General features: G+C 49.8%; 4 protein-coding genes across 5 annotated transcripts; 1 reads left to right on the top strand and 3 right to left on the bottom strand.

Moving 5' to 3' along the window:
- Positions 1 to 19,202: 19,202 nt before the first annotated feature.
- On the bottom strand, positions 19,203 to 55,656 carry STARD7 (StAR related lipid transfer domain containing 7). Of its 2 annotated transcripts, none has more exons than XM_030551844.1 (8): positions 55,154 to 55,653; positions 45,556 to 45,758; positions 45,130 to 45,179; positions 38,754 to 38,864; positions 38,571 to 38,653; positions 32,274 to 32,373; positions 29,836 to 29,920; positions 19,203 to 21,450 (listed from the first exon to the last, which is right to left on the bottom strand). In XM_030551844.1, exons 1-8 carry the CDS (start codon positions 55,546 to 55,548, stop codon positions 21,263 to 21,265), a joined length of 1,215 nt encoding a protein of 404 aa, XP_030407704.1. In that variant the 5' UTR covers positions 55,549 to 55,653; the 3' UTR covers positions 19,203 to 21,262. The 2 variants fall into 2 exon arrangements, with proteins under 2 accessions (XP_030407704.1, XP_030407705.1); XM_030551845.1 differs by having other exon boundaries at positions 19,206 to 19,268; positions 55,154 to 55,656.
- A 14,808-nt stretch (positions 55,657 to 70,464) lies between these two features.
- Positions 70,465 to 85,044, bottom strand: TMEM127 (transmembrane protein 127). The gene is made up of 3 exons (XM_030551842.1): positions 84,322 to 85,044; positions 74,853 to 75,017; positions 70,465 to 73,736 (listed from the first exon to the last, which is right to left on the bottom strand). The coding sequence occupies exons 1-3, from the start codon at positions 84,563 to 84,565 to the stop codon at positions 73,429 to 73,431; spliced, it is 717 nt and encodes a 238-aa protein (XP_030407702.1). The 5' UTR covers positions 84,566 to 85,044; the 3' UTR covers positions 70,465 to 73,428.
- A 510-nt stretch (positions 85,045 to 85,554) lies between these two features.
- On the top strand, positions 85,555 to 95,560 carry CIAO1 (cytosolic iron-sulfur assembly component 1). The gene is made up of 8 exons (XM_030551841.1): positions 85,555 to 85,654; positions 86,005 to 86,158; positions 86,666 to 86,814; positions 88,990 to 89,101; positions 90,466 to 90,554; positions 91,055 to 91,256; positions 92,760 to 92,847; positions 94,677 to 95,560. Exons 2-8 carry the CDS (start codon positions 86,020 to 86,022, stop codon positions 94,915 to 94,917), a joined length of 1,020 nt encoding a protein of 339 aa, XP_030407701.1. The 5' UTR covers positions 85,555 to 85,654; positions 86,005 to 86,019; the 3' UTR covers positions 94,918 to 95,560.
- Positions 95,561 to 97,512: 1,952 nt separating this feature from the next.
- Positions 97,513 to 137,481, bottom strand: SNRNP200 (small nuclear ribonucleoprotein U5 subunit 200). Its single transcript, XM_030551840.1, has 45 exons — positions 137,301 to 137,481; positions 135,372 to 135,535; positions 133,257 to 133,428; positions 132,485 to 132,677; positions 131,267 to 131,322; positions 129,987 to 130,085; positions 126,981 to 127,133; positions 126,183 to 126,282; positions 125,496 to 125,632; positions 124,607 to 124,690; positions 124,180 to 124,353; positions 123,016 to 123,153; positions 120,898 to 121,053; positions 120,347 to 120,517; positions 119,847 to 120,040; positions 118,720 to 118,843; positions 117,990 to 118,139; positions 117,500 to 117,610; positions 115,467 to 115,598; positions 114,312 to 114,500; positions 113,089 to 113,286; positions 112,438 to 112,590; positions 112,188 to 112,268; positions 111,688 to 111,771; positions 111,061 to 111,167; positions 110,377 to 110,495; positions 108,763 to 108,917; positions 108,098 to 108,287; positions 107,313 to 107,486; positions 105,340 to 105,500; positions 104,855 to 105,082; positions 104,176 to 104,367; positions 103,914 to 104,092; positions 103,082 to 103,233; positions 102,542 to 102,650; positions 102,287 to 102,395; positions 101,542 to 101,731; positions 101,217 to 101,381; positions 100,768 to 100,889; positions 100,227 to 100,370; positions 99,800 to 99,976; positions 99,283 to 99,443; positions 99,074 to 99,155; positions 98,639 to 98,731; positions 97,513 to 98,085 (listed from the first exon to the last, which is right to left on the bottom strand). Exons 1-45 carry the CDS (start codon positions 137,343 to 137,345, stop codon positions 97,942 to 97,944), a joined length of 6,411 nt encoding a protein of 2,136 aa, XP_030407700.1. The 5' UTR covers positions 137,346 to 137,481; the 3' UTR covers positions 97,513 to 97,941.
- Positions 137,482 to 142,084: the final 4,603 nt, after the last annotated feature.

Here is a 142,084-nt window from a genome sequence, read left to right as displayed (position 1 = left end):
CCATCTGGCCTAGCCCAGGAAACCTGCCCGGCCCAGGCAAGGTGGATCCCTACCTGCTCAGGCCCCCAACAGTGGGTCAGTCCCACGCTGAGCTGAGGCAGTACAATCTGTCCAGGGGGCATGTGGGGGGCAGGAGGGATGAGACTGTCCCATCCTTCCTCCTTCTCACTATGGGGTCAGGGGTGGTCATTGAGAGGAGCTCCTCCCCTCCCCCCTCACATGATCCTGGGGGTGGGCCAGCGGGGGGCGGGGGAAAGAGCCAACAAATCAGGGCTGGCTCCAGCACCCCCCTGCCCTTGCTCTCCTGCAGCTCAGCAGGGCTCGTCTGCCCAGCCTGGTGGGGCAGGGGAGATACAGGCCTGACCCCCAGCTCCCTAGGGTCAGTCTCTGTGCCCAGCCAGGAGTTGCCAGTGCCTCCCAGACCAGTTTGACAGCACCTGAGCACCTGCAGCAATCCCAGCCCTCGCCTCTGCTGGGGACACTCCCATGTGGTGTGAACCATCAGGCAGGTTCCCAACTGCAGCAAACCGGCCAGCTCCCTCCCCAGCCCCATGCCACTAGCAGGAACAAGTCTGAACTCAGCAGCCATGCAGGAACCTGAGACTAGCCAGGCACTGTGCAGCGAACTGGCTAGAGCTCATTAGGATAGCAGTGCTCAGCAGGCTAGGTGCCATGCGCTCTGCTGCCAGGGAAGGGGGGCCCCATGGAAGCCCAGAACGGGCGGCTCCAACAAGATTTTGTAGTAACTATGAGCCTAGGAAATGAGCCGAAATCAGGACTCCTGGGTGCTATTCCTGCCTCTGCTACTGATGCAGTGTGACCCTGTACAAGTCCTGCCACCGCTTTGTGCCTCAGTTTCCCCAGCTGTACAGTGAGGATGGTGCAGACCTGCATCCTGGGACGGGAGCTTTAATGCCACTTATCCAGTCTGAATCTGGCGATCAGGAGCCACTGCTGGCAAGACACTCCAGCACCAGCTGAGCTCTGCCCACCAAGATACAGGATTTCCTCATGCGTAAGCCCTGCTAACTCTGACCCTGTACCCCCCGCAGCTGGAAGGCCCTGGCCCATCAAGGCCAGGCTATACATTGCCGACTGGAGAAGTTCAATGTGCTGAGCTTCTGTGCTTGGGAGCTGGGGGTCAGCGTGGCCTGAGCCAGGAGTGGCCCAGATGGTTTTGTGGGAGGGAGGCCTTGGGTGATGCTTGGTTAATATGCAGCAAGTGCAGCTGAGAGCAAGGCCTTTCCTTCCTGCTTCTGCTTGCAAGCTCACACTAAAGGCCAGCAGCACCTGTGACCAGGGCCTATAGCTCCACTACCTCCTCCCTCCAGTACTGGGTTAACCCCCCCAGGCAGGAAAGCAGAGCAGAGCTCCAGCGGGACCTTTCAGCCGGATGCCCTAGACCTTATGGCCAATAACACTCCCCCCCCACCCGCTGTGTAGGGTGCTGGCCACCAAGCTGCTGCCACCAGCCCCATGGGGCTCTGTTGCAGCGGGGCTGGGTGTATCTTGAGTTCAGTGAATGGCTCTGCTGGGGGTAGAGGGTGTCTGTCCCACACCTAGCAGGGGCCCAGGCCCTGGCTCCAGCACTCAGGCCATCGTTTTCTAAGGGGGTGGGGGTGGGGAAGGAGGAATTCTCTTCTCCTTTATTGGCAACCTGCAGCCATGGACCACAGGACTTGCTAGCCCTGTTAACCCTTGCGCTGCTGAGCACCAGTGGTGACCTTAAAGGGCCAGTGCCTCGCATCCGCCAGAGGCGAGCAGTGGGGTGTTTGCACATTACAGAGGCAGTCCGGGGCTAGAAGGGAAGGGCCGGGGTGGGGGTGGGGGGTTGTTATAGATGGGCCAGGCTGTTACAGCTTCAGCCTGGACTGTAACCCCTCAGCCGTGGTCCCACAGCACCTCCACAAGTGCAGGGCTGTGACATCAGGCAGTTAGAGGTGCAGAGCAAGCCGGGGGTGGGGGGAGGACACTGGACACAGGAGTCCTGACCCCCAGTCTCTACTTCTAACCACTCCCTTCCTGAACCATGACTAGACCTCTGGAGCACAGACCTCCCGTCACCTGCCCTCCCCATGGACCACACTCCTTTGCAGCCCTCCCTGGATTCTCACTCACCTCCCACAGGCAGTAATAGCGCCTAGGCAGGCCCTGCTCTAACCATAGACACCACTGCCATTGCCATAAGTACATGGGAAACTTGGGTTTTCCCCCTCCCCAGGATTTCTGGTGGGGTAGAGGAGAGTTGGAGGAGCCAGGAGAGCCAGCTAGCAGCCTCACTGCTGAGTTCCTCCAGCAGGCGGGGGGTCCCTTCTCCCAACACGCCTGCAGGAGAATCCCAGGGAATGGAGCCCTGGCCCTGGCACGGTACCACCCCTGCAGCTCACTGACAGCACGGAGACAGCTGCCCCTGGTGGGGTGGGGGCACATCTGCAGCCATTGTTCTGGGCACAGCCCCTGCCATTAGGTGTAAGGTGACCATATTTTCCCAGAGGGAAAATGGGACCCTGCGCAGGGCTGACCCGAAGCCCCTTACCACCCACCTGTGTGGGAGCTGCTCTCCCGAGCCCTCCCTCCATTCCGCTCAGGGCTGGCAATGCCACTCTCCAACCTCCACCCGCATGTTCCTCTGCGCACTGCTAGGGGTCATGCCCCACTTTTTTGGCAAAACCGGGCATTTGTCCTGTTTGCTTTTGCCATCGGATGATCAGCTTTGCCTAAAAAGTCAGGACAGCCTGGACAGTGCTTAAAAAAAGGGCTGTCCCAGCTAAAGCGGAATGTACGGTCACTCTAAATAGGTGATGCATGCCCCGCAGAGGCCACTGACCCCCTTCTGCGCAGGCAGGAGCCAATCCCCACTCATGTCCTGGTGGGACACTCTTTCCCCTGTCACCTTTACAAGGGACAGCTGCATCCCTGGCCCTCCAAAGCCAAATGCACCTCCTGGCTGCAACCAGCCCCAGCCCCCAGCAGGATGGACTGGCTGCTCTTTTGGGAAGGGGAGCAGGAGCCAATTTCAGCCCCAATCCCCACTGAGTCCCAGAGCCAGAGTGCACTGGGGCTTTGAAGGCAAGGCTGGCCTGGGAAGGGGGGAAGGAGGAAGGGAGGGGGTAGCTTTTAACTGCAGAGTGCCTGGCCAACTAGGAGCTCAGTGGCACCTTGTCTGCATCCAAACACTTTGCAGTGCCCTTTGCCAAGTAGCTGCAGCCCCTCCATAAGCTGTTTGTCCAGGGGCAGCTCCCTGGTGGTCTGCTAACTGGCTGTGTATGTAAGTGGGCACAGGACAGAGGGGCCAGCTGGCAGCCCTGGTGCCTCAAGGCCTTGGCATAGCCCCAGAGAAGGGCAGATGCCCATCCCCACCCCCACCCCCATCCCCTGACCCTGCAGGGATAGCCCCCTTTCAATCCCGCCACTGGCTCCCAGCTAAGATGTTGGCAGTTCACACCCACTGTGCGACTGTTCTTTGTCAAGCGGACATTCGTCACCTGGGACTTGGACCAGAACTAATGTCACCCCCCCCACACAGCCACTGGGCTCCCAGTTCATTGGTGAGGGGATAGGCCCACTCCAGCTACCCCAAAGTAAACCAGAGATGCACAGGCTCCAAGGGCCAAAGGGACCATCTATCTGAGCTCCTGCCCAGCAGAGACCAGAGACCTGCCCACAGTAACCCATAGTGCAGGGCTTTGGGCGAAACAGCCCATCTGAGTTTGAAAAGGGCCAGTGACGGAGAATCCACCACGATCCTCAGTGATTTCTTCCAGGGGTTAATTGCTCTCCCTGTTCCCTCTCATTGCCAGTCTGGATTCATCTAGCTTCAGCTTCCAGCTGTTGGGTCCTATTAGACTTTTCTCTGCTAGGCTGAAGAGCCCATTATTAAGCATTCGTTCCCCATGTAGGTATTTATAGACTGTGATCAGGTCACCCCTTGACCTTCTTTTGTTAAGCCAAATAGGTGGAGCGCCATGAGTCTGTTAGGCAGGTTTTCTAAACCTTTAATCATTCTCATGGCTCTTCTCTGACCCCTCTCATAGACTTAAGGTCAGAAGGGACCATAATGATTTTCTAGTCTGACCTCCTGCACAACGCAGGCCACAGAATCTCACCCATCCACCCCTGGAACAAACCCCTAACCTATGTCTGAGTTCTTGAAGTCCTCAAATCGTGGTTTAAAGACCTCAAGGTGCAGAGAATCCTCCAGCAAGTGACCCGTGCCCCATGCTGCAGAGGAAGGCAAAAACCCCCCAGGGCCTCTGCCTATCTGCCCTGGAGGAATATTCCTTCCCAACCCCAAATATGGCGATAAGCAAACCTTGAGAATGTGGGCAAGATTCACCAGCCAGCACCCAGGAAAGAATTCTCTACAAGTTGTCAACATCCTTGAATTGTGGGCACAAGAACTGGACATGAGGTTCCAGCAATGATGGCACCAGTGCCAAACACAGAGGGAAAATAACCTCTCTGCTTCTGCTCAATATTGCCCTGTTTATGCAGCCCAGGATCACAATTGCTCTTTTGGCAACAGCGTCACACTGGGAGCTCATGTTCTCCAGCTTATCCATGACCCCCCAAATCTTTTCTGAGACACTGCTTCCCAAGATAGAGTCCCCTAGCCTGCAGGTCTAGCTTATTTCTTTGTTCCTAGATCAGGGGACCCCAACACAATGCCTGCGGGCACATGGCGCCCGCCAGAGCGTGTAAGTGCACCTGCGTATTGGCCGGCAGACGAGCATGTGCTGAAATGCTGCCAACAAGCAGCGTCAGCCAGAGGCGTTGCTGCTGAAATGCCACTGATTTTCAGCAGCGACGCCTCTGGATGATGCTACTTGTCAGCGGCAACGCCTATTGATGTTGCTGCTTGTCGACGGCATTTTGGTGGATGCTCGTCCGCCGCCATGGTCCTCCGTGGCTCGTCGTCTGTCATCCACTAGATGAAAAAGGTTGGAAACCATTGTCCGAGATGTATATATTAGAATGCATAGGGCCTAGGGCGTGCTTGTGCCCAGCTTACGAAGTGATCCAGACCATGCTGTAGCAGTGACCTGTCCTCTTCTCTGTTTACCACGTCCCCAATTTTTGTGTCATCAGGGATGATTTTATGTTTTCTTGCATATCATTGATAAAAATGAGCATAGGGCCGAGAATTGAGCCCTCCAGAAACACACCTAATTCCCCGTTTACATTTTGAGAACTATCCATTAGCCAGCTTTTAATCCGCGTAGTGTATGTATCTTTCTAGCAATGGTCAGGGACTGCCTGAAGGCCAGAGGGGGTTGGTGAGCTGGGTAGGGTCAGTCACATTGGGGCAGTGTGATTACAGCAGGAGTTTGCACAGATGTGGCTGCCTGTCTGGTGTTACACTAGGACAAGGAAAGACCCATTTCCAGTGCCATGAGCCAGGCAGCCCCCTCTCCAATTCAGGGGAAGCTGAGGCTGCTGCCCTGCCCAGCGCTGTCTGACTCCTCCTCCACCAGATTCCCAGCCGGGCCAGATGGGTCCATTAGATCCTCCAACCTGGCCCTGCCTAGCAGGGCAGAGAACAACCTCCATCACCATCTCACGGCTTGTTTTGGAGCACTCGCCCTGGGAACTTTCCACCAGCTTCCCCACGGTGATGGGCAATTGTCAGCTGCCAGGGCATTTATGCGCGCCCGCCTAGTGCCCAGCAGGGGACCTGCCGGGGACAAAGAGTTCAGGCTGCGGGCGCGGCATTCTCTGTTCCCGGCAGATGCGGGAGCTGCCTAGTTCCCAGCAGGGGAGAGAAGCTGCAGGTGCCAGTGTTCTCGGTCCCTGGCAGGTGCGGGGCTGCGGCTTAAACTGGAAGAAGCCGCGGCCCCAGGCCTGCTGGGGACAGAGAACTCTGGGGCTGCAGGTGCTGGTGTTCCTGGTCCCCAGAAGGTGCGGGGCCCACCTTGTGCCCAGCAGAAAAGAGAATCTGGGGCCCCGCGCCTGCTGGGGACAGAGTACTCCAGGGCTGTGCCAGCAGTAGTGAGCGACCCGGCCCCAGCCCACCCTACTCCGCTTCGCCGGCTCCTGGCATCACTCGGGGGAGGGGGCGGAAGCTGGAAAAAGGTGGGATGGGGGCTTTGAGAAAGGGGTGAAAAGTGGGTGGGGAGGGGGTGGAGCAGGGGCAGGAAGAGGTGTGGCAGGGGTTGGGGGAAGGGGTGGAGTGGGGCAGGGCCTGGGCCAAAGGGGCCAGGTGTCCCAAGCCCTGCACCCCCCCAGGGACGGCCCTACTCACACCACCTACTGTTAGCAGGAGCTCCCTGAACCCACCAGTCTCTGGCAGCACAAGTACAGGCCTGGCGTTGGCTGGTGAATGGCTTCCTGCTCCCGGCCCCTGGGCCTTCGCCAAGTGGTCCCTGCAGGGTCCAGACCTCTAGCCACTGGGCACTCTCAGAAACCCCGAGCTGGCTAGAAACACCCTCCCAGTTCACTCTCTTTGCTCCTTTGTGCTCCCCTCTGTGCTCCTTTCCTGCTGACTTCACACCTCTCCCTTGGCCTCCATGTGAACAGCCCACAATGCTTCATTTCATTCCTGGCAGAGAGATTTGACAGAAAACCTGCTTCCATCTCTGCTGGTGACTCAGCCCTTGATACAGCCTCTCTGAACACATCTTTGATATCACACACCACACCTGCCATGGGATCCGTTCGTACATTTTGCGGCGCTGTTGATGGCGGCCAGTGTGACACAGCTCATGCACCGTTCCACAATGTGCCTGCTAGCATCAGAGTGTGTCTGTCTTCCCCCTGCCGGGGCAATGAGAGGTTCTGGGTCACAGGGCGTCAGACCCTAAAGCTCTAGCTTAGCAGTACTGTCTACACACAAACAGTTACAGTCCCTACTTTCCATCTGAATGGCACAAGGGAAAGCTCCTCAAAATAGGCTATCCCTATGCAAAGTCACAAACACTGGAGCAAGATGCTGAGCCCCAGACGACACGCTCCTCTCCTGCTACCTGCCAAATGTTCTTAACAGCAGTCAGCAGATGGTGCAGAGACAGGGGCAGGGGGTGCAGCTCGGAGCAGAGAAGAAAGCCTTGGCTCTGGCCCTGCTTATACTGGAAAGTGTTTCTGGTTTAACTGTAAAATCACTCTAATCCACTGGGTGCAGACACATCAGCAGAGATTAAACTGGTTTAAGTGCATCTACATTAGGAGGTTTCACTAGCTGAACTAAATCACGGTTTAAAGTGAATTTTAATGAAACCGGCATAGCTTTCCATTACAGACCAGGGGGAACATTTTCAGATGCAAGTCCTATTTTCAGACGTGATTTAGGTTCACATTTGAAAATAGGACGTAGGCGCTTTCGAAAGTTTTACCTAATGTCTCGAGTTGAAGTTGGTCCCTCAATGCCATCCCACACAGGCACGACCAGCACCCTGCATTATAACTTTCGCGCTCAAGTCCTTTGTTAGAGCCGAGAAGACAACTTAGTTTAGAAACCACAACAGCACAGAGAGGAAATGTAACCCGCCCACATCCCCTCCCCACCATTGTTTGCCTTCCTGTTTCCATTGCTCAGCAGCTGTGCCCGGAGAAACTAAGGCTCTCAACCTTGTCATATTACTCATTTGTGCCATGACCCATCGACCTTCAGACGTAGATCACAGCAAGGTAAAGGCCACCTCTGCACTGCAAACCCCTGGGACTCTTCTGGGCCATCCCCAGAGGCTGTCTACAAACATCTGCTGGGGGGAAAAGGGGAAGTGCCTGTCTGTCAAGAGGGATGCCTGATGTTCTTGTAGTTCAGTGTGTACTACCAGGGTCTGTCCATGATGAAACGTTGAGCTGCAAACCGTGGGAGTTGGGATCTTCCCACAGAATGGAAATAGCTGGAGTGCCCCCAAATTAGACCAAGAATTACTGGGGAAATGACTCCCATCAGTTTAGTCCAGACACAGCCACATTCTGCTTTACTGCTCTCCTGTGGGCCATGACCCGTTCTCAGACATCTGGCCCAGCAGAACACCTCCCCTTTGCAATCGGGGGGGCTGGAACAGTTTGTAGAGTGGGGGTGCTGAGAGTTATGGAACCAAACTGTAAACTCTGTATGTGATGGAAACCACTTCAAGCCAGGGGGTGCGTCAGCACCCCCTGCACCCCTAGTTCCGCCCCCTCTGCTTGCAATGACACACAGCAGCAACGCTGCACAAGAACAGTCAGCCCATGTCCCTGAACCATGGCTGGGAAGGCCCTTAGGGTGAGAAGGGGCTAGGCACACTCTGTACACCGCAGTACAGCTGGGCTTGGATAATTTCAGCCGAGCCTCCCTTTCTTGCCAGCCTGGGTTTGAGCCGACAGGTGAGTAAAAGGCAGAGCTGAGAGGCAGGGGGAAGGAGGCATTTGCCTGACTTGAGTGTGGCGCTGGGGGGAGCCAAAAAAGTAGATTTAAAAACAAAAATCTGCTAGCCGGACCCCTTCCCAATCCCCCCACTTCCAGGGTTTCATTTTCTGAAAACAGCTGGGCAGCTAATCCCAGGCCAAGCCTGGGGAAGGAGTAAAGGGGAGCCGAAATCAAACTAGTTCCACCTTTGATCCTGTAGTAACGGCTTCATCCCTGGAGGCCTGGTGCCCCCACCCCACCTTCCATCCGTGCAGCTCTCCTCACTTGCTAACCTGCCTCCCCCACCCAGCCTGCTTCCTCAGACATCTTCCCCTGCATCACAGGCTGTGCTACCTACTACAGCGGCGGGGAAGAACATTTTGGGTAAAAAACAAGCCCTGGCTAATGTGCTGCTCTCTCCAAAGTGCGCCTGGCTTTAGCCAAGCATTTAATTAGCCTTCCCCAACTTCTTTTCCTCACCTGCATATTATCATGATCTCACACCGAAAGCCCTGGAACGCAATTCCTTCCGAGGACATGCTCAGTTGAGGGGTAATGACATTGCCTTGGTGTGCAAAAGCCTGAGGGCATGGAATGGATTTTATAACATGACTGAGAGGATTGTGAATGATTGTGTGATGATACTTGCCTGGGCGCGCACACGTAGATATAATGCTCTGGAAATCTTCTTCAGTGGAATCAACTTTTCAGGGTTGGTCTGGTGACTTCCTGCTATGTGGAGTTGGCAACACTGGCCCTTGCACTGACTAGAGGAGCTGGAAAAGTTCAAGCACCATTTGCCATCCTGGAATCCCTGCAGCAGCAAGGAAGTGTGGACTGGTCCCCAAACATCTGCAGTGGCCTCTGCCACCTGCTGGAGTATCTGTGGAACAGCTGTGACAAATGTATCAAGTAACATTTTAGGCACAGGGGACGACACAGGGCGCTTTGGTTAAATGAGGATTCCACGACCACCGCTCCCAAGAGAAGGAAGAGGGTAGTGGTGGTTGGGGACTCCATTCTCAGGGGCACTGAGTCATCTATCTGCCACCCCAACTGAGACTGCTGCTTGCCAGAAGCTAAAATTCATGATGTGATAGAGAGACTGCCAAAACTCATCAAGCCCTTGGATCACTACCCTTCCTGTTCCTCCACGTGGGCACCAATGATACCACCAAGAATTACCTTGAGCAGATCACTGCAGACTACATGGCTCTGGGAAGAAGGATAAAGGAGTTTGAGACACAAGTGGTGTTCTCCTCCATCCTCCCTGTGCAGGGAAAAGGCTTGGGTAGAAATCGTCGAATTGTGGAAGTCAACAAATGGCTACGCAGGTGGTGTCGGAGAAAAGGCTTTGGATTCTTCAGCTCATGGTGTTCCAAGAAGAAGGAGTGCTAGGCAGAGACGGTCTCCACCTAACGAAGAGAGGAAAGAGCATCTTTGCAAGCAGGCTGGCAAACCTAGAGAGGATGGCTTTAAACTAGGTTCACCGGGGGAAGGAGACCAAAGCCCTGAGGTAAGTGGGGAAGTGGGATACTGGGAGGAAGCACGAGCAGGAGAGTGCAAGAGGGGAGGACTCCTGTCTCAGACTGAGAAAGTGGGACAATCAGCGAGTTATCTTAAGTGCATATACACAAATGCAAGAAACCTGGGAAACAAGCAGGAAGAACTGGATGTCCTGGCACAGTCAAGGAATTATGATGTGATTGGAATAACAGAGACTTGGTGGGATAACTCACATGACTGGAGCACTGTCATGGATGGATATAAACTGTTCAGGAAGGACAGGCAGGGCAGAAAAGATGAGGGAATTGCACTGTATGTAAGAGAGCAGTATGACTGCTCAGAGCTCCAGTATGAAACTGCAGAAACACCTGAGAGTCTCTGGATTAAGTTTAGAAGTGTGAGCAACAAGGGTGATGTCGTGGTGGGAGTCTGCTATAGACCACCAGACCAGGAGGATGAGGTGGACAAGGCTTTCTTCCAGCAACTAGCAGAAGTTACTAGATTGCAGGCCCTGGTTCTCATGGGAGATTTTAATCACCCTGATATCTGCTGGGAGAGCAATACAGCGGTGCACAGACAATCCAGGAAGCTTTTGGAAAATGTAGGGGACAATTTCCTGGTGCAAGTACTGGAGGAACCAACTAGGGGCAGAGCTCTTCTTGACCTGCTGCTCACAAACCGGGAAGAATTAGTAAGGGAAGCAAAAGTGGATGGGAACCTGGGAGCAGGGGCAGCTCTAGACATTTCGCCGCCCCAAACAGGGCGGCATGCCGCCGGGGGGGGGGGGGGGCACTGCCGGTCGCTGGAAGAGCGGCAGGCAGCTCCGATGGACCTCCTTCAGGAGTGCCTGCGGAGGGTCTGCCGGTCCTGCGGCTTTGGTGGACCACCAGAGCCACGGAACCAGCGGACTCTCCACAGGCGTGTCTGCGGGAGGTCCACCGGAGCCACCTGCCGCCCTCCCGACAACCGCAGAGCACCCCCCACGGCATGCTGCCCCAAGCACACACTTGGCGTGCTGGGGCCTGGAGCCTCCCCTGCCCGGGAGGCAGTGACCATGAGACGGTCGAGTTCAGGATCCTGACACAGGGAAGAAATTTGAGCAACAGAATACGGACCCTGGACTTCAGAAAAGCAGACTTTGACTCCCACAGGGAACTGATGGGCAGGATCCCTTGGGAGAATAACATGAGAGGAAAGGAGTCCAGGAGAGCTGGCTGTATTTTAAAGAATCCTTACTGAGGTTGCAGGAAAAAAACATCCCGATGTGTAGAAAGAATAGTAAATATGGCAGGCGACCAGCTTGGCTTAACAGTGAAATCCTTGCTGATCTTAAATGCAAAAAAGAAGCTTACAAGAAGTGGAAGATTGGACAAATGACCAGGGAAGAGTATAAAAATATTCCTCAGGCATGCAGGAGTGAAATCAGGAAGGCCAAATCACACTTGGAGTTGCAGCTAGCAAGAGATGTTAAGAGTACAAGAAGGGTTTCTTCAGGTATGTTAGCAACAAGGAAGGCAAGGAAAGCGTGGGCTCCTTACTGAAAGAGGGAGGCAACCGAGTGACAGAGGATGTGGAAAAAGCTAATGTACTCAATGTTTTTTTTGCCTCTGTCTTCACAAACAAGGTCAGCTCCCAGACTGCTGCACTGGGCAGCACAGGATGGGGAGAAGGTGACCAGCCCTCTGGGGAGAAGGAAGTGGTTCGGGACTATTTAGAAAAGCTGGACGAGCACAAGTCCATGGGGCCAGATGTGCTGCATCCGTGGGTGCTAAAGGAGTTGGCGGATGTGATTACAGAGCCATTGGCCATTATCTTTGAAAACTCATGGCGATCGGGGAAGGTCCTGAATGACTGGAAAAAGACTAATGTAATGCCCATCTTTAAGAAAGGGAAGAAGGAGGATCCGGGGAACTACTGGCCAGTCAGCCTCACCTCAGTCCCTGAAAAATCATGGAGCAGGTCCTCAAGGAATCAGTTCTGAAGCACTTGGAGAGGAAAGTGATCAGGAACAGTCAGCATGGATTCACCAAGGGCAAGTCATGCCTGACTAACCTAATTGCCTTCTATGAGGAGATAACTGGCTCTGTGGATACGGGGAAAGTGGTGGATGTGATATACCTTGACTTTAGCAAAGCTTTTGATATGGTCTCCCACAGTATTCTTGCCAGCAAGTTAAAGAAGTATGGGCGTGATGATTGGACTATAAGGTGGATAGAAAGCTGGCTAGATCATCGGGCTCAACGGGTACTGATCAACGGCTCCATGTCTAGTTGGCAGCTGGTTTCAAGTGGAGTGCCCCAGGGGTCAGTCCTGGCACCAGTTTTGTTCAATATCTTCATTAATGATCTGGAGAATGGCATGGACTGCACTCTCAGCAAGTTGGCAGATGACACTAAACTGGGAGGAGTGGTAGATACACTGGAGAGTAGGAATAGGATACAGAGGGACCTAGACAAATTAGAGGATTGGGCCAAAAGAAACCTGATGAGGTTCAACAAGGATAAGTGCTGAGTTCTGCACTTAGGACAGAAGAATCCCGTTTACTCTTACAGACTAGGGACCGAATGGCTACGCAGCAGTTCTGCAGAAAAGGATCTAGAGGTTACAGTGGACGAGAAGCTGGATATGCGTCAACAGTGTGCCCTTGTTGCCAAGAAGGCTAACGGCATTTTGGGCTGTGTAAGAAGGGGCATTGCCAGCAGATAGAGGGATGTGATCATTCCCCTCTATTCAATATTTGTGAGGCCTCACCTGGAGTACTGTGTCCAGTTTTGGGCCCCACACTACAGGACGGATGTGGAAAATTGGAAAGAGTCCAGCGGAGGGCAACAAAAATGATTAGGAGGCTGGAGCACATGACTTATGAGGAGAGGATAAGAGAACTGGGATTGTTTAGTCTGCAGAAGAGAAGAATGAGGGGGGATTTGATAGCTGCTTTCAACTACCTGAAAGGGGGTTCCAAAGAGGATGGATCTAGACTGTTCTCAGTGGTGGCAGATGACAGAACAAGGAGTAATGGTCTCAAGTTGCAGTGGAGAAGGTTTAGGTTGGATATTAGGAAAAACTTTTTAACTAGGAAGGTGGTGAAGCATTGGAATGGGTTCCCTAGGGAGGTGGTGGAATCTCCTTCCTTAGAGGTTTTTAAGGTCAGGCTTGACAAAGCCCTGGCTGGGATGATTTAGTTGGGATTGGTCCTGCTTTGAGCAGGGGGTTGGACTAGATACCTCCTGAGGGCCCTTCCAACCCTGATATTCTATGAGTCTTTGAACTAGCCAGAGATGTTCACTACTCCACGGTGGGGACTTAGACATGGGCTGGGAGCTCTATCACCGCCTCCTTCTCCTACATCACTGGCCCTAGCACTAAAGAAAAATCTCCCTTGGCAGTATGGAGACTGTGATCCACTGAGCTGTTTTGATTCTATACAGCAGAGGGCAGCATAACAGAGCGATGGGAGCAAAGCCGGATGTTTTTATGCCGTCCTGTCCTGGGCAGATATTCCATTATACACAACATCACCATTCTCACAGCCCTGGCCATGCCACTAACAGGGGGTTGACTAGCCTAGCCCTGGCCATGACAGAGCCCCATGCGCTGATGCCAGGCCGGAATTTGAAAGGGATAGAGAAAAGCTGGGGACAAAGTCCTTTGTCCCAACCACATGCAGAGACCTACATGGCAGAGCGCCACCTGCGGGCACCAAGCAGCACTGCTGCTCTCCATTCTCTTCCTCGCTTTGCCACCTGACGGTAACGTGTACGTTGTAGTAGTGGGAGGAGGCTCGCACGTGTTGCTTCCCTTATAAAAGTTTTATTAGAAATTAATTTGGAGCTAGCTTTGCGGGAAGCCCCTGAGCCAGAGTATGCGAGGTCTGCCTTTTAATGTCACCCACCCTGCGCGCACACTCCCACCATGCAGTGTACCCAGTCCTTTCCTTAGCGAGCTCCCATCCTTAGCAGCTCCGCTGAGGTGGCTCAGCTTTTCTGCTCAAAGGAATTCTGTGGAACAAGGCACTTTGTGTTTCAGGTTGGTAGCATCCCAGGTAGCCTGAAGGCAGCAGCATAGCCCTTAGGGCACAGATTTCTCTCAGAGAAAAGCTTTTGGCTTTTCAGAAAAGGACAAAATGGGGACTGCAGGCTATGGGCTGGGGGTGCAGGGATGGGGTAGGGCCAGGGATGAGGGGGTTGAGGTGCAGGAAGGGTTTTTAGGTTGGGGGTGGAGGCTCAGGGATTGGGGCACAGGGTTGGGGTGCAGACTTACCTCTGGCACCTCAGTCAGCAGCACAGCCGGGGTGCAGAGGCAGGTTTCACGCCTGTCCTGGTATCACAGCCTGCGCTGTGCCCCAGAAGAAGCCAGCAGCGGGTCCCGCTCCTGGCTGCTTCCAGGACCCTGAACTGCATTACACTAGATTTGGTACATCTTTGCTCTAAGGGCACACTATAACTATATACATGTATTTAAGCTATAGCCTAATATTTTCCGGTTCTTAGTAACTGTACATTTCTAGTATGTTAGAGAATAGGGAATGAGCTATGGCTTGTTTACTCGCTTACTTGGCTGTGCTGTGCTTTACCCTTCAGTTCTCAGTGCTACCCTAATGACTGCCTAGCTGGGTTCCAGTTGATTAATAAACCCCGTTCTGACAATGCCTTAACTTTTTGCTCATGATTTGTGACAAGCTGCCTGTAAAATTTATTTGTATTAAACAAAATCTTCAGTGTGTTTCCATGAGCGGGAAAGTAAGTTTCTGTGGTGGGTGGAGTCATAAATATCCATAATTTGAGCCAATCTGAGCTGAAGTAGGAAGCAGCTCTAAAATAGGTGTATGTGCTCAGTGAACCATCCTGAGGAGATACATGATGGTGTATCCTGGAGGCAGAGGCTCGGTCCCAAGGCCTTTGATAACTTTGCCAGCCTCTTGTGCCCACTAGCATAGCCTCTGTGTCCGCCCCGGGATCCAGCCCTTAATACAGAATATGACCTATTGTGCCATAGTTATAAAGCTTGACCTTAAAAATTAGATGCTTTCCCTGATTCATTCTTTATATAGAAAAGCAGCCTTTAACACAACGTTTTTGATAGAGGCTCATGGAGTCAGCATATTTATTATTTGAATGTTTTAAGAGATTATAATAAAATTTAGGCCATAACATATTTTGTATTAAATTCAAAATTTATTTTGAACAGGTTTATTTTTAGAAATTTATAACAAATAAAAAAAAATCAACCATTTTAATTCATGCTGCCCAGTGGTTTGGGGGCAGCAAACCCCGTGGGTTCCAAAGAGAGAACTTCCCCAGGACAGCTGTCAAGCGACTCTGCAGTTTTGAAGGATGGGTGCTGCTTTGCTAGCAGAATGTTTATTATCTGAATGGCCGAAATGATAAAAGATCACAGACAAAACACCATCCAGGAAATATATGTGGCCAGTAAGCCTATGGGTTCCCCTAGGACGTCTGTCAACCCACCAAGTTGTATTCCCTTCCCTAGGGAAAGATGTGCCAGACATGGCAGTTCCCTGCCCTAGCTCTGTGAGATATAACGGTAAATTTATGTATCACTGGGGGCTGGGATTGTAATTCCTGTGGATTCCCTCCCCAAGAGCTCCAGGAACTAAGAAGGGGGTGGAGGGTATCGCAGTGTGATCCACAGGGTCAATGCTACACACTGAGCGTTGGAACAGGCTCTAAGCAGAACACTTGAGAGTGCCAAACCCCCAACACGTCTCGCTCTTCCTCCAGGGTAAACCACGAGGCTGCACTGCCTGCTTAAACTGGACCTCCAGCACTCCTGCTTCACAGCCTGAGCTCCAGTCAGTTGAGTCTGGCTGAGACAGACCCTGGTGGAGACTTGTCCACTCCTCAGGGCCTAATGCACCTCACCTAGCATTTGCAGACACACTCACATAGCATTGTCAGAACTGGGTTTATTAATCAACTGGAACCCAGCCTAGACAGCCCTTAGGATAGCCCCGAGAACTGAAGGGTCAAGCACAGCCCAGCCAAGTAGTGAACCACAACGTTCAAGCTCTGTGCCTCTCTCAGTCTGAGCTACTTGGTCAGACTCCAGCTGAGAGCCTGGATTCCTTCCAGCAGCCTGCTCTTATCCCCCACCTCCCATCTCATATAAGTAGGGGCATTGCCAGCAGATCAAGGGAAGTGATCATTCCCCGCTATTCGGCATTAGTGAGGCCTCATCTGGAGTACTGTGTCCAGTTTTGGGCCCCACGTTACAAGAAGGATGTGGAAAAATTGGAGCAGAGGGCAACAAAAATGATTAGGGGACTGGAGCACATAACTTATGAGGAGAGGCTGAGGAACCTGGGATATTTAGTCTGCAGAAGAGAAGAATGAGGGGGGATTTGATAGCAGCCTTCAACTACCTGAAAGGGGGTTCCAAAGACAATGAATCTAGACTGTTCTCAGTGGTAGCAGATGACAGAACAAGGAGTAATGGTCTCAAATTGCAGTGGGGGAGGTTTAGGATGGAGATTAGGAAACACTATTTCACTAGGAGGGTGGTGAAGCACTAGAACAGGTTCCCTAGGGAGGTGGTGGAATCTCCTTCCTTAGAGGTTTGTAAGGTCAGGCTTGACAAAGCCCTGGCTGGGATGATTTAGTTGGGAATTGGCCCTGCTTTGAGCAGGGGGTTGGACTAGATACCTCCTAAGGTCCCTGCCATTCTATGATCCTTTGTTCTCCAGCAAAGGAATGGGGCTCAGCCTCCCTCCTGAGAGGTAGTGAAAATCCCTCTGCCTCTGGCTCCTTGTTTGCAAGGCATCAGGGCCCTGCTGATTCGCTTTGCCATTGCCATCATCAATTCTCCACTAAGAGGGGGTCTGGCTCAGCCAGTCTTTTTCCAATGACCCATTTAGGGGATGTCTACACCACAATCTTAAATTGACCCGTTAGGTTGATTTACAGGCTCCGTCAGTGCTGCTTCCACCAACTGAAGAGGAACAGCGTGTGTGGGTGGCTGAAAGCCAGGTCTCTCCGCTCTGTGCAGCTTCTCAGTAAGAGTCCAGCTGCACCCCCTCAAACTCCCTGCTCCCAACCAGGTGGGCAGATGCCCAGGGCTTCTTGCATCTGATGGAGAGCAGGGACCAAAGTGCCTAGGGGCCACCTGGACTCCCAGGGGGGAGCGTGGAGCCATAACCCTGGGGGCAGCAGGGCTCCCAGCAGAGAGCCCAGGTGAGAACCCAAGCTGGGATACTAGGTGGTAGGCCTGCTTGGAGTAGAGACCAAGCAGCAGCATGAGCCAGGCTTTCAGGTAACGTAAGAAATGCAATCTACACAGCCACTGCCTGGCCCTAACTCCCCCTCCATGACACGCATAAGGCTTACACAGGTATAGCAAGGCACTTACATTGGCAGGACAAGGCTGTAGTGTAGACAGTGATATAATTTAGTCAACATAAACTGTTTTATGCCTCTGAGCTTGCACTGAAAGCAGAGTCCTTGTCCACGCATTCAGTAACACTACCACATACAGGCAAAACTGAAGCACACACAGGCTTAATACAAATTACAAAAATTCCCATCGTGTCATAGGGATTTGTGCAAAATTTGTGATTAGGCCTATTAACACATGTTGCAATACCTCCAAAGAGGTACAACCTCATGGGGAGGGTTGTATGTACTGATTACACTGGCAAAAACTCAATCTTAGGATTTAAAACTATATTCAAAAAAACCTCTACACAGCCACAGGGAACAAAATCCTGCTAATACAACTTCATTTGCTGCTGCCTTTGTCTAATATTAACAATTATAAACAGAGCAGTGCAATGAGTATTTGGAACAATCTTTACAGCATTAGAGGGTCAAGCACAAAAACTTCACTTCTGTTCACACCACTGGTTCTCTTCACTGAAAAAGGAAGCAGCACAGGTATGTGAAATCATTCTTGGGATTGAAGGTCTTGTGAATTTCTTCTGGAGTTTTCCCCAAGGAAGACTCAGGATAGGGCAGGCCTATTACTCAATGAGGGAGGGAAAAAACAGCAGAAAACGTGGAAATGGCAGAGGTGCTTAATGACTTCATTTCAGTTTTCACCAAGAAGGTTGGTGGTGACTGGACATCTAACATAGTGAAAGTCAGGTAGGATCAAATAGAGAAAGAACATGTTACAAATTACTTGGACAAATTAGATGTCTTCAAGTCACCAGGGCCTGATGAAATGCATCCTAGAATACTCAAGGGGCTGACTGAGAAGATATCTGATCCACTCGCCATTATCTTTGAAAAGTCATGGAAGACGGGAGAGATTCCTGAAGACTGGCACTAGATTTGCCCTCTTCCAATCTATAAAAAGGGAAATAAGGACAATCCAGGGAATTACAGACCAATCAGCTTAACTTCTGTACCCGGAAAGATAATGGAGCAATTAAATCAATCTGCAAACGCCTAGACAATAATAAAGGTAGCTACAGCCAGCATGGATTTGTCAAAAACAAATTGTGTCAAACGAACCTGATGGCTTTGACAGAGTAGCAAGCCTAGCAGATTTTGGGGGATGGGAGGGGGGAGGGGAGTGGAGAGAAAAAAAGCAGTAGATGAGGTATATCTTGACTAACTTTTAATATTGTCTTGCATGACCTTCTCAAAACATACCAGGAAAATGCAACCTAGATGGAGCTACTATAAGATGGGTGCAAAACTGTTGGAAAACTGTTCCCAGAGAGCAGTTATCAGTGGTTCACAGTCATGCCGGAAGGGCATAACGAGTGGGGTCCCGCAGGGATTGGTTCTGGGTCCAATTCTGTTTGATTTCTTCATCAGATTTAGATAATGGCATACAGTACATTTCTAAAGTCTGAAGATGATACCAAGCTGAGTGGGGTTGGAAGTGCTTTGGAGGACAGGATTAAAATTCAAAATGATCTGGACAAACTGGAGAAATGGCCATTGGCTTTCTGTGGAATGCAATGTAGGCAGGGAACTGTGCTGGCAGGGAGGGGAAAAGCCCACTCAGGAGAGAGGTAGGCAGGTCTCTGCCCAAGAAGGGACAGCTGGGACCCTAGAGTGGGTATCCTTCCAGATCATGGAGAGGGAATACAGGTGCAGTTGCCCTCAACTGACACCACTCACCTGGCATGCAAGAACATGTGCCATCCACGTACAAGGCTGTATCTAGATCTCCTGGCAAGCAGGGTGCTTCACAGTGCACCAATTGCTGTTGTTCCTTGGAAGACACATTCCCCCTCCTCAGCTGGACCCTGCATATCTTTGAGAAGCAGCTGGCCAGAGCCAGAGGCAATTAACTCCTTCCAGCTGCCCTCAGAGGCACGGTGAGAGCTCTGCTTCGCCAACCCCACTGCCAACTCCACACTCCCTCTCTCAGCCTAAGGATGCTGCAACTCCACTCGTGTTTTACCAGTATAAGTTTATTCACACATCCGCTTTCATAGAAATGCCAGGTTTGAGTGAACCTGTAACAAATCCAGAATGACTATGTTAATGGATCTCAATGGCCACAAACAGAAACCGAGGAGCCAGGAGGCCTCCAACACACAGCACCCCTCAATTGCACTTGGATAAGGGTTGAGCCCCCTCCCACTCACTCACTGTACCACACGGAAGCCAGGCCCTTGACGGAAAGGGGAGGTGGAAAGAGTTGCTTTCTGGCACCACAGCAGGATCTGTTCGTGGGAGCCCACCTGGCTCATGCTGTCTGTCCTACATGGGACTTCAAACCGCATGCTATAAGGGAGTGGGGTGGGAGGTACCTGACCACTGAGGGCTATCAGCACAGAATTCTGTTTCCTCTGGGACCAGGTATATCCCGAATGGGAGGTGGCAGAAAGCTCTGGCCCTAACCCCGCAACTCCCTGCACTGAGAAGGGAGCCCCACTATGCAAGTGCCATGAACAGCAGCTCCCTATAGCATGGGAGAATTCATGGAGTCCTTCCCTGTGATGGTGCAGTTAGGTCTGTTAAAGCATGAGGCTTCAGCCCCCTGGAAAAGCATTTAGACTGTGTGCGCTCCCCACCCCGCCACAGGGTGAGGACTGGACACAGGGAGAAGCCCCTCTCCCAAACTCTGCTTATCACGAGGAGAACCAGGCTGGAACACACTGGCTAGTACATTCTGGGTAACAGGAAATACACAGGACAGGGAGAACTCTTGGTTTCTCCTCTAGATCCAAACCGGGACTACACTGCAGAATGGGAACCTCTGGGGTGAACACATGCAATTAGCCTGACCCAATATGCAGTTCGGTCATTGCTACAAGAGCTTATTCATTGATTAAGGTTTAACCACTTTCCTAGATTGCTCCAGACCCATCCCTACCAAAGCAAGAGCTGCAAGCTACCCTCATCCTGGCTGCATCTAGACAGATTCCCCTTACTGGTACGCCTGGGAGATACCTCTTCTCCCAACACAAGGGAAGCTGGGTAGAAGCTATAATTGCAGGAGTGTCTTGATCCAACAAGAGAGGTGCAGCTAACTCAGCACAAGAGGCAGCTGCTGGCAGTTTTCTGTTCCCTTGTTAGTTATGGCGGTCAGGGCATTCACAGCAGCAGGAGCTGGGCCCTCTCAGTGAATAAAAATAAAAAGCCACGGAAGTAAGAAGGCAGCTGAACCAGGCCTCCTAATCCACGCTCCCTGCCCAAGCGACACCAAGTCCCTGTCCCACGCCAGGCCGCAGAGCTACAGGTAGTAATGCAGCCAAGCGTCCTTCATTCTTCTCACCAGGGAACCATAGGCAAAAATATGGTGACAGGTGCAGTGGTGCTGATTCCCGGGGAGGCATCATCCTGTTCCAGTAGGCAGCACTGAGCACGGCCACAACCCCGCCAGACACAGCTCTCCACTTCCAGCTGAGGCCAGGACAGCTCCAAGGGAAAGGCGCTTGGCCAGCAGAGGAACACTCCCCTCACGTAGCAGAGGAGCAAAGCAGTACACACACACTGTCACTGAACACAGATCCCATCCCCCTGCCCCCACCCACGTTAACCCGTTTGGGGCTGGCTGCAGATGAGCACACCAAACCTGTGGCTAAGTTTCTTTACACATCGCCCCTGACACTGCAGAGCTGAACTGCCCTGGAGCTTCAGGAGCCAGTGGCATCTGTGCCTAACACTAGCTCAAAGGGGAGAGGGAAGGAAGAGGAGATGTTGTCCGCACAGGTGTTTTTCTAGGGCATCCCCTTATCAGGGACAAAACACCAGCACAAAGAGGATATTACACAATGTTGTTTCAATGGCCAAGCTTCGCTCGGAACAAGGCTCAAACAAACAGGGGAGAGACTTCTCTCCCCACATGCAGCAGAAAACAGGGGCGAGGAGGGGTCTGAAGTCAAAAGGAGAACAGCTGAACTAAGGTCCATTAGCTATACTGACGTCACAGCTCCCCATCGGCCCTGCTCCGTGGATCCAGGAGCAGAGACTAGGGTGCTGACGCAGGAAGCACAGCCAGCCCTTAGGCGTACTCAAGCTGTGCAGGGCTGTGGGTGTCTTCATTCTTGCGCTCTGCACCGGGCATGCTCGCCTTCCCCTCGCTGCCGCTGTTCTCAATGGGTTTGGCAGAGATGTAGTCTTGCACTTCGATCTCCATCCTCTTCGCTTTCAGAGCCGCTGTGTGCAGCTTCTCCAGGAAGTCTGGCATGCCTGGCAGGAAAGGTAGTGACAGTGAGTACCATGGAAGTGCAGGGAGGGGACATCTGGACTGCCCCAGAACAGGCTCATACCTCAACACAAACAGCCATCAAAACAATCCACCCAGTGTGTAGCACACAAAGTGGAGCATCCATCCCCACAAAACCTAGGCACCTCCATGCCCCCAGAGCTAGTGAGCCAGCTGACTAATTAAGAGGCAGGAATAAGTGTGGGAGCCAGGAACTCCCAACTCGATCACCGACACACTGATCGAGGCATAGAAAGGTGAGGTGACTTGCCGAGTTTCCTCCTCTAGAGCAGGGCCAATGGGGCGATGAGGGAAAGCGCACACAAGAACACTCACAGAAAGGTGTACGCTCTTGTTCACAGAGATGCCATCAAATCAAGGACAACTTGATGGGGCAGTAAACTTCCTATTCTGTTCTATGCAAAGCTAGATTAAGGTTGCTCAACACTTTCCACTACAAGATCCTCTTTTCAGTTGTGTATAAATCTGCCAAACGTTAACACTTTGGGTTGAAATTTCTCATGACAGGTGTCTGCCTCCGCTGAATTTGCCTGGGAAGTTTCAGCTAAACTGTTCAGTCATTTCTGAGAAGGTGGTGAGTTAAAACAAAGTCTTCCAAAAACACTTCACAGGAGGAGCTCTGACATCCCCATGCTTTGCAGCAGGGTCTTGAAATTTGGCTGAGGAGATGGTGTGGTGTTAGGGATGTGACTTGTGTCAGCCCTGTGAAAAATTAATCCAAATTTGGCCAAATCGCAAGCATCTGAAGAAGTCTCAGTTTGCACTTTAGAGACTTGAGACGTTCACTAAATCACCCTAGATTCTGTCTGCACTGAACATGCTCCATCCCCTCACAACCCCCATGTGTCATCCCCAAGTGAGTCTGCTCCATCCTGGGGCTGATCAAGACTTGACCTGCAATTGCTCCTCCTGACTGTGGCTATGCCACTGGAACCTAGAGCAGGGAGCCTGCCTCTCCCCTGCTGAGTGCTCCCCCTTCTGGTACTGAGGAAAAAAGGAGGTAGAAGGAAGAAGCACCTCTGTAGACGAATGAGAAAACGGTGGTAGGGTTATGGGAATCAGACGGTGTGGAGGAGCAGAGGGGGGACAAGCAAGCTGGGGTATAGGAACAGAATGGTCTATAGTCACTAGAGTATACTTCCCCAAAACCTGGTATCAAGCCATGGAGTTCTCAGGCTCCAGACTCCTCTGCTGTCAGTAAATTTCTGTGAAACCACTGGCAAAGTGCCACTCCCCGTTAACACAGGTCCACATAGAGTTGGAGGTAGTAATTGTACTAGTCCCCTCTGCCAGCTCAAGTGGGAGAGGGCTGAATCCTGCTGATGGCCCATGGGCCAGACAGTCTGATTCTACAGTGAAGAAGTTTTTTCTTCAGCTTTTTTCTTTTTTAAATTGGGAAGTTACTTCCCAAAAAAGCTACACTGAAAGAACATTAAAGATGCGAAGTCAAGCACTCAACAGTTAGGAAGTGACAGAATTAAGGTTGCCCAGGAAACCTTATTCTATGATTCTATCAGGGCTGGAAGGGATCTCAGGAGGTCATCTAGTCCAACCCCCTGCTCAAAGCAGGACTAATCCCCAACTAAATCATCCCAGCAAGGGCTTTGTCAAACCTGACCTTGAAATCTTCTTCCTTAGAGGTTTACACCACCTGCTTAGGTAACCCATTCCAGTGCTTCACCACCCGCCTAGTGAAATCGTGTTTTTTAATATCCAACCAAGACTTCCCCCACTGCAACTTGAGACCATTGCTCCTTGTTCTGTCATCTTATGGATAGTAATTTCATGCTCTAATATGAATATAACATTAAGGATCTATTACTGACCACCTGACCAGGACAGTGATAGTGACGATTAAATGCTAAGGGAGATTAGAAAGGCTATCAAAATTAAGAATTCAGTAATAGTGGGTGATTTCAATTATCCCCATACTGACTGGGAACATATCACCTCAGGATGAAATGCAGAGACAAAATTTCTCGATACTTTAAATGACTGCTTCTTGGAGCAGCTGGTACGGGAACCCACAAGGGAGAGGCAACTCTCTATTTAGTCCTGAGTGGAGCACAGGAGCTGGTCCAAGAGGTAACTATAATAGGACTGCTTAGAAATAGTAACCTTCCCTGTGGTGGGAAGAACATCTCAACAGCCCAACACTGTGGCATTTAATTTCAGAAGGGGGAACGATGCAAAAATGAGGAGGTCAGTTAAACAGAAATTAAAAGGTACAGCGACTAAAGTGAAATCCCTACAAGCTACATGGACGTTTTTTAAAGACACCATTATAGAGGCCCAACTTAAATGTATGCCACAAATTAAAAAACAGTACAAGAACTAAAAAAGAGCCACTGTGGCTTAACCATCATGTTAAAGAAGCAGAGAGAGATAAAAAGGCATCTTTTAAAAAGTGGAAGTCAAATCCTAGTGAGGTAAATAGAAAGGAACAAACACTGCCAAATTAAGTGTAAAAATGTAATAAGAAAAGCTAAAGACAAGTTTGAAGAACAGCTAGCCAGAAACTCAAAAGGTAATAAAATATTTTTAAGTATATCAAAAGCAGGAAGCCTGCTACACAACTGGTGGGGCCCCTGGATGATGGAGATACAAAAGGAGTGTTTAAAGACAATAAAGTCATTGCAGAGAAACTAAATGGATTCTTTGCTTCAGTCTTCACCGCTGATGATGTTAGGGAGATTCCTAAACCTGAGGCAGCTTTTGTAGGTGATAAATTGGAGGAATTGTAACAGATTGAGGTGTCACTAGGAGATATTGGAATTAAATGATAAACTTAACAGTAACAAGTCACCAAGACCAGATGGCATTCACCCAAGAGAACTCAAATGTGAAGGTGCGGAACTATTAACTATGGTTTGTAATCTGTCCTTTAAATTGGCTTCTGTACCCAATGACTGGAAGATAGCTAATGTAACGTCAATATTTTAAAATGACTCTAGAGGTGATCCCGGCAATTACAGACCAGTAAGTCTAATGTCTGTACTGGGCAAATTAGTTGAAACAATAGTAAAGAATAAAAAATTGTCAGACACACACAGAACATCATAAATTGTTGGGCAAAAGTCAACATGGTTTCTGTAAAGAGAAATAGTGTCTTACTAATCTATTAGAGTTGTTTGAAGGGGTCAAACGTGGACAAGTGGGATCCAGTGGACATATTTCAGAGTAGCAGCCATGTTAGTCTGTATCCGCAAAAACAAGAGTTCTTGTGGCACCTTAGAGACTAACAAATAAATTTTAGTCTCTAAGGTGCCACAAGTACTCCTGTTCTTTTCCCAGTGAACATAGTGTACTTAGATTTCCAGAAAGCCTTTGACAAGGTCCCTCACCAAAGGCTCTTACATAAATTAAGTCATCATGGGATAAGAGGGAAGGTCCTTTCATGGATTAAGAACTGGTTAAAAGACAGGGAACAAAGGATAGGAATGGCAAATTCTCAGAATGGAGAGGGGTAACTAGTGGTGTCCCCAAGGGTCAGTCCTAGGACCAATCCTATTCAACTTATTCGTAAGTGATTTGGAGAAAGGGGTAAAAAGTGAGGTGGCAAAGTTTGCAGATGATACTAAACTGTTCAAGATAGTTAAGACCAAAGCAGACTGTGAAGAACTTCAAAAAGATCTCACAAAACTAAATGACTGGGCAACAAAATGGCAAATTAAATGTAATATGGATAAATGTAAAGTAATGCACATTGTAAAAAATCACCTCAATTACACATACAATATGATGGGGGCTAATTTAGCTACAAAGAATCAGGAAAGATCTTGGAGTCATCACGGATAGCTCTCTGAAGACGTTCACGCAGTCTGCAGCAGCGGTCAAAAATGCAAACAGGATGTTAGGAATCATTAAAAATGGGATAGAAAAGACAACTGAGTACCTTACTGCCCTTGTATAAATCCATTGTACACCCGCATCTTGAATACTGTGTACAGATGTGGTCTCATCTCAAAAAAGATATACTGGCATTAGAAAAGGTTCAGAGGAGAACTAAAATGCTTAGGGGTTTGGAATGAGTCCCATATGAGGAGAGATTAAAGAGGCTAGGACTTTTCAGCTTGGAAAAGAGGAGACTAAGGGGGAGGGGAATATGACAGAGGTATATAAAATCATGAATGATATGGAGAAAGTAAATAAGGAAAAGTTATTTACTTGTTCCCATAATACATGAACTAGGGGCCACCAAATGAAATTAAATGGGCAGCAGGCTTAAAACAAATAAAAGGAAGTTCTTCTTCACACAGTGCAGTCAACTTGTGGAACTCCTTGCCTGAGGACGTTGTGAAGGCTAGGACTATAACAGCATTTAAAAGAGAACTGGATAAATTCATGGAGGTTAAGTCCGTTAATGGATATTAGTCATCACGGGTAAAGAAGGGTGTCCCTAGTCTCTGTTTGTCAGAGGGTGGAGATGAATGGCAGAAGAGAGATCATTTAATCATTACCTGTTAGGTTCACTCCCTCTGGGGCACCTGGCATTGGCCACTATTGGTAGACAGGATACTGCGCTAGATGGACCTTTGGTCTGATCCAGTACAGCCACTCTCATGTACCACTGAGAACAGTCTAGATCCATCCTCTTTGGAACCCCCTTTCAGGTAGTTGAAAGCAGCTATCAAATCCCCCCTCATTCTTCTCTTCTACAGACTAAACAATCCCATTTCCCTCAGCCTCTCCTCATAAGTCATGTGCTCTAGCCCTCTAATCATTTTGTTGCCCTCCGCTGGACACTTTCCAATTTTTTCACATCCTTCTTGTAGTGTGGGGCCCAAAACTGGACAGTACTCTAGATGAGGCCTCGCCAATGTTGAATAGAGGGGAATGATTACGTCCCTCGATCTGTTGACAATGCCCTTAATTATACAGCCCAAAATGCCGTTAGCCTTCCTTGCAACAAGGGCACACCATTGACGCATACCCAGCTTCTCGGCCACTGTAACCCCTAGGCCCTTTTCTGCAGAATTGCTGCCTAGCCACTTAGTCCCTAGCCTGCAGCAGTGCATGGGATTCTTCCATCCTAAGTGCAGGACTCTGCACTTGTCCTTGCTGAACCTCATCAGGTTTCTTTTGGCTCAATCATCTAAATTTGTCTAGGTCCCTCTGTATCCTATTTCTACTCTCCAGTGTATCTACCACTCCTCCCAGTTTAGTGTCATCTGCCAACTTGCTGAGGGTGCAGTCCATGCCATCTGCCAGATCATTAATGAAGATATTGAACAAAACCAGCCCCAGGACTGACCCTTGGGGCATGCCGCTTGATATCGGCTGCCAACTAGACATGGAGCCATTGATCACTACCCATTGAGCCCGACGATCTAGCCAGCATTCTATCCACCTTATAGTCCATTCATCCCATCCACACTAACTTGCCGGCAAGAATAGTGTGGGAGACTGTATCAAAAGCTTTGCTAAAGTCAAGGAATAACACATCCACTGCTTTCCGCTCATCCACAGACCCAGTTATCTCATAGAAGGCAATTAGATTAGTTAGGCATAACTTGCCCTTGGTGAATCTATGCTGACTGTTCCTGATCACTTTCCTCTCCAAGTGCTTCAGAACTGATTCCTTGAGGACCTGCTCCATGATTTTTCCAGGGACTGAGGTGAGGCTGACTGGCCTGTAATTCCCCAGATCCTCCTCCTTCTCTTTTTTTAAAGATGGGCACTACATTAGCCTTTTACCAGTCATCCGGGACCTCCCCTGATCGCCATGAGTTTTCAAAGAAAATGGCCAATGGCTCTGCAATCACATCCGCTAACTCCTTTAGCACCCTCAGCTGCAGCGTATCTGGTCCCATGGATTTGTGCTCATCCAGCTTTTCTAAACCTTCATTTGCCCCCTTGTGTGTCTGTATTAGGACAGTTTTTTGGTTACATGATCACATACTTTTTTTCCCAGAGCACCCAGACCTTGCGCTCTGGGAATGGATCAGGGTTATGTAGTGACAGAGGCTGTCTGTAGGACCTCTGCCTCATTTGTCGCAAATGTCAGGTGGTGTGTGTTTATTCCTCCTTTTCTGGGTGCTAGGAAACACATAGGTCCAGATGTGCAGAACTGCAATGGAAGTAGAGCAGAGCTGTTCTTTGGTCAGGTAGAGGACTATAAAAATGCTAAGTATTTCAAGGTGGGGGGAGAAGACACGACGATACCACCCAGGTCTTAGGTATCACAAGCTGGGCACCCAAAGTTAGTGAACACTTGGCAATTTTGGTCTTATTCTGTGCCTCAGCTGCAAAAATAGGCATACCAGCATCACGTACTCTCACAAGGGGGTGGTGAAGGGACATTCATGAATATTTGTGAAGTACTCAAATGCTACAGTAAGAGCACCATAGAAACAGCCAGGAGGAAATTCCAAGTTCTGGGTCCATCCAGTGCAGGTTTTGGATGGTGTGTGGTAAGCAAAGCCTGAGGGCATATACTGAATGAGGGGGATCAAGAGAAACATTGAACTGAAGGAGATGGGTACCGTGGGGAAATAGTACTTAATTACATGATCTGATTTTATTACAGTGCAGATGTCCAGGAGCCCTTAATTTGGCTCCCTTGGGGAACCTTAATTCTGCATTTCCCTACTTGAGCGCTTGACTTTGCAATCTTAATGGTTTAATGTATTTCTACACAGGTTCTTATCCCATCCTCATAACTGTAGTATCCTAGTGCTTTCAGTCACTCACATTGTAATGTGACTAACAAGCATCATGTGTGGCTCATTCTCTCACCCAGAGAGCAGTGCCCCACAATATAGGTCAGAGGAGTGCACCTGGTACTTGGAGGCAAAGGGGAGGAGGTTTAAGCAGGTGGAGATTCCATTCCACAGCTGCAGACCATCCCGAGAAAGCTGTGTCTCCTCTACAAAAAGTGCTTCACCCCATGGAAGAGTTTTCCCAAGATGCAGACCAGTGTCTTCCGTGCCAGGGCTTTAGCCTCAGTTTGATATGCTGGACCCAGACCACTGAGCAGTTTGAAAGCAAGAACTGAGAGCTTGATTTTGACTTGCTATTTGATGGGAAGCCACCACAGGGAGTGGGTGCCAGACCTGCTCTGCTTACTGTAGCCCATGCTGCTGAGAAGATGCGCTGCCATGGTCTGCAGATGACATCAGCAGAGGTTCTCAAACTAACAGACTCTGGTGTAAGCAGGACCCAGCTGGTGGCAAGATGTTTTCAGTTAAGGTCCTTGTCTCTAGCACTCCCTCATGTTGTTGGTCTGAAAGAGCCCGAACTCTAGAGCATTCTATTCACATAGGCCCAAAAGCCTGTGTGAAATGAGTCTGGAGGTGGGAAACTAAAGTCCTTTAATTGGCAGTGGGTTGATTAAGCTACTGAATGGATGGACTGTGTCTCAGAGGTTCTGAGCAGAGCATTCGGGGATAAGTCATCTTGCTGCACATCCCTTCCACTCCAATCCCAGGAGCAGGCAGCTTCTATGTTTTCACCCACTCTCAAGGGAGACTAACACACATGTGCATCTGCAGTGGCCAGTGAGCCGAGCCCACTTGAGTGTTCCGAGAGTCACCCTGGGAAGAGTTTCGGAGGAGATGAGAGTTTGTTCAGCTTCTCCCTGATCTTCAAATAGTGATTTTTTTGTAATAGCAAGTTCCACTCTGTGGGTCTCAAACTTGGCAGTGTGCCTTCAACTGCCCCTGGGGTGGGCAGATCACCTGGTGCAAGGGGGAAGGAACGTCATTCCAGAGTGCATGGATTGGAGGTACAGAGGCCACAATGGGAGAGTAGGTAAATCCCGTCAAATGTCAGACAGAGAAGACATGGACAAGCTTCCCAAGTCTCATTTCCCCTTGATTGCTGGTCAAGGGAAATCAGTGCGAACCAGCACCGCTGGGCAGGTCTCCTATAGTTATCTTTCTCAGGCTCTTCAAACAGAAGCCTCTGCATAGTGCACCTTCCCCTCCCCATAGGGATAGAGAAACCAACAGAAAAGTCTGAGGCCCTTCACCACCCGTTCCCCAGGTCCCCCATGCCAGATCTCTAGTTTGTGTACTAAAGTCTGTCTGTAGTCCCCAAAAGAGGATGTCCAACTGACCAACACAGGCAAGGTTCTCCACAAAACACCCTCCCACTGCTTTCATTCCAGAAGCAAGGAGGCTGGAGGACTCATGCTGCTCAAAGGAGCCAGACTCCCAAACCAGTGTAGGGGTGCAAGTACTGTTTAAAAAGTTAACTGATTAAATGGAGAGTGGCCTGTGGGGCTGGGGCCACTCTGGCTGGCACGGCAGGCCCATGGTTGCACCGGCCCACCAAGCGCTGGGGGTTCATGGTTAGGCTGGGTAATATCCCTAGACCACAGCGAAGGGTTAGAGCCAGCAACTCACCACTAGAGACCATCCAGCTGACACAGTAGCGCGGGAACACTGTCTGTGGATTGTCGCTGTACGTCAGCAGGTAATCAAAGCCGTTCTGCAAGAGGATTAAGTTTAGTGATACCTGACCTGTCACAGGAATCTCTCAGCAACCAGGGCTGATCTTACAAAGCCACTACTTAAACAGGACAGATAGAGCCCCCATCTCAGCCACCCTCCAGTGCCAAATAACTCACAGGAAGGTGAGTTAGTTGCACAACACTATACCACACAGGGAATTTTCTTCATGGCTACCACTTATAACCAGGAAGCATGAGGACTGAAAGCAAATACATCAGAATCCTGACTACAGTCTCTGCAGATACTATAGACATGATACATTTTAAGTCTGAACCATTTTCCTCCTCCAGTTTCTCTTCAATTGGGGCAAGAGAAGGCTGACATGCTGAGCTTTGATAGAGATCCACAAAAACACAAAGACTGACGTGACATGGAGGAAGCAAGCATAGGGCTCAGAGAATGGAAATCAGATTTAACTTGTCTTGAGCAAGTTGCTTCACTCATTTGCTCCATCTTCCCATATGAACCCATATGATAACAACATATTTAGTCAGCTCCTTCCTGGAAGAGCTGAGGGTTAGTTTGTGAAGTGTTGAACGTGTCATTTACTCTGACCACACTACAAAACCCTGAGCAGGAGGATCTGAGAGAGGCAGCAGACAAGAAGCCTTTTGAATACATCACAGCAATAAAATGAGAGATACTGGGTTCAGAAATAAGAGCATAAAACACAAATGGGAGGGAATTACTCAAATCTTGGTTCCAATCAGCTAGCTGCTACACAGGCTGACCAGCCAGAGTCCAAGGGGCAGATCTAGGTTGCTGTGTATTCTGCTAAGACCACATAAAAGCTCCTCCCAAGTGGCTGAAGCAGAAGGGCCAAGATTTCCAAGAGTGACTAGTGATTTTGGGTGATTGAGACCCCTTAAAGGGGCCTGATTGCCAGAGGGTGTGTGCTCAGCACTTAGTCTCCTCAATTTGAGCACCCAAAAATCAGTCAGTCATTTTCAAAAGTAACAGAACACACTTTGAAAAAGTGCCTGTGTTACGCAGTTCAGAGGACATGATCACAGTGATTTCTTCTGGCCTTGGAATCTATGATAATCTTGGCTAAGCTATCACCTTTGACTTTGGGTCAAAACCAAGGTGACACCAGGGAAGTCACAGCTTTGTGGCTGTGAACCTGGAATGTCTTGGTGCCAACTGGCAAGGGGAATGTAGGTTACAATTGAGTCTGAATGTACATGGTAGCTCACCAAGAGCATCATCTAATAAAAGCCTATGTCGCAATATAATTGTAAATGTGCGTATACATAACTCCTTGCATAGTATCCATAATACTGAAAATATGTTCTCAAAGAATAGCTAGGCACTGGTCACCGACAAAAGGTGAAAAGTTTTCTGTCAAACAAGAGATGTTTACCTATCTGCTTAAATGCAAATTAAGAATTAGATGTTTCACAATGAGCCACCTATTACCAATCTGAACTGAATGCCAATGAAGGATCCTTAGAAATCTCAAGGAGAGAGACTCTGTGTGTGTGTGTGTGTGCGCGCGACCACAGGTTTGTTCTTTCTGCCCCAAATACAGAACACGACGACATTTCCTAGGCGACAGATTCCAGCACAAGTGCACAGCGAATTTACTTCATGAAAATGTAATCTCAGCTAGGCTTGGCTGAAAAAGCTGGAGAGAAATTTGAGTGAAAAAACTTCTTTAGACAAGACAGTAACTTGTCAAGTTTAGTCTTCACAAAGAATCATATACTCTTCTATATGTAACCATTTCCCCAACATTTTAACTCAGTATCACTTGACTCTCTGTTCTTTATTCTTGTTTTCACTATAAATATAACTCAGTCCTGCAGTGCTAAGCTAAGAGGTGGCCCTGAGTTGACCCTGACAAGCTGGTGTGTCCTGTTCCTTTGGGAATTCTGAGTGTTCAGTGGATAAGGGGCTGGACATTTCAGGGAACACTTGGAGCTCTCAGGCTGGTGTGTGCCTATTGCTACTGGTACATACAGCACAAGGCTTGTGGGGTCTGGAAGGCTGTACTTTTGCTGCCAGAGGCTGGTGGTTCAGGGAGCTGAACCACAGCAGGCCCAGACAAGACTTCCTTATGCTAAAAGCAGCCAATTGTGCAGGGCCTCACAATCCTGGGTCCTGTCAGAGTGGTTTCTTGTCATTAGGGCTAGGCGGATCCACACAGCCCTCCCCTTGATACTTAGAGCTGATATCCCTGGTGCAGCAGCTCCAGACAGCAGAGCTTTAGTCAGCCCATTCAGTTACCACCTTTCAAAGAGAGCTTCTGTACTGACTGGGGTTCCACTGGAGAGGCCTTAACGACAGGCGACTGTTCCCCTGGTTTTCCAGACTGGCCAGGAACTCACCTCATCGAATGTCTTGTGTGGTCGGATAACCATTTGGGATTCATAGGTTCGGACTCGCACGAACTCGGGATCTTCTGGGATGCCTGGGTGCTCCACTGCTCTGGAATATATGCAAGATGGGAAAGGGTACTTATAACCCTGGGTAACCCTTCCTGAGGTTAGCTTCAGACCTGGGTCTAAATGGACAGATGCTGACGGACTGTACTAGTCATCATCTATGATAAAATATAGACTCTCTCCGCAACAGTAAGAACCCACGCTATTCTCAGAGAGCCTCTTGAAATTTTGCAATCATTTAGAGAGGCTCCAACAGGCCATTTATAGTAACACCTAACTCACAGCGTTTTACAAAAGAGGGCAATGTCATCCCTATTTTACTAATGGGGAAACTGAGGCAGGGACATGAAGTGATGTGCCCAAGTTCATACAGCCAGTCTGTGGAAGAACAGGAAACTGACCTGCCCTATTATCCACCCTGCCTCCCCTGCCATTGAGAAGGCATTTTAAAATAGTGCCTGTGTGTATATGAACCAGATACTGCTACGTATGTGACTAAAACACACCCCAGATAGCCCTCTCCAGTATTCTCTCCTAACCCAGTGGTATCCAGACACTGGGCTCTTCCTCACCATGCTAGATATGACAGAAGGGCTTCTGACAAGGGACCTGAGAAGCAAGCCCCGGCCTTTCCAATTTTGGAGCCACATCCCCCTGTGAAGCTCTCATTCTTTCCTCCACTACTGGATCAAGAACATCGCTCATCCTTCAGCCAGCAGAGCAGAGGCCATTCCATGGACCACAGGGCAGGAGGCTTGCGCAGCCACAGCAGAATCCGAGCACCAAGCTTGGGCCTTGTGCTCAGGTCAGTTCCAGCTTCCTTCATGCCCTCCTCCCACAAGCATCCCACTCGCTCTCTCCTAAACCTGGAAGGACCTTCTCACTCCTCTTCAAATATCTCAAAGCCCACTTCCTCCAAACAACCTCCTCCACACCAACATAACAACGAAGTGGAACACGATGCACACAGTGCAAAACAAAAAATAACTTCTTGATCTGTCACCATCTAAACTTCCCTCACTCCCATGCCCTTGTCTGCCATCAAACCTAGATTGGACGTGCCTCATGGCAGGGACAGCATTTGATGGTCTATGCAGCAAATGTCAATAGTGCTGTATAAAGGCAGGATGGTACATATCCATGTAATTAGAGACTATATACTAGGGCATAGGCATAAGACTAAATTAAGGCTGCACTGAGGCTCTAGTGGAGACAGTTTTCTGCCCTGCGCCTAAGTTGGAACCTTTCTGTACTGTCCCCTTCCCAGGCCTGTCCTTACTCATGGCTCCTTGTGTCTGTCTATTCTCGTCACCCCCTCCAGACTATCCCCAGTTTCCTTGCCCAGCTATTCCAGTTCTCCCCAAGCCCATCTTCTCCCCCCTCAGTGGCCTCCAGTCCCTCTCTCCTCCCCCCCATACATTTCTCACTCCCACTGGCTCAATCTCCTAACTGTAGTCCCAGTCCCCACCCCTGTGCCAGCCTCCAGTCCTAAACTGTTCCCCACCTCCACTTTAAAGCTTCTTGCTCCAGCCTACTCCCCCTCACCCCCCAGGTCCAGCTCTTCCCCTCTCCCCACATTTGAGTTATGTGGCTTACTCCTTCACACTGGCGAGGTGCCGGCATGAGGGTCACTGAAAGCTTGGGAGAAAGACAGACTCCTTGCTCTCAGTTCTGGTGCCCAACCCTATCCTTGCACAAAGCTGCCAATAACCGGGAGAGTCCAGCTTCACTCCCTCCAGCCCAGGGCTACCGGGTATTGCTTAGTTATACTGTGGAGAAGGCACAAGCAGAGCCTGGTCAGCACTACGAGCTGAAGATGCTGGAGCATGCACAGTGAACGTCAAATCTTCAGATATTTTAGCTTACCAAACAAACAATCGAAGAAGTGTCTTTCTGCTGAGCATGTGTGAACTAAGATTTTTCAAAGAGTTACAACTTGGCCAAATGAGGGCAGATTTTCACAGGCTCAGCAAAAGGCATGTCCCTAATCTAAAGTCCACTCTTCCTGCCAAATTTCATGTCCCTCTTCCAAGACACAGGAGCACAAGAGCTTTTCAAAGAGCAGGTCATCAGAATTTAATATTACAAAAAGTTTTCCCAAGCCTCACTCTCAGAAACAGCGGAACCCGCACCAGTCTCATTCCAGTATCAGAGGGGTAGCCGTGTTAGTCTGGATCTGTAAAAGCAGCAAAGGGTCCTGTGGCACCTTATAGACTAACAGATGTCTTGGAGCATGAGCTTTCGTGGGTGAATACCCACTTCGTCAGATGCATGTAGTGGAAATTTCTAGGGGCAGGTATATATATGCAGGCAAGCTAGAGATAATGAGGTAGTTCAATCAGGGAGGATGAGGCCCTGTTCTAGCAGTTGAGGTGTGAAAATCAAGGGAGGAGAAACTGGTTCTGTAATTGACAAGCCATTCACAGTCTTTGTTTAATCCTGAGCTGATGGTGTCAAATTTACAGATGAACTGAAGCTCAGCAGTTTCTCTTTGAAGTCTGGTCCTGAAGTTTTTTTGCTGCAAGATGGCCACCTTAAGGTCTGCTATAGTGTGGCCAGGGAGGTTGAAGTGTTCTCCTACAGGTTTTTGTATATTGCCATTCCTAATGTCTGATTTGTGTCCATTTATCCTTTTCCATAGCGACTGTCCAGTTTGGCCAATGTACATAGCAGAGGGCATTGCTGGCATATGATGGCGTATATTACATTGGTGGACGTGCAGGTGAATGAACCGGTGACGGTGTGGCTGATCTGGTTAGGTCCTGTGATGGTGTTGCTGGTGTAGATGTGGGCAGAGTTGGCATCGAGGTTTGTTGCATGGATTGGTTCCTGAGCTAGAGTTATTATGGTGCGGTGTGCAGTTACTGGTGAGAATATGTTTCATATCTCTACCTCGTTATCTCTAGCTTGCCTGCATATACATACCTGCCCCTAGAAATTTCCACTACATGCATCTGACGAAGTGGGTATTCACCCACGAAAGCTCATGCTCCAAGACATCTGTTAGCCTATAAGGTGCTACAGGACCCTTTGCTGCTTTTACAGATCCAGACTAACACGGCTACCCCTCTGATACTTGACACCATGCAAGGTACTGCATTTAGCCGTATGGAGTGGAAATCCATCAACCTCATGAAGAAACTTGCACAAATACAGACAGATATCATCTTCCTTTCCAAATGCAAATGGATGGACATCATACCAAATGGACTAAAGGTAAAAAATCCACTGCTATCTACATACTACACAGACCACAGTGAGAGATTATGCCATACTCTATCAAAGAAACTGAGGAACCACCTGATCATCATCCTATACAGCAAACAGGAAACATCAAAAAAGAGCTCTCCAACCTGGAGACTCTCATTAATAACCAAACTTCCATACAAACGGACTTCACTAAAATAAGACAGGAGATCTACATTACTCACTTCACCTCTCTACAAAGGAAAAAGGACTGTAAGCTGTCTAAACTCCTACCTGCCTCATGGGGCCCCAACCATGGTACCCCCAACCCACCCAGCAATATCGTCAATCTATCCAACTACACACTCAGCCCAGAAGAAAAGTCTGTCCTATCTCGGGGACTCTCTTTCTGCCCTGCCACCCCCACCAACATGATACAGTTCTGCGGCCATCTGGAAGCCTACTTTTGCCGTCTCCGACTCAAAGAATACTTCCAGGACAACACTGAACAGCGCACTGATACACAGGTGCCCTCCCACCAACAGCACAAGAAGAAGAACTCCACATGGACTCCTCCTGAGGGTCGAAATGACAGTCTGGACCTCAACATTGAATGCTTCCGCCAACGTGCACAGGCAGAAATTGTGGAAAAACAACATCGCTTGCCTCATAACCTAAGTCGTGCAGAACGCAATGCCATCCACAGCCTCAGAAACCACCCAGATATTATCAAAGATGCTGATAAAGGAGGTGCTGTTGTCATCACGAACAGGTCTGACTACCAAAAGGAGGCTACCAGACAACTCTCCAACACCAAATTCTACAGGCCACTTCCCTCAGATCCTACTGAGGAATACACTAAAAAAACTGCAACATCTACTTAGGACACTCCCTACACTAACACCGGAACAAATCAACATACCCTTAGAGCCCCGACCAGGGTTATTCTATTTACTACCCAAGATCCACAAACCCGGAAATCCTGGACGCCCCATCATCTCGGGCATTGGCACTCTCACTGAAGGACTGTCTAGATATGTGGACTCTCTACTCAGACCCTATGTCACCAGCACTCCCAGCTATCTCCGTGACACCACTGATTTCCTGAGGAAACTACAATGCATTGGTGACCTTCCAGAAAACACCATCCTAGCCACCGTGGATGTAGAGGCTCTCTACACGAACATCCCACACACAGATGGAATACAAGCTGTCAGGAACAGTATCCCTGATGATGCTACAGCACAACTGGCTGCTGAGCTCTGTGCCTTTATCCTCACACAACTATTTCAAATTTAATGACAATATTTATCTCCAGATCAGTGGCACAGCTATGGGCACCCGCATGGCCCCACAATATGCCAATATTTTTATGGCTGACCTGGAACAACGCTTCCTCAGCTCTCATCCACTCGCGCCCCTTCTCTACCTACGCTACATTGATGACATCTTCATCATCTGGACCCATGGGAAGGAGTCTCTGGAAAAATTCCACCACGATTTCAACAGCTTCCACCCCACCATCAACCTCAGCCTGGACCAATCTACATGGGAGGTCCACTTCCTAGACACCACGGTGCAAATAAGTGATGGTCACATTACCACCACCCTATACCGAAAACCTACCGACCGCTATGCCTACCTTCATGCCTCCAGCTTCCATCCCGGGCACATCACACGATCCATTGTCTACAGCCAAGCACTGAGGTACAACCGCATCTGCTCTAACCCCTCAGGCAGAGACCAACACCTACAAAATCTCCACCAAGCATTCTCAAAACTACAATACCCGCACGAGGAAATAAGGAAACAGATCAACAGAGCCAGACGTGTACCCAGAAGCCTCCTACTGCAAGATAAACCCAAGAAAGAAACCAATAGGACTCCACTGGCCATCACATACAGTCCCCAGCTAAAACCTCTCCAACACATCATCAGGGACCTACGACCCATCCTGGACAATGATCCCACACTTTCACAGGCCTTGGGTGGCAGGCCAGTCCTCGCCCACAGACAACCTGCCAACCTGAAACATATTCTCACCAGTAACTGCACACCGCACCATAACAACTCTAGCTCAGGAACCAATCCATGCAACAAACCTCGATGCCAACTCTGCCCACATATCTACACCAGCGACACCATCACAGGGCCTAACCAGATCAGCCACACCATCACCGGTTCATTCACCTGCACGTCCACCAATGTAATATACGCCATCATATGCCAGCAACGCCCCTCTGCTATGTACATTGGCCAAACTGGACAGTCGCTACGGAAAAGGATAAATGGACACAAATCAAATATTAGGAATGGCAATATACAAAAACCTGTAGGAGAACACTTCAACCTCCCTGGCCACACTATAGCAGACCTTAAGGTGGCCATCCTGCAGCAAAAAAACTTCAGGACCAGACTTCAAAGAGAAACTGCTGAGCTTCAGTTCATCTGCAAATTTGACACCATCAGCTCAGGATTAAACAAAGACTGTGAATGGCTTGTCAATTACAGAATCAGTTTCTCCTCCCTTGGTTTTCACACCTCAACTGCTAGAACAGGGCCTCATCCTCCCTGATTGAACTACCTCATTATATATATATATATATGCAGGCAAGCTAGAGATATATATATATATATATATATATATATATATACACATACATACATACATACACACACACACCCCTGCCCCTAGAAATTTCCACTACATGCATCTGACGAAGTGGGTATTCACCCACGAAAGCTCATGCTCCAAAACGTCTGTTAGTCTATAAGGTGCCACAGGACCCTTCGCTGCTTTTACAGTCTCATTCCAGACACTCAGCACAGCAAATTTGAAAACAAGGTCTTATACTGGGAAGTGTTAAGACAAATTTAATGATTTATAGGCATGGCTGGCAGCACCTATAACAACTCACTGACCCAGGTAAAAGCATGGAAAAAGGCACAAGGCCTACAAAAGAAAATGCCAATGCTATCTTTGTCACAGTGACAGCGAGTCTAAGGACAACCCCATTCTCACACTACAAAGCTAGGTGTGACAGTGATCCATACCGTGACACCAGCACCATCAGATTGTTTTCCTGGTCCACGTTGTACCGCCGAACATACACGTAGTCCCGTGAATACATTGGGTACTAAAGGAACAAAGACATGCAAATCAGTCTCTAACACCAGACAGGCCATAAGAAAGCAAGGGGGAGTGAGAGAGGGAGAGAGGAAAGAAGGAACACTCACCGGGAAGTGAGTTACCCAGTGAATCACTTCTGAGCCAGTGGTCAGGTCTCTCTCAATCACATCCAGTTTGATGACCAGTGAATCCCATTTCTTCCTGTACTCAGTGTCCAGCTACAGAATAAGGGAAGAACATATGACAATTGTGTTATGGGGTGAAGCTGTACCACGTTTCTTGTATAATCGAGGTTATGGCTGGAGGAGGTACCCCTCTTCCCCACTTTATAAAGGCAGAAGAATTGAGCAGTTCCTTATACTTACCAAAAATAAAGACTGCTTTTGGGAGCCAGGGAGTATTACAAGAAGTTCATGACCCCTAAGATACTCTTGCTGGGAAGAAACACACAGTGGCGGGGATGGCTACTGCAGCAGGGACACAGGACTTTACAGCTTTTCCTCTCTATAATGTTGCTTTGGGAAGCAGATAGTCTACTGAGGGGGAAATGGGGATAGAAGGCCCTAGAGGTAGACTCTAGAGGCCTACGACAAATCACACGGAAAATGAGGTAGGCCAATACTAGAATCTTCTTGGTGACCCACTCACATTCCACTTACACAGAAAAATCGTAAAATTAAAAAAACACTGCATCACCTGTAGACAAACACTTTTCACAAAATGATCACTCCATATCTGACCTCTCAGCTCTTGTCCTCAAAGAAAACCTGCACAATGCCTTCAAAATATGAGCTTGGGAGCTTAAATTCATAACTTTACTAGACATTAAAAAAAAAAAATCAGCCTGAAGACACACATTGGATTTATGGCTTATTACAACAAGCTGTAATCCACTAACCCTCCCTTTTTTTGTTCTATGACCGCAGAGGTGTTAACAATTCAAAGTGAAGTAGCCTGTTTCTTACAATCTGCGTTAACTACTTAGGCTAAACAATCTGTTCCACCCTGTATTTAGCTGTGATACTAACCCTTGGTCTCTGCTACAGTTAGATTAATGTAAGCTGCCTTACATCAGCCCAAGGCCTTGTCTATACTACAAAGTGTTATTGACAAAACTTATGTCTATGATCAAAAATGCTATAAACATCACTATTGCACGTTGATACTATGTACCCTGTCAGCAGAGCAAGTCCACACTTGGTGCTTGCACTGACAGTGACAGCAGTGCACTGTGGATAGCTATCGCACTGTGCTGCTCACCACCTTCTGCAGCGAGGACTTGTGGGAAGGTGGACTGGATCGCAGCTCATCATGGGTGTGGGCTCAACGTCCCATGATGCATTATTTTGTGTCCCAGTATTTCCATGGTCTTCTGACTGTATTTTGCGGTATTTTTCAACATCCCCTTTTTACTGTGCGCCCATCTGTGTGTGAAGGGATGGATCCCACACTCTCTCTACTGTAGTGGTCATGTGGTTATGAACACATCACGGATGGACATATAGTATAGCACAAGCTCCTAATCTGAACAGGAATCAAAGTTGCCTGACCTGCTGCGTGCCACAGAAAGAAACCACCACCAGATTACTTTTGGCATTCACAGAGCAGCTGCACATGGCGGACTGTTGCTTTTGAGCTTGGAAAACAAGCATTGAGTGGTGGGATTGCATCATTATGCAGGTCTGGAATGATGAGCAGTGGCTGCAGAAAGCCATCTTCCTGGAACTATGTGCGGCACTTGTTCCAGCCCTGCAGTGCAAGGACACCAAAATGAGAGGAGCCTGCTCGGAGAAGCATGTGGCGATGGCAGTATGGAAGCTGGCAACTCCATCCAGTTGGTTGCAAATCAGATTGGATTAGGAAAGTAGACCGTGTGGACTGCATTAATGCAAGTGTGCAAGGCTATTAATTGCATCCTGCTATGAAGGACCGTGAAATGTGCATGACAAAGTGAATGGTTTTGCAGAAATGGGATCCCCTATCTGTGCCAGGGTGATAGATGGAATGCATATTCCCATTTTGGCCCTGGATGATCTTGCAAGGGAGTACCTCGTAGAAAGGGGAACTTCTCCAGGGTATTGCAGGCTCTTGTTGATCACTATGGGCATTTCATTGACATCAGTGCGGGGTGGTCTGGGAAGGTGCATGACGCAAGCATCTTAAGGAACACTGACCTGCACAGAAAGCTGAAAGCAGGGACTTTGTTTCCAGACCAGAAGATTCCAGTGGGGGATGATGAAGTGGTCAGACTGACCCTGGGAGACCCAGCATACCCCTCACTCCCACAGCTCATGAAGCCTTACATGAAAAACCCATACAGCAGCAAGGAGTGCACCAACATAGACTGCATAGGAGCAGCAAGACCATGGAATGTACATCTGGCAGATTAAAAACATGCTGGTGATGCCTTTATGGCAGGTAAGATCTAAGTGAGGAAAACATTCCAACAGTCATAGATGCCTGCTCCATAATCTTTGTGAGGCTCAGGGTGAAAGGTTTGCCTGGGGTGGAGTGCTGAGGCAGCTCACCTGGCTGCTGGTTTTGAGCAGGCTGATACAAGGGCTATTAGAGGGAAACAACAGGGGGCAATTCAAATCAGGGAGGTGCTCAGGTGTACTTCTATACAGCAATCTGCCATGCTTCATTAATCGGAGTTTTGTTTGTTTACCTAATTCTTGACATGATTCCTAAGCAGGATTTGCAGTAAGGCATGAGTTTAATCATTTGCTATGTTTTACTACCAGTTGCAAGCAATAGGTGTAGGGGACAAAGACTGGTTATCTTTCAGAGTGTGTTTTTATTGAACACCAATTAACACACACAAAAGGCTTGGTGGGAAGGGAGAGAGCAGTGAAGGGCAAGGTAAGCTCTCAGAACTGGGCATAAGTCCAATTACCATTTTGGAAGCTGTCTTAAGAGGTGGAGTGAACAGGATACCAAGATGTTCTGAAAAGTTGAAAGTAATGTATGGGAGGAGTTTGGGGAGGACATGGAAGACAGTTCTCTATTGGCTGCATGGGGGAGAGCACGCATCTGTTCTGACTGCAGTGTGATTAGGGACTTCAGCATCTCTGTTTGCTCTTCCATGATTTATTATCTGCTCATGGGCCTTTTGAGCATACGCCTCACTTTCTGCCTTTCCATTTTTCGCCATTCCCTGAATTCTCTTCCTTCTGCCTCAGAGGACTGGAGCACCTTTCGGAACAGGCCTTCCTTGCTACGCTTTGGTTGCTTCCTTATCTGCCAGAAGTGCTCCTCCTGAAAGCCACATCTGCAGAAGCACAAGGAAAAATACACAGAAGCAAGCTTGTTAGTTCAAGCACAGCGCTGAATCATTACAGTAAAATACCCCTCCTGTAATATACCAATCACTTTCTCACTGACCCTTAGCAAGCACGCACCTTGCCAAACACAATGAGTTTGGCTCGAGTGGGTGGGAGGCGTCCAAGCTGCAGCAAAGAGTGTAGGTGACGTATTAAGGGGATCAGTGCAGGGGAGTAGAGACAATATTGTAGATTCTGCCACCATTTTCCTCAGGCAGGGGTCACTGTAGCAGATATCACTCCTGAGAGTAAGCAAGGACACTAGGGTGCATCTACTGCACGTGTGTATCTTCAGACTTGGTCCCTATGCTGCTCACCCATGTGCCTCTGGTCCCTGAACAAGTGACTGCCAAGTGGCGTGGGAAATTTTCCTACAACAGGGGACGGAACAAAGGAGCTCTGCCAAGGAACTTTCAGCAGAGGATTGGAGAGTACCTCCAAGGAAGTTTCTTAGAGATCTCTCTGGAGGATTCCTGTGAAATCTCAGTGTACATCACACTGTTCCACCACACTGCTTAGCTGCGCAGGGTAATTTGGAGCACGCTCAAACTCAACTAGTCTCGTACATTTCCATCCCTTCACCCACTTCTCCAGTATACAAAGCAAAGGGCAGCTGCACATCATATAACCAAGCAGCATCAACTCAAAAAGATTACTTACCAGGGGTCTCCTCTCCTTCTTACTCGCTGGAAAGGGACTGCTGGGGCTGGCTAGACACTTCCAGAATGGAGAAGAGTTCCTGACTTGCCACACCACCTGACAAACAGCTGTGGGCTCCACATCGTCCTACAACTCCACCTCCTCATCCATGACTTCGTCCTTGGGGTTAGGTCCACTGTCTGCTGCCTCCAGCCCTGCCAAGGTACCCAGGGGACTACTGGCGGTGGGGTTGCAGTCAAGGATGAGCAGCAGGTCTTCGGCACAGCACTGGAGCCTCCCTTGCCTTCTTGTATGCCTGCCTCAGCTTCTTTACCTTCGCTCTGCACTGCAGTGTCCTGATCATAGCCCTTATCACACACGTCACAAGAAATCTCCTCGTAGGTATTCAAGTTCCTACGGCTGGACTGCAGCTAGGACAGGACAGTCTCCTCTCCCTATATACACAGCAGATCCAACAGCTCTGCTATGGTCTAAGTGTGAGAGCGTTTGCTACTTGCTTGATCAGCTGGGAAGATGCGAAGTGAGCTCTCCACACTGGGCAGACAGGAGGTAGAATTTCAAAAATTCCTGGGCCTTTAAAGGGGAATGTTTGTGTACCTGGCTGCACGGCAGCAGAGTTCGAATTACTGACCAGAGAGGTCAGGATGGGTATTGTGGGACACCTCCTGGAGGCCATTTACAGCAAACAAAACCAAAATGTGATGTCTACACTGATGCCGTCATTAAAACTTTGCCGCAAAAAGCTCTGCGCCTCTTGTCAAGATGGTTTTTATTTTGTTGACAAACAGATGGGTTTTGTCAGCAAAAGTAGCACTGTAGTGTGTACACCGCCAGTGTTTTGTCAACAAAAGCTACACAATTTGTTGGCAAAAAGCAGACAAGGCCTAAGGCAGCTTATCTGGACCTATGTCCATGCCTACACTACAGCCTTGCTCCCACTGAGGTAAGAGCCCTACTACACTGACATAACTGCACCTCCACGAGAGAGGCATGGGGCTTATGTCAATGTAGTTAGGGTGAGGGTGACAGTGTCTGTGTAGACACTGCGTTCCATATGTCAGCTGTTGGCTGGCTTGTCAATTTCACAGCTCCTCTGGGCGCTCTCCCGCTGACACAGTTACCGCCATTCACTGAGCTGCTTTTATTACGTTGACGGGAGAGATCTCTCCCATTGGCATAATGCAGCTATGTGAGTGCCCTTACAGCTGTGCCACTGAAAGCCTGTAAGTGTGGACATGGCTTCAGTCGATGCAGTGCCAGTGTAGACCAAGAGTTGCTTGCATCGATTGTTGCTGCCTTTCAGGCGTTATTCCACAATGCCCCACACTGATAGTTCAATCAGTGCAAGCGCTCCTGGTGAAGATGCAAACTGCTGACACAAGGAGCGTAGTGTGGACATGCAAAAGTAGTTTAATTACTGTGGTGGCTGTAAGTCAATGTAATCTCGGGTCAATTTAACTTTGTAGTGTACACTTGCCCTCGGCACCTTTCCCAGACCTAAAGAGCAGCTCTGTGCAGATCAAAAGCTTCTCTCTGTTTCACCAACAGAAGTTGGTCCAATAAAAGATATTACTTCTCTCACCTTGTTTCTCTAATACTAGGTTGTGCCAGCAGTGAGGTGGGATATGAGAGCATTGTGGGTTTAAGGACAGGTTTGGCAGCGTTAACAATTGCAACTCTGGATAGTCTTGCTAGCCATATAAAATGTCCAATCCCTTTTTCGAATCTTGCTGAGTTTCTGGCCTCAACATCCTATGGCAGCAGGTTTCACAGTCTAATTATGCATTATATGGAAAAGTATCTTTATCCAGAATTCATGTCTCCTGAATCCAAATGCCATGCCCTAACTGCTGGACCAGGATGGCTACCATGGAGGAAAATAGAGTCTCAACTAGTTTAAGCAACTCTATCTTGCCAAGTATTTTTGATTCACGAGAGAAGACATACACCTCTACCTCGATATAACGCTGTCCTCAGGAGCCAAAAAAATCTTACTGTGTTATAGGTGAAGCTGCATTATATCAAACTGGCTTTGATCCACCGGAGTGCACAGCCCACCCCCGCCTGGAGCACTGCTTTACTGCATTATATCCGAATTCATGTTACATCAGGTTGTGTTATATCGAGGCAGAGATGTACCAGGTAATAAGTGCGGGGAGGGAGCATGAGGTTCATATGAGGGATTTACTTAATGATGGAGCCTAAAGAGATTACCAGCCAGACAAGGTATAAAGCTAACAGGAGGTAAGCAGAAGCTGTATACATATACAAAGCCAAAGAGGTCCACTGTCAGGTGAACTACAGTTGGATTGTTAATACAGAGCAAATCATCCCTCTGCGGGCATCACAACAAAGCAAGCCCTGGGACCTGCATGCAGTGGCTGCCACTTCTCTGCCCCTCCTGTGGATGTTCTGTTAAGTGCTGTGGGTAGACAGCTTTATTTTACTTCCACCACATCATGCATCCTGGAATTAGAGATAAAGGCCCAGAAACACTCACCTGCACATTGAAGAACTGCCTGGGAGTCACATCTGTGTATGTCCCAAAGACTGCAGTAAAGGGAAACAAAAGAGTCTTGAGACCACAGGTATAAGCCAGATAGTATCTCAGTTCAATGGGATCACCTGGGAAAGGTCTTTTCCAGAAGCTGCTGTCAGGGCTGGAATCACACTACAGAGGAGAGGAGAGGCTGTGACTGGAGAGGGACAATATGGGGGAGGAGAGGGACAATATGGGGGAGGATAGGGATTCCAGTGAAAAGCTGGGAGAGGGAGCAGCGTGATGTCAGGAGAGGAAGAAGGAAGTAGGTTTTAGAACAGGTCACACTGAATTTTTGCTCAGCATTTAAGAGCCAGGCACACCACACAGGCATCATACCATGCCTGACAACACACATGGTTAGGCAAGGGGGAATGGAGGAATTACCTCTGTACTGATACAGGTGGGTCCCTTCTATTGGACGCCTCCACAGCTTGAAGTGTTTCTTGTCCATCACCATCTCCCAGGGATGCTCCTCGCGAGTGGCTGTTATATCCACATGGGTTTTGGGACCCAGCTTCTGGTGCTCTCCCCCGCTGCCATGGAACAGCCTGGAGACTTCCTCCATGTGCTTCATCTCCTCTGCAGACCTGGGGTGGGAACAGAGGAAAGACTGTCCTAGTCAGTGCCAAGGCCCTGCTACAGAAGAGGCCAGGACCACCTAGTATTCTGCTACATACGCAGCCTATTAGGTCAGAAAAGCATTCTCTGGTTTCATTTATCCCAGCAGCAGCCATGTTACAATAGGATTCCCCAAAGGTGCCAGCAATGGGCCCCACACTCCCTGGCCAAGGAAACAAAACTCAGAAGCCAGGCTGGGAACGGGACAGCAGCACTACTGTATACTCTTTCCCTCTCTCTGGTAAGGGCTCTTCATGCTGCCCGCTAGGTTTGGCAGGATTCCAAGTGAAAGTATTGATGCAGATTGCAAAGACCTTTTCTTGGGGAGAAGAGAAGGGAAAAGGGGGCACAGTGGGGCAGCCATTAATGCCAGTGCTGCTCCTTAGGAAGCCAAACTGCCTGTGGTGGGGGAGGCAACTGCAAAGGAGCCTGGTCTTTGTACAGATGGACTGAAGCTTTCCATGAGATCAGAAATACTTTCCCCTCGAGAAAGAGACTCAGCAAGAAGTATTTCCTATTATTCTCTATGCCAGGGAGCAGGGGGAAATGATTTGGCCTGAGGGCTGCATCGGGTTTTGGAAATTGTATGGAGGGCCAGTTAGGGGCAGCTGTGCCTCCTCAAACAGCCAGGTATGGCCCAGCCCCCACCCCCTATCCACCACTCCCCACCAGGACTCCTGCCCCATCCACACACCCCTAGGCATTGCCAGCTGCCTTTCAAACAGCAAAGGCACATTCAACTATCACTCTCCACCTGCTGAGCCTGTAGCTGAAATACCCCTTGCTGCTGTTGAGATGGATGGTTTGATGAGCCACAGGAGTAAGAGGTAGTCTGGGTCTCCCAGGATTACTAATGGCATTTCAACATCCCCAGCAGTAATCTTCTTATCTCGAAAAAGTCCCTGCTTGCAGCTTTCTGAACAGATCTGTGTTCTTAAACCATCCGTCATGCACCTTCCCTGACCAGCCCATGGTGATATTGGTAAAATGTCCCTAGTGATCCATTAAGCTTGCAATACCTTAGAAAAGTAGCCCTTTCTGTTGGTGTACTCTGTGGCAAGGTGGTCTGGTGCCAAAAATAGGGCTATGCATTCCATCTATTGCCTCCCTTCCCCGAATTTGGGAACCCATTGCTGTAATACAGTCCACTATATCCTGCACACTGCCCAGAATCACAGTCCTTCATAGCAGGATGTGATTAATGGCCTTGCATACTTGCATCACAGTAACCCTCATGGTCTATTTCCCAATAGCAAATTGATTCTTGACCGATTGCTAGCAATCGGTCATTGCAAGCTTCCACACAGCAATGTCACTTGTTTCTCCATTGCCAGTGCAGCTTTCATTTTGGAGTCACTACGCTGGAGAGCTGTGGCAAGCTTCTCACACACTTCCAGGAATGTGGCCTTGTGCATCCAGAAGTCCTGCAGCCACTCTTTGTCATCCCATACCTGCACAATGATGCAATCCCAGTCAGTCAGTGCTTGTTTCTCAGGCCCATAACTGACACTCCATCTGTGGTTGCTCCATGAATGCTAACAATAACCTTGAATTGTATCTTATGTCTCACAGAAATCTGACCTCCGAGGCATCATCTTGTTCCCCGTGACGTCTCTGGCAGCTCTGCAAATACTGCAGGAACAGGCATATTGTGCTTGGAACACTCATCACAGCAGTGCAAAGCTGTGTCAGATTCATGCTCCTCACAGATATGGCAGACACGTGGGGCTTTTGAAAAGAGTTGCAGAACATTATAGGATGCAGATAAAATTAGGGAGGGAGAAAATTGCCTCAAGGGACATTGGGAAAATGGTTTCAATCAACCCTACATGATTTGTCTGCCTCCATGAGGCATTGCAAAGCCTTCCCAGAACACCCTGCGCTAGATGCTGGCAAGTTGCACAGTGGGATAGCTACCCAAAATGCACTGCTCTTTGCATCGATACAAGCACTGCTAGCGAGGAGGTGCACCGCCGACACAAAAAGCATAATGTAGACATGCAAGAGTGATTTTAATTATTACAGTGGCTGTATGTCAACGTACTTAGGTTGACATAATTTTGCACTGTAGACTTCCCCTAAGTCTCCTCATGTATTCATTATGCAGAAAGCCCTTAGAAAGCTGCCCAGGCTGGCCCCTGCAAGATATCTTATTGGAGCCAGCAGTAGGGGCATGGTGCTTCCCTGATGGCAGCATCTTTGGTAGCCAACTACTACAGACGCGTTAGTGTAACTCTAGCAGATAAGTGTTTAATTTTGGTACATTCATACTACTGCAGTGGTACAGTAACACTTCCAAAGATCCATTGACTTTACTGTGCAGCAACCTTGCCATTTCCTTCAAGTATACTAAGAGTCATTCTGGCTGCGGCTGCCATGCCAGTAGTTTATGGGCTCTGGGACTAATCCAGTCACTTCCTACAAGTGAACCATTCTCACTCCTTAACTATGATCACCATAGCTCTAAACCGGAGGTGATGTGAGCCCTATCAATGCCAACACTTGCACTGCTGCTACTAGTGCTAGCGCATCAGGGTGAAGTGTTTGCAAAAAGCCCTAAAGAAAACAAGGCCTAGGGTTCCTTGCACCTTCTTCTAAAGAAGTGGTCACCAACCCATTGGTCACAAGCAACTGGTCAATCCTGGGGACTCCCTCAGTCGATTGTAGCAGGGCTGCTGCTAAGGCAATTACCCTGCCCGCTGTGGTGCAGCCCTACACCACTCCTCACTCCAACATCAACTGGCAGCCAGCTCTGGGCTTTAACATCACATAGTGACATCAAATCTGTCCTGCATACTCTACACTCCCCCAATGATCTGACTATCCCACCTGGTTCAGGATTTTGGTCCTTATCTTCAAAGGCCATAATAGTTTAGGAATGGGATAGTCATAATGAGATCATGACCATGGTCATCCTCTCCCTCCCATGGCATAGTAGTCCTGCACATTGTGCAGGAGACTGCCTCTCTCCTTGTAATCTCAAAGACCAGTGCAGGACTATGGAACTCACTGCCACTTGATTTAAAAACTATTGCAAGCCTCACTTCCCACTGCTTGCTTTGACTAATAAAAGCATTGTGCAACCCTCCATTTTCCCCTTGGGGAGAGGAGAGGAATGGAAAAGGCACCATGTGCAACAGAGGCCAGACACATGAATGTATGTACCTCTGGAAAATGCTCAGACTCCCCCAATGATTGGTGCGATACAAGTACCTAAGCAGAGCAGACACTATGTAACAGTTTTGACAAAGGAGTCAACCCACGATTAAAGCATTAAAGATAGGAAACATAATTAAAGCCAATCAACATGAGTTTATATAAAAGATCACATCAAACTAACTTGATATCTTTTTTGATGAGACTGGCTGAAAAAAGTTAGTGTTGATGTACCTTCTGTAAGGCATTTGACTTGGTTCTATGTGACACTGATTAAAAAGCTTGAATGATATAAAATTAAATTGACACAAATTAAATGGATTAAAAACTGCCTAACTGATAAGTCTCAAAATGAATCTAAATGGGGAACTGTCTTCAAAAGGATATATTTCCAGTAGAGTCTTGCAGGTATCAGTTCCTGTATGGTTTAACTAAATTTTTATCAATGATCTGGAAGAAAACAAAACTATCAGTGACAAAATTGGCAGCTAATTTAGGGGAGAGGTAAGTAATGAAGATGACAGGTCACTGTTTCAGCGTTGCTTGGTAAACTGGATGCAAGCAAACCATATGCATTTTAATATGGCTAAATGTCAATCTATACATCTAGGAACAAAAACCTTAGGCCACACTTACAGGATGGGGGACTACCCTGAGAAGCAATGACTTGCAAAATATTTGGGGGTCACGGTGGATAATCGGCTGAATGTGAGCTTCCAATCTTATGCGGTGGCCAGAAGAGCTAATGCAATCAACAAAGAGGGGACTCTTGAGTAGAAGTAGACAGGTTATTCCACCTCTGCATTTGGCACTGGTATGACTGCTGTTGGAATACTGTGTCCAGTTCTGGTTCAAGGATGTTGACAAACAGGAGAGAAGGGCCACAAGAATGACTAAAGGATTAGAAAGCGTGCCTTACAAGTGATATACTGAGCTCTTAAAGTCTGTTCAGCTTAACAAAGAGAAGGTTAAGCAGTGATATGATTAGTCTAAGTATCTAGATGAGGAATGAATATTTGATCATGGGCTCTCCAGTCTAACAGAGAAAGGTAGAACAATACTCCAATGGCTGGAACTTGAAGCTAGACAAATTCAGACTAGAAATAAGGTGTACATTTTAAATAGTGAAGGTAATTAACCAGTGGAACAATTCACCAAGAGTCACGGCAGATATTCAGTCTGACAGCTTTTAAATCGAGACAGGATGTTTTTCTGAGAGATCTGCTCTAGGAATTAACTCAGGGAAGCTCTCTGGCCTGTGTTATACAGGAGGTCAGACTAGATCAGGGGTAGGCAACCTGCGGCACATGAGCCGATTTTCAGTGGCACTCAGACTGGCCACCGGTCTGGGGGGCTCTGCATTTTAATATAATTTTAAATGAAGCTTCTTAAACATTTTAAGAGCCTTATTTACTTTACATACAACAATAGTTTAGTTATATTATAGACTTATAGAAAGACATTCTAAAAATGTTAACACGTATTACCGGCACGCGAAACCTTAAATTAAAGTGAATAAGTGAAGATTCGGCACTCCACTTCTGAAATGTTGCTGATCCCTGGACTAGATGATCATAATGATCCCTTCTGGCTTGGAATCGATGAATCTTATTCAATTGAAGGGAGAGTTGTAGGTAGGCAGGATGTAGTTACCCAGAACAAAGTTTAGCCAGGACAGCAGGGAGACTAAGTTGCCTTAAAAATTCCCTTTTCATTTGTTTTTTATTTTGGAGGGACGGGAAAAGCCTGGCTGCAGTTTGTATTTCTATAATCATGTAAGTCACTTCTGACCTTGGCACCAGACTTCAGCAGGCACCTGGAACAGATAAAGCGTTCACAAAAGCAGCTTGGCAGAATTAGTTTAAAAGGTTCTCAAACCAGGCCCCTCCCTCCCCGATTGCCTTGTAGCAACCTGCAAAGGTCAATAAAAGTGCACAAATTACCAATGTGAGGCAGCAGCCTACATTCCCCTATATTGAACCTGTGCTAAAGTAATTTTTGGCTGGCAAATAAATGCTCTGGCTGCATTGCTAAGGTGCCCAGCAAACTGGACGCAGAATGAGACAGTCCCTGTTGCAGCATTTACAACCTAAAAATAAACCCACGAGTACAGCAGACGTGTAAATCTTAGGAGCTTTCAAACAAGATTCCAGGAGTTCTGCATTTCATGGTTGGGAATTTCTGGTTCCCTGGAGGTGGGGGGGGGCGGAAGGAGACAAACTCTCTGGACAATTTTTGCAGACACTTTTCATCTATCACTCCATAGATAGTACCATTAGTGAAGCACTCATCTCCAGCATATTGTATTTCTTACAGTACATCCCACATGACCTGATGGGCAGCTAACTTGGGGCTAGTCAGGTTTCAACACTTGATGCTTCAAGTATCTGAAGGCTCAGCAGCGGAAGCTCCCAAATATAAGGAGTCCATGGACTTACGATGCCCAACTTACATCGGACGCCTTTCAATTTTACTGCCCATTGTGCCCTTACGACACTTGGTGCTCGATTTGCATAGTTTGCTTGAAATCACCTCCTGGTTTAGTTATACTGGTATTGAGATGGAAGGGATCACTTCTGATTGGCTTCAAGGCAGCAGGGTAGCTTACTGATGCTTGTTTTCGATTGGCTGAGCCCAGGGCGCAGAGCCAGTCAGAAAGCTTCAACAGTGGTTGGCTGAGGCTCAGCATGTGCACCGTTCTCCCTGGCTTTCTGATGGTATGGCTACATTTGGAATTTCAAAGCGCTGCTAGACGCGATATATCGATCCCCGAGCAATCGATTTTAACCCGCCGATACGGCGGGGTAGTCTGGACGTGGGCCCAGACACAATTCTTTCATTTAATTTACTACAGATAATAGTCCTTAGTTTAATAAACTGGTTACTGAAGACTATATTATGTTGCAAAACAACATGTTTTAATGATTACCAGCCAATGAGAATCTCTCTCTCTTTAGGAAAATAATTAAGATTTACAAATGCAAAAGAAGATTAAAACTGATTATTTTAATCCAGGTTTTCTTCTTGCTGAACCATGATTTTAATCACATTTGATTTAAGTCAATGCACCCTGATTCCCAGGTTCTCTCCTGATTTTGTCAGCCTTCCTATTTGACCTCAATCTGTAAAATGGGAATGACACATTCACACCATTGTCAAGTGCTTTGAGGTCTCAGATGAAAAAATCCCAGCTGCGTGTGTGCTGGTGGTTGAACAGCATTTCAGAAGTAGATACCATACAGTTAAATAAACTAGTTTTTTTAAATCTGCTTTTTAAAGCTCCTACAATTCCCAGTTAAAATTAAGTGAAACAAACACTGAGCAAGGAAGTCTGTATGCAGCTGATTTTATTGAAGAATCACTCCCCTCACAAGAAAGGGCAGAGCCATTAGTAATTTTTACAGTACTAGAAATTGGCTTTAAAGGTAGCCCGCAAAAGGAACCCCGAAAAAGGGTTTTTTCCCCACCCACTACTCCATTGTTTGGCATTTCTTTATGATGTGAAAAAAAACTTCCATTTCTTTCTATGCTTAAAAATTCAGGTCTTGTCATAGGTTTTTACTAGTTGTTGATGAGGTAGACATCACAGACCTCAGGCAACTGAGCCATGAAAGAGAGAAATTCAGGTTTGTTTGTTTTTTTAAAACGCAAATACCTTTGAACAACATATTCAACTCAATCTATAGAGTTAAAAAGGAGATATGACTCCAAATTAATTTATTTTTCCAAACACTCCCCCCATTTTAGTTCTAGGAAGCCTCTTGGATCAATGGCAATCCATGATAAACCAATTCATTTGGGGAAATAAACTCAAGGTTTAAGCAATCTACTTTACAAAGGGGGGGCATGGTAAAAGGGAGGCTTGGCTTAACCAAACATTAAGCATTGTTATACCAAGTTAGTCACATTAAAAACTTGATGTACTGGATAACACAGTATCAAACTTGTGGAATCAAATTTCTCATGATCCCCCAGATTATAAAAAAACCTATAGGCCAACAGCAGCAGATTAAAGTTATTTTATTTAAAATAAAATTTAATGTTTTGATGAGAAGTTTATTATCGAAAACATGTTTCACATCAACAAAAAAAACATTAAACAGAAGGATAAACTGTAGTTAGTGAATTAAACTGATTTTAGGTCAGCCTGAGAAATTTTTCAAATATGCCTAAGTGAAAGTCACTGGAGCCAAGTCTCCTAAACTACTTAGGCTGACCTACTGTGCCACATTTATACAGCGTGACCTCAAAAGTTAGAATCAGGGGGAAAACACATCTGTCTTTATATAGAAAAGTAGTCTTTAACTCAAAGTTTTTGATAGAGGCTCATGGACTCAACATATTTATTTTTTTATTTAAAATGTTAAGAAATTATAGTAAATTTAGGCCTTATCTGAATGTAATACAAAAATGTTATTTTCAACAGGTTATTTTTTTTAAATAAACAATTTAAACAAAATAAAAGCCTATTTTTTTTTAACAAAATAATGGATTTTTATCCACTCTGGTGGGAAATTTCAGTACTAGAAAAACTAAATCAAGTCAGTTCTATAGATAAGGGAAAAAAACATAACTACTTAGAAATGTGGTGGAACTTTCTGAAGTTTTCTGGAGCAGTTTATTCCCTGCTACCAACCCTGATTAAAAAACAAACCATGTTTTTTAAACTAACTACTAATGAAGTGAAAAGCCCCTTCAACAATCATCAACATTAAACTAAATACTAAGATATTAAAATAAGGAAAATAGGTATGAAATAAAAAGTAGAAAAGCTCACTATCAGAGTTTTAATGAGCCAACAGGATATCCATCTAAATAAAAAAAAAAAAAAAAGGAGATAACAATTCAACTGACAAGACAGAAGAAAAGCATCAACCATAATGTGTTATTAATACCACAAAACTGAAGAAAATGACTGGTAGCTGGTCTCACCAATACAGCTTTAGGGACTTCCATAAACTAACATTTTAAATATAACTGCATTTTTTTCCCCACACACACAAAGTTTCATGAGCTTTCTGATACAAAAGAATGAATCTTAATAACTACTGTACAGTCCCATGAGTAGCCTTGATGGTAAGCATGATCCAACACCCATGTAAGTCAACAGAAAAATTCCTAGTACTTCACTGGGCACTGGATCAGGCCCCACTTGCCTACCTGTTTACAACATGGGTCCCAAGAGAATTCAGGATACACACTTGAGCCCCTCAAAAAAAATAGAAAAAACAGACAGTCTTGGTATTTTAAATATATACAAAACCATGAAGGGTTTTGTTTAACCTTTAATAGACAAAGTAGCAAAGACGGGTGCAAATGCAAGACTTATTTCACTTCTAAGAGTTTATGATTTCATAGATTGCTTAATATAAAGTGTTTAACCTCTAAGAAAAAATGCAAACAAGTTTAAACATCTGGATAAGATGGCACCAAGACAGGAATGGCCTGCAATCTCTGTACCTCCCTCAAACCCTTCATTCTACAGGCAGTTTCAAGCTAAAGTATATGACATATCACCCCCCAGCCATGTTTCTGAGGCCCAATCAATCACAAAACCATTAATCAGATATTTAAAATATGAACTGCTCCTACTCTCGTTATTAAAGAATGGATATATTTTGGATCAGAGGCTAGAGATGGAAAGGCCCTAGCCAGTCATCTCACCCATTCATTCCAGAATTATGGTCTTGATTTTCCAGTGGATGAAGGCAGTGGCTCTCAATCTTTCCAGGCAACTGTCCCCCTTTCAGGAGTCTGATTTGTCTTGTGTACCCCCAAGTCAACCTCACTTAAAACCTACTTGCTTACAAAATCAGACAAAAAATACAGAAGTGTCACAGCACACTATTACTAAAAATGTAGTCTTATTTTTATTATAATTATAAAATAAAGCAACTGAGTATAAATATTGTAATTACGTTTCAGTGTAGAGCATACAGAGCAGTATAAACAAGTCATTGTCTGACATTTCAGTTTGCACAGACTTCGCTAGCACTTTTAGTGTCAAAGGCAAATCTCTAGATCAGTTGATGTAGCCCCTGAAAGGCCTCTGCATGGGGGGAGGGGGAGACTGCCTTAACGCAGGACTCCTATTGATACTTATTCTAAGGAACATGAGATCACAGGTTCCTCTTTCTAATCCCGGTAACCCCACCCCCGGGACCAGGGGCTGCTAGTGCCCTGGGGGGGGGACCCCAGAAAGACCCACCTTTGCAACTCCTCCTCTTTGATCCGCTCCTCTTCCCACAGGAAGACCCCGGTGAGGGCGGCCATCAGCTTGCAGGCGCTGGCGTGCCGGGCCTGGAACCTGCGCCACAGGCCGCTGAAGAGGCTCCAGCGCGCCCGCTCCGAGTAGATGTTCCCGTAGAGCTGCCCGATCTGCTGAGCCCGCCGCACCCGCTGGCCGGTCACGTAGCTGCACTGACTGGCCAGCAGGGACAGGAGGCTCTTCGGGCCGGGGCATTTCCCGGGCTCCCTCTGGAACCAGCCCAGCAGCCACTGGAAGCGGCTCCACAGGGCGGGCGCGGGCCCCGGGCGGCCCTCCCAGCGGGCGCAGTAGGAATAGATGCTGGCGGGCGGCCTCCGCTGCAGCGGGTGGAACATCCCGCCCGAGCCGCGCGGCCTCCTAGCGCGAGAGAGCAGAGCCCGTTACCGCGCGGCCTCCACGTCCGGCCGCCGCCTCAGGCCCAGCCCAGCCGCCTACAGAGAAGTTAACTGCTACCGCGCGCCTCCGACCTCTCCCACGTGGACCTGCCCGCCAGCCCCATTGGCCTCTCACCGGCCGGCCCCGGTCGCCCATTGGTGCGCGGCGCCGTCTGTCTATGGCGCACGCGCAGACCCCGCCCAACAGACTAGAGGGCACCGCCCCGCGTTGTGAGCCAGTGCGGACGCGTTGGAGACGCAGGGGTCCTGCGCAGCAGCTCGTGGGCTGGCCAGGGAGCTGCCTGCGGCGGGGAGCGAGCCGGGGGGGAGGGGTCTCCACGGGCCCCGCCCTGCAGCACCACCGCTTGTGCGCGCGGCCCCGGCACCCTCTGTCCCCGCGCGCTGGGGGTCTGAGCCGGGCACTCTGGTGAGTGCCCGTGTGGGTTCCAGGCAGGCAGCACATGGCCAGGCCAGCAGGCCGCCATTCCCTCTGAAGAGCGTCTCCAAAACCACTGTCCCAGGTGGGCAGCAGCCAGTCCCCTGCCTGAGCAGCTGGGGGGTCTCCCTCCGCTCTCGCTGGCTCGCTTCAAGCCCAGATGTCTCCATGTGCAGCCTGTCACTGAACTCCTCATGGTCCTGGGTGCTTTGCAGCTGAGCCATCTCCTCCTACAAGGCTCTAGTCTGTCCCTTGAGAGACTCCACCAGCAGACACCTGTCCGGCTAGTTGGATCCTCCTGCCTGGCTTCAGGGCCGGCTTTAGGGTGATTCCCTGAAATCAGGCCCCACACCCCTAAGAGGGCCTCACAGAGTCCCAAAGGAGCTGCCGGGCAGCTCCTTTGTGCGGGAAGGAACTAGACGCAGACAGCTTGTGTGTTCAGGAGAGCGCCCCGCCGTGAGGCGTGGCAACTTTTTTATTCTTTTAGTTACAGCATCATGCATAGCTTACAGCCTTGTTTACTTGTTTCGCATTGGTGGAGGATTTTTTCCTCCTCTCGTCCCTTCACCCAGTGCATGTGGGCAGAGCGTGCGGTACTTTCCAAATCTTGTGATAATATAGAGTCAGCATTCTGAAGCAAATTAGCATTCTGTGGCAAAGGCAAAAGGGGGTTTTGCAGAGGCGGTTTCTGGTGGCCTGCCAGCCAGGACCGATTCCTACATCTCTACTTTTTGTTTTTTAAAAGGAAAAGGCAGGCTTTTGTTTGGACCATGGGCACCCTTGGGTGCACAATGAAATTAAGGAGGGAATGCACTGAATGCCACAGCAGGTGAGCACGAGGAATAAGAGGCAGAGTCCTCCGTAGGTTATTAGCTGATGTAGCTAACTTTATTTTGGCAGCCAGCTAGCTAGCCAGTCCCACCAGGAGGAAAATGGGTCATTGTTAATTTGAATTTGAGCAGTAAGATTTTTAATAATGGCTAATTGGTTTTTAATAGCATGAGAATGATTAGAAATATTAAAACAACACATATTATTAACTTTTTTACAACTATAATGATGTAAAAGCAAAAGATAATTAATAGCAGCTTTATTTTGTAAAATACTATGGCGTAACTGCATTTGTTTTTTATTAAGTAATGTTACGGCAATAGACGTGGCATTAAGAGCTTTAGCTGCTGAACAGGCTAACCGATTAAGATTTTTGCTATTCATAATTGTTAAGCCAGGTATACCAACCAAAGAAGCAGCCAGAGCCACATATTCAGTTTTGGACAGGAGATCGACTTTGGAGTTGCAGTCAGCTGATAGCTGAGTGTATGAACGCTTTGCTCGTGGTGTATGCTCAGACCGGGGGATAAGAATGAGGGACAAACGGCTGATGCAGCAATAGGTGCCATCAGTAAGATTAGCTGGGATATAGTTAAAGGTCCGGTCAGTGCATGTCTAAAACCACCCAGGGGGCAATTTTATATGCTTGTAAAGATAAGAAATGTTATATGGCCTGGAACAATTAAGGGGGGTGGCAGGGAGTGTGACACAGGTGTGTGCTGTGCAATTGGTCATACGTGCACAGCTAGCATTTAAATCAGCAACATAAGGGGTAAGCAACTGAACAGCCCCATTTGGAAGACGTTGGGACTGGGGTCCCCAATTATGATAGGCTGAAAAGCCCAAATTCTTAATTGTGGTGTTGCCTTCCAAGCTGGAATAAAACCAGGTGCTATTTTCTATCTCATTGGCATTATGGCAAACTGGAATAAGACATGTACCAAGTAATTGTCCTACTGCTGTTTGCTGGGAAAGGCAAAAATCAGTACGATTAATAGAAAGAGCCAGAACCTCCCATACATTGGTAGCTGGGGAATAGGGGGAATGTGTTGCCCCGGATCCCAAGGGCAGACAAACAGCAAATATCATTATGCTCAATAAAATACAAGAATTAGCATGCAAACAAGTAATAAGGGCAAGCAACAAATTTTCTGGGGACTTTTCCTTATCTTGTTGTTCTAGCAGGTGTTCAGCTTGCCGGGAGAGGGACTTTATTTGCCCCCACGTCACTGGAGCATTGGGTGGACCACGGCGTCGCTCGTGAGACAGAGTCACTGTTGTGGTCACTAACGAGTTAAAGTTGGGAATAGGATTGTTAAGGCCCTGGTGCCATGCCATGCTGTGGGTTGCAAGTGGGGTCCTCCTTCCACGGACGTATGTAACGAGCTGGGACCCACACCGGTCCTTGTGGTGTGCTGACGGCCGCGTATCCCCGCCCCCAGGTTATCAAAGGAACTGGGGCACTCCACGTAGTGCCGGGAAGCTGCCGATACGTCACTTTTGGGGCGGGGAGTTCCTCCTTGCACCTAAAATGTTTCTGTAAGCGGGAAACATAATGGGTACCATCAAAAACAAGATTTAAATGATTGATTGTATATAAGACGTGTGCCAACCACTCCTCCTTGTCTGGCAAGGTGGGCGGAATTCCCTCTTTTGTTTTTTGTTGGAGGAGAGCTGTTTTTAAGGTGCGGTTGGCACGTTCCACAATGGCCTGCCCCTGTGAATTGTAGGGGATGCCAAAGGTGTGCACAACGCCCCAGCGGGAGCAAAATGCAGCAAATTGCTGAGAACAGTATGCAGGCCCGTTATTTGTTTTGAGCTTGGCTGGGATGCCCATAACAAAAAAGCAACGAACAAAGTGATTGATAACGTGTCGAACACGTTCTCCTTTATGGGGTGTGGCCCACAGGTAGCCTGAGTAAGTGTCGACAGTAACATGAAGAAAATGCCAAGGGGAAAAAGGGGGAAAACGTGTGACATCCATTTGCCAAAGCTGATTGGCACCGAGGCCGCGGGGGTTAACGCCAGTGGGAGGGTAGGAATGAAGGGAGGAACACTGCGGGCATTGTTGGACAACAGCCTTAGCTTCGTCCAATGGGATGGAGAATTGGTGCGCAAGCGCTTTAGCATTTTGATGATGAAAGGCGTGGCTGGAGGTAGGGGAGTAAACCCAGGAAATGCGCACTTGTGCATCAGCATAAGCGTTGCCTTCAGACAACATTCCGGGGAGGGGGAGGTGGCTACGGATGTGTGCAATGAAGAATGGATGGGTCCGGGCACGCAACAATTGCTGGAGGGTAAGGAATAGGGCAAGGAGTGACCGCTCCATGAGTGGAGTAACATAACTTCCAGCTATAGCAGTACCAACATTTGCAACATAAAGACTGTCTGTAATAACATTAAGTGGGATATTGGGGAAGTAAGAAAAAGCTAGGCAGAGAGCAGCAAGTTCCGCTCGCTGAGGGCTGGTTTGGGGAGTAGTAAATTTTGAATGCCATTGTGTGTCAGAACGCCAGGAAACCACACCGCGGGTGGGGCTGCCATCAGTAAAAACTGTAAGTGCATCAGCTATGGGGGTATGTTGACAAAGGTTACGAAACTTAGTGGGAATATGACGAATGGCATGTAAGCGGGGATCCTTGTTAGTGTGATAGGAAAGAGAACCCACAAAACCTGCCAGAGCCAGTTGGAGGGCATCAGAGAAAGCAAGGGCTGATTCGGTGCTGCGCAATGGGAGAGGAAGGACAATTTCCACAGGATCCAATGCAAAAAGGGCGCGGCAACGGTGTCGGCCTTTGGTAATGAGCTGGGCAATCATGAGCTCCAAGGGGGACAAGGTATTAGGAGGAGAATGTGGGAGGTAAAGCCATTCAAGAATATGTAGTGGGGCAGCAGCAGGCTCCTGAGCCACAATGGCGCAGGGCTGCAGGGTGTCACAGAGACAGATTAACTTTGGTGGCACATTCTCGCAGGCACGATCCACCCAGCGTTGGGCTAAAAATTGATTTAATGCAGTTAAAACAGCCAATTGTTCGGTAGAGAGGATAATAAGATCTGAGGGATGTTTACCCTGAGTGAGGGCCATAAAGAGGGGACGCAGTGTCTGAGTGGTAATTTGATAATAAGGGCGGAGCCAATTAATAGCTCCCAAAAGCTGTTGTAAAACCACATAAGTAACGGGGTTGGGAAGGTGAAGAGAAGGAAGGATTGGTACGGAGTAGGTGGCGTGAAGCTTATGGCCCAAATATTGAAAGGGTTCATGAATCTGAACCTTTTCAGGGGCAATTTGTAGCCCGTAACCCTGCAGAGAAGAGGTTAAATGACTAAGCCACTCCTTCGGGAGGACAGGGGCGGCAACCAAGATGTCATCCATATAATGGTAAACAAGGAGAGAGGGGAACTTTTGCCGAAAGGGGGTTAAGGCAGTATTTACATAATGCTGACACAAGGTGGGGCTATTAAGCATGCCTTGAGGGAGAACAGTCCACTGATAACGTTGAGTTGGGCAAAAATTATTAAGAACAGGAACTGTAAAAGCAAAATACTTTTTATCTTGGTTTTGGAGTGGGATGGAGAAAAAACAATCCTTCAAATCAATTACTGCCAGCTGGAAACCTTGGGGGATAAGATTCGGATTTGGGGAGCCGCATTGCAGGGGGCCCATGGGCTCTAGGATTTTATTGATGGCTCGCAAATCATGCAGTAGCCGCCATTTCCCTGACTTCTTTCTTATCACGAAAACAGGGGTATTATAGGGACTGGTGGTGGGTTCAAGGTGTCGGGCTGTGCATTGTTCCTGAACTAAGGCATTGAGTGCGGCCAGTTTTTCGGCGGGGAGAGGCCACTGTTCCACCCAAACAGGGGAATGAGGCTTCCATGAGAGGGCTAAGGCGGTGGAAGCAGCTGCCATATGAGGGCAGAGAAAATTACCTTAATTAAATGGGTGGATAAAGAGAGAATTCACGATAATGTTGGTCCAACTGATCCCAGTCGGGAGGTAGGGTACTTAAGGCTTGGCACCAGTCACGGTCCTCGCCGTACTCCTCCTCATAAAACGCCGCAGGCGGCTGGGCGGCCGGATTGGTGGTTATAAAGTATACTTCAAAGTGGCCCCCTATTTGTCGAATATACAGAAATGGGCGTAGGGCCGCAGAGCAGGAGGTTTGTGAGTAAGAGCGTCGGACAAACAACCGGTTGCGGTAAGAGGGGTCACATATTACTCTATAGGCATTTTGTGCAGTTGGATTGGAGTCACCGCAGTGTATGCCATTATTAAGGAGGGGGCTAACAAAAGCCGTATAAACCTCGGTCTCAGGCCAGCTTTCGTTGTAATAATGATTGTGATATGGGTGCATGAGTTTAAGGAAGTACAAGCGTAGCTCCTAACTGAGAAAGGAGATCTCGGCCCCACAAGTTAAACCCAATGGGAAAAATACAGGGTTTAATTTGAGCCACTGTTAGTTGTGTGGCAGGGTCCACCACGGGTAGCCAGTTGCTGCTTCGCTTGGAGGCTTGGCTACCTCCAACACCCCACACCGAAGGGGCCACCTCGGAGGGCCAGGAAGGGTCCCACTCCTTATCTGCTATTACTGAGACGTCAGCCCCAGTGTCTAAGAGCCCCGTCAAAACCTTACCGTGGATCTGATAAGAACAGGTAGGCTTACGATTGTGTATGTGTTGGAGCACGGCGGCGACCTGAGGGTGGTAAGTTGAGTCAGGTGTTACCTTTTCGCCGGTGGTAGGTTGCAGGGGGTCAGCGCGTGTGGAGCCAAATCCCCCTGTGCGTTCCTGTAGGGAAACTGCAGGACAATGGTAAGGAAGCAATAACAATTGGGACCAGGACTCCCCTTTCTTGAGGGACAGCGGAAGCTGTCCCCAATATTGGGCATAGATGGTACCAGTATAATCAGCATCAATGACCCCTGGGACGGTCATAATGCCTTTATAGTGAGCGGAAGAACGGGGGAGCACAAGCCCCACCGTTCCAGGAGGGAGGGGGCCCCGAAGTTGAGTGGGCATTAGGAGTACCTCCCCGGGGAGCTGAGAACTCATGTCTTGTGCGTTTTCCAGATCGATGCCCGCACTGCCAGAGGTGGCAGGGGGAGGGAAACCGCTCTCTCCCTCGGTTAGACCGGGGCCCGAGGGGAGCCCGACTGGGAGTTTCCCGAGGGGGTAGAGCGGCACTGATTAGCCCAATGGAAGCCTTTGTTACACTTGGGGCATTTTTTGTTCGGGCGGGTTCCACCCCCTCCTCCTGGTGGTTGTCCCCGCTCGCGGCTAGCTCCTCCCCCCGGCGCCCGGCACTCTCGGCGAAAATGGCCTGGCTTGTTGCAATTAAAACAATTGCCCAGAGGTTTGTTGCCGGTGCGCAAGGCTCCGGCAAGCAATGCCATGGCGTGGGTTTGTGTTCCCACCTCGGCACAAGCCTGGATCATGTCCGCCAAAGAGTACTGCGCGCGGTGAATGACTGCTTGGAGAATGCGGCGACAATCGGCATTAGCCTGCTCTGCCGACAGCCGACGAATGAGCTCTTCTTGGGCTTCTGGGTTATCAATTTGTCGGGCAATGGCTTCTTTTAATCTATCTACAAACTGGTGGAATGGCTCAGAAGACCCTTGCCTAATGCTGGTAAATGACGACAAGGGCTTGCCAGTCGCGGGGACGCGACGAAACGCTCGCATGACGCAGAGTGCGGTGCGTTGGAAGGATTCTTTTGGGAGTACTATTTGTGCCTCCACCTCTGCAAACTGTCCCGACCCATAAATTTGGTCAGGAATGTTTGCCGCAGAGGAGCAGGCCACTGCTGCAGCCCGGAACTCACTGTCCCACACACAATATTGGGCGGGAGATAAGATCATTCGGAACAGGTGTTTCCAGTCTGTCGGTATCATGGTATAAATTGTACCTATTGCCTCAACGAGACCCTCCGCATAAGTGGACTTAATGCCGGATTGGCGAATCCCGTTATTCAGTTCATAAATAACTTTGAATGGCAATGGGCTATGTGTAGCAACGGTTTCCCTAGCCTCGTTTAAGCTATAATTAACTGGATAAAGGGCTGGGAGTTCTCCCTCCCATTCCCCCAACAAGGGGGAATCTCCTGTCGCCATCGCCTGCTGGAGAGCGGCTTGCACCGCGCTCTGAGCCGGCGAGGGCGAAGGGGAAGGAGAAGGAGGCGGCGGCAATGGGGGATCAGAGAGGGTAGGACTGGGAGCCGTCGCCTTAAGGGGAGGACAAGGGGATGTAGGTTCCGTGACCTGGGATGAAGTTAGGGCAGGGGTGGGAGAGGCAAGCGGGGGCGCCTCCTTCCACAAGTGCCCGATTGCCTCTGAGCAGCGTTGCCACAGCAAGATGTGTTGGATGGGCGCTCGCGGCTCTTTTCGAAGCCGTTCGCCTATCTTTTGCCAGTCAGAAACCTCGAGAGACCCGCTCTCGGGGTACCAAGGGCACTTAACCTCTATAACATGGAGTAAAGCCTCCACATGTTGCTGTGCTGCTGTTATGCGACCAGTTACCTTGAGTAACTTAACCAGCTCTTTTGCATGAGCCTTCTGTTGCACGGACAAGTCCCCCCCCATACTCACGAGGGAGTGCGCAAAGACGCACTGAGGTGCACCACGGCTCGACCGGCCGGTGGGTACGGAGGGCTGGAATCACGTCGGGGTCACCAGATGCGGGAAGGAACTAGACGCAGACAGCTTGTGTGTTCAGGAGAGCGCCCCGCCGTGAGGCGTGGCAACTTTTTTATTCTTTTAGTTACAGCATCATGCATAGCTTACAGCCTTGTTTACTTGTTTCGCATTGGTGGAGGATTTTTTCCTCCTCTCGTCCCTTCACCCAGTGCATGTGGGCAGAGCGTGCGGTACTTTCCAAATCTTGTGATAATATAGAGTCAGCATTCTGAAGCAAATTAGCATTCTGTGGCAAAGGCAAAAGGGGGTTTTGCAGAGGCGGTTTCTGGTGGCCTGCCAGCCAGGACCGATTCCTACACCTTTGAATCAGACCCTGTGGTGCCTAAAGCTGGCCCTGCCTGGCTTTCTTCAGCAGGGCCATCCAGACTGCATTCCTAGCAAGTCAAGACCAGGATGGGTGAGGAGGCTTCCAGGATCAGGATCTCTGTTTTGGCCTGACACCCACAGAGGCAGTTAGAAGAGCTAGTGGTAGGGTTACCAGATAGCAACTGTGAAAAAACAAGACGGGGTGTGGGGGAGTATAGGTGCCTACATAAGAAAAAGTCCCCAAAAACAGGATATCTGGTCACCCTAGCTAGTGGTAGAGATGGCAATACACCCTTTTCCTCACATTGTAGATTTTTCCTGCTGTGGTACCTGTAAAAGTGCTAGAAAAATCATGCTTCTGCCTTTCTCTGCAGGCAAACTCAACAGACCAAATCTCTTTGCCTGTTAGTTGTCTTAGGGTATGGCTACACTTGCAGCTGTACAGCACTGGGAGTTAAACCCATCTTTGTACAGCTGAGTAGGGAAAGCGCTGCAGTCTGGCCACACTGACAGCTACCAGCGCACTGTCGTGGCCACATTTGCAGCATCTGCAGCGGCATTGAGAGCAGTGCATTATGGGCAGCTATCCCAGGGTTCAAGTGACTGCAACGTGCTTTTCAAAAGAGGGGGTGGGGTGGAGTGTGACAGGGAGCAAGAGGGAGAGAGAAAGTGGATTTTTGGAGCAGACACTGAGGCCATGTCTACATCTAAAATTTTGCAGCGCTGGTTGTTACAGCTGTATTAGTACAGCTGTATAGGGCCAGCGCTGCAGAGTGGCCACACTTACAGCAACCAGCGCTGCAAGTGGTGTTAGATGTGGCCACACTGCAGCGCTGTTGGGCGGCTTCAAGGGGGGTTCCGGGACGAGAGAGCAAACCGGGAAAGGAAACCAGCTTCGCCGCGGTTTGCTCTCTCGGTCCCGGAGCCACCCAGCAAACCGCAGGGAAGGAGACCTGCTTGCTCGGGGTTCCGGGACCGAGAGAGCAAACCGGGAACGCCGCGGTTTGCTCTCTCGGTCCCGGAGCCAGCCAGCAAACCGCAGGGAAGGAGACCTGCTTGCTCGGGGTTCCGGGACCGAGAGAGCAAACCGCGGCGAAGCTGGTTTCCTTTCCCGGTTTGCTCTCTCGGTCCCGGAACCCCGAGCAAGCAGGTCTCCTTCCCTGCGGTTTGCTGGGTGGCTCCGGGACCGAGAGAGCAAACCGCGGCGTTCCCGGTTTGCTCTCTCGGTCCCGGAACCCCGAGCAAGCAGGTCTCCTTCCCTGCGGTTTGCTGGGTGGCTCCGGGACCGAGAGAGCAAACCGCGGCGAAGCTGGTTTCCTTTCCCGGTTTGCTCTCTCGTCCCGGAACCCCGAGCAAGCAGGTCTCCTTCCCTGCGGTTTGCTGGGTGGCTCCGGGACCGAGAGAGCAAACCGGGAAAGGAGACCAGCTTGATTACCAGAGGCTTCCTCCTTCCACGGAGGTCAAGAAAAGCGCTGGTAACTGTCTACATTGGATTACCAGCGCTGGATCACCAGCGCTGGATCCTCTACACCCGAGACAAAACGGGAGTACGGCCAGCGCTGCAAACAGGGAGTTGCAGCGCTGGTGATGCCCTGCAGATGTGTACACCTTCAAAGTTGCAGCGCTGTAACTCCCTCACCAGCGCTGCAACTTTCTGATGTAGACAAGCCCTGAGTCAGCAGCTGCCTTGCAAGTTCCGACCCCCTAAAGCAAATAGCCCTCTTTGTTTTTTTCCTCACAGACTAGATAAGCAGCTGGTCTGAAACGACCCCGCGGCCCGCCAAGCTGCTTCTCTCCTAAAGCCCCTTTCTTCCCCCTCTTTTCAAGCAAACACTAGCTGTGGGCGTTCCAAGGGAGCTCTATCACAGCAAACAGGAGCTGTGTTTGTTTTTTTGATAAGCAGCTCCAGGAGTTCTGAGTTCACAACAAAACAAACAGAGGCATCACAACAAAACAAAGAGAGTTATCTTTACTTAAAAGCGTTATGGGATGCTTCCGGAGGTCAGTTACAGAGATTATTTCCTGTTTACACTGGAACCCCAGCGCTGCAACAGCAGCGCTATTCTCTTTATTCCTCTCGCCGAGGTGGAGTACATGCAGCGCTGTAGCCAGGGAGATATAGCGCTGTATGTGCCTTGCCAGTGTGGACGGGGAGTGAGTTACAGCACTGTAAAGCCACCACCAGTGTTGTATCTCTCAAGTGTAGCCAAGGCCTGAGTCACTGCAGTCATGTGCCTATAGTTTTCGTGCAGACTATTAGATAGCTGTCTTATGCAACCCCAGAAGTGGCTGCATAGCAATGGCAAGTGGAGCGATTCACAGTGTGTATGTCAGCACTGAAAGGCAGTATGAAAATTAAGCCATTATGAAGTGGGACAACTGTCAAGTATAATTTCCAATTCTGGACCTTAGCGTCCAAAATATGGGTACTAGCATGAATTCCCCTAAGCTTAATTACCAGCTTAGATTTGATAGGCTGCCACCAATCAGGAATTTTTAGGGCCTGATACCCTCTGGTCCCCCCAAAACCTTCCCAGGGGACCCCAAGACCCAGATTCCTTGAGTCTCACAACAAAGGGAAATAAGCCATTCCCTCCCCCCTCCCTTCTTCCTCCCAGCTCCTTCCTACCCTGGGAACACTAGGAGATTGCCTGATTCAACTTTTTGAATCACCACACCGAGAGGAGTGTTACCTTCCCCCTCACCTAGAGGCAATACAAGCTGCGTGAATATAACACAAAGGGAAAATTTATCCTTCCCTTCTCCCTCCCTGTTAAGTACAGACTCAATTCCCTTGAGCCTCAACAAGGGGAAAAAAAATTAAACAGGTCTTAAAGCAAAGCTTTTAATAAAAAAAGAAAGAAAAAGTAAAAGGTTTATCTCTGCACTTTAGATGGTAAACAGTTACAGGGTCTTTCAACCTATAAACAATAGAAAGAAACTTTCTCCAGCAGAAACACAATTTAAGCTACTTCCAGCAAGTACACATATGTAAAGGAAAAAAAAACAAATTAAAAGACTATGACTGCCTTTTCTTACTCACAATTCTGAATAGATAAGAGACTGTAGCAGGGAGATTGGCAGAAACCTGGTTGCACCTCTAGTCCCGTCCAGGACCCAGAGAGAACAAAGCCAAACCCAAACCCCACGAAGGCTTCCCTCCCATGAGATTTGAAAGTATCTTGTCTTCTGATTGGTCCTCTGGTCAGGTGTTTGGGGTCCCTGTTTGTTAACCCTTTACAGGTAAGAGAGACATTAACCCTTAACTATCTGTTTATGACAACAACTAATTGGGAGTCCAAAATCCCACCCCTCAAACCATCTCAGAATTTTATTATCTCTGAGTAAAAGTAAATGGAAGGTGAACTCCTTCTCCCAGGACAGGACAGTCCTCTGGGAAGGTTAAAGTGCACCTGTGAGAGCACTGAACCAGATGACTGATTTTCTTTCTTTTTGCCACTCAGAGGGCCATGTGGGGCTGGCCATTAACCAACCTAAGACTGAAATCCTCTTGTGAAAAGGTAAAGCACTTCCTTTAAAACTGAGGAAATCTTCAAATGGAATAGAAGAGGAAATCCACTGCTGAAGACTAGCTCTCCTTCTGAACCTATGGTGTTTGGAGCAGCAGCAGCCTCCACTGTGGAAATCCTAGGCCTGAACAGACATGGAGAGTAAATTCCCTTCCCCTCAATCTGATGGTCTAATCATCTCCAAATCCAGATTCACTGATGCAGGTAGTAAGAGGAAATGATTAATACTGTTCGTTCTGATCCAGTTACACACATTGGATATCACTGGTACTAGCTGAAGCAGAGATGTGGTCGCCCCACCTCAAAAAAGGTTCAGAAAAGGGCAAAAAAAAAATGATTAGGGGTATGGAATGGCTTCTGTATGAGAAACAATTAATAAGATTGGGACTTTTCAGCTTGGAAAAGAGACCACTAAGGGAGAATATTATAGAGGTCTATAAAATTATGACTGGTGTGGAGAAAGTAAATAAGGACCTGTTATTTATTCAGAACACAAGGACTAGGGGTTACCAATGAAATTAATAGGCAGCAGGTTTAAAACAAAAGGAAGTATTTTTTTCACACAATGCACAGTCAATCTGTGGAACTCCTTGTCAGAAGCAGGCCAAGATTATAACAGGGTTAAAAAAAGTATTAGATAAATTCATGGAGGATAGGTCTCTCAATGGCTATTAGCCAGGATGGTCAGAGATGGTGTCCCTAGCCTCTGTTTGCCAGAAGCTGGGAATGGGGAACAGTGGATGGATCACTTGATGATTCCCTGCTCTGTTCATTCTCTCTGGGGCACCTAGCATTGGCCACGGTCAGAAGACAGGATACTGAGCTAAATGGACCTTTGGTCTGATCCAATATGGCTGCTCTTATGTAGTGTACTGCCCTTCAGCTAAGGCCAAGCATTTAGGAAGTAGCAGTTTAGTGGAGAGGACCCTGAAAGACGCCATCTGCTGCCAGTATGTGGAAAACATAAAATGGAAGCCAGACCAGGGCAAGGCATTAGAGATGACGTGCAAGCGGGACGCCAGCAACCACTTCCTCCCCGAGGGCAGCTTCACCCGATTTGCCAACTGGAGGCTCATCCACAGGGCCTGGCTCAACTGCATGCCGCTGAACGGAGCTGTCCATCACGGGAATCAGGACAAGTGATGTAGGAAGTGCAGCTATGCTAATGACATTACCCCACGTCCTGTGTAGCTGCAAGCCCCATTCCAGAGCCTGGCAGCTCCGACACATCATCCAAGATCGCCTGGTCAGAGCCATCCTGCCACCCGTAGGGAAGGTTGCTGTGAACTCCATCATCCCTGGAACCAACAGCCAACTGCGACCAGACATAGTCATCTCCAACGAGGACCAGAAGATCATCATCAGGGTGGACATCACAGTGCCCTTTGAGAACAGAACTCCGGCCTTCCACGATGCCCAAGCTCAAGAGGTGGAGGAAATACGCCTCTCTGCCCAAAACCTTGAGAGCTAGGGGTTATCAGGTTCAGACATGCACTGATCATCGGAGCCTTGGGTGCATTGTACCCCAGTAATGAGCGAGTGTTGAGAGAATGCGGAATTGGTCAATGCTACACTCGGCTGATGCAGCAACTCATGGTGTCGCATGCCATCAGATGGTCGAGAGACATCTACATAGAACATAGCACCAGACATTGGCAATACCAGTGGGGATGAGCTGGAGTGCCAATGAGAAGCATAGTGGGGAAAGTAACTCAAATACTTTCCTCATGGATTATATTTTCAAAATGGACAACCTATCCTAATTCTCAATTACTGAGGGACAATCTTCACTCATGGATATATTTTGCTTTCCACAACCAAATCTTTGTACAACTTTTCATGATGCTAATATCTAAACTATTCTTAAATTTATTCACCTAAATTTGGGTTATTGCTGATTATCCACAAATCCAAATTTGTTTTTAAAAGTCATATGATACACATAGTGCATAATCTAAGCACTATACCCCAATGCATTCTTTCTCAACCTGTGTATTATATAATTTTAACATTAGCTTTAATAAAATTTAAAATCTAATAGTTCCCACAGCTATGACTATTTTCTACTCAGCCCTAGAGATAGATTCAATCCATTATGTACAACAGCTCCCAGCAAACAGAAGGCCCTGCACGCCTTAAGCACCTGATAGTCCCCTCACAGTAAAGGTGCACCCTGAGAGCAGGATCAAACTCAAACAGAACTAGTATTCAATGTACAGATAGCCAGGATGAACGAACAGCTTCCTTCTCTTCTAGAGCAGCGGTTCTCAAACTGTGGGTCGGGACCTCAAAGTGAGTCACAACCCCATTTTAATGGGGTCGCTAAGCCTGGCTTAGACTTGGTGGGTCCCAGGGCTGAAGCCCGAGCCCCTTCACCTGAGGCCAAAGCCTGAGGATTTCACTCCTGCATGTTGGGACTCAGGTTATAGCCCCCCCAACCCCCGGTCAATGGGGCACAGGTTTTGGTCCCCCCTCCTGGGGTCATGTAGTAATTTTTATTGTCAGAAGGGAGTCGCGGTGCAATGAAGTTTTGAGAACCCCTGTTCTAGAGCCACATTCATCCACAAAATGCCATAGCAAAACCTGTGACTGATCCATGTTGTTGAATTAAGGCTCCAGCAGTTGGCTCTCCTTGATGCTTCATTCTACCAAAAGCCCCCAGGGTAAGGCTCTCAGCCAGTCCTACAATACTGGATGGGGTGTGAAAAGCCCTTTCAGAGCCCTGGCAGGCTGGCAGCCTGAATCATGAGATTCAATCACCCTTATTTTAGCATGATTGGTCCCAGTAATGGAATATAAAGCAACCACCACTTGCAGATTATAGCCCAGGACTAGCAGCAAGGAATGGCCAAATGCAGCTCTGCATCTGTTATTTTGGGCAAGTCACCTAACTTCTCTTTCATCATTTCCCTTCCCTGAAATGGAGAGGTTTCTTTTGTCACAGAGAAGTCATGAGGCTTGTTAAACTGATCTTACAAATGACAAGTGCCAACTACTATCAGAGTGACCCCTTCTTTCTCTTGTTCCTCAGCACGGTGACAATTAATCTTGTGTGAAATAAAGAGTGAGGACTCCCAGGGGATACTAGTTACATCCTTTTTATTTTCTTTAGAAAAAAATCAGAACATAGAGCTGAATTTACATAAGCCACCGGTGCCTTGTGGATGACATTAATGGTGTGAAAGAGATCTCACGAAGACTGAATACATGGATCATCTGTAAACCAGTTGTGGAGTCCCAGCCACAGAAACCAGATGAGCAGAGGCGATCACCATTCCTGAAGTGGCTCAAAGTCCCTTTGGCACATGGATGTGTTGCCTGTTCTGCTTTCCCTTCCCAGGCCTTGAGAAGGAAAAGAAAGCTGTGTGGAGTGGCTAGGAATGAGGTTTTCCCCAGATTTCATGTAGATTTCCTCAAACTCCAAGGATCAATTATTAGTTGGGGATAATTAAAGTATTTTTACAGAAATACAATTTTTTATGCATAGGGTATTTTTATTCCAACACACTCTCCCGCTCTCTCACAGCAGTAGGGGGAAACCCAGAACCTTTCCCACCCATACCAGACACAGAGGTCACTGTGGAGTCTACATAAATGGGATGTAGTTCAATATCAGAGCAGGAAGAGGGATGCCAAGTAATGGTAAGACCATATCAGCCATCAGGAGACAGTCTAGGGCCTCACTAATACATTCTTTGCCTGCATGTATAACAACTGGCATTAAGCTGACCATTCCACTGAAGTGGAAGGGAAGAGCGAAACTGAGACATTTGGTTGCCTGCTGGAGAAGACCCCATTATCATTACCACTGGCAGCCTCTTTGCCACCCGAGTTCCCTCTAAACTCTAAAAGGCCTTTATCAGAAGACTTATCTATCTGTTCCTCATTCTGCTCCAAGCCTTTCAGTGAAGATTCCTTGGTAACTCTCCAGAATCAATTTATGAGCTATGGCTGCTTTCCCCTAAGCAGGGGGCGCCAGGGGTGGAATGTCTTACATTCTCCTAGGAGAAGACTCCAGGTTTGCAGCTGAGATCTAGGTGTTGGATTACACTGGAGAGTTCCTCTTTTGTGTTGCCAACAGTGTTGCAAATATGGGAGGGAAAGAAAGGAGCTCAACAAAATTGCTGGTAACACTTTGATATCAGATATACATTCAAAGAGAAAGAGAAGAGATTCATTAGGAACTGCATACGAGATACAAGCTGCAGTAGGCCTGTACTAAAGTGACTCAGACAAGCCACTGCATCATCAGTTCCAAGCCAGCACTAGGGAGACATAACCTTCCTTCCTGAGCCTCATCATTTCATTTGAAGGACATGACCAAGTCCCACACAGAACTCAGCATTTCAGTGACATGCAGGCCACTTTCTAAAACCTGTTTAACAACAATCCCCTCCATGGAGAAGTGAGTGGTTAACTGTTTCCCCCTTCAGCGTGATATGCTGTCCCTACAATTGTGATGATGGCTAGCACAGTGCAAGTATGTGGATGTGTTACTGGCTCCTCAGCAGGCCTGACGCTAGCACACTGTACTACTACATGTGTAGGGAGAAGGGAGCCCAGTCCATGCTCCTTATAGAAATAATTCACCATGAGCAGCTCTACAGTGCTTCCTGGAGCTGTTCAACGAAGATGCTGATTGGTCACAGCTGTCCTCTTCAGCTGGGAGAATGGTCTTCATAAAGGGAAAAAAGAGAAAAATATCTAGATTAAAAGAAAAGGGGACAAAATGCTATAAAACCAGAGCAGGTCTGCGTGAAGACAGAATTTGCATACAATCTCTAGCGAATTGGCAATCTTGGTGGAGACCACGGAACAGGTTTTCAGTAGTTGTCACTGTACAGCAGATTGGTTTTAAAAAGGGAACACACACGCTAAAAGCTGTCATAGATCCACCTGCTGGTATTGTGCTGCGGTAGCCACGGGAGCTAAACCTGAACAGATATTGACAGCTCCCTCTATACCACAATTGAAATTAGCATAGCTTTTTTTTTTTTTTTTTTTTTTTTTTTAACAGGGAGGCTCCATCTTTCACCCAGTTCTGGCCTAATATTTGCAAACTTATCTGAGGGCTGCTTAATGGTAGAGGTATACAGTAGCTAGTCCTAGAAAGTTCCACAGTTCCCCAGATATCTGGGGGGGAAGAATGGCTGTGAGCTCGGAGAATAAAGTGCAAAATGCTTGTGTCAATAGCATGAATCAGAGTGTGGAAGTGGAAAAAGCAGCAGTGGCAGATTTGCTAGACCCTTCACCTAGTATGCTATCGATATAAAGAAATTTCTCCTCTACAGACCAGTTCGTAATGGTGGGAGTTTCACCTATATATAGGTGTCACGGTGCTCCTATGGAACACACCTCTCCAGGTGTGCTTATCACTAAGTTACACCTCTACAGAGGCTTGACTGAGCTTGCATGGATAACAGTAGAAGACTGTAGAATTCACCTCTAATGCAGGCATGTGTACCTATGTGACTGTCACCGCTATGTAGGTATCTTGGCCAGTGTGAATGAGATCTTGAATATCACAATGTGAGATTAGAGAACCCCTCCCCCAATCACACACCCCTTCCCCCAGGTATGCACATGCATGTCAGAGACAGGCGTGATTTCCTGCACAACTGTGCATTCCTGCACCATGCTGGTGAGTACGTGGGTGAGTGGGAGTATTGGGGCAGCACAGTACGAGTTTCTGAGATTATGTAGGAAGTTCAGAGCTGCTGAAATCATCTTGGTCAGGGAGTATTTCAGCACTGCCAGATATGTACAGTGCATGGGAGTGGGAGATAAAAATCACAAAACAAAGTCCATAAAACAAGGAGGTTTTGGGAGGCTCTGTAAGAAGAAACCGCTGGTCATTTGACTCTCTAAAGCAAGTCCTCTCCCTTGTGGGTAGAAGAGCATAAGGGTTAGCAAGGTGCCTGGGAAGCGAGGCACTGCTGAGTGGCCTCCATAGGCAAGGGAGTGCATTCTCAAAAAGAGGTGGGTAGTTAGTTTTGGGGGGCTGGGAGAAAGCCTAGGTGCCACCCCCTATAGCTTGCTGGCAGCATTATGGCGTATAAGCAGGAGGTGGCTGGAACTGGTTGATCACTTCGTATTCCGCTGGGTAAGGTTCATTCTCCTCCATCTCAGATAGGAGCTCCAGTGCCTGCTCCTCCTCCTCGGTTGGGTAGTGGCGCAGCAGGTTGGCAGCAGTAGCGAGGATGGAGGCTCCACCAGCTCCCGCCACCAGGTAAAAGCTGACAGCAAAGGTGACGTAGACCTGAGATCCATGGTACTTTTTGTGCTGCTGCTGCTGCGCAAGAATCAGCTCCGAGGCCCAGTAACAGAATCCAATCACAGTGGCACATTGCAAAACTGAGACCAGCAGCCATGGAGGATATGCAAGAGAGAGAGAGAGAGAGCAGTAAGTGACCAAGGAGGAAGCAAATTACTCTATTTGTAAGGCACAAAAAACAAACAAACAAACAAAACCAATGAGACTGCACAGGAACCCCCCTGGGAGACCACCACAAAGTAAACAGGAATGCCAGATTTTCAGGGCCAGCCTTACGGCTCTGCACAGTAATGTCCACAGGAACCTCAACCTGACTTCTATAACCTGCATAGCATGGTGAGAGGATTTGTCAACGAGAAGGTGGGAGGATTTTGTCAACGTGATAAAAGCCAAAATAGGTTGGGCAAATTTATCGGCACTGTGGGCTTTAAGGATGAGCTGAACATGCCTGGGAGTCAGGGCCAGAGCATTCAGTCTCTAAACTCATCTTTCACAGACAGGGGCCAGACGACAGGAAGGGAAGCTGAAGGTTCATGCAAGTTACACACGTTTGGCACATGTCCAGGGCTGATTTATAACAACCCTGGTCACAGCGCAGATAGCACAGCTGGCACCTGTGCGACACACAATAGGTGGAGCATACAACCCTTCTGCTACTACGATCAATGGCAAGTCTTCCCCTGACTTGGGGGGAATGGGAGCCATAGTTATCTTAGTTCACTTTGTCTGTGCTAAGGGATCACTCTGGAAATGAAACGTACCAGCTCATCCTCATTAACAGACTAAATATAAACTTCATCCTAGGCCTCTATTTCTCACAGATTTAACCCCCACTCTTCAAGCTGCAGCTGCACAATGTGGAGCAAGAGTCCTGCAGCCAAGGGCACAGACTCTACGACCCTACCAACGCTCTGTGCTGACAGCAGAGGGGAACATAAAGGCACATGAGCTCTGCAGCTGAGAATGTTGACCTGGCAAGGATCAGGGACACAAGGAAGGCAAGGAAAACCCCTTTGGATAGCAATACTATTTCCCATTTGCTACACTCTGAGATATAATTGGCTGTGGGCGTACAAGGGCCCAAGGTAAGATATCAGCTTAGCACCATCAACTGCAGCATGGGAAAGCTAACTGCTGCGCTCGTATGCCACCTCACATAACCAGCCTCACTGAGGTGCGAATGCCCTGGCAGTTACCTGTGAGAATGTGAGCAAAGGCATAGCGCCGAGTGATCTTCAGCGCAGGATGCTTGGGTCCAAAAACATCTAGCAGGAAAGCTGAAAGGCTGCATATTATTCCAAGGAAACAGAAAGCAGCAATGACCCGGAGTAACAAGACTGTCTGTGGATTCATGCAGTAGTCTGAGAAAGAGAGAATACAAAGTGTCAAACCTCAAAGTCTCACTGTTTCATGATGAATTTTGAGCTGCTCAGCTCATTCAAACACTGAGATGGGCTTTTCAGAGCTGAGTCATTTAACCTTCCACATGCATCAGAATCCATGCAGGGGACTGCACAGGCATCAGCCTTCAACTATCAGGCCTTTATTTGGGGCATCTTCACTTGGGGCTCTGCAGAGCACATTTCTACTGAAATATTCACATTCTTTATCCAGACACCATACTTCTGTCCCTCAGCCAAAGCAAGGATCACTGATCAGTTATCAAACATGATAACATCAAACTCAGATTGACTTCAGTCTGAGGTGTGGGTGCTCAGTGCCTCTCAAGAGGTGCTTATCACCCCATAGTTTGTAATTGTGTACAATGCTTTTCCAAAGCTAGTGAAAGGCACTAACAAAACAGAAGAGATACAGGCGCAAACCAGGACATTGCCAGTTGCATTTACCTCAATATTCCCAAGTGCATACACTGCAACTGTCAGCCAGATCAGTCAAATATTTCACTAGAAGTTATTATGCTGATGAAACTGACTCAAGAAACACAGACAAGAATCTAAGGCATCTGAGCCAATAGGAAATAACAAAAGAGGCTGAAAATTAAACCGAGTTAGTAATAAAGCCTCCTGGTAACACACCTAATATTGTGTCTAGACGAATGAGTAGTGCTGTAGAAATGGAGGTCACCTTGCAACCCAGAGGTGGCCATTCCTTCAAGGGTTAACTCTGGTCTGCTCTTAACTATTCCAATAGTGACCTATGGTCACTCGTGTTGGCAAGCTTGCCTTCGTGTGAGTTTTACGATGCTGAAATGTGCTGGTTTGGCAGCCCACAAGAATGAAATTCCCTTTTTGTCCACAGATTAGGTACAGCCAGGAAAGCACTGGGCAAGTTCCCCCAAGCCCACCCACTACCATATTCAATCTGGAGTGGTGCTGGCATAGAACAGTTCCATCTCCAGGGTGGTGCCAGTTCTCAGCCTCTGAGGCTGAAAAGAGAAGGCCAATTAAGGTTTGGTGGGATGAAGGGGTTAGTTCCTTTAGTCCAGCAGCAGCAGCAGCAGCATTAGTTGAAGCAGAGAATGATCACTGTGGCTTCTTTTGTATTACAGCTAAGAGATGCTGATAAACACGATACACAGAACAGCTTACATAAGAGGCTGGATGCAATTACTCCTGTTTGTTGATTACAATGAACCCTCTTCTTCTAGCATCCTCAGCAAAGTGAAAAGGTTTCAATCATTTAACACTGCATAAGCATCACCTGTTAACCACACATTAGCAGTCTGAAAATTGACATTAATTTTTATCTATTGCCTGCAGCAACTGTGTTCAGCGTGCTGCTAACAGAGCTGTGTGACATGTCTACATGGACAACCTACCCTAAATTCTCAATTACTGAGGGACAATCTTCATTCATTAATATATATAACTTTTCGTGAGCGATGCACCCGAATACTTGGATGCTAATATCTAAACTGTACTGTTAAATTTATTCAGCTAAATTTGAGTTAATGTTGATTATGTATCTTATGAGCTTTTTAAACAAACTTTGTATTTGTGGATAGTCTAAGCACTATACCCAGATGTACAAACACTCTTTTCTCTACCTGTGTATTATATACTTTTAACATTAGCTTTAATAAAAAAATTAAATCTAACAGGCAATTGGGTATGTGGAAAAGTCAGCTGGCTGAAAGAGTGCAACCTGCTGAGGAAGGTTTTAATGATGCAGACAATGAAATGGCTGGGGTGGGTTTCTATGCACTGTGCACAAAAACCTGACCCAGTTACACAATCGATACATTTTTAAATCCTCCAGAGACTTGTTCCAAACTAATTCATGAATATTCTCTCTTTCTTTCTCTGTCCTCTCTTCTTTCATTGAGCACCAACTTCCTCTCCATCCCGGACCATGATCTTCCCACTTTACATGAGCTGCAGGCTCGTGCAGCAGCAATCTGGATCTGCCCTCCTGAAGTTCTCCCATGCACTACTCTCCATCTCACTTCCAAATAACAACTGCAAGTTTTCACTCTTCTCCCTCCTCTGCCCATCTCACTCAGTTCCTCTCCCCCTCTGATGTTATTGGACTGCCACGTTAGGTTGGCAAGCACAGTAGGGGTGTGTTAATGTGGCTTCTATGAAAGACTACACAGAACAAGGCCCAGATCATAGAATCACAGAATAACAGGGTTGGCAGAGACCTCAGGAGGTCATCTAGTCCAACCCCCTGCTCAAAGCAGAACCAAACCCCAACTAGTGTGTATGTATGTATATATATTTATATTTGCCCCAGATCCCTAAATGGCCCCCTCAAGGATTGAACTCACAACCCTGGGTTTTGCAGGCCAATGTTCAAACAACTGAGCTATCCCTCCTCCCTCCAGATCATGGAACTGGATTCCCACATGCACCCTCTGCATAGACCACCACCTCCATTAAACTAGGAGGAGAGTCACCTGCAGAGGGGAAGTGATCGCTTGAGGTGAAGTTAAACACCCTGTCAGAAGGCATCAGAAAAACCCAACACTCACAGGTAACAAGGGTATGGTTACAGCAGCGGTCCAGAAGCTGAGACCAAATGATGCTCTTTGTGGATCTAAGGGGTCACTCATGTGGATCTAACTGTGATTTAATATGAAATGATGATTGTGGGATTTCTCACCTCCTTGCTACAGTGGTAGTGTAAAATTCAAATATTGGGTAACATCAACCTACACTGTACAAACAAACCTAGCTATATTGTGAAGACTTTATGTAGATTATTTTATCCTCCACTAAAGTACTGGTCAGTTAGAACCAAGGTTCTCTTTCTTCAGGCACGGTTTGTATTTATTTTCCTTAGAACGATCAGTGCACATATAGCAGCTGCTTTTCATCAGTCATGTGTGTTACCCAGTATTATAGTTATCAAGGGCTGAGGGAGGCACAAGGGATGCGACTGAGTCACTGGCCTTTGTTAGAACGCAGGACCTCCAGGCCCCTGGCTCTAATCACGGCCTTGGTAACAGAGTCACAAGCGGCTTCTGATGCCTTTTGGTGGGCTGCTTGACTTCCCCTCAGCTGTTTATTTCTCTTAGCTGGGGAACCCCCCTCCTAGGTTAGTGGTGCTGTTTACAGCACAGAGCCCCTATGTGAGGCCTTGTACATGAGTTATTTTAGTCTAGTCTCTTTCACATTGAAAATATCATCAAGAACTTTCCAGCAGTGAGGTTAAAAGTGAAATTCAACAACAGAGACAGAAGCTGCATTTTCTACCTGTACTGTTCTTTTCTCTCGCCTTTTGTGGATTTGTCTTCTTAGGAAATGGGATCAGATCTTAACAGTAACAGCAGCTCCAGTCCATCTCAATTAACTTCTCCTCTCCCCCCCCATGTGAACAGTGCTCACTTCATATTTATTTTTGATTACAAGTATTTGCACTGAAAAAAACCAAAATAAGTAATATTTTTCAATTCACCTAATACAAGTACTGTAGTGCAATCTCTTCATCATGAAAGTTGAACTTACAATTGTAGACTTATGTACAAAAAAACTCCATTCAAAAATAAAACAAAGTCCACTCAGTCCTACTTCTTGTTCAGTCAATCGCTCAGACAAACAACTTTGTTTACCTTTGCAGGAGATAACAGCTGCTCAGTTCTTGTTTACAATGTCACTTGAAAGTGAGAACAGGCGTTCACATGGCATTGTTGTAGCTGGCATTGCAAGATATTTAGCACCTCTGCCAGAGGTGCTAAAGATTCATATGTCCTTTCATGCTTCAACCACCATTCCAGGTGACATGCGTCCATGCTGATGATGGGTTCCACTTGATAACAATCCAAAGCAGAGAGGACCGACACATGTTCATTTTCATTATCTGAGTCAGATGCCACCAACAGAAGGTTGATTTTCTTTTTTGATAGTTTGGGTTCTGTAGTTTCTGCATTGGAATGTTGTTCTTTTAAGACTTCTGAAAGCATGTTACACACCTCGTCCCTCTTAGATTTTGGAAGGCATTTCAGATTCTTAAACCGCGGGTCAAGTGCTGTAGCTATCTTTAGAAATCTCACATTGGTACCTTTGCATTTTGTGAAACCTGCAGTGAAAATGTTCTTAAAATGAACATCATCTGAAACTGCTGTAACATGAAATATATGGCAAAATGCGGGTAAAACAGAGCAGGGGACCTGCAATTCCCCCTCCAAGGATTTCAGTCACAAATTTAATTAACAAACTTTTTTAAATGAGAGTCATCAGCATGGACACATGTCACCTGGAATGCTGGTTGAAGCATGAAGGGACATATGAATCTTTAGCACCTCTGGCAGGTAAATATCTTGCGACAGTGGCTACAACAATGCCATGAGAATATCTGTTCTCACTTTCAAGTGACACTGTAAACAAGAAGCATTATCTCCTGCAAAGGTAAACAAACTTGTTTGTCTGAGTGACTGGCTGAACAAGAAAGTAGGACTGAGTGGACTTTTAGGCTCTGAAGTTTTACATTGTTTTGTTTTTGAGTGCAGTTATGTAACAACAACAAAAATCTACATTTGTAAGTTGCACCTTCAACATAAAGAGATTGTACTACAGTACTTGTATGAGGTGAATTGAAAAATCCCATTTCTTTTGTTTTTCATTTTTACAGTGCAAATATTTGTAATAAAAAATATACACTTTGATTTCAATTACAACACAGAATATAATATATATGAAAATGTAGAAAAACATCCAACATATTTAATACATTTCAATTGGTACACTATTGTTTAACAGCACAATTTAAACTGTGATTAATTTTTTTAATCACAATTACATTTTTTGAGTTAATAGTATGAGTTAACTGCAATTAATCAACAGCCCTAATAAAAACAAGGATTAGATGCAGGACACAGAGCTGCAGCTGCTAAAAATCAGAAACCCAATACTCTTCCTTTCCATGTTTGACCTAACTTTTCACTTCAGCTCACCATAAAGCAAATTTACACAACACTCTGTTGCTGAACACCACAGGGTTCATGTGCCTGTGATCTCAGGAATGAATGCACCATGAGCAAATTTCTTTGATATTATGTCTGTGCTTCCACATCTCACCTATGCACAGTCTTACAGTCATCTCCAAAGTCCCCCAACAGAATGATATTGTAAAAGGTCTGCCAGGTTTTCATAGTGTAGCTTAGTAACTGTGAAGCACTTTCACAACTCTTAGAACACCTCCTCCCTGCCGAGAAGCAGCCCAGGGCTTTATGAAGTGATGTCATCTAGGCCAGGGGAATTTTAAAGCCATGATTTTAAAAACTGATCACTTGAATTAGCACAGCGGCCAAACAAATGGCAGCAGGTGCTGTGTTATCACATAGGAGTCAAAGCAACCTCAAAGCATTTGCCACTTGGGCCAGCTGGAATTGTGAGCCTTACAGAGGTGATGTCAGCCTTTGACAGAGTGAGGAAGTCTTTGCACTTTTGAATTCCCTAGCAGCTGGTCATGAAGCAAAACCTAGAGCTTAGAAGGTCAGCTGTCCTCCCAAACTACAGGCACACTATCTGTATGGCTGCTATTGGAGCACGGAGAGTGAGTTTATACAAAGGAAAAGGTGGCTATTAAATAAGTCGTGGATGAACGCTTTAAAGATGAACCTCAACATTTAACCAAATAAGATTCCAAAAGGTAGGGGGAAGTCATTGTTAAGCAATGGAATCAGTGCTGTACTTGAATAAAATTCACCCCTTTAGAGGCTCAGAAATCTGAGTAGCAGACTTCATGGTTCCTCTACCCAAAAGAATGACACATACCAGGCAACAGCAGCTCTGATTTCTCTGCTATGAAGGTCAATCCTAGGACTAATTACATGGTTTCACAACAGACATGTAGGTTCCCCCCCAATTTAGGCATCTCAAAAAGCAAGTTTTTCATTATTAGCAATACATTTGCAGTTGTGGCCTGGCTAACATTGAATCACTACACTGAGAGGAGGGTCCACGAGGAAAGGACAAATCCATATTTGGAAGTGTGCACTTGCTGGCCACCTCATCAGAGTACCCTTCTCACGTTGGTGCTCCCGCTCAAGAGCTAATTGACTAGTGGTGAGTCCTAAGGGCTTATTTACACAATGCGTTAGCACACACCAGTGGGGTGTGAATTCTAATTTGGACCAGTGTGTGTCACGCACGAGCTGGCCCATGTGGGTCCTGCTGATGTGCACTAAAAATTCCCTAGTGTGTGTTAATGTAGTTCTATTTCAAACAGTACCACGTTAATGTGCACTAGGGAACTGTCAGTGTGTGTCAGCAGGGTCCACACAAGCCAGTTAGTACATGACATGCTGGTGTGGCCCAGAAGTCACACCTCACTGGTGCACACTAACACACCATGTGAACAAACCCTCAGCAACAACATTAGGATCTGGATTTTGGGGTTGGCTGGATCAGCCTCAACTCCAAAATTAACCACTGACTGACACTCACACATGGGATGCTAGTCTTTAAAATGACTCCAGTATTTTGCCTGTTCCTCAAAAACTCCAAGTGACTTAATATTCTGAGTTAAAAGAGTTGCTCTAACCTGTTGTCTGGAATTTAATCTCTTTGAAACAATCTTCAGAAACATGCAGCAAGACGTAACGGATATTTGATAGAGGAAAGAGATTTAGATCTAAACATGACACAATCACACATTAATATGAACAATAACTTCTCAACCACATCTGACAGCAACTTGATTAAAACAGGAAATTAAAGGAAAAACTAAACTACACCAAAGTTTCTGTATTTCTTGCCTTCTCAAGAACATCCCCTTCCACTTCCCCAGCCAGTGCCAAGAACAAAGCTGATCCTAAGGATGTGACATGGATAAGGATCTGAAAAGTATCACTTCATACTGATTTTTATTTAAAAGGAATTTGTGCTAGTTGAAAGATGCTGAACTGACAGACCTGAAAATGAAGACTTCTATTTATCTCCAAAGCAGATGCAGAACACAGAGAGACAAGGCAAACTTCCAACATCAAAGTGTTTAAATCTAGTCTTAGAGGGACTCCATGGACCATTCAGACCTTGGTCTCTCAGTTAAGACTGACAACAAGGGAGGCATTTGTGCTATAGACACTTGTCCACTAGGATCTAGTTAGAGAAGCATTGATTAGTTTCACATAGATGATTAAGTAGCTATGAGGTAGGCAGTAAACAATATTGAACTGACCCATTGGTGACCCTTTACCAACCCATTGGGGCGTACACTTCGTAGAAATTCAGAACCCTCAGCAGACGATTCAAATAACATTAAAAAGTTTATAATGCGGATCCACATTTATGAAGCTGAATGTTTTAGAATGTCAGAAATGTATGGCTGGAAGGGACCTCAGGGGGTCATCTAGCCCCACCTCCTGTGCTGCGACTATATTAAATATACCTAGACTGCCTCTGAAGGTGTTTGAGTAATCTGTTTTTTTAAATTCTCCAGTGAAAGGAATTCACAGCCTCCTTGGGTAACCATGGAAAGAGGTGAAATGAGGGGAGAGAGAGAAACGCAAAAAACAACTTTGTTGTAAATAAAATATACAAATGTTCACGAAAAAAATTCAATGTGAAAAAATTGTTCCTTTTAAAACATGGAATGAAAGTTACTTTTTTTTTTAATTTTTAGTTTGAAGTTTTTGCCAATTTTTCTCCCCCATTTTTTCACCACCTCTACTTTCGCTAAAAAAGAAACTGAACAAGCAACTGTTTTTTAATAAAATTTAAGTCATATACTGTGTTGTCTTTAACCGAGTGCAAATTTCCAATGATGTTCTTTACATAGCTCTCAGAACATTGTAAAGAAATCCGCAAAGACCTGGGGTGAAATCCTGTGGAATGAACTTCCCCCAGAACTAAAGACCATCACAAACCTCACCACCTTCCTCTCCAAGCATTTCCAATCTCCAATGCACCTTGAAGCATTTCTTTTACTTCCCTTCTCTAGCATGAATACAGAGCAATGTGTAAATTTAAAAGCCCTACCAAAGCAAGAAACTGGGAACACTATGTGACAGATGTCAATAATGTTGCTTAATGCACTACTAGAAGGTGCTCAGATAGGATGACGACGATTGTGGTAGAAGAACATGAGAACGGCCATACTGAGTCGAGACCAACGGCCCAGTATCCTGTCTCTGACAGTGGCCGGTACCAGATGCTTCTGAGGAAGTGAACAGAACAGGGCAATTTTGAATGACCCATCCCCTGTCATCCAGTTCCAGTTTCTGGCAATTTGAGATTTAGGGACACCTGGAGCATGGGTTGTGTCCCTGACCATACTGGCTAAAAGCCATTGATGGACCTATTCGCCACTAACAGACCTATTTGCCATTAACTTTTTTAATTTTTTTTTTAATTTAGTTATATTTTTAACCTTTACAACCTCCCATGGCAACAAGTTACACAGGTTGACTGGGAGTTGTGTGAAGAAACATTTCCTTTTGTTTGTTTTAAAACTGCTGCCTATTAATTTTATTAGGTGACCCATAGTTCTTCTGGTATGGGAGGCGTAAATAACACTTTCTTATTCACTGTGTCTACACCGGTCATCATTTTATAGACTTCTATCATATCTCTCCTTAGCTGTCTCTTTTCTAAATATCTATATAGACTAAAATTAAGTCAATGGCAAAATTCCTATTGACTTCCAAAGGGACTATGAATGAAATCCTGGCTCTGCTCCAAAGAGCTCAGCCTAATTTCTGATGGAACACATTGAATGAGAGCCACTAAAAACATGAGGTGAAGTAGCACGTCTTATCAAAATAATAACATGTAGTTCCCAGTGACAGTGCATGCAAACATCTTGAGGCTCACTCAACAACTGGCTACAGGTAAACATAGAGCAAAATTCTCCCCAGCACAGAGTTTAAAACAACCTTTCCTTCTACATGCATGGAACTGCCATTGATACCACAGGCAATTCTGCGGAGAACAGAATATCAGAGCTGGGACATCCGCCATATAGCTCAACGTGCAGAATTCTGCCTTAAGAGAAGTCTGAAAGCAAGGCTCAAGCTGTTCAGTTCTTTGAGCAGAGCAGACAGGAAATGAAGTCAGTCATAATAAAGATGATGATTTGGGAAAGCCATGTCAGTCGTCACTGTACAAATATGTAATAGAGACAGTATGGGAATTGACAAGCCCTTTAAATGTACAGTATATGGCACTAATGCTTGCTCCTGCTTACTGGACCTGGGCCATTCCCAACCACATACTCCCCCACATCCGATCCCAGGAGGAACAGAAAATAACCCATTCTCACCTCTAAGCAATTCTGGATCAAGGTAGCCAAGTACATCAGCCACCCCCAGCTCCTGACGGGAACAGGTCCCCCCGTGAATCCGTAGCCAGGCAGGCTCTGCCAGCGCAGTGCACAGGGCTGTGATAGATAGGGCGCCGGGCAGTGCAGAGGCCAGGCTCCTCTCTGGCTGCTTTGGTAGGGCACCTCCACTCTGGCCTCTCCGCCTGCGCCCTCCAGGCAATCCAGAGCCACCTGGGGTGTACATGCCAGAATCCTCTCCCTGCGATGGATCCAGTACCAAGGGGCACAAACCAGCTCAGTGCAACCTGCTGCGGACCGTGCTGCTCTAGATCCTCAGCAGGGCGCAAATGCCAACCAGGACAACTCGTCTGCGTGTCACGCGGAGGCCAAGCTTGGTGAGGAAATCCCAGCAACCAAGAGGGATGCCAGAGGGGCACAGCACCCCAGACCCCCTCTAGGCACTTAGGAAGAAGGGAACACGGCAAGCACCCTCTGGAAACAGAGTGGGCACCCAGGGGCCCAAGTGAGCACCTGATGGGTGCTGCAGGTGGCGGAAGCTCTCAGCAGCTGGCAGGCTCCCTATTGGCAAGGAAGGGGAGCAGCAGGATCTGAGCTGGTCCCCGGGAGGCCCTGTTGGGCAGGGGGGTACAGCGGGGTACGAGCCAGGAAGGGGGGGTGTCCCTGTGCGGTGGGGGAAGGGCGCGGCGGGGTCCGGGCGGGGGGTCCCTGTGCGGAGCGGATGGGGCGCGGCGGGGTCCGGGCGGGGGGTCCCTGTGCGGAGCGGATGGGGCGCGGCGGGGTCCGGGCGGGGGGTCCCTGTGCGGAGCTGATGAGGCGCGGCGGGGTCCGGGCGGGGGGTCCCTGTGCGGAGGGGAGGGGGCGCGGCGGGGTCCGGGCGGGGGGTCCCTGGGCGGTGGGGGAGGGGCGCGGCGGGGTCCGGGCGGGGGGTCCCTGGGCGGTGGGGGAAGGGCGCGGCGGGGTCCGGGCGGGGGGTCCCTGTGCAGAGGGGGAGGAGCCCCCAGGGGTCGGTCTCGTCTCCCCCTCAAGTCCGGGAAGCCCAGGTCCGGGAAGGTCTCTCGTCACAGTTCCCACTGCGGTCCGCACTTCCAGAGCCCCTGGAGTAGCGAGCGGCCCCTGGACCCGAGAGAGAGAATCCGACCCCGAGTCGCCGCCGCTGCCGAACGCCCTTCCGCTTCCGCCTCCCCGGCCGGCAGCGCCGCGCCTCGCACGTCACGCGCCGTAGGACGTCACGCGCCCGGGAGGCGCCCTGGAAGTCGAGTGTGTGGAGCCCGTTAAGCGGGCGGCTCCCGTGGGGCAGCGCCGCGCGCCGCAGGCCAGTCGGCTCGAGCTGGGGCGCGGGCGGGGCCCTGTGCAGAGGGGGAGGGGCTGCTGGGAGCCCGGGGGCCCTGTGCAGAGGGGGAGGGGCTGCTGGGAGCCCGGGGGCCCTGTGCAGAGGGGGAGGGGCTGCTGGGAGCGGGGCGGGAGCCCGGGGGCCCTGTGCAGAGGGGGAGGGGCTGCTGGGAGCCCGGGGGCCCTGTGCAGACGGGGGAGGGGCTGCTGGGAGCCCGGGGGCCCTGTGCAGAGGGGGAGGGGCTGCTGGGAGCCCGGGGGCCCTGTGCAGAGGGGGAGGGCTGCGGAGCGGGGGGCTGGGCGCTCCGGGCTAACCTCGGCTCCTCTCCGCAGGGACCTGCCCTCGGGATGAAGGACTCGCTGTCGCTGCTCGCCCGGATCCCAGCCCACCCGGACTCTCGCTGCTGGTTCCTGGCCTGGGACCCCTCTGGGACCCTGCTGGCCTCCTGCGGGGGAGACCGCAGCATCCGCGTCTGGGGCAAGGAGGGTAGGGAGCCGCTGCCAGGTCGGGCCTGCGCTGGGGACCCGGCTCTGTCCTAGGAGCAGGGCCAGCGCTTCCATTTAGGCGACCTAGCCGGTTGCCTAGGGCTCCAGGATTTGGGGGGGCGGCAGTTCAGCGGCGGGGGGGGGCCCTTCCGCACTCTGGGACGTCCTCGGCAATTGTGCGGCAGGTCCTTCACTCGCTCCAAGACCCTCCGCCTAAGTGCCCCGAAGACCGGGAGCGCAGAAGGACCCCCCCACCGCAGAATTGCCACCAACGACCGGGAGCGCGGGAGGACCCCCGCCTTGGGCGCCAAAAACCCTGGCACTGCTCCTGCCTAGGAAGGTGAAATCCCGCTGTTCCTGGAGTCTCCTGCGTCCAAGGAGCCCATGGGCTGCTGCGTCACTTAGTGCCTTGGTCATAGGCAAAGCTGTTTGTGAGCGAGGCTGAGAAGGGAGCTCTTGCTGCCAAGCCCCCGCTCTTCACTCATCTCTGTCTTGTCCTCTGCCCTAGGGAGTGGCTGGGTGTGCAAGTCGGTGCTGGGCGAGGGGCACCAGAGGACCATCCGGAAGGTAGCCTGGTCCCCGTGTGGGAGCTACCTGGCTTCAGCCAGCTTTGATGCCACCACCTGTATTTGGAAGAAGAGCCAGGATGAGTTTGAGGTACAACTGTCCCCACAGGGCTGAGTGTAGTGGATGTTTGTGGAGCCAGTGCTGATGTCAGATGCTGATTTGAGTGCCCTCCAGAAGGATCAACAGAGTCCGGAGAGCAGCAGAACATGCATTCTTCCCCCCACTCTGCTACTAGGCCAACTGCATGCAGTGGATGGCTCCGGATTGCTCTCTGTCTGCATTTTAGTGATCGTCCGTCAGTGAGATGTCAGATACAGCTGAGCACAATATTTATTCACTGAAAATGTAGTGTCACTTGACCCAAAATGATTTGTGAATTTGACACAAATTCACCAAATAATTCCATCCCCAAAACTTTCTGAGATGTAGGCGCCATTCACCAAACTGAAGGAGGTGCTGTGTCCCTTGTAAGCTTTAGGCAATGGCTAGGGCCCTCTCCTCCAATTCCACCTAGATTCAATTCCCCTCCTCTATTTGGTGTGAGTGCCCTAGTCACTGGACTGTGGATCTCTCTTTGTCTTGCCTGTTAAAGTTCTTCCGTTCTGGATAACTAGTCATTGGAGCAGGGTGGGTATACTGCCACCCAGGTGGGTGCCCTGACCACCAGGGTCTTTCTCTGGCCCAGTGACTTACTATTTTGTACAAAGTGGTACAGAACCACTGACAACCATACACACACCCTGGCCCACTTTGTTGATATTCATTTCTTTTCTAGGGCTGTTGAGGAATGATGAGAAATACATTAAAGATTGTGAAATGCTTTGAGCTGTACTGATGAAAAGCATATAAAGAGCTAGGTGGTGGTGTGATGTGAAAAAGTGCTGCAAATCAAAACAGTTTGTTTTGGGTTGAACAAAATGTCTAAATAGTTTCTGGTCACTTTTTTAATTTGCTGGAAATTTGCAAAATTTTCAGATTTAGTTTGGCCCAAACCATTTCCCCCCGCCCCCCCCCCCAATTTGTTAGAACTGCAGCAAACTGAAAAATCTGTTATTTGTCTGGCTCTAGCATCAAGCTCCTTTCCTAGGCGAGGTACTGTCTGAAATCGAGTACTCTAGGTTGTCCTCAGGGTGTCCAGCTGGGGGTGCAGGCTCTGGGGTGGAGCTTTGGATGAGGGGTTGGGGGTGAAGGAGGGTGCTCTGGGCTGGGATAGAGGGGTTCAGAGGGCGCAGGAGGGCTTCAGGGCTGGAGGCTCCAAACGGTGCTTACCTCAAGCAGCTCCCAGTAGCAGCGGCATGTCCCCCCTCCGGCTCCTATGCATGCGCTGCCCCTGCAGCTCCCCTGGCTGCCCCTACGTGTAGGAGCCAGAGGGAGGACATGCTGCTACTTTTGGGAGTTACACAGAGCGGGACAAGTCCCCGACCCCACTGCCTGGTGAGAGCTCGAGGGCCAGATTAAAATGTCTGGAGGGCTGGATGCGGCCCCCGGGCCATAGTTTGCCCATCCCTATCCTACCCTCTCGTAATAACTGGCTAAGCCATGAACCCCTTCCAAAATGCATGAGTATTAACTCTTCTAATGCCGGATAATCTTGTTCTTCATATAAATCTCCAATCTCTCGTAGAACTAAGCATTGCTCCTGGCCTCAGTGGTATCCCATAGCAGGGAGTTCCATGGGCTAATCACTGCTTGTGTGAAACAACTTCTCCTTCAATCACTTTTGAACTTGCCCTCTTTCAGTTTCATTGAGTGTCCCTTGTTCTTGTGATCAAGAGCCTGCAGGGAGAACTCTAGGGCGTGCCTGAAATGGGAACACATATTCATAAAGACGCAGAGTTTCCAATTTAGTGTTAGATTCCCCACTCTCGGCAGATGACTGGCCCAGTACCTCTGGGGGCAGCTTCCCTACAAGATGTGGAGTTGCAGTCGGGTGCATATGGGATGAGTGCAGTGGGGTTACAGCAGAGGGGATGTGGCCTGGCACGTGGAGCTGTGTTGAGTGTTCCCATAGAGCCTGTTTGAATTCCTGGCTGCAGCTCTTCCTGGGAGGAAGGTTTCTCTCTGTCCCCAGCTGCCAGGGCTCTGAATCACTTATGGTGGGTTGTCTGAGCCCTCCTTGTTCTGCTTTCAGCGAGTCACTTGTCTCTTCTTCTGCTCCCTCTGGGCTTCCCTGGACCAATGGGGGCACTGGGAGCATGTGGCAGAGCTAGGCTCCTCCCTCCCTCGGGCTGGCTTAAGCACAAGCTCCTTCTCTCCCTCTGACAGTGTGTGACCACCCTGGAGGGACATGAAAACGAGGTGAAGTCTGTATCCTGGGCCCCATCCGGCAGCCTCCTGGCCACCTGCAGCCGAGACAAGAGCGTCTGGGTCTGGGAAGGTGAGAGACAGGTCTGAGGGGTGTGTGGACCAGGAGCACCATGGGAGATATGTGGGGAACCAGGTTTGATGGTTCTCAGGACTGAGAGTCACCTTGTTACCCCGTACCTCCGGCTTGCCCGTGGTGCCTGGATGTTAGCTCCCGGACACCACCAGCCTTTCAGCTGCCCTCTCTGCTCTGGGCTAGGCTAACAATCTGCCTTGCAGGTTAACAAGAGGTGCCCCCCAGTCTCCAAGTCCTTTTGAAGTATTCCTCTGCTATCCAACCCCTGACACTGGTTACTCTCAGAAATCCTGTAACTTCTGCCCCCAAAGGAGCAGGGTACCCCAGTTTGACCTTAAAGCACCACTCCTGTACAACACACAGCCCTTGTGAACACTTCTAATAAAACAAAAGAAGGTTTATGTAAGAGTAAAGATTCCACCAGACACAAAGCCGAGTGGTGGAAACAAATGGTTACAATAAAAGCAAAATTATAAACCATGCCCGAGGGCCTACATTTATTAACAATTCTCTTTCCTAGCTAATAAGGGAAGTCGTGTCATCCCTGCCAAAAAAGTTCAGTCTCTGGCAGAGCTGGCTGCTTCCCAGGAGCCAGGATCCACATGTTCATGACAACACCCCTGTCTTTCCTGCTGAATCAGTCTTTGGTCTCTGTTCACAGCGGGGGTGCTCCCCTGTCTGTTACAAGGTTTTCTTTTTCCCTCCAACCTGGTTTTGATTGTAGCTGACTTTGATACTTTTCCCTTCAGTGATCTGGGAGGGAGCAAGGGTAGACAATTGACTCTTGTATTAAATCACCAGCCAACCAGGCAGGGGTGACAGTGTCCTACTGCTGGAAGGGGCTGTCACCAAGATGCACGGTTCCCTGGTGGCTGACTTTTATTCCAAGACCATAAGTCACAATTTTCAATATAGTTCTACTATTCCTTATCTATTGCCCATATGTACATCATGCATTGAGTATCGATAAGTTACAAGCTTTCAGTAGAGACCTCACATGCTACCATGATGTACTGTGGACCTGAATTTGTCAGGTCTGAGACATGAGTTACTTGTCAAGGACAGCGAGCCATTGGCACCGATGAGCGTGTGTCACACCAGGTGTGTCAAGAAACATGAGGTGGGACCATGGGTGGGGGGCTGGGACCTGAGACCTGGAGGATCATGGGAGAGATGTGGGCAGACCAGCTAGGTCTGAGCAGGGGCGGCTGAAAGACTAAAGGGCAGCCCTGTTATCTGTGCTGACCTATTCAGGTTGGGTGCTGCAGAGTCAGGACTTTCTCGTTGCCCCTCTGTTGGGCAGTCACAGGGATGCAGAAGGGTACTGGGCAGAGTCACCCACAACCCTTTCTCTCTCACAGTGGACGAAGAGGACGAATACGAGTGTGTGAGTGTCCTGAATGCCCATACGCAGGATGTCAAGCATGTGGTCTGGCATCCCAACCAAGAGGTGAGGGCTCTCCTCAATGGCCTCCCTAGCCCCGTCATGTGCTTCCACCCAGGTCTTCAGTCACTCCAAACATTTGCTGTCCTGGTGCAGTGCCTGCTGTTGCTGTGATCCTAGGCAGGTGCCAAAGGTGGTGGGAGTTGGTTGTGCAGCTAGAGCTGGGAGAGGAATCCACTGGATCTGATTCTGGGCAGAGGCACAAAGGTGATCAGCTGACTGACTCCCTTTTACTCAACTCCCTGAGCAAGAGGCATACAGATCTCCCTCAACCCTGCCAGAGGAGGGCAACCCTGCCCTAGAGGGAGCTCTGCTGTTCTGGGGGAAAGAGGGCTTCAGGCTTGGCTCCCCAAGACCATGTTCCCCTTAGCCTGTCTCTTTCCTTCCAGCAGGGGTAGAATCTAAAGGCCACATTTTCGGTGGGTGTGCAAGGCCCCGTGTGCTGCCCTTCCATCCTGGCTCTCCTGCTCCAGAGCTCATTTGTGTCCCTCCTCTTCCCCCATCAGCTGCTGGCATCAGCCAGCTATGATGACACAGTGAAGCTGTACCGCGAAGAGGAGGATGACTGGGTGTGCTGTGCCACGCTGGAGGGACATGAGTCCACGGTGTGGAGCCTTGCCTTCGACCAGAGTGGGGAGCGCCTGGCCTCCTGCAGCGATGACAAGACTGTGCGCATCTGGCACCAGTACAAACCAGGCAATGAGGAAGGTGAGCAGGGCAAGCGGGGGGCAGAGTCTCTTATCCCAGGAGCCACTCCTACCCCACGGCCATCCCGGGAGACTGGAGCACTAGAGAGAGAGCGGTGCGTTGGTACCATCCCTAGTATATACAGGTGCAGAAATGGGAGAGGATTTGCCCATGCTCACACAAGGAGTTGGTGGCAGAGCTAAGAATAGAAAGCAGGACTCTGAACTCCTTGTCCCCTGCTCTAACCATTAGACTCACTCCCCTTTATATGTAGCATTGGTCTGGGTGAAGCTGGTTGAGAGCGAGGGACAAATAGCCCTGGCTAGTCAGACAAACGACTCAGGAAAGTGCTATGCCAACTGCCCCCGACTCCTCTGCCAGTGCACATACACCCTGGCAAAGGTTACCCAAACCCTTTGCATCTCTGAGTCAGGCCCAACTGGCACCTGTGCCTATAGGGATAGCAGACCAGCCTCCAAGAAAACCTACCTGTGCTTTGCTCATCTCACCTCTCCTTCTGGAGAAGCTGAATCTGTGACTGTCACGGGGTCACCAGGCCAATGCTCTGGAACGACTCCCTGCAAAGCCAGTCAGGACTCTGGGGGAGCCTCCTCTCTCTGAGCAGACTGTCGTCAGGCAAGAAGCTCACACGGCTTCACCTTCCTGGGTCTGACCCCGGAGCATTCAGCATCCTCTGCCCCTCCGTGTGCGGCTCCTGGGGAAGCCAGAGGGCCCTGCAGCCCAACTCCACAGTCAGCAGAGACTTGTCTCAGTCAGAGTAAAACGGAAGGTTTATTAGTCGGGAGGAACACAGCGTAGAACAGAACTTGTTAACACAGAAATCAGTGACTTTCAGCCAAGTCCATCTTGGGGGAATCCTGGGCCAGACACCCTGGACTCCCCCTCCAGTTCCCTCAAGCAGACTGCCCAGCTTCCAGTCACCTGACCTCAGGCCCCCCCCTTTTCTCCTCCTCCTGGTCTTGTCTTGCTTCCCAGGCAAAGTGTCACCTGGTTGTCACCTAGTGGCATCCTCACCTGCCCCCGAGGAATGCACACCCTTATTCCCACCACCTAGGCATTGGTGGAGCACACAGGGAAACTGAGGCACACACACAGCATTCATGCAAAACGGTAAAACTCACATAGGCTCCACAGTAAGACTCACAGGCTCACATACAAGATAAGAAGGGAAAATCCCCACTTCGTCACAGTGACATCTACTGCTTTACGTTCACTTAGTGCCACTGGGATGCTTGGTGCCAGGGCTACAGACCTCTCCTAGAGCCGGGTGCCCAAATAGTCCGGAGTTCATTGCCCTAGAGTCCCGGGAGACTTTCCCCATGTGCTGGAACAAAGACTGCACTGCCCCTACCCATCAGGCCCTGGGGCAGTGCTAGTGTGACCGAATGTCTTCCTGTCCTGGTCCAGAACTGGAACACAGGAGTAAGTGCTGCTTATGCCTCTGAGACTCTGCTGCACGCGCTGCAGGCAGAACTGCTCTGATTGCTGTCTGGTATATTGCAGGGATGGTCTGCAGCAGTGCTGACCCCAGCTGGAAATGCATCTGCACCCTGTCTGGCTTCCACACCAGGACCATTTACGATGTGGCATGGTGAGCCTGGGCTTGGGAATGCTCAATCCAATCCACACTCCATGATGGGAGGGGTTTGTCCTGCAGGGACCCCTGAATACTTGTGTGAGAATCACTCCCAGGGCACTGGCACTGCAGGCCACACAGTGACTAATGCAGCTGAGTCCCTGTCTGCCAGAAACTGCTTCACGTCATTCCCGTCCTTGAAGCATGATGGGAATTTCGGGTCTGGCCAACACCCATGCAGTGGGACCATGATCGTTAGCACAGTGGGTAGTGCCCACAGCACCGCCAACCAGCTAGGCCAGAAGGAGCTCCAGTTCTGGGGCCCCTCATGTAGCTGTAGGTCACCAAACAAGAGCATATTGCTGCTGAACTGTTCTAAGCGCTGGAGGACATGACTCCAGCTGCTTCCAGCCCAGGATCCCTCCTATTTAGCGGTGGGAGAGCAGCAGGAATGGTCAGCCCTGCACTGTCAGATGTTTAAAATAGCTCTGACTCAGCACAGTGGAGGGACCTGAATTTACTCCTGGGGAATTCTGTGCCACTGCCCAGTGCTGAATTTGCACAGAATTAATGTTCTGTGCAAAATTTCATTTTTTTCCTGCAGAACTGGAGTGGCTGGCTGCCTCTAGGGGCCGCTGGTTTCCCAGCCTGCACTGGGTGGGCGGTTGTGGTTCCTGGATTTGCCAGCCCTGCTCAGTCACAGGGTGTGGCTGGGCCCCCTTCCTGCATGGAAAGCCAACAAACTGCGCCTTGTGGGGAGAGGCAGCTGCGAGCTGCAAGGAGGGGAGACTGAGGATAAGGAGGGGGTCGCGGGGTGTGGGTGTGAACCTTTACACTGTGCCCCTCTGCTATCAGCAGGTACAGGTTGTCTCTGCCTGGCAGGACATTAACGCACCTGCATGGAGTGGAGCCTGCGGCTGGGCTCTGGAGGGAGGGAGGGGCAGGCATGGGTGTCTGGGCTGGGGAGTACCCTGCAGCTGGGCGAGGGAGGGAGGCGGGCATAGGTGTCTGGGCCGGGATACCCTGCAGCTGGGCTCTGGCAGGAGGCGGGCATGGGTGTCTGGGCCAGGGGTACTCGGTGACTGGGCCCTGGGGGTGAAGGGGTAGAGGTGTCTGGGCGGGGGGGGCCCTACAGCTCCCTCCCAGTACACACACATCCCTCCAGCTTCCTCTCCACCCGTAGTGTCTTGAAATATGGTAACCCAATGGGGCCTGGGTGAAAAAAACGAGAATTGACAGAAAGAACAGAGGGGCAGAGTTTTCCCCCAAGCTGTGCCCAGCTGGCATGTGTGACACACCCAGACTGAGGCACCCAACAAAAACATAACAGAGAAGCAGGAACTGGTTGTTGTAGGAGTTTCTTTAACTCCCTACTCCTGGGGGAACCTCGTTTGTTGTCTGTATTGTTAGAGGTACTTGCTGACAGGTATTTTGAAATAAAACACCAAAATAACAAACTGGCATGATTATATGCTGTTATTTTGACATAAAATATGCAGAATTCTGAATTATTTGGTGCAGAATCCCCCCAGGAGTATGAGTTATCTGGGCCCCAGTACAGGCTCCACCTGGCATCAACTGCCTTCACCAGTCTCTCCCCCTTTCCAAGGGGCACCGTGGCTCTTAGCTCCAATCCGTCTGTGCCCCTGGGGCTCTCAGAAGGAAACTGCCTCCACTAAGCCTGCCCCGGTTGAGAGTGGTAATCATGTGCAGTGCCTAATGCAGGGCTCATTGCATCTCCATGGGGCAGGGACTGGCTTGGCTTCACCATCTCCCCATCATGCTGCAGCAACGTGCAGAGAGAGAACAATCTCTGCTCACTCACTGCCCTCCGTTTGCTGCAGGTGTCGCCTGACAGGGGCATTGGCTACAGCCTGCGGAGACGATGCTATCCGCATATTTGAGGAAGAGCCACTCTCGAGTCCCCAGCAGCCCACCTTCGCACTGACCGCCCACATGCCCAGGGCTCACTCCCAGGACGTGAACTGTGTGGCCTGGAATCCCAAGGAGCCGGGGCTGCTGGCTTCATGCAGCGACGATGGAGAACTGGCATTTTGGAAGTACCAGCGGCCAGAGGTTTGCTGAGAAACCCAGCAGTGCAGTGACCGCCAGCTCACACCCACCTCCCTCCCCAGGCCAGGGACCAGCACAGCCACGGGCAGCAACAGTTACATGTTTTGCTAAGTGAATACATGTCCTGCAAAGGGGGAAAAGAGCACCCACTACCCCCACCAGGACTGCTCCAGTACTTGGATCACTGGGGTATCATGGTGAACCCTACCCAAGTTATTGCTAAACTAGTGTCTTAAAGGTAGATGAGGGTTGTTGGATGTTTTCTGGGGGGTGTCTCAAACAGCTTCCCTAGGAAAAGGTTTGCCACGGGCTCAGTGGATGGTAAGGGGGTGTGAGCAGCTTGCAAAGGGGCCCAGCATGAGTTCCTTTCTGGAGCGGATACTGACTTAGCAGGATGCTTCAGCGTGTGGCTCTTTGCAATAGTGCAACTCCTTGAAAGGAGCCGGGGGCCAGGACCAGTTCTGGAGCTGGTCCCTGTTCTGGCCGTTACATGGGAAACTGGCATTTCCTAGCTGAGGGTTTCACTGGTGAGGGCTGTGTCCAATCAGTTACGGTTGGGGCTGTTCTTGACCCAGCGTGGTGTGGAGGGGGCTGCTTGCTGCCCTGTCAACCTGTGATTGAAGAGTTCTAATAAATCATGTGCTGTCCCCCTAAATCCTGGCTCTGTGTCATTCCCCTGGTGATGGGCTCTGCTGTGGTATCAATTGGGATGAGAACCTGAGGTCTCCAGCAGGCCCCTGGGCCAAGCAGCATCTCAGGGGAGTCCAGCTGGAAATGAGGTTGCTGAGGTGGCCTCTGGGAGCCTCCCAGTGCCAGGGGCTAGCGGAGCAGGGCTGTGGGACACAGGGCTCTGGTTTGGGATGGGTTGGGAGCAGGGGTGGTCCTTGTCCCAACAAGGCACAAGCTGATAAAACTGTTGCCCACTATTACATTGAGCAGTTCAGTACGGTCCAGGGCTTCATGGCAAATAGGGGCTAGCGGAGCAGGGCTATGGGACACAGGGCTCTGGTTTGGGATGGGTTGGGTTGGGTTGGGAGCAGGGGTGGTCATTAAAGAGTAAGAAACAGTTAAAACTCTGAACTGTAACGTAAGTCAGGCTTTCATTTTAACCAGTGCCCCTTACCTTTCTTTTAGCTTTAGAGTCAGGGTAGGGAGAACCTACTAAAAATTAACTGTGCTTTTTTATTTGGGGGGGAAGAGTAACTGAAGAGAGCTTCAGGGGCTAGAGAGTCTGACCCTGGTTCCTTAGGGGACAGAAAAGAGACAATGCTGCTTTACTTGCAACCTCACTGCTGGAGAACCATGGGCACATTCCAGATCAGGAGTTAGCTGATGCTGGTGGAGTGACATCACCTGGTTCGTTTTCCCAGGCCTGGCCAGGACAAGTGTTAAGGTGGCACTCAGCTTGGGAGCAGCTAGGATCATAAAACTGCTTCCACTGAGCGACCGCAGCCCCGCTAGCAATCTCAGCGGACACTTCCTCCCCATGGCACCTTTAACACGCTGGCAGAGCTGGGGGCCTGGCTGGCTTGAACGGTTCAACTCAAAGTTTCAGGGCTGGTGCCTGTAAACATGGGAGGGAGACAGAGCCCCCCTTCCTGTGTGAGGCACAGGCACAGCTGGCTGGAGGGCAAAGCCAGCTGCAGGCAGCATTAACACCTTCCAGCTGGCCACAGTCTGCTCAGCCATGCTCCCACTAGCATTTCACCCACTGACCGACCCAGCTGGCAGAGAGGGGAAGGGGAGGGTGGCCCTGGGGAGCTGGTGGGGATGCGGAGCCCTAGTTTGTGCAATGCACCCAGGCTCAGAAGCTACAAAATGTGCATGCCCCCCGTTGTATCATCCTGTGACTATCAGGAACCTTGAGCACAGGCCTGTGAGCCCAGAGCCTCATCTGTCTTCACCTTGTGCTGACTTTCAAACAATGTTATGAACAGGCTGAGTTGGACTTTTGTTAGTTTGGCCAAGTGGGTGCCAGCCTCTGCCAGCGCTCCAGCTAGGAGCAGGGCTTGGACGTGCTGTCAGCCTTGAGTGCTTGAGGTTCTTGAAGGCAAGATGCTGCTAGTGTCTTAATAGACTCTTAGAGGGGCTAAACTCAGCTCCGAGCAGGGCCAGCACTTCGGGCTGGCTGTGGGATGGTGGCGTTCCTTTGGGTTATGGGGCTTTGCAAAGGCAAGTTCTCCATTTTACATGTGGGGCAGAGCAGGGGCACAGCTAGGAATGGAGCCCAGGTGTCTCACTTGTGATACAGCCACTCCATCACTTCTGCTCCCAGCAGCCATTACTGGCAGAGGAGCAGGGCTGGAGCTGCTGCCATAGGGCTAGGAAACGCAGAACTGAACGAGAGGACAGGGTCAGGGATACAGGGCCAGAACCACAGAGGGAGAAAGGAAAGACTCAGCTTCAAGCATGAGCAAGTCCCCCACAAGAGTGTGCTGAGAGGGGCCTCTGAGGAAGTGGGAGAGCTCTGGGGCGGGGATGCCACTCACGCCCTCTGCGCTAGTCAGAATTCCTCCCAACAGCCAGTGCCTGGGTATGGAGACTCCAGGCAACAGAGGAGCAATCCAGGATATCACACACCCACCTATTCCGCAGGACACCAGGGACTGGAGGTTGTTTCTAAAGAGCTTTATTGAGGCCAAGGCCCTTGGCCCAGCCCCTCTCTAAAACCACTGTACAAAGCTTGGCTGCTTAGCCACAGGCATCGGCATCTAAAAACATGGGTTCAGTGAGATGAGGAGTCTCCTGTGCACGCCACATGCTGTCCTCGCCGGTGCTACCGGCCCCAGCAGCAGTGAGGAATGGGGCAGCTCAGAACTGCACGGGAGGTTATGACTTAAACAGGCCAGGTCGCCCCACAGGCCCTACTACACAGGAGGAAGGGCCCAGTGCTGCCCCCACAGTCACACGGACACATTAAAAGAAATGCCAGAGCTGTACATGTTGTTCCCTTGGAATCACTGGGGATGCCTCAGCTGCGCCCAGGTCTCCGTTACCGGGCAGGGAGGCCCGGGCCAGCTTTGGCTAAGGCCCAGCTCAGTCCGAGTCGCTGTCGCTCTCTGCCTCCTTCACATCCACGCTGAATTTATACTCCTGGTCACAGCCCATGTAGGCGTCGCTCATGAAGTAGAGGGTGTAGTTGTGGGCGCCTGTGGCTGGGGCCACAAAATCCAGTTTCACCTAAACAAAGGTGTTTGTGAGCTGGTGGCTGGGCAGAGGGGCTAGCGCTGGGCAGGGGAGGGGGCTTCCCAGGGGCTCAGATCTTGTGTCACTAGCGTACGGGGTGACGTGCCCTGTGGGTCAGAATCCGCACTCCCTGTAAGCTAGGCATTAGCCCCAGGTGAAATGGGGAAACTGAGGCAGGGGGGTTGCAACTTGCCCAAGGTCACACTGAGGTAGTGGCAGAACCAAGACACCCTTGTTCTCAGTCATGACTCCCCGGCCATGGCTACACTGCTATTAATACGCATGCAAGCCTGTGTGTACGAGTCGCAATTCCCAGCCCTCACTCACAGGGCTGCGTCAGGCACTAAGCCAGGCGTCCTCCGAGCGCACTACAGCTGGAGGCAGGACTGCCCTTCTCAGGGGCACTGAAATGACAGTGGAATGTCACAGGCTGGTTCCATCTAGCACTTGCCCACTGCCAGGGACCCTGCTGGCAGGCAGCCCAGAAGTGCCAATGCCCCTGCAGCAGGGCTGCACAAAGTCCCCCTCCCTCCACACCACAGCTCACCTTGGCCTTCTGCTGAAGAGTCAGCCTCTTGATGGAGATGAGGCTGTTGGATTTGGAGTCTCCGATCACCACCCACCAGCCCTCCTCGCGTTTCTGCAGAGGAAATAACCAGTGGTTAACAGTTCCTGCCTGCAAGGGAGGGAGAAGCTCCCCTAGCTATGTTCCACCTCCTCTCCCTGCAGTTACAACCAGGCTAGCCAGCGAGGAGCCTAGAGACAGTCATCCTGCTCAAGGGCCCAGTGCCCGGCGGCACTACAGCTCCCCCAGCACGCCAGCCAACGGGCGCTTCCCAGGCTGGCTGGGAACCCCGGCCAGACCCCTGTTCCAGCGGGTCTGTGGGGATCTCGGCTGCCCCAGCCCCATTCTAGCTGTCAGGTGGCTCAGCTGGTCACAGCCACAAAAGCAGCAGTTCCCTCCGCAAGCATGCCAACATACCTGAGGGAAGAGGGGAGCAATGACAGGTCCTGTAACCTCCTCCTCTCGCTCCAGCTGCACCAGTACCACCACCGGCCCTCCGCTGCAGACAGAAACAAGAGGTAAGCAAGGTCCCGCTGCCTCCCCTGCGCCTGGATTCGGCACCCAGAGATGCCAATGACTCTGCCTATCCCTTCCCCAACACTCGCTGCAGGCAGCTGCCAGCTCACCTACGGATACTCTCCTTCTCCACCACCTCGTAGGAGAGCTCGATGTTAGGGTATCGGTTGCAGAAACGGGCCACATCAGCGATCTGGGCGTCGGAGAGCTGCAGCAGGCCGTTGCGGTCCTCGTCCTCCATCTCCATGATGTCAAACACGCTCTCTACCCCCTGCAACGAAGCGCACACAGTGCAGGCACTGAGCAAACCCTCAGGCTTTAGAGCACCCCCTGTGCTGCCTGCAGTGCCAAGAACACAGCCTGCGCCAACTCCCTACACCGGGTAGAGAGCCAGCACCAGGCTTCAACTGCAGCCTTTGGCACCAGCACCCAAAGCGTGGTGCTCTCCACCCTAAAAGGCCAGGGCTGGAGCAACAGGGGAAGGGGTTACCCACATATCGGCTGAAACGCAGCCCGTGCAGCAAAAACGTTTAACCCATTTCGCAAAACCAAGGGCAGGCGTCTGCATCTAGCTGGGCGCCGGGGCGCCCCACCCAGAACTCCCCAGTCCCCCTCCCCCACTCTCACCTTGTCCGTGCAGCGCTTGATGTGCTCCGAAGTGAAGTGAGGCAGCTGCTTCAGGTATGAGTCCTTCGACCACATGGCCTGGGTAACCATCTGGGCCAGCTCCATGGCTGCCAGGGCCGGGCTGAGCCAGCCGTTGCTGGACAGAACGTCCACGCAGGCCTGGATCAAGCGAATCGCCTGGACGGGGAGAGAGCCGTCATGCCGGGGAATGGCGAGGAGTGCCGTACAGGGACACAGACATCAACTAGCTCAACTCCTGGCCCCTCCACACATGCCAGCCACACCCACAGGAGAGGAAGCTCCTCCCCCTGCCCCCAGGAAGACAGTAGTTATGAGCCTGACCACTCAACTCAGTTCTAAGCTCTGAAAGAGCCCCACTGAGTGCCCACCCCACCTCAAGCACTGCGGACACCGCCTCCCCCCACACCTTGCTGAGGATCTCCTCCGTGTCGGACTGCAGCTCAGCGCTCAGCTGCATGCGGGACAGGTGAGCCTGCAGCAGCAGGTTGGTCTTGACGTGGGGATCGTTGAACTTGGGGTTATTCAGTTTATGAGGGACTTTCTGCGCCAGCTGGGAAGAGAGAGAGAGAAGCCAAGTTGGCTCTTTGGCCATTTCAAGCAGAGAGCCTGGCCTGGCCAAGCAGAGCCTATATCCATCATCCATCCCATGCTGTAACAACTAGATCCAGCTTCCCCCGGTGCCTTTGCTAGGCTGTATCCTACTGCCAAGCACGCTACATAACCCACTGCACTTCACCCAGAGGAACAGGTCCCCAGAGACTCTCCTGACTACCCTAGCAACTACTGACAGCCAAAGCACCACAGCACCGCCAGATAACAGGGTCCTCATCAATGCGGACAGCTGCCCCTGCACGGTCTGAGACAAACCGTTTGTTCAAGTGTCCGAGCGAGCAGCTCGTCACTGACCACTAGAATCTAGGCCGCTGGGCATGGAGCCTGCCACTCACCTGCCGCAGGAGGTTATCCTCGTGGTGCCTGATGGGGATGTTCTCGTACTCAGCAGCGTTGGAGATGATTTCAATCAGCCCTCGCACCTTGGTCTTGGCATTCAGAGACATGCTGAAGAGCTCTAGGGAGGCCGAGGCAGGGAGATGGGTCAGGAGGAGCCCAGCAGCGGCAGGTGACCCCAGTGTCTGGGAACAGATCCATCTGCTGCTGGGCTGGCTTAAAGGCACAGAATCAAGTGTCCCAGGAACAGATCTTTCTATGCAGCATCAGCGAGAGCACAGCCCCCACCAGCTGTGACCCCCGCCCACCAGGATGGGCACACTGCAGGGCTGGCAGGCCAACACCCCCCCTTGCTCCCACTGGAGGAGGTGAGAGCTCACTGCTCTCCCTTCCAGGCCAGGAGCAGCAATATGTGCTGCCTTGCTGCCCTCCCGGGCGGGTCCCTTACCAATCGTGGTGTAGTTAATGTAGTAATAGGCTGCGATCATCCCTAGGTTGAGGGGCGCCACGTCCATCTCGTCCTCGATGCTGATGCACTTGGACTGCTCCAGGTCACTGAGGGTCTGCTCCACCAGCTCGGACAGGTGGTCGGACAAATGTCTGTGAGACACCCCTGCAAACACAAGAGGCAGATCAGACAAGGCAGCACAGCAGAGGGGCTTTGCAATGCTGCCCTCTCACCAGTGCCTAAGCCAGCCAGAGAGAACAGGTTAGTGCTAAAAATGCCAGCCCCATCCCAACACCGTCAGCTTCCTCCATCTCGAGCAGCTCACCTTGCAGGTTGTAGTAGTTGGGGTTCTGGGTCATCCTGCGGTACAGGAAGGTCCAGGTGAGGTAGTCCACAGCGTCCTGCTTGTTCTCGATGGTCTTGGTGACAATCTCAGCATTGAAGTGGTCGTGCATGCAGTGATCCAGATGCGACTCCACCGGGAGGGGCTCATACAGGAACTTCTTGAAGAAATCCTGCAGCGGGGAGAATGGAACCAGGCAAAGCAGGCGTGAAACTCAGGAGAAAGTGACCCCTTCCACTTTGGATGGATTTACCCCCACCCAAGAGCATCCCTCTTCGGTGGCACACTGGAGCAGCACAGCCAGCCAGGTCCTGGAGAGCTCCAGGAGCTCACGTGTGGAGTCGGAGGAGGAGCTGCAGACCATGCACCAGCCCAGGAAACAGGTCCGAAAGGGTGGATGTGTTCGGAATGCGGGCGTCAGTGCCCTCTGGGGAATGATTTTCCCTCTCCAGTGGGACTATGGTGCAGACAGTGCACCCGTCCTAAGCCAGGTTGCAGCGCTGAGCACTGCCCCTTGGCCCCAGAAATGACGGCAGAGGTCTGGTTTGTAAAGTGCCAGGGGGCAGAGGTATGATAGCAGGGCATGGGGTTTTGCCCACTGCAGCATTTGAGCCAAGTTAGTCTGTTCCCAGGACGGAGGATTGGGCCAATCTGACCAGAGCTGGGATAGGGAATCAGTGCCCTAGCCGGGAGGTACAACACACACGCTGCCCCTTTCTTCACTCACCTTCTTGGATCCCTGGCACATAATAACGCAGCGCCCCTCGTCATCCTGCAGGGGGCGATTGGCATGGCCCACCATCTGCAGCACATCATAGATGGGGTAATCCACATACCTGAGACAAAGGAGAGAGTGTCCCATCACTAGCAGTGTCTGACACACCCCTGACGGCCAGAGAGGGGCGGGGCACCTCAGGACAATCCCCTCATTCACCAGCCACTCCCTCCTCCATCCGCCTACTGTAGGCTCAGGGATACTCACGCATGAATCTTGCCATTATAGTACTGAGTGTCCATGATGATCACCAGGTGAGCGGCTACGTTCATGCCCCAGCACAGGCTCCGAGAGGCCACCACTACCTGGACAGCACCTGAGGGTGAGCAAGGAGCAGTCAGCCAGAAAGCTACCGGATGTTTCACAAGCAAACCTTGGGCAGAGGGAAGCAAGCTGACGCTGTGGCAGTGCATGAACACCCATTTGAGAATGGGGGTAGGGACCTGACATGGGCCCTTGGCTCTCAGGCCCAGGGCCAACCTGTGCAAATGAGCAGCGGCTCCTCACTGTCCCCTGCAAGCAGCATGAGCGCCCCTGTAGCAGTGCTAGGGTTTGGGGGTAAAGCCGTCACGGTGCAATGGGTCACGAAGAGGACACAGAGGGATCCAGCAAGTGAGCACAGGGCTGGGAGTCCAGACTCCCAGGGGTCTCTCCATAGCTCTGCCACTGTGACTTTTGCAGGCCACCACCTCCGGGGGGGGCCGACAGCACCGTGTGGCAGCTCGCGCTCCCGCTCACTCCCTTTACCAGAGCCGAACAGCTGCTCCACCACGCGCCGTTCCATGGCTGTCAGCCCCTCGTGTAGGTAGCCAACACCGTTGAGCAGCGTCTCCTTGAGGGTGCCATCGCTCAGCTTGTCCAGGTATGGCCCCAAGTCCTTCTCTGTGCAGTGCAGGAACCTGCGGAGAGGAGCTGTCAGGGCCCAGCCAAGAGCCCTACCCGCCTCGAAGCAGCGCTCACACATAGGCACCATGTCCTCATACCCCTTCAGTGGGGTCAACCGGCTAGAGTAGGCAGCAGGGCCATTCCCAGCTCTCGGAACTGCAGCCTTTAGAGCAGGGGACCAAAAGCCCAATACCTGGGTTCAGGTGCTGGTTCAGCTGCTGACTACAGCCCCACATTATGTCATTTCACATGTATGCCTTCATTTCCTGTTGATATAGGGGGTTAACGTAACACATCCACCTAACAGGGTCTGTGCCTAGCTCCACGCCACCTGTGGGCGTTAGATGAGACCCACACAGGTCACTTAACCCAGCCTGAAAGGCAGCCACCTCTGGGATGGAACGCAGGGGCTTTTTAACAGCACACAGGAGTCTGGCACAAAGAGGGAAGGTGAAGTTCTGTGGCTGAACATGCAGGTGGGGGCCAGGGAGACAGTGGCTCTAAAAGGAATCATCAGGGATTGATTGCACACCCCTACAGGGTGGATCACAAGCATGTTCAGAGACCACAAGTGATCAGGACACGTTCTCCTCACTCCCACGGGCCTCTCCACTGGGAAGAGTCAGAAGAAACAAGGGAGAAAACCCCGAATGCCCACCCAGTCCTCCTCCCCCGACCTCCCCAGCCACAGTACCTCTGCCTCTGCACATCGGAGGCACAAGTGGTGAGGATGTCTATGGCCGTGAGACGCGTCTGCTTGCGGGACGGAACAAAGACGATGACCGGCTTTTTGGGGGAGTGCTTCATGATGGCATGATAGACAGGCTTGGCCATGGACAGCAGGCGGGTCTGCGTGTGGCTGATGTTGAAGCCCTGAGTAGAAGAGAGGAGCCGGCAGTGAATGGTGAAGCCCCCGACCGAAGCCCTGGGGTGGGGGTCTCCTCCCGGGTCCCTACCTGAATGTGCAGCTCCAGGGGCACGGGGCGCACGTTGGGGTGGAAGTTGAAGGTTGACGTGGCGCTGCAGCCCAGCCAGTGAGCGACATCCTTAGCGTTGGACAGCGAGGAGCTGAGGGCCACGATGCGGATGGGCCGCTCGATCTGGGAGGAGATGTAGCGCATCCGGGAACAGATCACCTCCAGCACGGGCTGCAGATGGACACATGGGCAGGTTACAGCGGAGGGTGGGGGGCGCCCGTCAGCCTGAGCCCTCTCTCCAGTCCCTGCACCAAGCAGCCACTCAGCGATGGCCATCAGTGCTGCAGAAGGGCTATCCCGGGCTCCCATGGCCTCTGTGGCGATTCCCAGCTCCAAGCCAGCTGCAGGACTTACTCCTTCCTCCCCACCTCCACTGGCCTTTCAGACCCAATCTCGCCCCCCACTTAACCCTGTAGCTGCTGGCCTTTAAGTGCCAGGGGTCCGCTCCCAGCAGGACTTCGCTCCAGGGGGTAGCCCTGGAACAGCTTTTTGTCCCGGTACATCATGCAGCAGGGATGAGATTAGCACCCTGGTGGTCTAGCTCCCCCGACCCCTTTCTCTGGGCACCACTCCGGGTGAGATACAGGGCAGCCCAGAGAAAGGAGCGGGTGGGCCTCCCCTGGCACAACCAGGCAGCCAAGCTCCCTCAGCCTCCTACCCCATTCTCGCCCCCGATGAGGTGCACTTCGTCCACGATGAAGAGGTTGACGTTCTGGACGTTCTTGCGCTGCTTCCAGCGCCGGGACAGGATGTCCCACTTCTCGGGGGTGCTGATGATGATGTTACCCTTGCCCAGCAGCTTGAGATCTGTGCTGGTCTCCCCCGTCAGCAGGACCACTTTCTTACCGAGCCGCTCCTGGAACTTCTCGTACCAGTCGAGGAAGACCTGCCAGGGCACAGCAGGCATGGCCGTTATCCCTGGGTCAGAGCCCTTGGCTGGGATCGCCCCGGAGTTTCCTTGTACTCCCTTGGGATCACAGGGACATTTGGAGGGAGGAAAGGGCCAGGACAGCAGAGTACAAGCAGGGGAGCAGAGAGACAGAGGCCCCCACACCTTCTCCTGGGGAGCTGGGAGTTGGCCCAGCACATGGGCCAGGGGAGGAATCGAACCCATGCCCAGGAGACAGGGCCGTGGGGACTCACCTGCTCAGCAAGGGCCTCCATGGGGGTGATATAGACACAGCGCCCCTCCGAGTTCTGCAGCAGCATCCTCAGGATGGCAAACTCGGCACAGATGGTCTTGCCACTCCCCGTGGGGGCGCCCACGAACACATTGTCATCACTGTTATAGACGGTGTTAAACACTGGGGAGAGACAGAACCCTTGGTTATCCCAGGTAGCCCAACTGCCGCAGAACCACTGAGCCACACTGCCCAGAGGAGGTTTGGAGATTTCAGCCCAGAGCAACTAGGACAAGGTTTCCATTTCCCTGGCCTCCTTGCTGGCAGGCCAAAGCTCTCGCAGACAGACTGGCACCATCACTCCAGAGGAGGTCCCGCCAGGCCAAGGCACACTAGCAGGGCAGTACCATATACACTTAACAGGAATTCCTCAAAGGAGGAGCATTACAGCACAGACTCTTTCCAGGCTGACTTGGCAGGCACTGGGAAGCATTTTAACATCAGAACACAGTCTCTCTCCTAAACAGGCCAACACCAGTTGCTTCAGAGGAAGGTGCAAGGATCTCCGCCACCAGGCAGATGTGAGGGAATCTGCTCCCATGGGTGTTTTATGGAATGAAGAAAGGTAACCAGTGATGTCCCCCCAGGGCTCTGTTCTGGGACCAGTCCTAGTCAACATATTCATAAATGATCTGGAAAAAGGGGGAAACGGTGAGGTGGCAAAATTTGCGGATGATACAAAACTACTCAGGATAATTAAGTCCCAAGCAGACTGAAGAGCTACAAAATGGATCTCTCAAAACTGGGTGACTGGGCAACAAAATGGCAGATGAAATTTAATGTGGATAAATGCAAAGTGATGCACACTGGAAAACATAATCCCAACTATACATATAAAACGATAGGGTCTACATTAGCTGTTACCAGTCAGGAAAGATCTTGGAGTCACTGTGGGTAGTTCTCTGAAAACATCCACTCAATGTGCAGTGGCAGTCAAAAAAGCAAACAGAATGTTGGGAATCATTAAGGAAGGGGTCAATAATAGGACAGAAAATATCATATTGCCTCTATGTAAATCCATGGTACGCCCACACCTTGAATACTGTGTGCAGATATGGTCGCCCCATCTCCAAAAAGATATACTGGAATTGGAAAAGGTTCAGAAAAGGGCAACAAAAATGATTAGGGGTATGGAACGGCTTCCGTACGAGGAGAGATTAACAAGACTGGGAATTTTCAGCTTGGAAAAGAGATGGCTAAGGGGAGATATGATTGAGGTCTATAAAATCACGACTTGTGTGGAGAACGTAGATAAGGACGTGTTATTTACTCCTTCTCATAACACAAGAACTAGGGGTCACCAAATGAAATTAATAGACAGCAGGTTTAAAACAAATAAAAGCAAGTTGTTCTTCACACAGCGCACAGTCAACCTCTGGAACTCCTTGCCGGAGAATGTTGAGAAGGCCAAGACCATAACAGGGTTAAAAAAGAGCTAGATAATTTCATGGAGGATAGGTCCATCAATGGCTATTAGCAGGACACTGGGCTAGATGGACCTTTGGTCTCACCCAGTATGGCTGTTCTCATGTTCTTAACCCCACCCCCAGTAGTTAGAGGCTGGTGAAGTCCTGAAACAATCCCTTCCACTCCTGCCAGGAGTATTAGCTACTTAGCTCCGGACACCCCTGTTACCCAGGTGCAGCGTTTGGGAAGTGAAAACGTGGCTAGGACAAAGTACAGTCTTGGCCTTTGATCGCCATGGTGGGGCCGCCTCCGTTTGCCAGAAAGGTTTGGCAATTGTTCAGAGCCCAGCAGCCTGCTCTTTCCCAAGGTGCAGGGCAGGGAGAGAAGGCAGGATATCTAATGCAGGGGATCAGTCACCCCCCACTCCCTAAACCATGGAGCTGGGCCACCTGCTTCTCAGCAGCCCCGGGCTCACGTAGGACTCTGCTGCAGGGAGCAGCTTGGGGTGGGAGCTGGGCTAGTACTCACCTTGGGTCTGGATGGGGTTGAAGAAGGGGAACTTGTCCTGATAGAGACTCTCAAAGGCACTGTTACGCAGAGCGGACACAGGCAGCGGCTGCAGGTCCAGGAGCTCTGTGGGTGGGGGATATTTCTCGGGAAGAATCAGGTGCCTAAAGGACACAGGCAGCTGTGTCTCACAGGCTGGAAACAAAAGAGAATCAGAACAGTTTGTGCAGCGAATCAGCCACAGCTGTGTCTGACATACTGGAGAGTCTGAGCACCCAGGGGTGTGGGGCCAGGGACTGCCTGGGATCATTGCAGCAAGGAGAGATCCTCAGCAAGTACCTTGCTAGCATGGGGAAATACCAGCTCCTAGCACTGAACTTCTCCCACAAAGCAAATACTTCCACTTCTAGGAGGATTGATCACCAGCCCATTCCTCCCCTGTCCCCACATGCCAAGCCATCCTTTGCTACCGACTGATCTCAGCTGCCACTCCCCACTAGCAATTCATCATCACTGCCCAACCTGGGTCTGACACTCTCCTCCCACAATGCACAGTGGCAGGTCTCCCCAGCCAGTGACTGAGGCAGGTACCTGTGCTTTGTCCCAAGGGCACGAGTCAGCGCTGGTGTCCCACCCGTCCCACGTGCAGTTCAGTGGGCCTCACGAGAAGGTTCAAATTCCCTTATAAAAAGATCCTTCCAGAGGCCACCTGCCCCCACTGCTTGGCTGGCAAAGCATTTCCCCCACTACAGCCCCTGCAATACAGCACAAAGACGTCGCAGCCCAGCGGGCAGGTGGAGACTCACACAGCCAGCGGTCTGAGACCACCCGGATGAAGTACTGCGGAGGCAGCGGCTCGAACACGGGCACGAAGAAGGTGATGAGATGCTCGTCCTGGGCGTACTTGGCTTTCAGCAGGAAGTACTCGTGGTGCAGAATCACTTCACTGTCCACATCCTCCACCAGGATCCAGAAGGCTTCCGACGAGCCGTGCACCTGGGTGTGACAGCAGCGAGCTTAGCAGCACAGCACCCAGAGCTCTCTTGTTCTGACCCACCCTGCACTAGGGCTGCCAGCCACAGACAAGCTTGGCCACACAGGCCTCTGCCCACAAGCCCATGGCTTGAGCTCTTCCAGAGCAACACTGTTCCCCAGGCACCGTCCCACCGCACAGCTGGATTTTCACATATTCCCTGGCCAGAAGGGACCACTGTGCTCCACCAGTCTGAGCTCCTGGACAGTACAGGCCAGAGATCGGCCAAACAAATCCCAGAGCAGAGGCGTATTAAGTCTTCCTTCCCCATGTAGGGACTTATCGGCTTAAGTCACCCCTTAACCTTCTCTCAAGGTAAATGGATGGACAGACTCAAGCAGCTCACAATATGACAGGTTTTCCAATCTGCCATCAAGCTGCCACCCTCCCCCATGACCTGGTCAGCCAGGACTGCGTGTCTCCGGGGGTGCCTCTCACCTTCTCATCCCACTGGAAGTCAGGGGTGATGGTCAGTTCCACTTTCAGGGTGGACCTGGTGATGGGCTGGAGATGGACCGACAGCTCCAGCTTTGGGAACAGATGAACGTACTTGTGGATCGTCTTGCCCATCTTGGGCATCCGAATGAGCTCCCCTGTAACGTGGGACATAAATGTTATGGGCGGCACTGGGGAAAGAGACCGGGCAAGCGGATGGACCCACACGCTCAGTGTTCTCCAATTCAATGGCATTCTGAAGGAGAAGCAGCTATTTCATATCTGGAGCCTTGTGATCTGAGGGCATCCGTTCCCACAGCACTGCTCTCAGGCCAAACCCATTCCCTGCACGTTATCTGTATTGTGGTAGCACCAATGGGCCCTCATCCAGCCCCTGCTGTGCCAGGCCCTGTACAAACAAAAGGCTGTTCCGTGCCCTGAGGTGCTTTACAGTCAATGAACAAGATCCAGCAATAGGTGCATCCATCTGGTCCCAGGGAAAGGCTAAGGCCTAGCAATGACCGAACAGAGACAGAACCGAGGGGTAGGTTATAGAAGAAAGAAGGCCTGAGACATAAGGCCTTGTATCAAAGGCCTAGGCTAAAGTAAGGGTCAAAGCTTTGCTGCTATGAAGCCAAGTTAAGTTGTGAGCAAGACGCAGGCCCTGCTCACAGAATAAGCAAGCACAGGGCTGATATTGCAGAAACACACATTCCCAGGTAGTGCTGGTACAGGAATATACATTCAAACACATTCCAAAAGGAGGGTACCAGAACACCCCGATACTAGCACATTCCCTACGGATAATAGGAACATGCTGACCTATCTTAAAGATAAGGTCATGATGACAGCATGATGGAGGGATAGCTCAGTGGTTTGAGCACTGGCCTGCTAAACCCAAGGTTGTGAGTTCAATCCTTGAGGGGGTCATTTAGGGATCTGGGGCAAAAATCTGTTTGGGGATTGGTCCTACTTTGAGCAGGGGGTTGGGCTAGATACCTCCTGAGGTCCCTTCCAACCCTGATAGTCTATGATAGAGCTGTTCTGATTAAAGGTACAAGGCAATGGGTAGCACTCAGGTACATCGGAGAGGCAATATGGAACTTGTTTGTATTGGCGTATAAAGAGGGGTCTCACAGGGAGGGGACAGTGGCAAGTCCCGCTGCGAACTGAGCTGCGTCCACTGTCACAGGCATACAGGAACTGAATATAAGGCACCAATACTGTGCTCCGTCGATAACAAACCTGACCAAGTTCCTGCAATACGAACGGAATCTCTGCTTATAGTGTGATTGGAGCCTGTGGCTGGCCAGAGTCAATGCAGCACACAGAGAGAACACATAGACAGCCAACATTTGACTATACTGGTGACCCCCTGGCCACTGATGTGGGAAGTAAGCGAGCTGCCCTCAGTCAAAATCCCCTGACATCCTTTGCTCTAGGAGGATATGGAGCTGACAAGCGAAAGAGCAGTGCCTCTACCCCTCTCCTGCTGCATTGCTGCAGCTAGTGCATGGCTTCCGTGGGGGAAAAGCAAAGGCAGACGAAAGCCATGAGCGGCGCGAATGCAGGGACCACAAGTAGCCCCCCTTGGTACAGACGTTCCCCTTCCCATACCTATTTCATTGTGGTTCAGGTCATAGAGACGTTCAAACGGGAAGTTCTTCTTCTCGATTTTCTTCACCACTTCCTCAGGCAGTTTCCTGAACTGGCGCAGGGGGCACATGGACTGCCACCTATGGGGACGAGCGGGACGCAGGAGTTAGCAAGGGGATATCCAGCGCCATCAGGATACCCGTAGGCATGTGCCTATGTCCCCGCACCGAGAAAGAAGCCAGCCTTTTCAACTGTGCCACTACAAGCAACCATACCCACCACAGTTTGTTTCCCCCCTACTCGGGTAAAAGTCATTCCCTTGAGCCCAGAGACTGTGCTCCCCCGTTCCCTACAATCACAACGCTTCCACATTCATGGGACATGGATTTCAGACTCCAAGAGCCCTGGGATATGACACACTAGACAGCACCTTCTCTGGCTGAGACAAGCTCTGCAGGTGCATCCATGCCAACTCCATAGAGCACAGCTAGCTTCCAGGCTGTCCCAGGAATTAAGGTTACTCTCTCATCTGTCATCACTTGCTGGCCTGTAGAGAACTCACTATGGTTCCAGTCGCCACCAGCCTCTCTGACCAGAGCACCTGGAGGTGAGGGGTGCACCAGGGCAGATCAGACACCTGGCTTGGTTATAGGCAGTAAGCCTACGGCACATCAGAAATCCGAGCACCACAGAACCATCACTTACATGCGCTTGTCAATCATCTTGCAGAGATTCAGAGTCTTGTCAGTGAGCTGCGCCCAGCCACGGTTCAGGACAATCTCAAAGATCGCACGCATCAGCCGCCCAGCAGACTGGCAGGGATACGAGAGCCGTCAGAGCCCATGGGGGATCAGTGTGTTTTAACAGCCACTGGGGGACCAGGCTATGGGGATTTCCAATTCACAACTAACTGCCCTGTTTCTACCCCAATCGAGGAAACGGCTCCTCCCACTCACCTACTCCACCATCCAGCCATGTGACCAGCAATTCTTGGGTCAACTACAGCCATCGACTTGGTGTGTGTTAAGGTGACTTAATCTGTCAATATTTCAGATTCAAGATCTGTTGCAGAGCTAAGACCCGGATGTCATGTGTCTCCAAAATAAATTAGCTTTTGCCGGCAGTAGTTTTCATGTATTCATATATTAATGAGCACCTCACAGGAATTAGCCCCCGTTACAAATTCACAGCCCTATTAGTCATCAAGGCAACTAATGAACATTAACCCTCCCAGCCCTCAAGTAGCAGGCATTGTAACATGGGGCACCAAGGCAGAGAGAGGGTCATTCCGAGATAGTGGCAGATTTTCTACCCACGTGAATTCCCACTCACCTGGGTGACGTACACCATGTCTGCCATCAGAGCAAACCCTTCCAGCTTCAGCTGGGAGATAAAGGCCTGCAGGAGCACATTGATCTAAAGACAGCAAGAACAGGAGTTAGATCAAAGCCTTGATGGGGTATCAGCTGAGAGCCTCCCATCTTTGGGGAAGAGGGGTGGGAGGACAGGAAGAGCTCCTAGCTGGTCAGGGCTGGCACAACAGTACTGGGGGGAGAGACTGCAGTTCCTTCCCACCCCCCAGTGCAGGAAAGCAGTCCAGCCTGAAACAATAAGCCCAGTCATTCCTGAAGCATCAGAGTGTCCCTTGGCTCAGAGTTTTCAAGCAACCCATGCTCCTGTCCAGGACACTGCACAAAAGGAAGGAGGGGCAGGCAACAGGTTCAAGCATTCCCTAAGGCACTGAACAGAAGCAGGGAGGGGTTCAGGGCCGCAGGGCTCTCCTCTCACGTGGAGCCAGGATTCCCAGGAGGGCAGGCAGAGGGGCGGCTCACCTTGGCACTGGGTTCCTCAATGCTCTCCTTCACTGGAATTGGGACCCGCTCCAGCAGCTTCTGGAGCTCCAGCTTCTCTTCCTGTGGGGAGACAAGGGGTGGGAGGTGAAGCCAGCTTGGGGGCACTGCATACAATCCCTCTGAACCGGGGAAACCAGCCTGGCAGCCCTCCAGGGGACAGAAGAGAAGATCCTGGGAGCACCTCTCCTACCTGAGCAAGCCCCCTCCCCAACCCGTCCCAGAGCCATACCTCCCGCACAGTGATGTTCTTGAACTCGGAGGACAGGGAGAAGACTCGGAAGAGCTCAATTTCACTCAAGGTGGGCTTCAGGAGCTGGTTATAGGTTTGCACGGTCTCGTTGGTGATGTAGTAGTGGCTGGCAATGCGACCCAGCTCAGTCACCTGGGGGAGGGAGGATAGAGTAACTCCAGTTTGCAGTGGTAGAGCACAGTCCCCTCTGGCTGATCGGGGGGCTGAGCCAGGCAGAAAGGAGCCCACTGGAAGATGCAGAATGAAGCTGGCCAGCATAGAGGCTCCCGACATGTGGAGCAGAGTCACTGAGGAGCCAGGAATAGCCATGGGGAGAAGGTTCATCGTGTCAGGGACACAGTTCCCTCCCTCAGCCCCAGCTCCAAAGCAAAGGAGCCCCAGGCCACAACGGGAATTTGCTCAGCAAGGAGGCAGCAGTGTACCTGAGGATACCGAGGTTTGGAGCTACTTCAACCCCCACTCTGACTCTTCAGACCAGTGACTCCCTTGAGCTCCAGGCTGGAAGACAACAGCCACTATGCTCCCCAAACACCCGCTGTGGCTGATCTGGAGCCACCTCTAGGAGGCAGCTTGCAGCCTTCTCCCCAGCCACCTGGCTTCAGAGAGTCACTCCCCGGTCCCCTGCCTCACCTGGAAGTTCCCCGTCTTCTTATCGTACTTCACAAGATTGTTCTTGTCTAGCATCAGGGCTGCAGTGTGAACCAAATCCAGCCGGCGCTGGTCCAGCAAGGGATCTCCCTTCAGGTCATCGTGAGAGAGCCCATAGAGCGACGGAGAGCGCAGCATTCGGATGTACAGGTAGGCGTAGCCCAGCCAGTTCACTGCATCCTATGGACAGACCCGAGAACCAGTGACCTTTCAGCTGAGCGGGCACACCGCGGCCTCTGGAGCAGGAAGTTATGGGGACCATTGGTTCAAAGCCCAAAACCTACCATGATGTTACCCCGGCTAGATCAAGTAACTGGGGGCAGTTTTAAAGTTGAGGCCTCATGAAACATCAGAACTAGAAATACTGAAAGTGGAGAAGAGGCAGCTCCTACCCCGACAGACTGTCAGAACTGGCCTTAACCTGCACCCTCCTGAGTACGAGCTGCTTTCCTGCACTCCTCCTGTCCTAGCTTTAGGGGCCATTATCTGCAGAACCACTAAAGTGCAAAACAAACACTCTCTATCCTCAGAGCTTGGGAACCCCACATTCAAGTGCCAGAGAGTGCTCATCTCAGACATCCAGGCCAGCAAAACCAAGCTGCAATGCAAAGAGATTCCAGCCAAGAAAGCAGGGGAATATTGTGAAGATCAAGCGGAGATCCAGAAACTGACAGATCACAGATTAATGCAGATGCCTTCAGGGCTAATACATTTTTTTAAGCGCCTATCCTGGACCAGGGAGCAAAAATCATTTCACTCGCTGCCTGAGGACACTGTTCTCTTCCCAACTCAGGCAACAACTGGAAGCCAAAGGTCATGAAACAGCCAAAATGCTTTAACTTACAGACTATTTTGATTTATACATAAACCCCAATGCTACGCTGGATTGAAAGTGTGCTCCATCACTTTTACAATCTGCACATGTCGATATCAAGTATCCTCTCCTTTTCAGTGACAGGGCTGGGTTTTCTGCTACCCCGACAGGCAGGCAGCACTAGAAGGCACATGGAGATGCACGATATTGCCCAGGGCAGGCCAGTGTGCTCTGTGCCTTAACGAGCAGTCTGTCCAGCAAGCCACCAGGCATGGCCACGGAAGATAGGGCACATTTCTCTCTGCCAGACCCAGAGATCAGGTATATTGTGAACACTTCTATACAAAGGTGCAATTGGGGGCTGGGAGGGACAACATACCCACATTCTCACCTTTGCATTTTGGACGTTCCCCAGCACAACCTCTGCATTCAGCATATCTGGCAGTTTCGACACCATCTGACTCTCGATAGGGAGCTGCTGGTTGAGTAGTGAGAGGTAATACTGCAGTTCTCCGTGCGATGTGATGAGGATCCCCTCGCCCTTTGTGTCGTACTGGGGTCTTCCAGCACGGCCAAGCATCTAGGACAAATAAAAGGGCTTAATCAGATGCAGAGAAGAGCTTTTAGTCTAGCCAACAGCAGAACACTTCCCTAACCACTGTGCCACAAGCCAGCCAGTGCTCAGCTATCCGCTACAGAGCGGGAGGTGTTCATGGTGCTGTGGGTCATTCCTCTGTCGTTACTCCTACCAGCACACTTATTCTGTGGTCCAGCTCATCAGACAGTCCAGAAAATCTAGCTGGGGGAGGCAGAGTGGAGCAGGCTATGGGGAAGGCTACGTTTTAGTAACAGGTATTTTTAGTCAAAGTCATGGACAGGTCACGGGCAATAAACAAAAATTCACAACCCGAGACCTGTCCGTGACTTTTCCTATATAACTCTAAAACTTTTCTCTTTTTTTTTTGGCGGGGGGAGAAAGGGGGGCACCTTGGGAGGATGGCCCAGGGGGTCTCGCAGGTGCGGGGTGGGGCAGGCTCCCTACCCAGCTCCTGGGGAAGCCACGCTACCGCTCTGACCCAAGCTCCAGTTCTGCAGCTCCCATTGGCTGGGAACCACAGCCAATGAGAGCTGCGGGTGTGATGCCTGCGGATGGAGGCAGCACATGGAGCTAGGAGCTGAGGGAAGGGAGTTGCTGTCCCCCTTCTGAGGAGCCGCCCCCCACCCCAGGTAAGCACCGCCCCGCAGTCCCTGGGCCTCCTCACACCCAAACTCCTGCTACTGCGAGGCGAAGGCCCCCAAGACTGCCCCAGCAGCAGCCAGGGTGCCTAGCCCAGGGGCTGCCCGAGCTGCTCAGGTGACTCCCAGGCCAGGCGCACCAGAAAGTCACGGAATCCGTGACCAACAGAGAGCTGTCTCTACGGGAAGTGGTGGCAGCTGTGGTGTCAAAATGCATGAAGCTGATCCCATGGAGGATTCATAAAGCAGATTCCAAGAGGAGAGGGACCTGCTAGGGATAGTCAGAGCAGCTTTACTGCCAGGACTTTACCTGCAGGATGTCCAGAGCACCCAGCTCCGTCCAGCGGCCTTTCTCCGGGCTGTACACCTGCGTCCCTTTGATGATGACCGTGTGAGCAGGAAGGTTCACGCCCCAAGCCAGCGTCGCCGTGGAGACCAGAACCTGGAGCAGGAACACAGTGAGGTTAGTTAGATCATTCCTAGAGGAAACTCCACCAGAGATACTGGTCCTTGCTCCACTAGGACAAGTGTGCCTGAAACGCTCCTTCCATGTACACAAAGCTCAGTGGAGGGCCCCAGCCTAGGAAACTTGGGGCCTATTCCCAGATCTGCCACGGACTGCCTGACCTTGGGCGAGTCATGCCTGTCTCAGTTCTGAGCAACTGAACCTGTATCCCCACTCCAAGGTCCAGCCAAGAGCATCCCCGGAGGCTTCCAGCTCCCCAGCACCACCTTTCTGCGTGGAGACCCGCGTCTCCCTTCATTCTGACTGGGGTACTTCCAGACTGCACAGCTCCCTGCCTCAGTGTCCCAGCAGAGATACTATCCAAGGGCACAGGCTTTTCTCTTCAGAGTTGGTTAACAGGTATCAGTGCCATCATCAGAAGGTACCACACAGCACTTCCTTTGCACGCCTGCTTTACTCTTCAAGTAAAAAGTACTACAAAAAAGATCAAAGAACCCACACACATGGTACTAAGCTTACCAGGGTTCATCTCAACCCTCACATGAATTCTGGCAGGAGCAGTCCTTCAACGCTCACCCGAAGGATTCCTTCGGGTTACTAGTTCATCACAGCTTCAGCTCAGAACAAGCACACCCAGACAGAGTTAGTCCCACTGTATACCATTCAGGGGTCTGTGAGCTGGAGTTTCCAAGAGCAGGTCATTAGTAGACAATGGGGTTTATTGAAGAATCTACACTCCTGTCAGACTTAGCCATGCTGAGCTAACCCCCAGTGAAGACAGCACGAGGTCAATGGAACAATTCTTCTGTTGGCCTCGCTAGCCTTGAGGAGGTGGGTTAACTACTGCGATGGGAGAACTCCTCCCACAGGTGGAGGTATTGTCTACACTGAAGAGCTACAGCTGGGCCACTGGAGTGTTCCAAGTGTAGACAAGCCCTCAGTGAAATTAATTCAAGATATTGTAAGGCATGTGTTGTCAGTCTGTCGCAATGTTCCTTCTTGTTTATACTGCAGTAGCACCAAGGCGCCCTAGTCATGGGCCAGGACCCTACTGTGCTAGGCACTGCCCCAACCCAGAGCAAATACACTCCCTGCCTCATAGAAGTCACAAGTCTAAGGGCAATGACTCTTTCCAGCCCTTAGTTTTTCCAGCTGTAAAAGAGGACCTCAGTCTCACTGTCCTCAAAGTGCTTTACAAAGTGGGGATAGAGGGACAAGGCTATCCCGTGCTCAACACAACCCTGCTCTTCCCACAGCAGAACATCTTCACCACAAAGTCACTGCATCCTTGTGAGCAGCAGGCAGGGCTGACTACCACAGCTGCATTGCACCAGAGGCAGAAACGGAGTAACAGGGCTTGAATACGGTTCAGATCAAAGTCACAGACAGGTTGCAGGCAAGCAACAAAAATCTGCCAGCTCCAGCTCCAGCGGCTGAAGCAGAAGTAGTCACAGAGGTTCGTTAAAGTCAGGAACTAATCCTAGATGACCCTCCATGACCGTAACCACGGCAGAAGCCCACAGGCTGCTGGTGAGAGCCAGCTAAAAGGATATCCAAGAGCAGCGATACCCATCTCTGCTTAGAAGAAAGGCTTCCTTGCCCTATCCTAGCTATGTCCTGTTCACGGACCCATTCACTTCCTGGGTTGGAGCCTAGACCTCTGACCAGAGAGAACACAGTCTGTGCGCCTCCAGTGTCACAGTGAGCACTAGCTTCACGAAGACTTGAGAATCAACAGCCTTGCTCTTCTAGTCTCCAGATGGAGCATCCCAACACATGCTGAAACAGCAATCACCTTAAAGCATTGCTCAAGTATCTCCCAGGGACGATCCCAGCCTGATCTGAATACACATGCTCCACTTGGAGCGGGGACTCACCTGAATATGCTTGTCAGCAAACAGATCCTCCACCAGTGTTCGATCTACTCGGGTCATCCCAGCATGGTGAATAGCAAAGCCGTATGGCAACAGGTCCTTCAGCTCTAGATTCTGTAGCAAAGAGACAACTAATTACAGACAGACTCTTCAGCGAGTGAATCCACAGGACACACTGCAGGTCAGAGGAATTCCTGGAGAGCAAAGCAGGGCAGGGAGCGCCTGAGCGCCAGCACTCATTAACAAGCACTGGTCTCTCACGCTGCCATGAAATCAACACCCCCCCGGGGAACGAGGACGCAGGTCCCACTGTTCCTACTGAGAAGATTTTGGTTTAAAGCTGTGAGTAAAGACAAGAGGGAGAGAAAGCTCAGATTCTAGGAAAACGTGGCAAGCTTATCACACATGAGCCGCAGTATTTGTCCCCCCAAGTCTGTCATAACACACCAGCCAGACTACAGGCAAATACCCCAACTTTCTGCCTGCTAGTTACCTTGCACTGCTCAGCTTCTGTCCTCAGGACCTCTGTAGAGGCTGAGCCCTCACGAAGGAAGAGGCCCAGCGTATCTTTCTCCAGACACATGTCCCTGATGGCTCGAGCCGTCTTCCCTGTCTCCTTCCTGGAGTGAACAAACACCAGCACCTGTCGAACGTACCACACAGCACTGTTATTGGGGGGCACAGAGTTCTGCCCTAGCCCATTCCCTGTGCTCAGGAAAGCAAGGTGACTACGGTGCAAAAGTGTGGCCTAGAAGACACATTGGGGGCATGGTGCTGATGCAGCAGGTCCGGGTTGGAGCTGCTGGCCTGGTAATGGGAGCACCACAAGAGGAAACCATTTAATTCTGGAAAAGGAGAGACGCTTGGCTCTGGGAGGGGCTGGAGGCTCAGTGAGCTGGCTCAGGAGGGAGCTCCAGCCAGCTCTAACCAGAGGAGTTGGGCTGAGGCACAGCCACATGGGAAGAACCGAAGTGCTCGCGCTGGATGGTCAGAAGGCAATAGTCAGCAGGCAGAGAAACAGCAGTCTGGGGTACATGTCCCTGCCTCAGCTGCTAGTAGCCAGCACAGATCTACACTTCTATCCACAGAGACTGCAGTAGTTCTGGAGCTGGGAGCAGAGTCCACAGGACAAACGTAAATAGAAAAAGCCGCTCACCAGTGCACCATAACCAAGATGCTTAAATGCACCAGCAACTAAAATACCAGCAGGACGTCAGGCCTACCTGGTTCTTCCCAGCATGCTCCATAATCTTCTCGTAGACAATCTCATTCATGATCTGGAAGCGCTTGATTGCTTTCTTCTCTGTGATTCCCACATAGGTCTGCTCCAGGGGCACTGGGCGAAAGCTGCAATGAGAAGCAGGTAGCATGAACTGGCTGGAATGGCACCTCCACGTTATGGATTTCTGCCAGAGATCAGATGGTTTCTATCCAAGAATCACCGTGCAGATCCCTTCACAAGCTTTAATCCTGCCCCTTCGCAGAGACTCCATGCTAAATGCCCTCCTGTTCTAGCCCAACACACGAAGATTCAGTGAATCACGTTCTGGCCAAGCACTGCCTCCTTGTTTTAGTTCTACGGCAGCAGTATTCAACTGTCACTTGAGTCCATTCCCTGGATGCACATCCTCAGATATGGATGAAACTTTGCAAGCCGCCTCAGAGCCATTCAAAGCTTCCCCAGCAGATTGGGATGGAGAATCCCTTTTCTCCCCCTCCCAGCTTATGTTCTGAACCCAGGTATGAGTATAACTAAGGCTAAGATTATGTCACAGAGTCTTTGACTTCCAGAGACCTCCATGACATTTTCCACTTCAACCCTGGGGTGGTGGGGCTGGAGCTATCAGCTGGCTGGGGGACCCCGCAGCTCCCAACTGAGGGCCCTGGAACTCCAAGCCATTGCAGGCGCCTGAGACACCCTAGAGCTGCAGCGAGAGTAGGTGCTTGACCCCTGACCACCCATTTTGTCAGTTATTTTTAGTGAAAGTCAGGGACAGGTCACAAGCTTCCGTGAATTTTTGTTTGTTGCCTGTGACCTGTCCCTTTTCTAAAAATAACTGTAACAAAATCTTAACTTTAAAGTAAAACTAATAGCTACACAACCTCAGGAAAATACCCTCAGGATGCATTTCAGGGGTGCGATTCTGCACTTACACAGTCTAACAATTTCCCTAAGAGCCACAAGCTTATCCCATGGCCAGTTAAACCAGGCTGGATGCCCAATGAAACCCTGGCACTATCAGCTTAATGACAATTGGATTCCAAACCACCTCCCCATAAAGATCTCACCAAAGACCTTGGCTGCTTCCCCAACTGGATTGTAAAAGGTCATTCTCAACCTTTCCCACACCTGTTATCAAAGTAGAATAAGCCTTTGACGGGGTCCACTCTCAGGAACGTAGCTACATCCTCATAGTTTGGGAGAGTGGCACTCAGGCCAACAAGCCTCACATCCTCCTGGGTCATCTCAATGTTGCGGATGGCTCTAGCCACCAAGGACTCCAGGACAGGGCCCCGGTCATCATGCAGCAGGTGGATCTCATCCTAGAGGAGAAAAGGGGTGGGAAGAGCTGGACTTCAAAGGGGAAAGGCTCGACTGACTTCTTTGCTGCATGTCTGGTTCATTCGTACTCCTGATGGAACTGCATGGCTGGGCTTGCATAGGTTTAAACACACCCACCTATCCACCATGCCCCGATGAAGTCTCACATCAATTATGGCCTTCTCAGAAACCACAAAGACCCTGATATAACCCCTCAGGCTGAGGTACCATGAAGCACTTCCCGAAGTGCAGTCACAGCCAGCGTCGTCATCTCCCAGTGGGCTTGGGGAAGAATTACTGCTACTCACCAGGATAATGAGGCGCACCAGCTGGGTATAGGTGCGCTCCCCGCCCTTGCGGGTGATGATGTCCCACTTCTCGGGGGTGCATACGATGATCTGGGTTGCGTTGATTTCTTCCTTACACAACTGGTGGTCTCCAGTCAGCTCGGCCACATTGATGCCATAAGTTGCCAGGCGCTAGGAAAGACCAAGCACAGTGCATGTGAGGAGACCGGGAAATGAAAGGTCCTGAGCAGCACCTTTGGGGAAATCGCATGCACCATTGCATACCTCTCCCATGACTACAAATAGGGTTTTCCACACCGTGGCATTAAGCAAGACACGGATTCTTCCTCTTTGGTGCTGAATCACAAAGCCTGGAATGGAGGCATCAGGCCCAAAAGAACAGGGAATAAGAGGCACAACACCCTGTCCTCTCAAGGCTTGATACCCTTTAATGCTAGAGCTCAGCTGGGGCCCTTCTGAGTACAGACCTCACAGGAGCAAAGCTTCAAGTCCTTGCTCCACTTCCCCTCCCCCACAGGTCTAGCAGGACCAGAGCAAAGTTGTTCGATTACCTTCCCAAAGCTGCCCACCATCTCCTGCACCAGAGACCGCATGGGTGCAATGTAGATGATTTTGAAGTCATCCACGTTGATGGTTCCATCCATGTTGATGTGCTTCCCAATCTCGCGCAGCATGCACATCAGAGCAACGTTGGTCTTCCCTGCACCCTGCGGCACAGAATACACCTCTGTAGTCACACCCTACACACCACTGTAATAATCTCTGTATAAAGCAAGCCTTGTAAGGTATCAATTAAAAACTCATAATTTGCTGATCAGTATTGGCCTGGTAAAATGTGTGTGGCAACATGATACGTGAAGTTATAAGATTTCCCTGTATGGAGTTATTAACGCACGTTTCAAACCCCACAACACTGCCCAAAAAGACATTGGCAAACAAGTCTGTCCTAAACAAAGGAGCGTGTACTCTGCTTAATTTGCCTTTAAGCAGGAAACAGTTATCAAGCAGGAAGGGAAGACAAAGGAAGTTCAAACAGTGAAAAAAAAACCCCAGCAGGGAACCTCTCTCCACATAGACTCTTTGGATCCTGGTTCTCAGATGGAAATGTTTTTCAAGAGGGACTGAAAGGATAAAAAGGAGGGGCAAAATAGCCCCAGACATCTCCCTTTATCACATTCACTGCGCCTGAAGAGACAAGGGAAATAGGTGCTGGACTCTGGGGCGTTTGGCCAGTAATCTGCTGGAGCACATGGTGAGAAACTTTGCTTGAATCTAATCTAGTTTAAGTCAAGTCAGGTATTAGTAAATGTCTTCTCTATTTTTCTTGTAACCATTTCTGACTTCTATGCCTCATTACTTGTACTCACTTAAAATTTACCTCTTTGTATCAAATAAACTTGTTTTACTGTTTTAGCTAATCCAGTGTGTTTAAGTGAAAGTATCTGAATAACTTGGACAAAAGAAACTGGCATATTATTCCTCGGTGCTGGGCAGCAACAGGACACACATTTCTGGTGGACAATCTGGGACTGGGGGTATGTTGGGGTCACCCTGCAGTATAACCATGGCTGGTGAGAGTCAGGCTGTGGCTTGCATGCTAGAAGGCTGTTTATGAGCAGCCCAAGGAGGAGTTACAGCAGAAAGGCATTGTAAGGCACCCAATGCAGGAGACGAGTTAACATAGCCCTCCACTGGTCTGGATTGCACCCTGGTACATACATTGAATCAGCCCCATTATATACATAGTCTCCTGACAGCAGCCAAAGACAGATTCCCCACGAAGTATGAGCCAGCCCTCCCCCAAGTGACATAAAACTACTCAAGATAGTCAAATCCAAAGAAGACTGTGAAGAGCTACAAAATGGATCTCTCAAAACTGGGTGATTGGGCAACAAAATGGCAGATGAAATTCAATGTTGATAAATGCAAAGTAATGCACATTGGAAAACATAATCCCAGCTATCTATCTATCTATCTATCTATATCAAATGATGGGGTCTAAATTAGCTGACCACTCAAGAAAGCGATCTTAGAGTCACTGTGGGTAGTTCTCTGAAAACATCCACTCAATGTGCAGTGGCAGTCAAAAAACCAAACAGAACGTTGCAAATCATTAAGAAAGGGATAGATAATAAGACAGAAAATATCATGTTGCCTCTATATAAATCCATGATACACCCACATCTTGAATACTGTGTGCAGATGTGGTCATCCTCTCAAAAAAAGATTTAAAACAAACAAAAGGAAGTATTTCTTCACACAAGGCACAGTCCATCTGTTGAACTCCCTGCCAGAGGATGTTGTGAAGGCCAAGACTATAACAGGGTTAAAAAAGAACTAGATAAATTTATGATCCATGAATGGCTATTAGCCAGGCTGGGCAGGGATGGTGTCACTGACTCTGTTTGCCAGAAGGTGAGAATGGGCGACAGGGGGTGCATCACTTGATGATTCCCTGTTCTGACAATACCCTCTGGGGCACCTGGCATTGGCCACTGTTGGAAGATACTGGGTAAGATGGACCTTTAGTCTGACCCAGTTTGGCCGTTCTTATGTTCTAAGACAGTTGGGCTACAACCTAAAGTCTGTGCTAAACAGGATTGGCTGGAGGCACTGAGTATCTATGAGGTGGCCTCCTGGGGCAGGAGACAGCTTGGCCAGATCCTTACCGTGGGAGCACAGAGTAGCAAGTTCTCATCAGTCTCAAGTGCAGCACGGTAGAGTTTGCTCTGAATCCGGTTCAGGGTTTTGAACCCCTCGAACCCAGCCTGGGCATATTTGGGCAGTTTGTCCACAGAAACCAGTTGCTGAAAAGAGGAAACATCATTAACATCAAAGACCATACCCTTTATTGTGCCACAAGCAGGGCACTCTGTGGTCTAGAAGAGAGACCCCTTGGGGAATGGCAGGGAGCTTCCTGGTCTCTCTCAGTGTGGCTGGGACATAATGCTTTGTGCAGAGCAGTCACAGAACAGGCAGTAAGATCAGATGGGGCCCATTAGACCAAAGCATTTGGCCTGGGGGAGGTCCAACTGCTGATCTGCAAGATTCACACATCACTCTGGGCAGCGACCAGCAACGCAGTCAACTAGCATAGAGGATTCTAACTCTTCGGGCCGACACTACCGATTTCCCAGACTGCACCCTCTCGTGTACCAGGTAGTTCCCACTGTGGGTCAGAGCTCACAGGGGAGCTTGGATTGCCAGTGTGGGTAGCCCAACTGCAAAGCAGAGATTACAGCATGAACCACAACAACCCATAACACTGTACAAGCAGCAAGGACTCCTCACACCATGGGTTTGCCTGTCTCCATTTTACAGCTTGGGAAACTGACAGAGTCCAAGTGACTTGTCCAAAGTCACATGGTGAATTAGTAGCACAGCCAGAACTGGAACCCAACCTTGAATATGGCCCATGCTCATTTGCTCAGTCTGGCAGAGCAGCTTGCACAAATGACTGGCAGAGGTGCAGCAACAGCGCCCCCAAGTCCCAGAGTAGCCCATCTTCAAGGTGTAAGGGGAGCTAGAGGCACCAATGCCAGGTGCACATTCCCGGCACTAGAAACCAATGGATCAGAAGCCATTTTTGGTCACAAGAAATCTCAGGGAAGCAGAGCTTAACGCACAGGCTCCTTAAGGGTCACGTGTCAGAAGGGGCCCAAGTCCTGCTGGCCCCAGGGCGCGTCGTGGAGATGCTCCCTCAACTTCTGAGTCGCACACTGCGAGCGAGAAGTGCCACAAAGCCAGCAGGTCTCTGTGCGGCGTGGGGAAAAAGGGACACTAGGTAATCCAACCCTGCCCACTGCTGACCGAAAGGGAACAGAGACACCTACCTCTTCGGAGCCGAAGGGCTTTGGCTTCAAGGCAGGCACATGCACCTCCTCGTAGCCTTTGCGCTGCCTGCGGAACGAGCCATCAGGCAGCTGGCAACGCTTGTTGGCCATGAAATGGCTGCCCTGGGCAAACACCAGATCTTCCAGATCCAACACTTGGCGCGGGGCCAGTGCCTGGAAAAACCAGAAGGGGGGTCAGAAGAAGAATGGGAGGGGCCCATATTTAAAGGGGCAGCATGGCATCCGCTCCCTCCAGCCTGCAAGTCTGCCTTCCCATACCTTCTCAGGCAGATCGGGGCTTAACCCTACACACCCCACCTGCAGGCCACTAGATCAGGGTATTTAACAACAGCCCCCTTGCACTCATTCAGCTCCTCATCTAGCAGTTCCTCGAGCATCCTAAGAACAGGTGCCTTAAGGGACACACCTCTCCACCCTGATCCAGATCCATGGTTTCCAGGTTTGTGTCCATCCGGGACTGACGCACACGTTCCCTGCGAGAGCGTTCCTCCTGGATGCAAAGGGAGAGTGTAGGTTAACGCGGTGCAGACACCTCTCGGTGGGGAACAGCAGCTGCTGCCCCACTGCGATAGTACAGCTTCAGCTAATTGGTGAGGCAGCTCCTCAGGCTGGGAGTCCCTTTAAGCACAGCCATTCATTCAACCAGAGCCACCTGCTGATGGTCACTGGAAACCACCACCACCAGGGCCAGAAACATCACCTGTCCTCCAGGGGAACATACTGCAACGGACCCCGTGCAGAAGGGTGTAAGAACAGGCTGGGTCCAGGCACAGGAAACATTCATTAGACAACACAACGACAGCATGGAACTGACCCAGGGGACTAATGAGCAATGCTAAGCACTACAGTGAAAATGACTCAGCATTAGATCCTGGTCAGGATATCTTAGCTCCCTCAGAGCATGGAGGATGTCATGCTCAAAGCCTCCATAATCCCTTCCAACTAATGAGTGGATCCAACATGCTCCAAAGGGAGTTGCATCTCAGAGGACCCCGTAACAGAGACACAGAAGCTGCTGTCTGCTACTGATTAGTAACAGCTCAAATTGGCGCAATGCTCTGAACCCAAAGCTGAATCTGGCTAATATGAAGAGGGGAAGCATGGTCAGTCTACAACCATCATCGTCAGACCATACCTCTATGCTGTGACCCCAGTAGCACCCTCCCCTCCTTTCAATCCAGTTTATTCAGTGATTGCAGTGAAATGCGTGTGTGTGACATGCATACAAAGTGCTATTTCAATAGTGTCAGCTCAGATGCAACAAGGACCTTATGGGCTCTCTCTGCTCTTCTTACCCGAATCAGATCCTCCTTCTCCGTCTCATGCAGCTGATACAGAAATTTTGACAGCTCGGGATCAGATTCCATCTTCCCCATGATCCTCTCCTTCTCGGCTTCACTTTGTGCACTAGCCAGCAGCGTACAGTACAAGACTGGAGGGAGAAAGAGGGTGAGAGAAGGCAACTGCCCCAATGCACAGGGTCAGAGAGAAAGGGGCAAGATGGAGAACAGTCACAGAGGACCAGGAGAAACCTGAAGTTTCACAAAGCATGGAGCAGAGGAAAGACTGCACAGAAGGCAGATGTATGGAGAGGAGAGAAAGTTGCAGCTATGAAAGCTGACCGAGGCCGGGTCTTAAAATTTTGGACAACGTATGTCAATCAAGGATGTGACAAACCCATGCACCAAGCATAGCTATGTGGCCCTAAAAGCCCACACAGATGTAATGAGGTCGACAGAAGAACACTTCTGTCAGCCCAGCTACCGTTGCTCAGAGATGCAGTGTTCCTACACTGATGGAAAAACCCTTTCCATCACCATAAGCTGCATCTACCCTCCGGGGTACGTAGCCTCCTCTGTGCTGGTGTAAATCCCCATAGCGCAGACATAACCTGAGGTGTGACTAGCAGCACAACCGGAGCAGCACACAGGCAAAGAACCAGGGTAACAGCACTGCAGGTTAACGAGGTGCCCAGTACTCACTCATCATTCTGTGCTGCCTCAGCACCTTAATGAAGTCAAAGGTGTTAAAGCCCAGGAGCAGGACAAGCTGGTTTTCACACTCCCTGTCATCGCTGGCAGTCTGGGAAAAGAAGGGACAGAAAGAAGCTGGTTACATCTGCTGCCCTGCTTTGCCGTGGGAGAGGGCGGGGGACCCAGACTCCCACTGCACAGCAGGTAGAACCTAACTGCATAGCAAATACAGGCTACCTGCCAGACTGACAACCCCGATCCTCCAGGTAACAATCAAGACTCTGAGCAAGTTTGCCAGTGTTACTGAGATGAGTCTAAACAAGTGCAGTCTGTCCCAGAACCTCTTCCCGCCCTCCTAAGAGGCCTCTAGAGGCACGACAGCTGGGTCATCTATGCTGGTGCAGTTTACAGACATTTGAGCCGCATTAATGCTATAGATGAAGGGCTGGCACCTGAGAAGTACTGGGCACCCTAATTCCAAGGGAAGTCAAAGGGGGTGAGGATCAGGGTCATGGTTAGCATGGGGAACACCACCCCAGAGTTGGCCTCCCAGAAGCAGCAGTAACTGTTACCCAAGAGAAGGTCTGCCCATGCGTTAAACCTGGTCCTCACAGCAGAGGGGGACACGGTGGGTGTATCCTCAGGGGAAGAGTGGCAAAGTAGCAAGTTGTTTGGTTGTATTAACAATTTTAATATGGAAAAATAGGTCCAAAGTGTAAAGAACTTGCCCAGGCAGCTTCCTGTCTTCCAGCCAGGCAGGCCTTGAGTCCTTCTCCACCCACAGAGGCAGGATAATTGGCCACATACCTTTAAGATCTCTAGCACCTCGTCTGCTTTCTTCTGGGACACGATGGCATCATCGTAGAAGCGACTTAGCTGCCGCTGAAGCCAAAAGGCATCGATGTCTCGGGGATGCAAGTCTCTCTTCTTGGAGCTCATCAGCTCACCTGAGGCCACCAGCTGAAAGACAGGCAGTGTCTCCTTACGGCCGTCCTTCGCCCACACAGAACTGAGTCCCCAGGACAGGCACAAACAGCCCTTTGGTTACTGCCCCCCCCCCCCCCAGCCATCGTGTATGTGAGCAAAGCCCTGGCAGCAGCAGTCAGGCCAGGGACAACAGAGCACTTAATTGGGCTTTAACCCAACGATAGCAATGCTAAGAAAGTCTGCTGGACCTGGGAAAAGCTACTTCCTCCTACCCATCTGCAAGTTGGAGAGAAGTGGAGAAAAAGGAGCTACCAGCAGCATGACGAAGAGGACAGAACAGGGTTTAAAGAGACTCACAGGGGAAAGTGGGAGAGTCCCACAGGCAGTTCTGGGCAACAGAGGGGTATGATGCCGGAAAACCCAGTGCCAGCTCATGCCAAGGCCCCAGGCCTCACTTAACATAAATGCACAGCTGGAAACCAGTCTGGCTCACCTGTGTGTCAGTACTGTTAACGCAGATATTGGAGTTTTAAGAACGTGTTCAGTGCTTCTACCTTAGCTTGCACGGTGCTGCATGCATTAGCGCTCGTACACACTACCACTTACGTCGATATAACGTATGCCGCTCAGGGGTGTGAATAAACCCCCACCACCACTGAGCAACACAAGTTACATCGACCTAAGCACCAGTGTGGGCAGAGCTTCTCCTGCCCACATAGCTACCCCGCCTCTCGCATAGGTGGTTTTATTGTGCCAACAAGAGCTTCTTCATCAGAAGCACTACAGCTGCACTGATGCAGCATTTCCAGTGTAGACTAGCCCTTAGCCTCGCCTATATGGGTTACCTAAGGAGGTGGTAGAATCTCCTTCCTTACAGGTTTTTAAGGTCAGGCTTGACAAAGCCCTGGCTGGGATGATTTAATTGGTGTTGGTCCTGCTTTGAGCAGGGGGTTGGATTAGATGACCTCCTATGGTCCCTTCCAACCTTGATATTCTATGAATGATGGAAAAACAGGCAATTGCCTTCTGCGTGAATTATTTTATTTTATTTTTACTTATTTAATTAATGAGGATGCTTAGGAAATAAGGGCCTATTGTTCCCTGACGGACTCCAACCTGTCAAAGGCCTGAAATTGTATAAAAGATCCAGGGGTCCTCATTCTGTCATCTCAGATCTGCTTCATCAGGGGAAGTTTGAGTTGCAAGATGAGATCCCAGTTAAGCCGGTACACCCTGGATATCATATTGGACACTGGACTACAACCTATGGACTAAATTCCAAAAGAACTCTTTGCAACTACAAAGCTCACCATCTCTGCTATAAATCTGAACCTCAAGAATTGAACTCATGTTTGTATGTATATTGATCTTTTAACCATACTCTCTCTCTTCTTTTTTAATGAATTTTAGTTTAGTTAATAAGAACTGGCTATAAGCATGTATTTGGGTAACCAGGGAGGTAATGTGACCGATCCCTTGGGATTGGTAGAACCTTTTTATATGATGAAATAAGATTTTCATTAATCTTCTTCATATCTGACTTGGGTAATTAGATGGAGGCTGAGGCTGGGTTACTTTAAGGGAACTGTTTTGGACTTCCGAGTAACCAGTAAGGTATAACAGAAGCTGTTTAGTGCTAACTTGGTAAATCTAAGTATTGAAACATCCACGAGCTTTGGGGTTGTCTGCCTCATTCTTTGCAGTTCACCCTTACTGAGTGACTTCAGCTGGCTCCTCCAGGAATCCGGTCACACTGTCACTCATTTGTCGTGTATATTACCTGCTTTAACCTTGCAAATAACTCTCATTTCCTTTTCCTAGTTAATAAGTCTTTAGTTAGTTTGATATAGGATTGGCTGCAAGCATTGACTTTGGTAAGAGATCTGGGGTACAACTAGGGTGACCAGACAGCAAGTGTGAAAAATCAGGATGGGAGCGGGAGATAATAGGAGCCTATATAAGAAAAAGACCCAAAAATCGGGACTGTCCCTATAAAATTGGGACATCTGGTCACCCTAGGTACAACTGACCTGGGGTAAGTGACTGGTCCTTTGGGACTGGGAATAACCTGATTATTATTGTGATTTTTGGTATAAGGTACCATCGATCATAGAGGCAGGCTTGCCTGGGTGGCAAGATAGACCAGAGTGCCCAAAGGGACTGTCTAACTCTAGGGCAAGGCTGTTAGAAGGTTTGAGGAGTTCACACTTTTTACTTGGTTGGTGAAATGTATTTAGAGAGCATAAGCTTGGAGTAGAAGGCTTTTGGTTCAGAACACAAGTCACACACTTCTGCAGTGGGACCCTGGACACAAAGAATATTCTGGAACGGTGAGGAAATGGAGGTAGGGAAATGCATGCTGGATTTTTGTATAGATCTGTGTATTTCTCACTCTATTAAAGAAAGAACAATTGTGTTTTAGAATCCTGTGCAAAATGTCTGTGTTTCACGAATTACATCTACCATGTGATCCAAGAAGGAAACTATGGACCCAAACCACCTCCTAGCTCGTGTTCTGAGATAGGGTGTGTTAACCGACAGGGTAAGCGTGAGGGCAGCACCGGTTCTGGGGTTGGGCGTAGGGTCACAGCTCTCAGAAGGGGGATACCACATAGAAGTTCTGCTCCTCAAGAGCGTGCCCGGAGGTTCTAAGACGGCAGCAGTGCCTGGACTCTGTTCTGACCCTAGGGGCTTAAGACACCCAAATATTCAGCAGTTGGCTTCTCGTACAGCAATCCAGCAGGGGGCCCATAGCTAAATCTGACACACTAGTGTCTGCTATCACAGTTAGGAATGAAGTCCCCATAGCTTTAATACAGCCACCAACTTCAAGCCAACCCTCCAGTGATAGGAAAGTATCCTTTCGCTTCCCACTTGGTAACTCACATTGGCTGAGAGGGTGCAGCGGACAACAGCCTCGTCCCCCTCCAGGTCATCATCAGATGCCTCATCCCGTACTTCACCGTACACGTCCTCATCGCCTTCCTGTTGGAACACACAGCTCCTGTGAATGGCTCTCTCCCCAGAAAACCTCATGGAGAAGCTCTCCACACCTTGGATAGGAGTACAACAAATGCCATTCCAACTGAGAGCCGAGCTAGTCCTTCCTCCAGCAGCAGAAAAATCATACTGTGGTTAAGGCAGAAGATCACAGGACTTTGGGCAAGTCCCATCATCCCATGTCTCAGCCTCCCCATTTAGAAGATATGATCGTTATCAGGGATGGCGCTCCTTGTACTGCAAGCTCAATAGAAGTGAGCATCATTATTGTAGTCTGGCATTTTGCTTTCAGCTGTGGCCAATATCAGATGCAGCTAAAGTCAGCAGAAAAAATAATGTATCAAGCCAATTGGGCACCCCTAAATTATGGGAGTGAGGGAAGATCTTTCATGCAGCAATCATCTATGGCCTAGAGCAGAAAGAGGGGCAGTTCCTTACAGATGCCATCTTAGCCATGTGTCAGGTCCCTTGCTCAGGCTCACTATTATCCTTCTCAATACTTCCCTGGGGCAGCTAGTCCCTCGGGTTAGCTCTGTTTTAGAAGGAGCATGTTTCCACTGAGCTCGCTGCAGACAACCCTCACCTGTCTTGTGACGTTAAAGTGCATTCAGAACTCGTTAGCACGTACAAGTCCTTTCAAGCCTTTCCCACCCCAAGACTTTCAAAAATAAGTGCTACCAATGACTCAGAGGTTCCTGTATTGTTCTGCCTTAAGGAACCAGACAAGGCAATTCTTTTCAGACCCTCACTCAGGTAAGTGTGACAGAAGAGCAATTATATGAAATAGTCCCAAGTGGCTCACATTTAGAAAAGGCATTGCAGGAAACAGGAAGTCAGGGAGAGCGAGAGCAAGTTTCAATCTGAAAGGGACTGCTGAGGAGGCCAGGAAGTCTGACAGCTGATCAAAACCAAGCAGCTGGTCTGTGGGCCAAGCCATAGAATTCATACACGTTTCTGTGAAAGGCGATACTGTATAGTACAGTAATTTACCAAGCCTTCCAGTAACAGGAAGCAGGGTCCAATCTTCCGGCCTGGCTCGGCCTCGCTGGCCAACAAGGCTGAGATAGAGCCAAACTCCAGCTCCCCACGTCCCCAAGCCCTGTCCACAACCAGCAGCACAAAGAAGAGCAGCTCAGCCACCACCTTAGAAGCATCTGATCACTTACCTCTTCATCAGACTCAAACTGCACATTCACTCCATACGTCTCATCAATGTTATCATCTGCAAAGGGGGACGGAGTTAGAAGGGTGCAACCCAAGCTCAACCCAGTTATCTTCCTTTTGTACCACTATAATGCAAGAGCCCCAGTACCCGCTAAAGCATGGGGAGCACACCCAGAGATACGTTCCCACTAGAGGCTAAGTGGAGAAAATATCACTCGTTTTACTTGTGACTGAATCAGGATTTGAACAGAAAAGCTAAACATTATCCATAGATGTCTCTGGGAGTTGTATGCATGGCTTAGGCTAGCGCAGGGGAGGACAAACTATAGCCCTGGGATTGCCCTCCGTGGTGCCGCGGGGGCCTGCACCACTCTCAGAAGCGGCCCCTGGGCAGAAGGGGGGGGGTGGGGAGGCTCTGTGCATTGCCCATGCCTCCAGGCACCGCCCTCGCAGCCCCCATTGGCTGGGAATGGTGAACCGTGGCCAATGGGAGCTTCGGGGGAGGTACCTGGAGGTGCGGCAAGGGCAGCGCATGCAGAACCATCCGTCCCACCTCTCCCAGGGGCCGCAGCACTTCCTGGAGTGGCGCAGGGTGGGGGACAGGGCAAGCAGGCAGGGAGCCTGCCCTGTTCCCGGTGCGCGCCAATACCACACCGGAGCCGCTTTAGGTAAGCGGTGCCGGGCCGGAGCCCTAACCCCTCCTGCACTCCACCCCCCAAATCCCTGCCCTAAGCCCCCTGCCTGCACCTCGCACCCCAACCCCCTGCCACACCCCAATCTCCTGCTGCACCCCACCCCCTTCCTGCATCCCAACCCCCTTCCCTGAGCCCCCTCATACACTCCTCCTCTGCCCCAATCCCTTGCACTGAGCTTTTTTCTGCACACCGCACCCCCCCCCCCTTAGACCTTGCACTTCCTGCCCCGGCCCTGTATACAATTTCCCCACCCAGATGTGGCCCTTGGCCCAAAAAAGTTTGCCTACCCCTGGGCTAGCGTGTAGCCCTTAGTTTCCAAGTGCAATAACTATTTACCACCAAGCCCCAAAGAAACATTTTTAAGCCCCGTCTCAGTTTAAACACTTTCTAGCCTCCCTGCATACAGGCACTGTGCCCCGTCTGTGCGCCAGCTATTGAAATATGACATGCTAATAACCCATATACTGTGATTTCTGAGATAATACAAGGGAGCAGTCCAGGCCCAACCTCGAGGGTGATCCCTACCCATGTTCTGGATCTCCTTGTCACCACCATAGTCTGTGATCTTCTTGCCCAAGTTCACCAGCACATGATAGCGGGTGTCGTCCGTCTGTCCTAACAGCAAATCAATTTCCTTCCGCCTCTCTTTGTCACGCAGCTTCTCGTTCTTCAACACAGCTAAGACCTCGTCCGCTGCTCCACAGAGAATGTCACGTGGCTGCAGAAGAAATGAAAACAGCTGCAACACACCTTATTTGGGGGATGCTCCATGTACCGGCCTGCACATTTCCCACCTGGGATAAGCACTGCCACTGCTCAGCAGTGGAACTAAAAGACTGGCTCACATTTATGGACTAAATGCTTCCAGCTGTCTACAATAATTATCTCCATGGAAAAACGACCGATCTGGAAGCATTCCCCTCTAAAACACTGCAGCACTGTGCCAGCACATGAGGAACAGTAACAGCCATGACCCTGCTCAGAAGTCAGATCCCACCTTACAGTAAAGGCAGTCACTCAGGTGGCTCTGGGGATGTGTCTAGAGTCCTATGGAGACAGTATCTCAGGTGAAGAGCTTTAGCACCCACAAGTTGTTATACATCTCACTAGCTTGAAACAGAAGGATAAGCAATCAAGGATCCAAAGACCAGCTTATTGACCGATCTGAACTACAGCTCTGCCAGCTATTTGCCCCTACCACACACACGGAGTTCTGACAACTCCACTCGGTTGATGTGTACACACATCACAAGCAGTTAGAGAAAAGATACCCTCACAGGTCCATGCACATCCTTACCTGGTCCCCAAGGGCTGCCTGAATAAAACTTAGCAGCACCTCATAGGTCTCCCGGGTCTCCTTGGTTTTGGGTTTGTAGATGATTCCCACCATCTCGTCAATGCCCTCAGAGAGCAGCGTATAACCCTTCATTTTGTTGATATCATGCCTGTCCTCATCACGCTTCCTCCTCCTAGAAAGCAGGGCAAGGAAAACATCATACAAGTCAATCAGAGCAAAATTAGAAAGTAAGCACTTGGCATAAATGGTGGCAAAGAGTTTTTTAAATAATTCAAGCTATCAGTATCTCAAAGATTTTTTTAAAACATGATATTTTTTAAAAGCCTGACAGTATCCTGTCAAATGTATTTTCTATCCATGGCACAAGAAGTTAATTTTTACTGAACTTGAAACAAATGAAAGTATTGCTGCCCGGCCAGTTCATGGGAAACTCTCCTTATCCAAAGCAGCACACTGTCTGCAGTACTCAGACGCAAGAACATTAACTCAGCATTATGTCTGATGCAATTAAGATCTTAAAGTCATGGAATTTTGAGTTGAGGTTCCTCAAGGCAACCTTCACGGCTCCATCTCGCATTTGTGCGGTAACAGAATCATTCTCTATAGGGTTACACTATCTGCACTGTCATCATGTCCATAGCTAAGGTGTATAGAATAAGTTGCAAGTAAAACCAAATCAAGAGTAAACAGCCGAACTTACATAAGAAGCAATATTGAGGAGGGCTATGAATAGGTATCACTTTAAGAGCACAAGCTTTAAGGGTTTTCCTTGATAACTGTATGATAATTAAGGTTAAGATTGTGTCATGGTTATTTTCAGTAAAAGCCATGGACAGGTCTGTCATAAACAGATAGCTAAGGGTTAATGTCTCTTACACCTAGAAAGAAGTTCCTCAAACACCTGACCAGAGGACCAATCAGGAAACCAGACTTTTTCAGATCTGGGTGGAGGGAGTTTTGTGTGTGAGTCCTTTGTTCTTTCTTCTTCTGTCTGCCTCTCTCTCAGCTATGAGAAGTGATTTCTGTTTCCTGCTTTCTAATCTTCTGTTTCCCAGTTGTAAGTACAAAAAGATCAGATAGTGAGTTATATGGTTTTTTTTCTTTTGTATTTACATGTCTATAGTTGCTGGAGTGCTTTAAATTGTATTCTTTTTGAATAAGGCTGTTTATTCAATATTCTTTTAAGCAATTGACCCTGTATTTGTCACCTTAATACAGAGAGACCATTTTTATGTATTTTTCTTTCTTTTTAAGACCTGTTGGAGTTTTCTTTAGTGGGGAACTCCAGGGAATTGAGTCTGTACTCACCAGGGAATTGGTGGGAGGAAGAAGTCAGGGGGAAATCTGTGTGTGTTAGATTTGCTAGCCTGACTTTGCATTCCCTCTGGGTGAGGGGGGAAGAGAGATTAGCTCTTGGCAATTTTGTTCTCCAAGACTGGGAACGGGGAGGGTGGAGTCCCTCTGTTTAGATTCACGGAGCTTGTGTCTGTGTATCTCTCCAGGAACACCTGGAGGGGGGAAGGGAAAAGGTTTATTTCCCTTTGTTGTGAGACTCAAGGGATTTGGGTCTTGGGGTCCCCAGGGAAGGTTTGGGGGGACCATAGTGCCCCAAAACACTCTAATTTTTTGGGTGGTGGCAGCTTTACCAGGTCCAAGCTGGTAACTAAGCTTGGAGGTCTTCATGCTAACCCCCATATTTTGGACGCTAAGGTCCAAATCTGGGACTAGGTATATGACAAGGTCAAACAAGCAATAAACAAAAATTCATGGAAGCCCATGACCTGTCCATGACTTTTACTGAAAATAACTGGGAGGGATGAGACGGATAGCTCCAGACCCTGCTGCACGGGCTGGAGCCAAAGAAGTCATGGAGGTTCATTAAAGTCACAGAATCCATGACCTCCATGATTAAATTCTATTCTTAATGATAATCTTTGAAACCCAGGCAGTGTGGAAATACTTTAAATTACTAGGGCTAGATCCAACACAAGCTTTTCAGCATTAGACTCCTGAATACTGTGCTGCAGTCAAGATGTTCTCATTCAATGCTCTGTGTTCATTTAGTCTCTTAGAACCCCAAGCTCTGAAAGACAAATTCATGTGTAACCCACTCACTTTGCTCGTCTCTCTTCTTGCATCTGGGGTTTGGTTCTTTGAGCCTTGTCACCCATTCGAGTGCCCTCCAGCTTCCCAACCAAGGAGAGCACCTCCCCCGTAGGCTCATCTCGGCGGGTCCTGTCGATCAAGGAGCGATCAGCTTGAAGTACGAGGTTAGAGTTCTGGAGGGATCACAGCACAAGAGAACAGGTAAAAGGTGTGAAGAAACCAATGCAACAATCTCTACAATCCCAGCCAGGCCAGTAGTACGTTTCATTATTGCCCGTGGCCACCCCAAACAAACTCCCACACATTATCATCATTACTGTAGCGCCTAGGACTTCTAGTCATGAGCCCAGACCCCATGGTGCTAGGCACTGCACAAACAGAACAAAAAAGACAAGCTCTGCTCCCAAAAGCTTACAATCCAAGTATAAAACCAGAGATAACAAATGGATACGGACAGCAGAACATAAGGAAACAATGAGTGGCCGTCATCAGTGGTCTCAGCACACTACCGCCTATCAGGCTTTTTGTAGACCATACTGCAAAGGGCAGTTTTGAGAAGAGAGCTGAAGGAAGATAATGAGGTACCCTTGCAAATATTTACAGGGAGTGTCACAAGGGGGAGGGGCAGTACAGGGAAAGCATGAAGATGCTTGTTAAATTTTCAGACAAGTGGATGGTAGCAGTAGCCAATTGGAGGCAGGAGTCAACAGCTCAAGAGCGAATGAGAGATGATATGTAGGGTGGGAATTGACTGTGAAGAACCCTGAAAGTAAGTGAAGACAAGCAGCTTACATTTGATACAATAAAGGGCACAGGCGCTTACTTTTCAATGTGCCGGGGGGGGGCGGGGTGCACCCCTTCCCAAAGGGCCCATCCCCACTGCCTGTTCCCACCCTTCTCCCCCAGAACCTCCCGCACACTGCAAAACAATTTATAGCGCTGGGTGGAAGCTGCTGATCGGCAGGGCCCGCCAGTGGGCAGGAGGAGGTTCTGATAGGGGGGCTGCCAGTGGGTGCTTAGCGCCCACCATTGTTTCCCCAGAGCACCCACAGAGTCAGCACCTGCCTATGATAAAGGGGGACCCAGTGAGGGATGCAAAAAAAAGGGTGATATGGTCAAAGTGACAGGTTAGGGAAATGATCTTTGCAGCCACATTCTGAACGGATATGAGTGGGGCAAGACTGCAGTAGTCCAGGCCAGAAAGAAGGATGTTACAATAATCAAGATGTAAGTTGAGAGCTTGAACAAGAGTTTTATCTGTGTGAATAGAGAAATAAGAAAGGCTGCATTTTAGGGATATTATGCAGGATCTAGGATGCAACTGAAGGAAAAGAACACCACGCAGCAGTTAGAGATAGAATTTCAGTGACCTCAGGGATGAAAGGGATAAGGGGCAGTAGTTGCAGAGGGAAGCAGGGTCAAGGGTGTTTCTTTTATAAATTTAGATAATGAAATGCAAGGCTAGCCCCTCATGGCTGTGAATATATAACTGTCGGGCAATTTGAAGTAATGATTCCCACAGCCACCATGCTTCCCCACACTGCATGTACATAGCAGAGCCTAACGCATGCCAAGCATTAGCATCTTGCAGGCTACCAAAGTTACCCCACAACCCAGGGTTTCCAGAATCATGTTTTAAGGATGCAAGACTCTTATCTTCCCATTTGGATATGTTACGATATTGATCATAACTTTACAGCGATACTACGGCCTGTATAAAGCTTACCCAGGTCCGAGTTAGTGTTTCCTTCCTACAAGGAAAATGGGGGGCCAGGGTTGTGTGGTGATGGGAACAGGACTGCTCACTAACGCACAGGGCCAGAAGAGGGCCACCCCTTCCCCCCTCAGGCTGCTGATCTCCTTCTCTTCCCTCCCCCCCCGGGTCCCTGCTCCCCTCCCCCCCCGGGCCCCCGCACCCGGGCGGCCGCGCCCACTCACCGCCTTGTACTCGTACTGCAGGCTCCGCGCAGTCACATCCGCCATGGCGCCGCCTCACCCGCCCGGACCCCGGTGCTGGACTCGGGCCGCTTCCCCCTCCCCGCAGCGGATCAAGCAGCGGCCAAAACTGAAACAGGTCGCTGCGCAGCCCGCACGTCCGCCGAGCAACTCCTTCCGGGGCACACCGGAAGTGCCCTGCCGCCTTCGCCCCCAGACTTCGGCCCCTCCCCCTGGACGCTGGAGCGCGCGGCGGTGGTGCGACGCGAGAGCCCGTCATGGGCCGCGGGCAGCTGGCCCTCGCTTGAGCGCGCAGCCGCGTTGCCTAGCGACGGGCCGGGGGCGTGTCTGCGGCGGGGATGTGCCAATAATCTGCCCCGAGCCTTTCCCAGCTGGCTGGGTCGCGGGGCTGGGGGGCGGGGCTCCCAGCCAGCGGGACTTAGGGGCGTGAGGTCCCCTCCCATCCTGCGGGCCCCGGGCTCCCGGCCGGCCTGAGCCTGGGTCACGCTGTTGTGGGAAGCAGCAATGTTACGTGTTGCTCCGATCTCTCGCCCCCAGGGCGGGGCACTTTCTGTGTCGCGGTCACTGCAGCTTGGCGCATGGTGCAGGGTTGTGAGTCGCCCTCAGGAGTGTAGCGCTAGGCGCTCTGGCTGTAAGGCCCGGCACTTTGGCAGGAACTGGCCTAGGTGAACCCCACCTCTTCTGCTGCTGTGCGGATTTCTTTTCTTTTCAACCAGGAGGAAGTTGGTGAATGAAGCGCAACAGCGAAATGAAAAGCCTTGTCATAGGCTAACGCCAGGGACAGTGCGGGTAGCAGTTCAGACTGAAGCAGGGATAACTTGCATTAGTGCTCAGGATTAGCTGGCACAGGACTAATGATGTCATACAGCCGAAATCCTTGCACCTCCCCTATTGGCCCTCACAATCACAGCTCCGGGCGACAGCTGGGCCACTGATAGGGAGCAAACGTGGGCTATTTTTATCCTGATGCTGCTTGATGAGGCCTAGGTACACGTTCTGTTTACTTCTGTTTATTCCTGCTGTGATGTTGCAGTCTATATGATTTCATAAATATATGCTAATAAGTGAATATAATGTAACTGGAATATGCTTCATGCAAAAGGTCTCTTGTAAGGTATCATTACAAAGTTTATAATCTACTGTTTCATCCTGTTTGTATAAATGTGTCACTCTTGTATCTGAAACTAGAAATATGAAGTACAACTCTCAGGGCCTATTGTAATTATGCAAAGTGTGGGCCATTAATGGTGGTTTGGAGTCTTGATGGCTCCCATCAACCAGGACAATTGACCATGTACGGCTCTGTTTGCAGGCAAGCCTTCCTGTGAGTCAGGCTGGAAGAAATGAAGGCTTGAAGTCATCTTACAGTGACATGTGATCATGTCACCTGAACTGGAATCCATCTTTAACCTGGTGTCTTTCCATTGAGAAGAAGAGAGTGGGAACCTAGAGAGGGACAAAGGATTCCCACCTTATGCAACAGATATATAAAGGGGTGGAACAGAACAAAAGGGAGGAGCCATCATGAAGAATCCCCTAGTTACCACCTGAGCTGGAACAAGAGCTGTACCAGCGGAAAGAATTGTGCCCAGGCCTGGAAGGTGTCCAATCTGAGAAAAAAACTTACTGAAGCATCTCTAAGGGTGAGATGATCTGTATTCAGTTTGATTAGACATAGATTTGTGTGTTTTATTTTATTTTGCCTGGTGACTTACTTTGTTCTGTCTGTTACTACTTGGAACCACTTAAATCCTACTTTCTGTATTTAATAAAATCACTTTTTATTTATTAATTAACCCAGAGTATGTATTAATACCGGGGCAGGGGAAAAACAGCTGTGCATATTTCTCTATCAGTGTTATAGAGGGTGAACAATTTATGAGTTTACCCTGTGTAAGCTTTATACAGGGTAAAACTGATTAATTTGGGTTTAGACCCCATTGGGAGTTGGGCATCTGAGTGTTAAAGACAAGAACACTTCTGTTAGCTGCTTTCAGTGAAGTCTGCAACTGTTTGGGGCAAGTAATTCAGACCCTGGGTCTTTGTTGGAGCAGACAGGCATCTGGCTCAGTGAGACAGGGTGCTGTGCTCCCGAGCTGGTAGGGAAAGCAGGGGCAGAGGTAGTCTTGGCGCATCAGTTGGTCGTTCCCAAGGGGGTTTCTGTGATCCAGCCCATCACACCTGCCCAAGGCAATGGTCATGATCTAATTTTGTCTTTCTCTCCAGGCACTGATGATGGCCATGACCAGCAAAGAGTATAATATCCTGGGCCACATGGGCTCTGCCTTCTGATCTTATAGGGAGAACTGTCTTTTTCACTGACCAGTGACTTGAACCTTAGACCCTCAGATTAAAAGCCTGATGCTCTACCAACTGAACTAGCCAGGCTCACACACATGGGCTCTGCACTGGGGAGTTAAACCACTGTTTGAATCCTGGCCTGGGTGACCTACACAAGAAGCAGGCATCGAGGAGCTAGAAGAGTTGACTGGGCTGTGAGTTGCCTTTCTGCATCCCGCAACCAGAGGGAAAGATTCAGCCAGCCTGCAAATGGCGACCTAGGGGAGCCTCACCAGCATTGTCTATGAGTGGATGATTTCAGAGAACTAGCCACGATGACTCCAAGATCCCTCTCTTGAGTGGCAACACCTAATTTAGACCCCGTCATTTTATATGTATAGTTGGGATTATGTTTTCCGATGTGCGTTAATTTGCATTTATCAACACTGAATTTCATCTGCCATTTTCTTACCCAGTCACCTAGTTTTGTGAGATCTCTTTATAACTCTTCGCAGTCTCCTTTGGACTTAACTATCTTGAGACATTTTGTATGATCTACAAACTTTGAAATCTCACTATTTACCCCTTTTTCCAGATTATTGATGAATGTGTTGAACAGCACTGCTCCCAGTGCAGACCATTGGGGGACACGCTATTTACCTCTCTCCACTGTGAAATTCTCATTCAATTGAAGCAAGGTCTGGCTAAACCTCTTCTAAGGACACATCTGCCTAGGGAAATTGGACCATTCCACAACACGTTTGAGGCATGTACATTTTATGTCCCAGTCTCCCAGTGCAGCTAGTCTGCCTGTGAAGAGAACCCAGAAGTCAACTCTGCCTCCCTGTTGCTACAGATCAGTGGCATTTGCCCTTGGAAGCTCATTCTGACAGGGCCTTCAGTTTTCCTGGATGTAGGGAGGGTGGTCCTGGAGCAGAACCATACCTAGCAACTGCAAAAGCAATTCGAAAGACAAATTCCAATATCTGATTTCCCACCCCTCACTCCTTGTAGAAATCTGCTTGTTCCAGTCAGGTTTTCAGAAGAAAGCTGCAGGTGCAAATGAGCCCATAACCCAATGTCATGTTAATTAGCACACGGCCACAGCAAAGCCCCTCTCTGGGAATGGGAGAGCTGAAAGCAAGGTGAGGCATGAGGCTCTCCTGGCTTGATCATTGGGCAATTTAAATGGAAGAGAAGAGGCCTGTATGTTTCTCATTTCCATCCCATCTTGTTTTCACAAGATGCAGCCTCCAGACCCTGAATGGACTCGAGTGAGGTCAATTTTGTGATAATTGGTTTTCGCTTGCAGGTGTGCATCAGCAGGGAGTGAAGACACTAGATTCCTGGCAAAAGCCTCCAAACTGCCAGTGTTTTGTTGGAACCAAACCCAGATACTGAAGATCTGAAGTGCTCAGGCACTAAAGTGATGGGAGAGGTATAGAAACCAAGAGAGAGTGGAACAGAAACCCTTTTCATGGGCACCATGAAGGGCAGAAACTGAGGCTGGAATCTAGGTCTCTCCTGATATCAAAATCCCTCTCACTCTCTGTTCCTTAACACTCTGAAGGACTCTACCAAATATAAATACCTGTGCTGTGTCTTCCCACATAGCAGCTCTCCCAGTCCCCTTTAGCCAACCCTTCCAAGGAGCTCACCTTGCGCTGTTAAGAATAGAGTGTCATGCTTGCTCCCTGCATCTCTTGGTTGAGTTCCAGCTCGGTTGTGAAATCCCCGTGAAGTGTCCTTGCAGAAGGATTGAGGCTGTCATTGATACAGGAACCTGTTCATAGCCTCAGTCCTTATTAGGCACAGAGGACTTATCTCGCAGATCAGATTTTCTACTCTGCCCTGTTGCGCCCAGTGGTTGGTACCCAGAATACACTTGTGCAATGCTGCAAATGGAGCAATACATTCCTTCTGTCCCCTGTGAGGGTCAACTGAGATCATGTGGGGAGAGCTTTGATTCATTGTCTTAACCAGCATAGCCACAAATGAGATTAGCAGCTAGAAAATTATCCAGCCCTTTTGATTTAAACTCCACCGGTGGTATATGACTTTCTGGCCTCTTGCTGCCATGAATTGCACTGCGTGGCTTCAAGCTGCAAGAAGTAGTATTTCCTCTGAATGTACTGCCCTTTAATTATATGAGATGGCCTGAGTTCTGCTACAGCAATACAAGAAGGAGCTGGTCACTTCTCGTTAGGCCCTTTGTGACCCTAAATGCCAGTTTATCCCCTCCCCAGGAGAAATAATCCTCATTTTGGCAGTTGCTCGTTTTAAGAGATCCATCAGCAGAGCTGTGTAGGGAGCCCAGGACTGGATTAGAAGAGGGGCTGCAGGTTGGGCTTGGGGACATTGTCAGAGCTGGGGAGCCCCACACTGGAATAGAAGTGGGTTAAGATTGTGGGGCATCATCAGAGCTGTGTGCAGGGAGCTAAATTCCCTCTAAGCTGCATGGCTGTGCAGCCACGCAGCAGCCTATT

This window comes from Gopherus evgoodei, chromosome 2 (assembly GCF_007399415.2).
Source record: "Gopherus evgoodei ecotype Sinaloan lineage chromosome 2, rGopEvg1_v1.p, whole genome shotgun sequence".
NCBI lineage: Eukaryota > Metazoa > Chordata > Testudines > Testudinidae > Gopherus > Gopherus evgoodei.
The sequence above is the reverse complement of the archived record's forward strand: the minus strand, read 5'-3'. Positions and strand labels throughout refer to the sequence as shown.

Coding starts and splice junctions, on each gene's coding strand:
- TMEM127 (XM_030551842.1), bottom strand. CDS start 84,565: ATGTACACCCCAGGTGGCTCTGGATTGCCTGGAGGGCGCAGGCGGAGA. Junction 75,018..84,321: donor TGATCCAGAATTGCTTAGAG/GTGAGAATGGGT, acceptor TCTCTTTCTCAG/ACTACTGCATGAATCCACAG. Junction 73,737..74,852: donor CTTTGCTCACATTCTCACAG/GTAACTGCCAGG, acceptor TGCTGGTCTCAG/TTTTGCAATGTGCCACTGTG.
- STARD7 (XM_030551844.1), bottom strand. CDS start 55,548: ATGTTCCACCCGCTGCAGCGGAGGCCGCCCGCCAGCATCTATTCCTAC. Junction 45,759..55,153: donor AAAGAGGAGGAGTTGCAAAG/GTGGGTCTTTCT, acceptor TTCCCACCCCAG/GTCTGCAGAGGAGATGAAGC. Junction 29,921..32,273: donor CACACAAGACATTCGATGAG/GTGAGTTCCTGG, acceptor ATCCTCTTGCAG/AACGGCTTTGATTACCTGCT.
- SNRNP200 (XM_030551840.1), bottom strand. CDS start 137,345: ATGGCGGATGTGACTGCGCGGAGCCTGCAGTACGAGTACAAGGCG. Junction 112,269..112,437: donor AGAACATCACTGTGCGGGAG/GTATGGCTCTGG, acceptor GTCTCCCCACAG/GAAGAGAAGCTGGAGCTCCA. Junction 104,368..104,854: donor TCATCGGGGGCGAGAATGGG/GTAGGAGGCTGA, acceptor GTCCATCTGCAG/CCCGTGCTGGAGGTGATCTG.
- CIAO1 (XM_030551841.1), top strand. CDS start 86,020: ATGAAGGACTCGCTGTCGCTGCTCGCCCGGATCCCAGCCCACCCGGAC. Junction 90,555..91,054: donor TCTGGCATCCCAACCAAGAG/GTGAGGGCTCTC, acceptor TTCCCCCATCAG/CTGCTGGCATCAGCCAGCTA. Junction 92,848..94,676: donor ACCATTTACGATGTGGCATG/GTGAGCCTGGGC, acceptor CGTTTGCTGCAG/GTGTCGCCTGACAGGGGCAT.